General features: G+C 40.3%; 9 protein-coding genes across 21 annotated transcripts; 2 read left to right on the forward strand and 7 right to left on the reverse strand.

The window, feature by feature from the left end:
- Positions 1-328: 328 nt before the first annotated feature.
- Positions 329-10,944, forward strand: mapk8a (mitogen-activated protein kinase 8a). Of its 4 annotated transcripts, none has more exons than XM_068326583.1 (12): positions 329-731; positions 5,243-5,409; positions 5,587-5,716; positions 5,846-5,904; positions 6,008-6,146; positions 6,549-6,714; positions 7,379-7,450; positions 7,714-7,896; positions 7,982-8,106; positions 8,222-8,285; positions 9,285-9,362; positions 10,758-10,919. In XM_068326583.1, exons 1-12 carry the CDS (start codon positions 696-698, stop codon positions 10,772-10,774), a joined length of 1,236 nt encoding a protein of 411 aa, XP_068182684.1. In that variant the 5' UTR covers positions 329-695; the 3' UTR covers positions 10,775-10,919. The 4 variants fall into 4 exon arrangements, with proteins under 4 accessions (XP_068182684.1, XP_068182682.1, XP_068182680.1 ...); XM_068326581.1 differs by lacking the exon at positions 7,379-7,450 and adding an exon at positions 6,961-7,032 and having other exon boundaries at positions 333-731; positions 10,763-10,944; XM_068326579.1 differs by having other exon boundaries at positions 333-731; positions 10,763-10,944.
- Positions 10,945-14,170: 3,226 nt separating this feature from the next.
- arhgap22a (Rho GTPase activating protein 22a) lies at positions 14,171-28,321 on the reverse strand. 3 transcript variants are annotated; one of them, XM_068326576.1, is made up of 10 exons: positions 28,233-28,321; positions 22,780-22,976; positions 21,938-22,025; positions 16,964-17,092; positions 16,627-16,837; positions 16,416-16,548; positions 16,263-16,336; positions 15,613-15,734; positions 14,487-15,510; positions 14,171-14,401 (listed from the first exon to the last, which is right to left on the reverse strand). In XM_068326576.1, exons 1-10 carry the CDS (start codon positions 28,282-28,284, stop codon positions 14,182-14,184), a joined length of 2,250 nt encoding a protein of 749 aa, XP_068182677.1. In that variant the 5' UTR covers positions 28,285-28,321; the 3' UTR covers positions 14,171-14,181. The 3 variants fall into 3 exon arrangements, with proteins under 3 accessions (XP_068182677.1, XP_068182678.1, XP_068182679.1); XM_068326577.1 differs by lacking the exon at positions 28,233-28,321 and adding an exon at positions 26,116-26,384; XM_068326578.1 differs by lacking the exons at positions 22,780-22,976; positions 28,233-28,321 and having other exon boundaries at positions 17,007-17,092; positions 21,938-22,027.
- A 1,833-nt stretch (positions 28,322-30,154) lies between these two features.
- Positions 30,155-36,052, reverse strand: si:ch211-223a10.1 (uncharacterized). The gene is made up of 10 exons (XM_068327540.1): positions 35,802-36,052; positions 35,050-35,185; positions 34,806-34,916; positions 34,560-34,692; positions 33,873-34,051; positions 33,686-33,759; positions 33,387-33,549; positions 33,223-33,305; positions 32,257-32,447; positions 30,155-31,045 (listed from the first exon to the last, which is right to left on the reverse strand). The coding sequence occupies exons 1-10, from the start codon at positions 35,920-35,922 to the stop codon at positions 30,560-30,562; spliced, it is 1,677 nt and encodes a 558-aa protein (XP_068183641.1). The 5' UTR covers positions 35,923-36,052; the 3' UTR covers positions 30,155-30,559.
- Positions 36,053-37,668: 1,616 nt separating this feature from the next.
- Positions 37,669-77,720, forward strand: wdfy4 (WDFY family member 4). Of its 4 annotated transcripts, none has more exons than XM_068326954.1 (64): positions 37,669-37,831; positions 38,904-39,155; positions 40,122-40,233; positions 40,794-40,921; positions 41,066-41,194; positions 41,273-41,462; positions 41,984-42,173; positions 42,403-42,563; positions 43,950-44,182; positions 44,287-44,426; positions 44,966-45,096; positions 45,324-45,422; positions 45,571-45,761; positions 47,576-48,273; positions 48,416-48,509; positions 48,606-48,820; positions 48,947-49,032; positions 49,290-49,518; positions 49,672-49,748; positions 49,824-50,042; positions 50,210-50,388; positions 50,478-50,709; positions 51,113-51,252; positions 51,325-51,436; positions 51,525-51,715; positions 51,801-51,953; positions 52,639-52,712; positions 52,985-53,143; positions 53,235-53,329; positions 53,443-53,539; positions 53,668-53,870; positions 54,073-54,239; positions 54,352-54,471; positions 55,414-55,587; positions 55,668-55,802; positions 56,319-56,445; positions 56,556-56,707; positions 56,980-57,218; positions 57,440-57,558; positions 57,692-57,883; positions 57,972-58,078; positions 60,397-60,474; positions 60,603-60,794; positions 60,886-60,952; positions 61,050-61,267; positions 62,877-63,025; positions 63,130-63,244; positions 63,501-63,586; positions 63,657-63,719; positions 67,036-67,078; positions 68,385-68,504; positions 68,591-68,714; positions 68,796-68,905; positions 69,927-70,077; positions 70,937-71,028; positions 72,203-72,412; positions 72,512-72,632; positions 74,036-74,193; positions 74,445-74,603; positions 74,703-74,882; positions 75,128-75,310; positions 75,766-75,853; positions 76,518-76,647; positions 76,845-77,720. In XM_068326954.1, the coding sequence occupies exons 1-64, from the start codon at positions 37,811-37,813 to the stop codon at positions 76,906-76,908; spliced, it is 9,663 nt and encodes a 3,220-aa protein (XP_068183055.1). In that variant the 5' UTR covers positions 37,669-37,810; the 3' UTR covers positions 76,909-77,720. The 4 variants fall into 4 exon arrangements, with proteins under 4 accessions (XP_068183055.1, XP_068183056.1, XP_068183057.1 ...); XM_068326955.1 differs by having other exon boundaries at positions 61,053-61,267; positions 76,845-77,719; XM_068326956.1 differs by lacking the exons at positions 72,203-72,412; positions 72,512-72,632; positions 74,036-74,193; ... (4 more) ...; positions 76,518-76,647; positions 76,845-77,720 and adding an exon at positions 71,758-72,196.
- Positions 63,729-67,026, reverse strand: lrrc18a (leucine rich repeat containing 18a). 2 transcript variants are annotated; one of them, XM_068326958.1, is made up of 3 exons: positions 66,756-67,026; positions 65,852-65,959; positions 63,729-64,704 (listed from the first exon to the last, which is right to left on the reverse strand). In XM_068326958.1, the coding sequence occupies exon 3, from the start codon at positions 64,698-64,700 to the stop codon at positions 63,915-63,917; it is 786 nt and encodes a 261-aa protein (XP_068183059.1). In that variant the 5' UTR covers positions 64,701-64,704; positions 65,852-65,959; positions 66,756-67,026; the 3' UTR covers positions 63,729-63,914. The 2 variants fall into 2 exon arrangements, with proteins under 2 accessions (XP_068183059.1, XP_068183060.1); XM_068326959.1 differs by lacking the exon at positions 65,852-65,959.
- A 1,399-nt stretch (positions 77,721-79,119) lies between the features above and the next one.
- On the reverse strand, positions 79,120-87,043 carry vstm4a (V-set and transmembrane domain containing 4a). 3 transcript variants are annotated; one of them, XM_068327270.1, is made up of 9 exons: positions 86,996-87,029; positions 86,857-86,889; positions 85,366-85,824; positions 82,403-82,456; positions 82,187-82,294; positions 82,032-82,065; positions 81,616-81,764; positions 80,246-80,313; positions 79,120-79,651 (listed from the first exon to the last, which is right to left on the reverse strand). In XM_068327270.1, exons 1-9 carry the CDS (start codon positions 87,012-87,014, stop codon positions 79,499-79,501), a joined length of 1,077 nt encoding a protein of 358 aa, XP_068183371.1. In that variant the 5' UTR covers positions 87,015-87,029; the 3' UTR covers positions 79,120-79,498. The 3 variants fall into 3 exon arrangements, with proteins under 3 accessions (XP_068183371.1, XP_068183369.1, XP_068183372.1); XM_068327268.1 differs by lacking the exon at positions 80,246-80,313 and having other exon boundaries at positions 86,996-87,043; XM_068327271.1 differs by lacking the exon at positions 80,246-80,313 and adding an exon at positions 86,211-86,315 and having other exon boundaries at positions 86,857-86,999.
- A 1,265-nt stretch (positions 87,044-88,308) lies between these two features.
- c11h10orf71 (chromosome 11 C10orf71 homolog) lies at positions 88,309-102,812 on the reverse strand. 2 transcript variants are annotated; one of them, XM_068328087.1, is made up of 2 exons: positions 102,677-102,812; positions 88,309-100,808 (listed from the first exon to the last, which is right to left on the reverse strand). In XM_068328087.1, exon 2 carries the CDS (start codon positions 100,621-100,623, stop codon positions 89,269-89,271), a length of 11,355 nt encoding a protein of 3,784 aa, XP_068184188.1. In that variant the 5' UTR covers positions 100,624-100,808; positions 102,677-102,812; the 3' UTR covers positions 88,309-89,268. The 2 variants fall into 2 exon arrangements, with proteins under 2 accessions (XP_068184188.1, XP_068184189.1); XM_068328088.1 differs by lacking the exon at positions 102,677-102,812 and having other exon boundaries at positions 89,815-89,948; positions 90,262-100,844.
- Positions 102,813-106,836: 4,024 nt separating this feature from the next.
- Positions 106,837-111,617, reverse strand: drgx (dorsal root ganglia homeobox). The gene is made up of 6 exons (XM_068327944.1): positions 111,560-111,617; positions 110,669-110,769; positions 109,831-109,932; positions 107,924-108,096; positions 107,444-107,556; positions 106,837-107,341 (listed from the first exon to the last, which is right to left on the reverse strand). The coding sequence occupies exons 1-6, from the start codon at positions 111,615-111,617 to the stop codon at positions 106,962-106,964; spliced, it is 927 nt and encodes a 308-aa protein (XP_068184045.1). The 3' UTR covers positions 106,837-106,961.
- A 1,842-nt stretch (positions 111,618-113,459) lies between these two features.
- Positions 113,460-128,243, reverse strand: ercc6 (excision repair cross-complementation group 6). The gene is made up of 22 exons (XM_068327354.1): positions 128,209-128,243; positions 127,468-127,700; positions 127,148-127,376; positions 126,904-127,024; positions 126,674-126,788; positions 124,526-125,231; positions 123,018-123,149; positions 122,386-122,544; positions 121,309-121,444; positions 120,953-121,123; positions 120,539-120,715; positions 119,375-119,491; positions 118,832-118,927; positions 117,819-118,037; positions 117,219-117,329; positions 116,543-116,662; positions 116,290-116,384; positions 115,668-115,813; positions 114,965-115,555; positions 114,696-114,864; positions 114,532-114,610; positions 113,460-114,440 (listed from the first exon to the last, which is right to left on the reverse strand). The coding sequence occupies exons 2-22, from the start codon at positions 127,661-127,663 to the stop codon at positions 114,000-114,002; spliced, it is 4,326 nt and encodes a 1,441-aa protein (XP_068183455.1). The 5' UTR covers positions 127,664-127,700; positions 128,209-128,243; the 3' UTR covers positions 113,460-113,999.
- Positions 128,244-141,985: the final 13,742 nt, after the last annotated feature.

Below are 141,985 nucleotides of genomic sequence, written 5' to 3' on the forward strand. Positions count from 1 at the left end.
CTGCATTGCTTAACTACATAGTGTGACTCTTAAATGCATCTCAGCTCAATCTTGTGAATGTTTAGCTGGGATTAGACTGAGGTGAAATAATCGGAAATATGTTAATGATAGAATGAACAGAATCTTTCCATTATCTAAACACGAGGACACCCAAAACTGTCCCTGGAGAAGGAAAGGAGGTGATAAAGAAGACTCAGCAGAGGAAAACGTTACCTGGTACCATATGTAAACTATGTCTGCCACTGATCCTGTGTATTATCTTCACTGCTGCCACCACGGATCCAAAATAAATCCCGTGATCATCGCTTTGCTGCCTCGGCGTCCTCTGCGTGAACGGCGCTGCGCTCCGGCGGCTCCGGCAGGACATTACCCGCACGACGCCTCCTTCATCTGCTCCATCATCACCGGCAGCTCGCTGACATCTGAAACTTTTTACTGTAATTGTCGCTATTCTTAGTTTGTCGCCTTTAAACACTTAATTGGATTAACCCCGCGGTTTGACAGCGACAGGTCAGAGCCACCAATAGCGGGTGGCGTGAGATCAGATAAATTACACCGATTTAACTAATCCGTCCGACGACACAAGGTGCGGTGGATCGCCGGTGGAAGGTGCGCTACGGGAAAAACCTGGGAAGGACGAACGACCTCGACTGAACGAACGCTGCTGTAGCCTTTCGCTGCAGGTTTTTCCCACAATGATCATAACACTGCAGGCTCTGCTGGAACAAGGGGTAAGATTCCGTAGTAGTCGAGAATGTTTTGCTGCGGGAGTCGGTGCGGGACGCGCGTCCAGCGCGTCTCCGCAGGGCCCGAGGTATCTGCGCAGCGACACGGATAAATAACAGCGATCCGGGGCTGTCAGGGGGCTGCGGGGAGAATTTAAACTACTCAGCGCCAAGTTAACGTAATTTTACCTGATGTCGTTCAGTCACATGTCTTCGTGGAGCCTGGCTGCGCTTCGAAATGATGGATGAACTGTAGATGGTGCCAATTTTGTTTTAATTTTTGCAGCGCTCTGTGCATTCCATAATCCATATGATCACGAACACGAGACAAGACAGACGAGCTTGGATGCCAGCGCCATCATATGTCCCATAATAAACCTCAGTTTATTTAGATAATGATCACTGCAGCGTTGTCGTATTGTCCCATGAAGCCTCACTGGAAACTAAAGTAATAACACCCATTTTGTGTTTGTTTGACGTTAAAATATATTATATATCAATGAATCAGGATCAGTTTAATTAACTCGATGCAACACAAGAAAAGGCCAAAATTTTAACACAAAAAACTACTTTTACAGACTGCTGCAGTCTGTAAACGATTCAACACCCTGAATATCATCCTTCACAAGGACACACTTCTGTAAATCACAGGTTGTTTAAACACTGTGCCAGCCTTCACATACTTAAATAAACGTACTTAACTAAAATACATTCATCCCAGCTGACCTCAAAGCATACGAAAAGTACATCAACAAGCATTAGAAGTTTTAAGATGCAGTTCTGTGGTGCAATTATACAAAAGTTATGTGGTCTGAAGATCAGCAAGTAGATGATAATGTGGAAATGATCACTTATCAGCAAATCCTTGAATAGAACATATTTTCATTTGTGAAGCTTTGTTATCAGTTGACAGTCCAGAAGGACAACGAGTCCAAGCAGAGCAAATCTCAACATTGCGATGTGCAGAAAATCCACAAACACCAACCAATGTAATCTTTATGATTCCCACCATCCGCTGCGGCACAACTTAGGGGATATCAGAGCCCTGAACTGCCAGGCCCAAAACATTGCTCCCAGGGCAGAAGGAAAGGTCAAGGAGCAGGAACACGTCCAGAATTACGACATGCGGCTATCCAAACTGGGTATTTGTCAAGAACAAAACAGAAACCCATCATCATCTCCTACACTGCCGGTGTTTAAGAAAAAATATTGAGAATTTTCACACAAGATTCCCCTACATTTCAAACCTGGAAACACAATAAGATAGAAGCTGGTCCACTCTAAGGACAAAACAACCAGCAGAGCATTGCAATGTATGCTTTCCAATGCAGTGACTGGTAAATTGGATAGACCAAACAACCAATCCACAAGCATATGCCTCCAACCCCAGAAACCACAACAACCATTCACACCTGAGTGCACCTCACAGTTTCTGCTCACACAAGGACGGTCAGGACGACAACTCCTATATTAAATAGTAATGATTTGTAACAAGATTTATTATTTTTTTGGTTTTGGTTGTTTTCTGCTCCAACAGGAGTTTCAGTATCTGGACTCTATCAATCAGAACCGAAGAATCTCTTGGATGAGAGGTGAAACGATCTCAACCAACCATAAAGCCAATTATTTTAATTAAGTGATCATTTTTAATTTATTTAATTTCTTTTTGACTCATCATGATTTACCTTGATTTGGATTACTGAGAACCTAAACAGACATTCCTCAGGAATGCTTCCAGGAGCTGGTGTCACCATCACATTTGCAGCGGGTCATAAAGGCTCACTACAAAGTACTCTAGATGTTTGTCATTAAGGGGTACAATAACTACTGCAGCAGTCAATAAATGAAGGGAAAACCTTCATATATACTTTTCAAACTTTTCCTTTGTGTGACTTAGTCATTGTGAACAGCTAATAAATAGTAATAAACCTTGAACAATAGTAGTTCAATAAAAGCCTTGCGCGGTAGGTTTTGTTTTACTCACTCAATAGTTTTCATTTGTCTTCAACACCACTGAACAGCACACATTTACCACAAACGTAGATAAATTTATATTTTTCTTTGAATAACACTTATCAATAATATTGACAATGTCATAACAGCGAAGTTTCCATTGAAATAGCCTTCTGTACATCAACTGTCTCCAGTGTTTTATATGTTTTATAGATGAGAGAGAGAGAGAGAGAGAGAGAGAGAGAGAGAGAGACGGAAGTGAGGATGGATAGAGAGAGAGAGAGAGAGAGAGAGAGAGAGAGAGAGAGAGAGAGAGAGAGAGAGAGAGAGACGGAAGTGAGGATGGATGAATGGATGGGGTGGGGTGGGTCTGTCTCCGATGAGGAGTGACGCGCTGCTGGGACGCATGCCCCGTGCGCACTGCGCGTCCCGGCCTGCCTGTCAGTACACCCAGATGGAATCGTAGGCAAGTGTATCTGGTGAGGTCATGCATTTTTGAGCCGCACAAAGGAATAAATCATCCTTTTGCGGCGACATAAACAATAGTCCGCTGCTCCGGAACATTTCCCCGCTGATCGGACCTGCTCGGCGATCGATCGTGTGATTAAACGACAGAGGTAAGATGAGGATTTGCTCCTCCGCTCCTCCTCCGCCGTGCTTATTGTTTGGCAGTGGGGGAGGGTCGTACTGTATGTCGCTGTGCGAGTGCGTCTGCACGGCTGTGGTCGTTGTTGTAAAATCGCTGCCTCACTGACCTGCAATCCTGTGATCTTCATGCTATAAGTCCCCCCAACCCTTTTTTTTAATGAACACCGCCAGCGCGATGTTTCTCCAACAGGCGCTGTCACATCCCGACCCGGCGCCTGTCGGCTGTGCGTCTCTGATGAATCTCTTCCATTTGCAGCGGATAAGACGCGAGGTCGCGTAGCCAAGGTTAACAGACCGGTATGGAATGAAAATAAATATCGGACTGCAGATTTTCCTCCACTAAGGTCCCACGTCAACCCGTTACGGGGCTTCTATTTCTTTCCCCCTCCGCCTTTTCTGACAGTTTAAATGTGAAAGATATCATGTATGATGATCAGTGTAACGGAATGCGTAAAATTCCCAGGGTATGCTGGAATAAATACGCACGATTGACATTAATTGAATGTTCGGGTTAGAACTGTTTGGATGCAGTCAGACGGTCAACAGTAATGTAATAACTATCAGGCTATTTGTATTACATATACATGTTTTACTGGTTTTCTGTGATGTCACAGATAATAATCCTTATGGAATTTTATGTCCTGATTACATATAATTTGCAAGGATTATATTTTGTCATATAAATATGACTGTCCATTAAATGGTGCGGGATGCTGTGGCTTGAGGAATCCACAGTATTCCACAAATGACTTGGATGTGTTCCTGCATTTGAAGGATGCACAGGGAGCCCAGATGTCTGAAAGAACCCAACCTTCAAATGCATCCAGGCGTGAGGTCCGGACCTGTCAGGTGGTGCCTGAGGTCACTGAAGTGTCTTCTGCCTTGTAAATACTGCAGCTGACATACAAGAGCCGTTGTGTCATTGATTTCAGATGAAGCTGTTGAAGCGGTGTGTACTTGTAAGCATCAGTGGTCGTTATTTTGCTGTGAGGATGGTAATGCATTGACTTTAATTATCCTCATTGATAGCCATTGTGGCACACACAATTATTACACAACAGAACAACAATGTAAGTGTGCACACTTGAGCTGAGAGCACTGCACACTGACTACCATTACATTTGATTCATCATCACTCTGACAAACGTAATTGTTCACCTGTCTGATCTATAAAGAGATGTGGCGTGTCTATTTTCATGTTGTGGGGGAGGTGGGTGTCACATACGTCTTCGTGACGTTGGACGAGCAGAAGGAGAGCTGACTCATTTCATTCTGGCAGTCATATCCCTCATATGGGCTGTGTGTCGGAGAAAGTGGAAGAACAGGGAGGGCGATCATGCTGTTTTACATAAGAACACAATAAACGGAAATCCGCCACAGTTTTCTCCTTTTTAGATTCAGGGCGTGTTTAATGCAGAATGAAATATGACAGGGAACATCGGACACACAAATTGGCATTTCTGTGTTGTGTGTTATCCGGGTTCCCAGCCTCAAGGCACAGCTTGGCCGCTTTAGCATGTGCCTGAGGAAGACCTGCTTGTGTAACTGACTGGGCTGGAGTCCTGGCTCCAGAATCACAGGAATTATCACCGGGCTCGGTTTTCCAGTGTGACAGAGTCACTCTGTGAATCATGTTTCATATGATAGAGTGGACCTTCCTGTTGCCTGCTGTTCTGACACCTCTGCTCATCACAAATCTTCTATCTTGGTGTGTTGCTGAGATAAAGACCTGCAGTGTTGCTTCGTGTGAAATTCAGCAGTGTATTTTCTCCCTTACTCCTTATCTGCTTTCTCTGGAGGAGGGATTTTTTATTCGTCTTCATCATTCTGCTTAGCGGCCATTGTGGTGTCTTTGGTGTCATCCTGCCACTGCAAAATACTTAAACTTTGTGTCCACTTTTTTTTTTTAATCAAAGAGGACATTTTTAGATGCACAGAGAACCTTGATCAAAGATTCTGCCATGAACAAAAATAAGAGAGAAAGAGAGTTCTACAGCCTAGATGTTGGAGATTCAACATTTACGGTGCTGAAGCGGTACCAGAATCTGAGACCCATTGGCTCTGGAGCACAGGGAATTGTCTGGTGAGTTTTTTTAAACTTATTCATATTCAGTCAGTATCTACTTGGCAAAATATATGTTTTTTCTATAATATAAAGAATTAATTTGGACTTTTGAAACTACTCATCAAAAACGTGATGTTTTATACATGCTGAATTTGTGACTGTATTTCAATTGGATTCATTAACTTTGCTCTCCAGCTCTGCCTACGACCAAATGCTGGAGCGCAACGTGGCCATCAAGAAGCTGAGTCGGCCTTTTCAAAATCAAACACATGCCAAGAGAGCGTTCAGGGAGCTGGTCCTAATGAAATGTGTCAATCACAAAAATGTAAGTATGCTAATATATTCAGCCTCCTTACATTAGTGGTCTTTTTGATTGAGGAAATGGGTTTTATCTTTATATGCACTCAGATTCTCCTTTATCTGATTTCTTATTCATGTCATTTCCCTTCCACAGATCATTGGCCTATTAAATGTATTTACACCACAAAAATCATTAGAAGAATTCCAAGATGTGTAAGTAATACATTTTTGTATCAGATATTTTTATCTTCTAACTTCAACACTGAAATATTCCCTCTTGCTTTCTCTGCTGAAACAGTTGTCTTTGCTCCATCAGGTACTTGGTGATGGAGCTGATGGATGCCAATCTGTGCCAGGTCATTCAGATGGAGCTGGACCATGAGAGGCTGTCTTATCTACTCTATCAGATGTTGTGCGGCATCAAACACCTCCATGCAGCCGGCATCATTCACAGGGTAAACATCAGCTGGCTGTGACCACGCAGGGTGATGCCAGGCCAGTGTCCCGAAGAGGAACTGTTAAACCTGCTGTGATACTTGACACTGATGTGTAAGGGCAAAGGGTCAACAAACAGCTGCGACAGGAGCTGGAATCTGCCTCCGTCAATTTGATCTTAGTCATGATGGATCATTTCTAATGTGTTCAAATAATTCTGTAATCTCAAAGACAAACACAAAGCTGTGAATAATCTGTGTTTAAACAATGCAGCTGGTGGGTGTGAAGTAATGTGGGATCTATTTATCATCAGAGAGGTTTCATATCAGTGTTCTCTCGTTCACTGATTTTATGGCATCTTTGTTTCTTATTGGCAAATTGAACACCGAAAAAGGTTCATTTTGTTGTGAATTCTTTTGCAGGACCTGAAGCCCAGCAACATAGTCGTCAAGTCAGATTGTACCTTAAAGATTTTGGACTTTGGCTTGGCTCGGACAGCGGCCACGGGTCTCCTGATGACGCCGTATGTGGTCACGCGCTACTATCGGGCACCAGAGGTGATCCTGGGTATGGGATACCAAGCCAATGGTTAGTGATTATCTGTGTCACTCTATAGCATCTAATGCATGTTGATTATCAGCATATGAGAATAATTATTATACTACAGACAGATGTATTATAATGTAAACTCAGTGACTGGAGAATAAATCTACATGGTGCATCCATACATAACAGGGATATTCTGTGAGGAAACAAGCCTCCTGCACATATCTAATTTGTTGTGCATTCTTCTCGCCTCTTTTTGGCTGTGTTTACCGTACTCCACTCCACTAGTGGACATATGGTCTGTGGGCTGCATACTGGCGGAAATGGTGCGCCATAAAATCCTCTTCCCAGGGAGGGACTGTATCCTTGGGTCTTTCCAGCTCTGTGTAGTGTTTGTGCTTCATGCTGTGCTGACTGTCAGACTGTTTCTCCATCAGTTTGAGCCCTCAGTGCTGTATTTTTCATGGCTCTTTGGTGTTTTTTAATTGGGCTTTCACTTTATTTTTTTCAGTTATTTTTTAACTCATCATGACATTGCTCTTACATTTGTCGGATGCTGCATGCTTTCCATTTTCATTTCTGTTCATCATTACAAATTTGCCGGTTGGTTTGCATCGTTTTCATTTTTTGTGCCTTTTGTTTGTTTGTTTGTTTCACCATTTTGTTTGCATGCTCACGTCCCTCTCATCTACTCGTCCACCCCCAGTGGACGTGTGGTCAGTGGGCTGCATAGTGGCTGAGATGATCAGGGGAAGTGTGTTGTTCCCCGGCACTGATCGTATCCTTCCCCGTCACTGGTGAATTACTCATCACTTCGTTCTGTGTGAAGACATCCAGCACCATTCAGTTCAGCTTCTGTCACTTTTCTGTCATTGTTTTCTACCTGATCCCACATGACCTCCATCGTGGCTCTTCTGCATCCACCTGTTGTATGACTTGTCTGTGCTGCTTAGGACACTGAGTGAGTAGCTGTTAAATACCACACTGCCACTATGTGTGCAGGAGAGTACGGAGTGTGTTCCCTTGACATTTACCCCACAGACATCGACCAGTGGAACAAAGTCATAGAGCAGCTAGGTACTCCATCTCAGGACTTTTTAATGAAGCTTAACCAGTCAGTAAGAACCTACGTAGAAAACAGGCCACGTTACGCCGGGTACAGCTTTGAGAAGCTCTTCCCAGACGTGCTTTTCCCTGCTGATTCAGACCACAACAAACTGAAAGGTAGGTTCATTTGTAAGTCGTCATTTCATGTTCGTAAATTTGAAAGAACTCCTCCATCTCATGTGTTTGTTGTTCATCCTCTCAGCAAGCCAAGCCAGGGATCTCTTATCCAAGATGTTGGTGATTGATGCCTCCAAGCGCATTTCTGTAGATGAGGCCCTGCAGCACCCCTACATTAATGTTTGGTATGACCCAGCTGAAGTGGAAGCGGTAAGTGATCACCTTCGAGGGGTCACATGAGAGTTTAATTACATCGCTTGAAGTGGAAAGTTGGCGTAGCTCTTGAATAGGCAATGTGCCATTCAAGCTGTTTTCTCTTTCCCAGCCACCGCCGAAGATCCTGGACAAACAGCTGGATGAGAGGGAGCACACTGTGGAGGAGTGGAAAGGTTAGAGGCAAAATAAGACTCAGCACTTCACTTTTCAATTTCAGTTTTAGTGTATTATTTACCTTGTGGCTCTTGATCCAGAACAGGATTCATGCACCAGAAATTATTATTTGAGAGCTTTAAATCTTTAAATAATTCCTTTTAAAAATTGGAATTGCAATTAGAAGAAGCATCTTATGTAGTCAATATCAACAAGTCTTGAATCTTTAGGTATACTTTCCCACACAATGAAAAACATGCCTTTTTTTTGGGCTATGAGTATTTTGTGCTGAAAATTAGTTTTATCATTACTTTTACCAGAAGTTGCAAGATATGGTGTCAGTGAAGATAAATAAAATAAATGTTGACTCCCTGGTTAAATATAAAAAACAGCCAATTAATTTAGCCAAACATCATCAATAATAAAAAATGTTGTTTAATATGCAGCTACTTGTGACTATTAATACTATTCTCTGTAGTAAATAAAGCTAGTTTTGTGTAAATCAGTTGTGTTGAAAGAAGAAAAAAGGTCTGCATGTCAGATTTTATGATTAAATTTGTTAAAGGTGATTTGATGATTTTCTGTTCATGAAAAGCAAACAAATAGAACACGTTTAAAGGAAACTGGAGTAGCAGCTGGTTAAAATGGCAAGACATTGTTTCCTGATGAGATTTGTATCTATGCTGCGGATGCCAGGGGATACATTACCTGTCTTTCATTCCCCTTTGAAAGTTTTTCAGTTCATATTTTAAACTGTCAGGAACCCAATTCTGTGAGTAAATATCACTTTCAGTTGAACATCAGGAGTAGCTCATATTTACACATACCAGGCAAAAATGACCCCTCACTCATGTTTTAGAAGGGACACACTGGTACAGTCTGCACAAAATAGACATCTCATGCTGCTTGGATTGTACAGTATACACTATACTCAGTTTTAAAGAGTATCACACACTGCTTTAGGTGCATCAGTCGTGTCTCAATGTCTCACTAAGTTGCTCCTCTTCTTTCTTTTGTAGGGCTCATTTATAAGGAAGTGAGTGAATGGGAGGAGTGGACAAGAAATGGAGTCATAAGAGGTCAGCCACCTCCTCTAGGTGAGTAGTCATTGTGTTTGAAGGAGATTAGATGATACAGAAAGAATGAACGATTACTGCAGTACTGTTCTGCTTCTACATTGTTTATCAAAAGTGAATGATGGAGTGATGGATGGGGCTTTAACAAAGTTTTATTCTAGAAGATTCTTTTGTTAAAAAATACTCCAACTCAATATTTAATATTAAAGTTTATGGAATGCTTTTACGTGTGCTGTAAACAACCCAAAATGTATTCACCTGAATTGTCTGGTTCAACCAAGTCATTCATGTCAAATCTATAATAAAGAGATATTTCTCCTTATAAGGAACGTGTAGTCACTGTACCAAAAGCATTTCAATAACTCAATAGAAAATATACTTGAGTAATTTTTTAAGAGTAAAGAGGAAAAATAACAACATTAAAATGTTTCCAGGATTATGCTGGGATATTTAAAAAATAACTGTGATGTTTCAAGAATAAATAATGATACTGAATTCAACAAGTACAGTAACTATAGTCCCTGAATGGACTGCCCAACCAATGCTCAACCAATATTTAAATTAGACCTAAACACATTTAGAGCCTGGTAAATAAAGATTAATGTAGAGACAAAAAAAACAAAAAACAAAGTTAAATATTTTAGGATGTAGCTGCTGTGACTGACAACTGGCTGTTTGGTGTCGGCTTCGTGTTAACTCAATTCAACTGGACCTCTCACGGCATTTTGGTGTTAGAAAAATATAACATGACTATTCCAGATGTGTGTCTTCCAAGCATATTTTAGATTTGGATCAGTCAGACACAGGCGAGATGCGATGGCTTGAGCCACCAAATGTCACAATGACTCTTTACAAACCTGTGGAACAGCTTGTCCATGTTTTGGGATTAAGTCAGAACTTTTAAAGAATAACTTCTTTAAATTTTTAAGAATTAAGAAAAATTATTTTCAGAGTCAAGTTTTTATATTTTATATAAAGACAAATTACTCGGGGAGCCACAAAGCAAGATACTGAGGTGGCCCAAACCGGTCAGATGTCCAGTGGTTGTTGGGTTTTAACAACATGAAACAACCAATTGTGATTTTGTTTGTAAAAACTAACTTTACATGCCTGATATAAATTATATGTACATGTGTATAAATTATATGTACATGTAAGTAGGTCATTTCAGTTAAGGCATAATGTAAAATATTCTGTTTTTTAAAAAAGTACTTACTGGTGTTGTTTAATTCATCATTTTTAATTTCAAAAGATATTGTTATACAGTAATCTTTTTTCCTAAAACTTGTAGTGGGCAGCCGCAACAAAATTAAATTTAGATGTAAATTACAAAACAAAGTTCAGATAAAATCATTAACATTATGATTATAATGTACATTTCACTGAAACCTATTTGGTGACGTGTTTTTTTCGCAGCACAGGTGCAGCAGTGATCGACAGCCCCCCTCAGCCCACATCCTCCTCCTCCTCCTCAGCCAATGATGTTTCGTCCATGTCCACAGAACCTACTGACCCGAGCAGTGACCCCACCATGACCTCTGAAACAGACAGTAGCTTGGACAGTCACACTTCTCTGGGTGCACTGGCTTGCTGCAGATAACACACACACACACACCTACACACAACTACATGTATAAAGAAATCTTTCCTTTACCAGTGTGTTTGACTGGAGAGGGGTCAGAGAAGTCGAACCTTTCATGTTAGATGGTAGAGCTACGCTTTTAATGTACAGTTTGTTTTTATTGCCCTCCTTTCACACAGCTGTAAATGATTGTGGTTTGAAATTGTATTATTATTAATGTATTTTTGCTGCAAAGAATCAGAGTATGTTTTGAGGTGAATATGTGATGTATGTTACGAAAGACAGGGATTCTCTGGCCATGTTTTTAACTACTGCTATACAGTCAAATGCTATAATGTTAGCTTTGCAATATTACGTTTAGTATATTTTTGAAATGTTCATTTGGAACTATGTATTTTTTGGACATTTCAACACCTGTTCTCTTTAGTCATAGACAACCAAACAAGTGATTTTGAATCAAAACCCAATCACATATTATTTTGATCCTGTTGCTCATCTTTCTCATGGAAAGCATCCTTTGGTTTACTATAGTTAAAATATTTGTTAATGTCACCTCTGATTGTGTGCATCTCATCTTGACAAGTAGTCAAATGATTGTTACCCTGACTTACATTTTTGGTTTTACAATAACTACTGTTAAATGACCTTTTTTGAACTCTTTCATTCATGTGGATGTAATTTAGAGGTGGTGATTTCTTTTATGAGGAAGAACAGGATGAATGTAACTGAATAGAAATGTGATGCAGTCAGTAGCCAGCAATTACCACTCTCAATGATCAGTAAACAAATACTACTCCACTGGCTAAAAGGCACTCTGTATGTGGGGACTGTCACCAGAGTGTAAATCAGTCACTGACTTTCGACAGGTTGTTTCCAACATTATTGATGGTTGTTTGCTACTTAGAATATTTATTGATTTAAGTGCCCTTACTCAGTTTCATGATTTTCAGTCCTGTCTATGGCAGACGCCCCTTACATCTGTGATGCGTCTTTCTGAGTGCTACCTCAACATGCACGCACATGTAAACACATATTTTTGAAGATACAGCACACATCAAGGTACTCATCATTTTAAAGAACAGCAAAAAACAGCTTTTTTTCTGTATTTGTGTAATTTATATATTTATTTCAAGCTAGGAGGTGTCTTGTATGAAATGTACATTTCATTCAGAACTACTATTTATATGCATTTTTTTTTCATTTCTGTGCAATATATTTCATATAGATTAGTATCATCAGTGATGGATCTGTACATTTTTCTGAAGATGTATGTACGTTTTCTGAGAGTCAGGAAACAGACATTCGCTACCTGCCATGATCACCTCTGGGTGTATCGAAGGCTCAAATTCCCAACCTTTCCATTTGCCCTTTTCAGGGTTGGACAGTAACCTCTTGCATCAGCTCAGAATGCACTTAGGAGATTGTGATGCATGTTCTGACCATTTGTGGGCCACATCTCAACAGACTGCAATGGTCTCCTCTTTCTATATTTCTCCTTTCCACAATGTCAATCAAAAATAGAAATGCTAGATAGGATAGTCTGTGCATGAGTACTTTCTGAGCAAATCTGGTTTCATGCAGGTACATTTAGAGGCAATAGAGAATAGCACTACTTTTCAGATGCAGCCTATCGAGGATTTGGTCTTTAACAGCATATAGTTAACCTGTCATGGTGCATTTGGCAAGGTCGGTTTTGTAAATTTTAACCTTTGGATCCAAAATTGCATCATTTTCAAACTAATTACGTACATTAAAAATGGAAACTGTTCTTCAACTCCAACAAATAAAGAGTTGAATTTTATTTGCTTGCATTATTTTTTTCTTTCAACGTTAACATTTCTTTTTTCAAAATTTAAAATGGGCCGATGGACATCATATACTGTATAAGTAAAGGTATAGGATTTTCTTCTTGTCACTGAGGAATTTAGTCAATAAATAATGGGTTAAAGGACTTATGAATTGCAATCCTGTTCGTGAAAAAGTTGGGACACTGTGTAAAATACAGTATAATAGTGCAAAGTTGATAAGTCAAATGTTGAAACAAAAAATGTAGGTCAAATCTATATCCACATTTAGAATATGATACTAGCAACATTTTTCGTAAAAGTTAGAGCAGGGCCATCTTTAGTACCATAGCAACACCCATATGCCTTGGAGAACAGAGATGACTAATACCTGTTCTTTTGTAAGTAGAGTATTTTCTCATTCTTTCCTGACAAAGGATTTCAGCTGCTCAAGAGCGCTAGGTTTCCTTTGTCGTATTTTATGTTTCATAATGTACCAAACATTTTCAATAGGTGACAAATCAGAACTGCAAGCAACTCAACTGAGCCAGATGGTTTTACTACAAAGCCATGCAGATGTGGTTTTGCATTGTTTTGCTGAAATGAGCAAGGCCTTCCCTGAAAGGTATATTGTTTACTTGGCAATACATGTCGCTCCAAAACTTTAAAAAATCCACCAGTGTTCATGGTGATGTGCACTAATGCACCACCATACCATCACTGATCCATTTGAACTTTAAAATTAAATAGCCAGATAGTCCCTCCTTGCCTAAATGATGCAGCAGGAATATTGTGACTGTAGACAAAGAAACCCCCAAGTTTTTAGAATTTTGCTTTGAGAAACATTATTCAGAAATTTTTGCACCATTTATAAGCGCAGTCTTTCACAGAGTGCTAAACCCTTCCCATTTCTACTCCACAAAGTCTCAGCCCCTCTGGGATGTTATTCGTTTTAATACTGAGCATATTACCAACCTGTCCCTCTAGTTAACCTAATACATTTTTGTGATAAACATCAAGTGTTTTCTTTTCCTGGTCTTTTTCTAGCCACTGTCCTAACTCTATAAGTGTTGCTGGCATCAAATTGTAAACGGGTATGAGTAACTTTAAAAAAAAGAAGAAGCAATTTCTCATTTTCAACATGATACGTTTCTGTACACAATTAAATATCGAATTTCAATGTTTTGATCATCACATTCTCTTCCTATTTGACACAGCATTCACAACATATTTGGAAACAGGGTTGCATGATAGTGATGGATTTTGTGAAACTGTTAAATAAGAGCTTCTTGGTCCAGAGGCGTTCTCATTTGGCACTGGTCAGAGGAGGCACAAGATGGCTGTACTAGAGAAGACATGATGGCAAGTCGTACTGCACTCGAGGTATTTGGTCTTAAAAGCTTAGTGACTGGCTGATATTCCCAGTACTTGAGCTCCTCCTCTGATGGACTCATTGAAGGCAGGTTGGTTTGGTCTAGTTGGTCCTTGTTGCCCCTGTTGTCAGATCTCCAAGAGTTTTGAAGAACTCCTCCATCTCTTCTTGCAAGAGAACATTTCTGTTCTCAGCGTCTTGATGAGCTCGCTCTGAGTTCCTGAGTCGGATCTCTAGCATTTGAAACTTCTTCTTCTCCTGGTCCAGCTCCTCTTCAAGGTGGGTTACCTGGGACTTGTACCTAGCACAGGATTCCTCCAACCTGAACAAAGGAAAAAGAAGATGTCATAAATGAAAAGCTAATTTTAATTGTATATTTAACAGAAATGCTATTGACTCATTCTTACTTGCGAATACAGGTTTCATAACTGGACCTCTGTTTCTTCAACTCTTGCTTGAGCTCGACCAGCATCATGGTGAGACCTGCATTCGTTCCTGCAAGGTCATCCTCAGTGCCACTTGTAGTGTGATCCAGAGCATTTGCACTGTCACTCATGTCAGAGGGTCTCTCTTGATCCTGCCCTAATTTCAAAGCCTTATCGCTTCCCTCTGGCTCAGCCAGTGAGATCTCGAAGGACGTCCAGATAGTGTCAGCAGGCAGGCTAAGACTAGAGGGGCCAACATTATCGTAGGCAGACAGTCTGTGAGATTGGTGGAGGGCTCTGTGAGACAGGGATGTTTGAGGGGAGTCTTCATCAGAGTTTCTCTGAGAGTCTTTAAGTGAGAGTGTCGTCTCTTTCAGGGAGAGGGTTGAGTCCTTCAGAGACACTGTTGAGTCTTTGAGTCTGTCACCCGATGAGGTGGTGCGCCTGTGAGCTCTGAGGGACGACAGACCATTCATCAGCCAGTTGCTCCCACCAGCAACTGACACATCCCCTGCTGACCCCCCTATCTTTCCTCTTGAACCCCCGGAGGCTGCACTGCCTTTGAAGGAGCTCCTCCAAGAGGGCTGAGCTTTGGGCTGTTTACTGGGGCTGAGAGCCACATCACCACTACCTTTCCCTTCAGTTTTGCTTTCTTCTGTCCTGTCCACATTCTCCTCTGTCTTATTTTTGATTTTCACTTCATTCTGACTATCCCCACCCTTCACTGTTGTTGTTGTTGTTGTTGTTGTTTCTGCTACTGTTGTTGTTGTGATGCTCGAGGCAGTTAGCTCATTGTCCGTGGAAGGTGTTGGGTGTTTCTCTTGACTGACTGTGGAGGGTAGGGGTTGAGCGTCTTTTTGTGAGAGCCATTCCACTTTGCACCGCTGAGTATTACTCTGCTGTTGCTCTGAGGTGGTCTTGGTCTCAGTTTCCAGCCCCTCATTTGGGTAAAGTCTGGTGTGTTCACTGATCAGCACAGTCATCAAGTGTTGCACCTGGGAACTTCCTGTTTATAATGACAAACACACATTCATGTACATCTGCTTGAAATATTTCATGACTTCATATATTGATTGGAAATCAAGTTCAATACATGTTGATCACCAACCCTCCATCATGGTAACTGGGTCCTCCACTCTTGGCCGAAGGATATTTGGTCCAAACACAGTGGCCAGATTTTGAACACTCATTTTATTTTCATTGGAATGAGACTGAACCACATCCAGAAACCTGCAAAACCCAAGATGTAATAGATTACCATGTTTGAAAAAAAATATGCTACAAACATATTGCTTTTATATGTCTGTCTGTCTGTCTGTCTGTCTGTCTCTCTCTCTCTCTCTCTCTCTCTCTCTCTCTCTCTCTCTCTCTCTCTCTCTCTCTCTCTCTCTCTCTCTCTCTCTCTCTCTCTCTCTCTCTCTCTCTCTCTCTCTCTCTCTCTCTCTCTCTCTCTCTGTCTCTCTCTCTCTCTCTCTCTCTCTATAATAAAAACAAAGCATAAACTGAGTCATGATGCTGACTGGTGTGTGGGCTCAGCTGATGAGCTTTATATAGATGCAAAAAGCAGACAAGCACTGATGTCACATCCAGTGATGATGAAGATGTGGGTGTAAAGAATGCCTCTTTTGAATGGCATGTCAAATCCTCAATCATCCAGCAGAATAGAAAATTGCAGCAATAACAAATTCAATATGTCACCTGAGTTACTTTCACAACATATTGACAAATGCAGTTTCGGACAAAACAGAATTTACTCACTTGCAGATATACTTGAGTAGGTTGTAGTTAACCTGAGGAAGAGATTTTACCTGTTTGCCCAGCTCTACGATACCCTGGAACAAAAGAAGAGCTGGTTTATTGCCAAGACCAGAGTTTGCAGGTTTAGTAAGTGTTCAGCAGACATGTAATTACCACCACTTTATCCTTGGTAAGAAGCTGAGCACAAGACAGAAACTGTGTGTATTTGGAGAATGGGATTATTGGCTCTGGCAGCTCCCGTATGTACAGCTTTAGCAGTGATGCCACTGTGTGGACATCTGTGACACTGTAAGAGAGCAGACATAAAAAATGCTATCCAGCACAGACTGGTATTACACGTAAAATTCCCCTGCAAGTGTGTCACCTGTCAAAGACTGGCTTCTCGCCTCGGTCAAATGCATCCTGTAGTTCTCGAACATGATTGGTTTGTCCAGGGGCCCTGAACAGGCCTTCCTCTTTGAGCCCTTGGTCCCGTATGAAGCATACACACTGTTCAACAAGCACAGGGACCAGTCTCTGAGGGCCACACTGGGCGTCATGCAACATTGTTTCCTCAAGGTGCTGCCCAAAAATACCTGCAGTTACAAATGAACACCAACCATCAGTCATTAATCTCTAAGAATTCTGACATTGACACATGTACTGTAGTAATTTAAGTATGGACAATTATAATTTTACATGTGTATATTTAAGAACCTTACCACCTCCCATCGGAGCCCATATGGCTCTACGAATGGCACGCACCCATTCCTCCATGTCGCTCTGGGAGGTGGCCATCAGCAGACATGATTCATGGCTTATACCAGTTCGATCTTTTTCTGCAATACCCCCTGAAATCACATGACATGTTTTACAACCTCCTGGATAAACAGGACAAAGCAGTATAAGTTTATAGCACTGTACTTCAAATAAGCAGAAATATGGACTGATCAGAAGCAGCAAACGATTTTGCTGATCAGACAAACTACCATATCTGCAATAAAATGGTCTCCCCCAAGCCATATCAGGATTTTTTATAACCTTAATAGCTTCAGCACCCCTGGAAAGTACAAAGACAGTGTCATGCTGCTCTGCCCCTCCTTCCTGTGGTTGCATACAGCTTGATACCATCCGGTTTGACATTTTAGTTTGACATTTTAGTTTATTTCAGTTCAGCTTTGATCAAACCATGTGAAACTCTCACTTTTTATCACTTTGTTATGGCATGTTTTTGAAGAGTTTGGAACCCTTCTCAATTACAGACAGAGATAAATGCATCAAAACAGCTGTTCATCACAGGTTCCTCCATTTTAAACTGAGGAAAAACTTCAGAGACCAATCAGAAGAACCAAACACTTTTGTTGACAACACAGTATATCATTAAAATTATCACAATGTCCTGTGGTGCATAGTGTGCTCGCATTTATTTTCACCAAGTGACACTGGCAGTTGCACTTGTCCAGTTGCAAAAAAAAGATTAAAAGTTAAATACTGTTGTGTTTTTATAGCAAATGACTTATATAAGCAAGTACATGTACATACAAAGACACCAATTCCAAAAGACAAATGGTCCGATGTTTCCTTTTCCATCATGCAGCCCTACAGCAGCTGTTACAATTTGTGTGAAAGCAACTTTGTGTTTTATGCGTGTGTATGTTATTTCTAATACACCACAAGAGGTGCCGTCAGAGGTAAATAATCACAATTATATCTGTGCAGTGTTTCTATGAATGATTTTATTTTTACAGGTCTTCTGATTTAGTACATTTTGTGTATCAAGAGATTCTCTTTGCAAAACATTTGACAAAATGTTTTACAGTGATAGTTTGTCAATTCTGTAACATAGAATGTAGAGTATAGAATATACAGTTTTTACTAACAGTTCAATCTGCAAATCAGAAATTTCGAAACCATGTCACTGAAGGATTGTCACAGAATTTCGATTATAATGTCCATTCAATGTTCAGACCACACCCATGATGGAGCGATTATGAATGAAGTCTTTGTTTTTTCCTCAAACATCCTCATCCCTTCTGTTCTTCTGAATATTTTTAACATGAATTACAGCCTCCAACTCATTGCAGTTGCTGTTTATGCTCTTCTATTTTTCCATTCCTAATAGTTTTATTTTTTATTTCTATATTTTTTGCATGTTTTGAGCAGTATGTACATTGGAATCATCACCTTCTGAACACGAAGTAAGAATTTTGAAGTTTCAATTATTTCTTTCTAAATTATTGTGTCATTTGGAATTGGCAAAAACATTCTTCATCATTTACATATTCATTTATTCTTCTCCTTTTATCTGGGGTCAAGTTGTGATGGTACCGCAGATGCAACTGTACCCTTGTAATAAGATACCACAACCTCTGTGCTTGGCTCCTCAGCTGTACTCTTCTAGTGCTGTCACAAATTGTCCTCTCATCTAACTTGTCCTCAACTTCTTCTTCTTCTCCTTTTGGCCTTTCCCTTCAGGGGTCGCCACAGTGAATCAATTGCCTCCATCTAACCCTGTCTTCTGCATCCTCTTCTCTCACACCAACTACCTTCATGTCCTCTTTCACTACATCCATAAACCTCCTCTTTGGTCTTCCTCTAGGCCTCCTGCCTGGCAGTTCAAAGCTCAGCATCTTTCCACCAATATATTCACTATCTCTCCTCTGGACATGTCCAAACCATCTCAGTCTGGCCTCTCTGACTTTATCTCCAAAACCTCTAACATGTGCTGTCCCTCTGATGTACTCATTCCTGATCCTATCCTTCCTGGTCACCCCCAGAGAGAACCTCAGCATCTTCATCTCTGCTACCTCCAGCTCTGTCTCCTGTCTTTTCCTCAGTGACACTGTCTCTAGACCAAACAACATCGCTGGTCTCACCACAGTTTTGTACACCTTTCCTTTCATTTTAGCTGAAACTCTTCTATCACACATCACACCTGACACTTTTCTCCACCTGTTCCATCCTGTCTGTACATGCTTCTTCACCTCTTTTCCACACTCTCCATTGCTCTGGACTGTTGACCCTAAGTACTTAAAATCCTCCTCCTTCTTGATCTCTTCTCCCTGTAACCTCACTCTTCCACTTGGGTCCCTCTCATTCACACACATGTACTCTGTCTAACTGCGGCTAACCTTCATTCCTCTCCTTTCCAGGACAAACCTCCACCTCTCTAGCTTCTCCTCCACCTGTTCCCTGCTCTCACTGCAGATTACAATGTCATCTGCAAACATCATAGTCCATGGAGATTCCTGTCTAACCTCGTCTGTCAGCCTGTCCATCACCATAGCGAACAAGAAGGGGCTCAGAGCTGATCCCTGATACAGTCCCACCTCCACCTTGGACTCCTCTGTCACACCTACAGCACACCTCACTACTGTCTTACAGTCCTCATACATGTCCTGCACCGCTCTCACATACTTCTCTGCCACTCCAGACTTCTTCATACAATACCACAGTTCCTCTCTGGGCACTCTGTCATTAGCTTTCTCCAGATCTACACAAACACAATGCAGCTCCCTCTGGCCTTCTCTGTACTTCTCTATCAACATCCTCAAAGCAAATACTGCATCTGTAGTACTCTTTTTTGGCATGAAACCATACTGCTGCTCACAAATGCTCACTTCTTAGTGTAGCTTCAACTACTCTCTCACATAACCTCATTATATGGTTCATCAGCTTTATTCCTATGTAGTTTCCACAACTCTGCACATCTTCCTTGTTTTTTTTTTTAAAAAATGGGCACCAGCACACTTCTCCTCCATTCCTCAGGCATCTTCTCACTCTCTAAGATCCTGTTGAACAAACGAGTCAGAAACTCTACTGCCACCTCTCCTAGACACTTCCATATCTCCACAGGTATATCATCAGGACCGACTGCCTTTCAACTCTTCATCCTCTTCAATGCCCTCCACACTTCATCCTGACTAATCTTTGCTACTTCCTGGTCCACAACAACCACCTCTTCTAATATTTGTTCTCTCTCATTGTCCTCAACTCAGAGGTAGTTATGTACTTAGGGGTTTGGAAGTGCTGACTATCGTGGTGGTGGCCTCACACTTACTAGCAAACTGCTCCAGTTAGGCTGAAGGTCATGGAAGGATAACAACAACAGAACCACGTCATGTGCAAAGAGTAGAGCAGCAATGTTGAGGTTCCTAATATGTTCCATGTGCCTTTACCCACAACCAGAAATATTAGAAACACGATCAGACACAAAGGGCAACTTCAGCACTCAGCACTTCAGTCCTGCACCCACTTTAAAGTTGTTTAACCTTGTTTCAGAATAGGGTTATACAGGTGCCAAATGTCCTTTACCAGCTGCTCCATTACCTCATAATCCAGCTATATCTCTCACAGGATTGAGGGCAACAGACTTCAATAAGGTCACATTTCACACATAGACTTGATGAACAAGGTTTGATGACCTCCAACCCTCCATCAAGCCAGTCCACCGACCCATCGCCAGGAAACCCAATTTCTTCTCCATGTTCTTGATGATATCTCAGGATTCAAGGGAACGTTAAACTTTAAGAATATTTTTTCTTCATATTTGACACTTACTGTACATAATCACCTTCTTACACAACACAGTGACATACATGTGTATGTCACATTGCATATGCATGCAATAAGACTGGTTGCAGATTCATGCTAGTCACCACTAGTCTTTATTTCAATAGGTCAATTGTATATCTATCTATCTATCTATCTATCTATCTATCTATCTATCTATCTATCTATCATTCCGTCCATTCTGTCTATCATTCTGTCTATTATTCATCTATTATTTCATGTTCTCATATTTAATTTCATGTACAAAAACAGTTATATTCAAAATTGAATGAAAAGCGTAAGACACACTGAAATCAACCAACCCTCTCTTATAAAGAAACATTACATGCGTTAAAGGAGGGGGAATAAGTTTAAGCTGATGGATCCCTACCTGTGTTTTCATGTGTTCCTCTTTAGTTGCACTGTCTGATACATGAAAAGCAATGTTTTGTTTCATGGTCCTCCTCTGGTGTGTTTGGTGTGTTTCCTGCTCCTGCCTGTTACCAGACTCATCTTTGCTTCATTACAATCAGCTGGTTACTGAAAGCCGCCTCCAGTCCCTCCCTGTGCCTGAAGATTCCTTTTGGTTCCTGCAAGTATCTGTTCAGTGACCAGTGTTCACTGATCTCCTTTCTTTTGCTTCTAGTCACTTGATGTTAGATTGATTGTGTTCTTTTTTTTGTTTCACAGTTTCGAGTTCGATCCTGGATTTTTTTTTGTAACTTTTGTTACTTTGCCCCTCTTGATAGTTTTCAGTTCATACTTCATTTATATTGTATTTTTTCCAAAAACTTATTTTCAGTTGAACTTTGTTATTAAATCCACCTTCTCTTTGTACTCTTCATTTGGGTCCCGGCTCTCCTTAGACACACTATGACAGTTTTGACTCCTGTTTACTGTATTTATTCTTGTAAAGTGTTTATGTTAGTCACTGAAAGGATTTATTAGCTCCAGGTGTACTATATTTGAGTTTTGTTTTGTTTTTTAAAACGTGACAGTGTCACAGTCCAAGGGGTGACGAGCAACTCCATATTTAAGGTTGCGCGTGATGGTCACAATTTATTTTCCTGATTGGTACTCGTCTTGTATTGAAACAACACAAAGTCTATAAATGTGAAGACACAGTTGTCATCATAGCAACTCACCTGGAACTATTTCAAATAGGTGTCGACCAGGCTCTTCCTGGTTGGCAGACAACTCATTGACCTGACTACCTTGAAGAGGAATACAACCCTACAGGAGACAAGAAACGAAGGTGTCAGATGGATGGATGAATGGGTAGATAGATAAACAGGTAGATAGACAATTTGGAAGGTAGACTTGAGGAAAACATATAACATTTATCAGTATTTAAACATACACCAGTATTTAAAGGACAAACAAAGAATCATTTAGTGACTCTGGATGGGCTTGGACGTGAAGTGCACATTAAATATGATGGAGTTGTGAGAATGTTGGTTTCTCGGCATCTGTCCAACAGGGGGAAGTAACGATGATGGAGGGAGGGATGACTCAGGGAAACATGTCTTCATCTGTTTGTCCCTCTGGAGCTTCCTGATGTACTTGTATTTGTGATCCCTCCACAGTATGGAGAAGGTCAAATGTCACTAAGTGGTCATAGCAGAAGCACGTGGATGTTGTTACCACATTATTAGTGTGCTGTCAGTGCAATGACAATTCACTTCAGCTGCAATACAGAGTGTGGGGATGTGTTATTGTTTTAAATGTTTTATGAAATGTAATCAAATGTTTAGAAATCTAAAGTTTGACAACAAATATATGAAAATCATTATAATTCGGGATTCACAGATTATGGATGCATTATGCAGAAAATAGCTTAATTTTTTCCTACAATTTGTGTTTTGCTGCATGACTTAAAGAACGAGGCATTTTCACAGTGGGAAAACAAATGATGGATTAAATGCTCTTGGAGGAATCTTGAACATTTATCAATCTTTGAATCCAAGCATGCAGAGGTTGTTGTCACCTGAGCCTTGGTTTCATCCTGGTCCTTGTAGAAAAAAAGAGCTTCTGTCCTTAGGACAAACCAACGCAGCTGCCAGTTTTTCATGATGCTCCGTTGTCTCTTCAGCCAACCCGCCTTCAATGCTTTCTCCTGATCCAGAGGAGAACATGGCCTGGAGACCCGGGAAAACTCACCAAGCACCATGCTTTTGGACCGTGCTGCACAGACACAAATGTAGAGATACAGTGAACTGTCATGATTAAGGGGAAACAAAAAGACAGAAAATTAGTCGCGTAAAACAGGGTATCCATAGCATTTTAAGAGTACCTCTCTGCCTTGTATTCTAAGAATTCACAAATGAATCATCATTGACACAAGTCAGCCATGGGTGCTGTGAAACCCACAAGCTTGACTGCAAAATTTTTCCACGATATTTTCTTAATTTTGCAGTAGATTTGCTGGAGATGCATCCTTCTCCTTTCATACATTTTATTATGGTTCATATATTATAGAGAATCTATTTTAGAGCTTAACTTATGAGAACTGGAGTTTTGCTTTGGATCAGTTTGAGCTTTAAGTGGTAGAGACAGACTACAATCATGGATTATACTGTACCTTAGCATCGGTATGCCAATGGTATAGAGTGAAATGATCCCTTGGGAGTCAAATGGAGGGAGAAAAAAGGAGAGAGAGAGAAACAGAAGGTAGTGGAAGAGAGAGAAATCAATGGTGTCTTTTTTTTTTGTTAATTGCATCTAGCTTTCTGCTGAGCTCAGCAGGGAAGGTATCTGCAAGGGCCTGGACTGAAATCTCTCCTGCGTTCTCTTCTCAGCTCTATTTCTAGAATCCTTTTTGTTTTTTCTCTCTTTTTTTTTTTTTTTTGGGGGCAGCCATCTTAATATTGCTTGTAATGGGATAAGACTGAAGAAGAGAATATGTCAAGCAGTCATTAATAAGACTGTCTGGCAGCAGAAGCAGGCAAAGCCCCATTTTGTGCATCTAAATAATAATACAGGCAAGAAGTACAAAATCTTTGAAGGAACGTTGATACTCAATGTCCATTACCTCATCTTCTACAACAGATATAAAACATACATTAAAGTTAAAATAACACTTATTCCAAAAGATTAGTGATTATGCAGAAAAATGACCTCTATACAGATAATATTTGTCAGTTATTTGTGAGTAAGCAACATTTCTGTTGCACTTGGTGGACGTGGAGCTTATGTTCACTATTGAACATGTTGGTTAATAAGATGTTTAACATTGCATAAGATTTTTTAAACTGTTGATTACATTGAAATGTTAAATACTCTTTTGTAAAGAAACCATAAAGTGTATCAGTAAAATAACTGTAGTTGAAGGTACAATATTTTAACATCAGTTCAGTTTTAGTATAATATGAAGTGTAAGGTAAATAAAAAGATGTATTTAAATCAAGTACAACAGAGTGGTCCTATTTTAGTATTGTTTCTGGATGTGCTTATTTACAACTGCACTGCTGAAGTATCAAAAATAATCTACTCGTGCTCGAAAGTGATCCTGGACCCTGGTGTGAGGAAGGAGTGTAAATACAACCAGTCACAATAGCTGCTAAATGAAGCTAAATGAGTACAAATATCTCCAGCCTCATGAAATAGAAACACAATGAGAATCATAGAAAGCTGTATTTCACTCCTAACACTGTCAATAACATCCTTTTGTATTTTATTTGATGAAGGAATGATAAGAATCATGGTTTGTTTCAAAAATAGACAACAATGACAACCATTTCCCAAACATATATTAATTAAGAACCAAATTATAATTGTGTTGCAGTTATAGCTGACACAACGCTGTGCTGAAACGTCTTTTCTTGAAAGTCTAATTAATTATGAGATTCTTGATGAAATTATGAAATGGTATTATTTTTAAAAGGATAATGTCTTCATCATTAATTTAAAGGTTCTCATGTTATTCTACCACAAGGATAATGGAGCACAGCCTCAAACACCAGAAACAGCTTCCTGTAACACTCCAACTACTTAACCGCTGTAGGATTCCAGCCTCGTATCTGAGCTTCTGAGTGCAGATCCAGCTCCGTAATGCTGTATGAGATTGAGTTGAATGATGCTGCATTAAAGGGGTCAGAGGAGAGCAGAACTGGAAATCTAATCAAAGGGAAATACCATTACAGCAAATGAGAGATGGCAAGTGCACGAAACATGGTGAGCAAACTGAAACGATACTGCACTCCAGCTGTGCTTGTGAAGGAGAAAGGAGAGGCAGTTCTCCTTTCCATTGTCATTTACAGTCTTTTTTTTAACCACTGAATCCTGAATTACTACCTCAATTACTACCTACTCCAATTGCTACCTCAAAGAGCCGTAGAATGCCAATGTTTGGCTCTTATATACAATTTTTTATTCTTATGTGGGATGTTACTGTGATCAGATGTCCTCCTCCTGAATGTATGAAAAATCATCTGTTGCTTCTGAAAACCTGGAGTTTTCCTCCACACAACTTGGCAACTGTCACAACTTCCCACGCCACCTGAAATAGTATGTGTCAGTTGTTAGCGACAACCACCTGCCACGAAGAGTCAGAAAGTCTCTATACTCTGTATCCTGATAATCTGGGTGCCAGAAGTTGCTGCTGTGATTCACAACTTCCTCATTCATCCTCACACAGTCATTTGAGAGGAATGTATGTGTGACATATCCACCTCAGCGGGTGCAAGTGAATTTTATCCCGTGTTAAAGGAACTATGTTTGACAGTCAGCTGTTGAGATGTACAAGAGCAGAGACCCCCTGCATTCCATTGATATGTTGACTGCTCAAAATCATGCCAACCAAAACTAACCCAATACCCCCTAAACACAAAGAGGTGTGCTCAGGTGCGAACATGCCAGGATGCAAGCCATTGTTAGAGAATTATTCCAGCAGCCATTGCAACCATCTCCAACAGGATCTCATTTTAGAGGAATGAGGAAGAAAACAGGAGGGATTACATCATCCTGTAGTAAAGATGGTTAACTAGGCTTTAGCAGTGGACCCACAGGAGAACAGCCTTAATACTATACATCATGCAATAAAACTCAGGTCAGTCCTGATGATCACAGTCAGTGGGAAGCAGAATGACACCGGTGTGCAGACTCAGTGCTAATATGGCGCTGTTACACCTTTTTGATGTCATAATCAAAAGCCCTGACGACAGCATTGATGTAACATTATTACAGACAGCAGCACTGCTGCTGCAGAGGCAATGAAAGAGTGACAGAAAGAAATGGATTGAAGAAGAGGGATGGTAAAATTGGAAAAAGAGAGAGGATGCAGAAAAGAGGTGGGATGGAGGAAAAGGAGGAGGGACTGTCTTACCCCGGCGTGCCTGTTTTATCTTGGGGCTCAGCATGGTTACCGTTGCTGTGCTGCTCCCTCTCACTGAGACATGACTGCATCCCTCTCCTCATACACTATTCCACTAACAGACACATGTTCAGCACCTCTCGCTGCTGCCTCGCCCTGCTACTCCTCATCCTCTACGAGCTACTCCTCATCCTCTCTCTGTTTCTCTCTCACTTGGACACTGTCTCTGTCTGTCTCACGCTTACGAGCACCTAACCACGCACTCTCCTCTTCCTCCCCATCATCTCACTCCACCTATCTGTCTGTGGCCCAACATGCCATTCACACATGCTGAGCCCTGCCCTCCTTCCTTTCCTTTTACTCTCTCTCCCCCTCCTCTCTCTCAATCCCTCCCTCCCTCGTGCTCTCTCTCCCAATCTCTCCCGCCCCCTCTTTCTCCCTCTGTCTCTTTGCCATCTGCTACACACTCTCAGTATCAATTTCTCACTGTCTATAAATATGTCTGGCTGTTTGTCCTCTGTCTTGTCACCCTTTTCTTTACACTGGTTCTCACATCATAGGACAGTCTGTTTGCTCGTGGAGATTTAATTATGGTCTCCTTTGGACCTGAAGGACAACCTTATCTTTACTCTATGCATCTGACATAACAATGTAGCTCATAAATGCTAACGGTCCCTGAGATCCCTCAGTTGTTTTCTTTCTATACACATTTGTTGATGCTGCTTTCAGACAGGATGCTGGGACTGGGACCACTGGGAGTGAAAACACTGATGTCTGTAACTCAGTCCAAACGCGTTTATCCAGTCTGTCTTTAATGCCATGCATTTTTAATGTTATAGCTTAAGTATTTAAATCGATTCATCACAACAATTTTATGTCAGTCTTCACTATGTTCAATTTTATTCTTATTTTATTCTTTTATTTATTTTCAATTTATTATTAATAACAATAACAATAACAACAACAACAACAACAATGATGATAATATCGGTCACAGTAGTAGTCATAGTAGTAGTAGTAGTAGTAGTAGTAGTAGTAGTAGTAGTAGTACTGTAGCAGTAGTCGTGTTAATAGTAGTAATAGTGGTAGTAGTATTAGCAGTAGTCGTAGTTGTAGTTGTATTAGTAGTATTAGCAGTAGTCCTGTAGTAGTAGTACTGTAGTAGTGATAGTAGCAGTAGTCGTAATAATAGTGGTAGTAGTGGTGGTAGTAGTAGTAATAGTTGTAGTAGTAGCAGCAGCAGCAGCAGCAGCAGCAATAGTAGTATTGTAGTAGTAGTATTAGCAGTAGTACTGTAGTAGTAGTATTGTAGTAGTAGTAGTAGTAGTGGTATTGGCAGTAGTAGCAGTATTATTATTATTATTATTATATTATTATTAGTAATACTGGTAGTAGTAGTAGTAGTAGTAGTAGTAGTAGTAGTAGTAGTAGTAGTAGTAGTAGTAGTGGCATTTTAGTGTATATGTGGTTCAGCTTGTGTTTCAATACAAACATACAAAACATTTGAATACGTAAAATGTTTGATATACTGTATTTTTATTGCTTTTATTGATCGATTGGATCATAACTAATTTAACCATTCAACATTTGTTGCAAATTGAGTGACCTAACATTTTTTTACCTATTGAATAAAATTTTGAAGGATGTGTGTTTAAACACAGACACTCCAGTTACTGACAAACGTTCAACTACGATTAATGTTAGAAGGGAAATGGCACACAACCCAGTTACTCATGAAAGCCACAGCACTCAAGGGTGTGATGTTCTTGTTCCTTTTCTGCCTGCTAGGGTTGTAGTGGATGTGATAAAGCAGATAGATGCTCCAGTTCAAGAGGCTGGATGAGTCTAAAATGCCATATAGGCACTGATTGGGGGGAGAGCTGACTGAACTCATTCATAAGAAGAAAATACTCAAATAACACACAAAAATCAATTGAATCAACAATAGATGACAATATGAGTGACACTGCCTTCAGGACGGATTTATGAGTCACTGTACTATTTCTGACAAAACGTAATAAATCATCAATACTTTGTACAGACAGCTCATATCCTGTGACACAGAGGGCTCATTCTGTCAGACATTATACGTCATAAATAGCAGAAGCAAACATTAAAAAGAATTTTACCTGACAATTCATTTCGGCTGTCACTAATGAGAAGAGTCCTGGATGTTTTCATGGCAGTGAACCCGTCAACACTCCTCCTCAACTGGAGCCATTTCTACACACACACACACACACACACACACACACACACACACACACACACACACACACACACACACACACACACACACACACACACACACACACACACACACACACACACACACACACACACACACACACACACACAGCTAAAACAATAGCAATACTGAAATCTCAAGTTATCTACTTAATTGAAAATGACTAAGAAGCAACCCAAGTGACATCCGCATACCCAAAGAGAATTGGCTACTGTTGCTGCCATCATTTAAGCACCAGAAAACCAATGACATTTGCCTGAAGAATGCTGATGTGAACAGAGTGTATTGGATGGAAGAAAACAGTCATGCGAGTATTACTTGCCATGTCATCTGGGATCGGCAGACAAGAGAGCTCTGAATCAGACGGCTTTGCATCGTCCCAAGCAGCTGTGGTGATACTGGAGGTTCTGCTTTGCAGGAAAATACTACACAGCTGAGCAATGCACTCCCACTGTCCTTCCCTTCTGACTGTCTCTCACTACAGGAAGTAAGCTGCCTTGACAGAGAAGTGAAAACTGCTGACTTCTATACAAAAATATTCTAGTTTCTTCAGTACAAAGCTTTCTCCAGGGCAATTTTTTAAGTAGCAGATTTCCATTTTTTAAATATCTCCATCAAGACGTAATTTCACTAGTATTGACTTGTTTTGCTATTTTTCTGGGATCAAGATTAGACAAAAGCTACTTGATACATTTTCATGCACAGAGAAGAACTAGTGCTGAATAAATTATGTTCTGTTCTGAGTTCAGACTTCATCCTCAGAATTGTCCATTTATTCTCAGAATGCTTAGTTAACTGAAAAGAAAATGTGGCCGTATTCTTCTTTCATATTCACGGAAATCTGCAGGAAATTTTAGAGTATAGGGGCATATCAAAGTTTTTTTTCACCTTTTTTAAACACTTTATTTTTTAATCATTCCTATTTATTAGGTATCCCATGTACTGTATTGGATGAATGCTAGTAGAAGGAATGGGTTTGGATGCCTAACAGCAAAAATTTAATTCTTGAGGAGGGTAGTGAGGTAGACAGGTTATGTCAGAAATGTCTTTCACTCTTAATTTTATGACTCTGAAACTTTTTGAACCATTTTTGTCAATTCAACTGCAAACTACATGGTGGACTATCATGACACTCAGATGGTGTTCATGTCCTGTTACAATCTAGATTGTGTTTTAATCTAAAGGAAATGTTGGGTCTTGGTGTGCTCTCTTGAGGGTCTCTACAGTTAAAGATTATTAAAGTCAGTTCAGGCAGAAAATGATCATGGATAAAGATCATCACATCATGCATAGACCATTGACTAGCCACATAATTAAAAATAATATACAGTAGAATATTGACAAGTGGTGGCTCATCTAATAATACAATACTGATTCAGAGAAAGAGAGATACAGTACGGTACAGCAGAATTACTATTTTCTCAGGGTTACATTCGCTTGCCTTCAGTATTACTAAACACATAACAAGCAATACAAGGAGCACTAAATAAAATCATGTCATACAGCCACTCACACAATGCAGAAAGACCGACCTTGGAGGGGAGTGGCAAACATCATCCATAATCTATAACCATGGTCTGAGGGGACACATAGGAAATGAGTGTGTTTAATTGCAGGCATGAGAGCAGCACGTCTTCATTAGTGAGAGCAGAGGATGTGCCATGGTGCAAATGAAAACTGTACATCGGAGAGATAATGAGATCACGTTGGGAGCAGAGTCTTTCGGTGCACCTGCTATTAACCATTATCACTGGCTAATCACAGGAGTTGTTGATGACACAAGCACGCAGACCTATGTTTTTACATCATGATATTTTTATTTGAAGCATTAAGAATGATATTAAAAAAGTATAGGCTGATGTGGAATACAAAAACAACTGTGCATGTGAACATTAATTCTGAGGCACGCCCTGACTAAAACATAGTTTTGGAAAAAACAAATACTGTATACAGTTTACACACTTTATAGGTCTTTAAAAGCTAGTGGAATATCAGAACACTTGGTGCTCTCTTGCAGGACACTTTGAGGACAAATCTGCAAACAAATCAACTCTACTGATATTAAAATACAATATGAGGATATATTACATTCAAGTGCAATATGTCATATGGCAAAGTGTTGTGACTAAATCTCACACAGATGAATGCACACTAAAGACTCTGTAGAGGTGTGTGAGTCAGCGGTGATGAAACAGCTGGACATATATATTATATATCTATGGCGGTTTTGTCCTCTCTTTTTGCACTGCCTACCCGTTGTCTACCCTCCAGCAGAAACGACAGTGCTGTAACCCACCGCTGCCCTAGTGACCTCTGCCGTGACGAGCTTTCACATTGTCGGAAGTAAGTGGTTGTTCCAGTGGCAAGGGCATCAAATTGCTCGGTCAGGAGCCACACCTCCCACAGGAGCGTCAGTGCGTTCATGATCATCAGGACCACAACCCAGAACTCCTCCCCTAACAGCGTGAGCCATGATGACAAGCTCCGACCACCTGCAGGCATCTTGTCAAACAAGTAACTTGTTGCCGAAGCAACAAAAAGAAGATGGGCAATCACCATGGAGAGGATGAAGATGATGAAGAGGCGGTGGTTTTCCCGACCGATGCACCGGTTGAGGAAAAGGCAGTGGTGGTCATAGTCTTTGATGCAGACGTCACACAGCTTACAGTGTTTGGTGTAATCGGGTGGAAACAGCTAAAAGGTAGTCGAAGATACAACGACAAGGAAGAGCAAAACATCAGCACTAATTAATACATTTCTTAGAATGAGAGACACAAATAAAAATCTGAGTTAAACTTTACCATTGACCAAACTCCAAATCATTTCGACCTGCATTTCTGACTGCTGCTTTTCAGAACGTTTTAATTTCACTATGAGATGAAAACCGACTAGTAAAGAGTCACAATTCCACATGGTGACCTGATATGAAGCGAGCTCACACTATTGTTAAACAAAAAAACTGTTGAATGTGGAAATATACTCGGAAAACATTTCACAGTTCTATGTGACTCTCAAGATCGGTTTCGGTATAAGGTCCTGGCTCTCCGGTGTGATATCTGGTCATGATGAATGTCATCTATTTCACCTTTACTCGCATTTATTGTCACATCATTGACTGAGCTGTTGTGTCTCCATTCAGGGGCTACATCCTTCTAAGGACAGTCTATGTCCTTCGGGTCACATTGCGTTCAGAGCTCTTAAATGAGGTTGTCTGTTCTGTGAAGAATTTCAAAAGCTCTTTACCTCCGCATCATGAAATCCCAAACCAATCCTCCAGTAACCCTAATAGATGGAGTTGATTTAGTGATGGTAAAATTATGGTTCTGGACTTACAGTTTAATGCCACAATAGTTAAATCTGTGGTGTAGAAGTACTAGTTGTATCAGTGATACAAAAGTCAGATGTAGTCAAAGTAACAGTTGTGATAATGCTGCAATTAAAAATGGTGTAGGAATGGAAACAGTATCAATAGAACAGAGAATAGAATAAAAGTAGAGCCAGCAATTGTAAATAAATTTAATTGTAAAAAACTGTAAAAATCATTTAATTTCACTCAGACTGAGGGCAGTCCATTAATCCTGTAGAGGCTGTTTTTGGAAATAAAATGTAAATACTGCAGCTACAAAATGACTCCGGGAATTTAATGTCTAGAGAAAGAATAGCCACATTTGTGGGAGGCATGTGAAGGGGCCCTTGAACGGGACAGCCTTAGATCTTTAACTAGATCCCTCTAAGGATGCAGCCCCTGATTTGAGACAGAGCTAATGCAACAGCTGACAGATTTTAGCAGAGGTATGTGAAGAACATTTTGAAGGAGAGACTCATGGTAACTCTCACATCAAGAAAGGATTGGTTGTTTCTTTATTTAGATATAAAGACAAACAAGAGTTGTGTGAATATCTCACCTCACAGTAGGGACAGAACCTCTGAGGACTCTGGTTGTTCTCCACCAGGTCAGCAATGTAGGAGAACCGAGGATCTGCATCTGCTCTGTCCAGCATCCCTGGATCCTGGGTCAGAATCTTGCAGAACAAAACAAGGACTAGAGCGAAGTGGATCATCGACAACTGGACCAGAGCACTGGCTGGCCACACACTTTCAAGCGATTAAGGATGAATGCCTGTCATTTTAACACACACAGTTGCTTTCGTCTACATTGCTTGGCATATTAGAACAAGCAAGGCAGCTAGAAAAACATTGTCCAGGTGATAAAAAATAATCCAGGTACAGTGATAACATGAGATGTGTGTATGATCAATTCTGTGACTGAGTTTTAACTCAAATTATTCATATGTCAAACAAAATTCCCCCTTTAAAATAAATAAAATAATATTAATTTGTTCCAGGCTTGCAAAAAAGGCACTTAAATTAATGCAAAAAAAACTTTTAATCAACCAACAGATATGCATACTTTACTTGTGCGTAATTACTTATATATTTTACATATATGATATACAGTCTAAAAGGGGAAAGAACGAGATGTGGTCTCAGGTGATTCAGTGGTGGTTTCCTGACGCACAACTCGTAACTCAGCTTTCCACTTATATCTCAAACAAAAATATGGACAGAATGATGGCTCACATTTCAAAAAACTCGTCAAGTCAATCGTATCTCAAGGTACTACTGTATTGTCTTCAGAACATAACGTGATTGATCAAAATGTTACTCAAATCTGAAACTGCCCTATTATCCAAGGCATGATTAATAATTTAAAAAAAATTACATATAAGAACTAAACAGTTTGACTAAAACTGAGATCCTTGTGTCATCTGGCTAACATAGGAAAAAACAACAACAAAAAACAATCACTAGATTATCAAGTAATTTCTACAATCATGACACTTAATGTGTGTCATCTTTAATAAGGATATCAGGCATTATTTTTCCATAGAAACAGAGCAGGGAATGAAGCAATCCAGCCATGAGAGTTCCCAAGTAGATCGGATTGGGTGACCTGGAAGAAAGATACGCTATCTTAATACCACTAGAAACAAAAGTGAAACATGTTGACATCCTCACTCTATTTTTGTGAAACCTTTGATATGTGGTCATGCGGTGAAACTGAGTGAAGATGCTCCTGGCCAGCCAGGGGAAAAGCACACTGCAGGTTAGCCCTCCGTAACCTCCTAACATGGCTGCAATCAGCAGGATAGTGGCTCCGCTCAGGGTTGGAAAAAGCAGAGTCCAGTAGTATAGAACTGTTTGGAAAAGACAGAGCAGGAGACATGCAGACATGAATGCACAAACAACACTTTGAAAGTTACAGTGCTGCTATTGTCATCAACATTTTCATCTTGTTTTCATCACTAAATGAAACAATGCAGTGACATTTACCATGAGACTCTCTTGGCTTGTGGTGAATCGGCTCATTAATATAGCGACTCAGTAGCTTTGTGAGCTGCTGATGTCTGGAGATAAACAGCAGAGCAGAATATTTAAAGGTCGTGAGGGTGTCACCAATCCACGAAGAGGCCTGCCAGCAGACATTTGCACCAGGCATTTCTAAAGTTAACAGATTCACCTAAATGTTTTCCCCTGTTTGCTGAGGTCCAGTGGTTTGAGGCCGCTGTGATTCTTCTCGTGGAGCAGTCTGCACCCTGCTTTCTGCAGCAGCGTCCAGCACACCTCCACTGCGCCCCTCTCTGCTGCGACATGAAGCGCTGTCGCCCCCTGCTGGTCGACTGCGTCCACAGCACATCTCTGACGCAAACATGAGGTTGACAAGCAGCCGCAAAAATGATCATTTGCTGCCCCGTTTCACCAAAGTATTTAAGCATAGAATGATCGCTGAATACTGCCAAGCATAAGGATTTTTACAGTAACAAACCTCAAGTAAATATGGCTCTGATGACCCATTTGCTGGTTTGATGCGCCCGCCAGCAGTCTAGTTCAACTTTTACTTACTCGAAGGAGGTTTGTATAGAAGTACAAAATCATGTAAGCTATTTTCCTCAGTGGTAGATTAAAGTGATGCTTAACCTATAATCCACAGGTGAATAAGGGCAGTCAAAGGTTTATTAAAGTCTCATTACAGTGTTTCCTGTTAATTGTCTGTGCGTAGCAGCAATACTGTACTTACACTTTAAAATCTTTTTGATTTGACACAAAGTTGCAATCAAAAACATATTAATGAGGCTTTAAGACTTTGGGATAAATTGTTAGATTAGTGGTTGACAAAGATGGGGAGAGATAGAAGTCTAATATATACCTGGTCTCTGAGTAAGTACCGGACGACCTCTGTGTTGCCTGTGGACGCAGCCAGGTGAAGTGGAGTTACTTGGTACATGTCTGTGTCTGAGAACCGAAACATTCCTGTCTCCCACAAATAGTGCACTGCAACACTGGGAAAGGTAACTGAGAGTAAGTCCATGCATGAGATATTTCTACGGAACTGCGTAGTCCCATAGGAAAAAAAACCCATTCAACTTAGCGATTCTTTGTTTCCTTCACTCACATGTTACCCCCGGTGACAGCATGATGCAGTGACGTTTTTCCTTGCAGGTCAATGAGGCGCAAATCAGCCCCATGCTGCATCATCTGGTGTATGATATAGATGTTCCCCTGCCTGACAAGAGTCACAATTATCAATAATTATCAATGAAAGGTCAATTACATAATAGAGAAGCACAATTTTCCACTTACAGTATGACATTGTCACAATCAGAAATCAGCATGTTTGCTTAACACTGACTGCTCACCTGCAGGCAAAATGTAAGGCTGTCTGACCTGCATCACAGGTCAAGTTAGGGTCAGCTCCATTACTCAAGAAGAGATCAACCAGGGCCCGATTACCGTGGAGGGCAGCATAGTGCAACGGGGTGAAACCACCCCAACCTGGATGAAGACAAACACATAATTTCATGAAGACAAACACATAATTTCTGAAGACCTTCAAAATGATGTGCAGGCTCCGAGTGGACCAACAAAAGCTAGTTGTAAATGTGCGGCTGACAGCCTGTTGACTAAAAACCTCCCCAGTGACAGGTAGAATTCCTTTTGACACAGTTTGACTTTGGGCTGCATTGTTACAGAATCTGTCCAACTAGAAACATGGAAGATTATCTCATTGAAAAGCTGCAGCCAGACCTTGTTTCCTATTATTACTGTGACAAAATCGCTTCATTATGTACTGATATGAGATAAAGTTTAAATGGATCCTTTAGAAAATAAGTAAACCTCATTGGTCATACTTACTGATGAATGTGACATGGAGGTGTATGTATTAGACACACGACAAAGATGCAACAGGAATGATCTCTTAGTAAAAATATTCATCATCATTGATATTCAACGCAGTTTTTTTTTTGGCTGCAATAAGGAAACCATCACTAGCCGGGTTCCCAATTTCAGACAGGAATACAGCAGTAGTTGTCTTTAGTGTTCTGTGTATGCTGTAAAACTGACCAGATTTAAATGTTTTTATTTTATTTTATTAAGGCTCAGTTCTTACCTTTCTCTTTGAGGACGGACCGGTCATTCTGAAGGAAATGTATGCACTCTTCGATATTTCCTCTTTGTATACAGTCAAATATGTCCCCCCCGCTTACGGAGCACACGGGCATCGGATGCATCGTGATGGATTCCCCGCAGCGGCTCCCACCGACAGACACCGAGACGGAGCCGCAGTCAGCTCGTTTGCGGAGGCGCTACGGTGTCACGGCTCAAAAAGAGACGGCAGACCGTTTGTAACGGTGCTCAGCCATAGCGTTCAACGGATCGAGGGAGACCACGCCCTGTGCGTCTGGTTCGCTGCAGGCAGTCACGTGACACTGTCGTCACTTCCGTCAACAAATCGCACGGGCCCTATAGATGAGATAGCGCTGAGGTAGAACACGGAACCCGAGTTGAGACAGGTACATGTACAGAGAAATGTGGGTGTCATGATTCCTTCTGGATAAATGGAGGTTCTGTGTCAGCGTTCCACACCACCAGGCGTTTGGTAACGTTCTCCATAATGTTCAGCGTGTTTGTCTTTTGGCAGGATAAAATGATTACATATTTATGGCACCTGATCGGAGTGCCGGGTATATGACGGTGAACAATTCATGACTTTTTTTTCAATTATTAAGTTATAATTTCGCAAACATTGCAAAATATCTTTATGAATGGGTTCCACTTTTCAGTCCAGACACTCATTGTCCTGTTGGAGCAGAAAACAACAAAACGAAGCCATCAAGACAATAAATCTCGGTAGGAGTCGTTACTATGTAGTAGTATTACTACTATGTTGTTGATTTTTTTTTTAAATTTAATTTTCTTATACTGTTACAGAATATTGTCTCAATTGCATATAAACTACCAGAAAGATTATAATGCAATTGTGTGAAAGTTTGCGCATGTGCTTCTTCGGCATGTTTTTTTTTTTTATCAAATACGCATACAGATATTGATGCATTATCATTATATTTGATGAAAAATTGAGGCATGTGGAAAAAAAAAAGATTTTTGATTTTGGAACGACTCCAAATAAACGCATGGATCCATTCTCTTTTTTTACCCTATGACTTCAACACGACTCAGGAGTCAACCATTAATGTGGTCAACATGCGATTTTAATGTCTGGATATGTGTAATATCATTAAGAGAGGCTGCTGGGTCTTGGCAGAGGTATGACTTTCGTTTGAAATTCTAATTACTGCCTGTTTTGGTAATACGTACAGTATCTGTAATCAATTTCCCGTCGTCCGTTACCATCGGACCCCACTAGATGGCGGTGTGGAACTAACCTTGTTTCAACGACGTCATCAAACACGTGCAATTTCTCAATCAGTGCAGCCACACTCAGAAATCATTCGAACCACAGGTATTATTATTATTTAACGCCCAGTACTCAAGCCACATGCGAGAAAAACACAAGCAAGACAACATTAACATCTGTTGAGGGCATTATTGTCCCGATAAAGTATTGTTCTAGTCATTAAATTGCTGTCAGACAAAAAATAGAATTGCCTCTCCTGCTGTTATCAGCAGAGAAGCGCATGAAATGCCATTTGTTTTATTGTATTTCACCTGTCAATCAGAGCCTTCAATTCCCACACAAACCTGTAAGTCTAGGGTTTGGTCATGTCTGTGTTAGATAATGGGAACCTGTCAAATTGATTTCTATCATGCCAGCTTTAGATGACACCTCTTCATCCAAACATTGTTCTTTGGCCTGGAGAGGGAGGGCCCAATGCAACCAGTCAAACAACAGTTATTCTCACTTCTGCTTCTGTACGGAAATGGGACACATGACCTGGGTCAGCTGATTTGAGTTGCTCTGCTTTGTTCAAAGCTCAGCCTACACTCTGCAGATTAGTTACTGGCTGCCAGTCTTACAGCAGGGTCTGTGCCGTAGTCACTCGTCAGGTCTTAGCAGGTCTCTGCTTGTCTTCTTCCTGACATGGGATCAGACAAACCAGTCAGTTTGAACAAAACAACACAGACGACAGCGTCCCCTTAGAGCAGGGAAATACACAGATGGCTCTAACACAAGAACAGGTAAGAAGTACAAGAACTTAACCGGGTGCTGCATGACTGATTTTCTTGTAAAGGGGATTTTGAAGTAGGCAGAAGTGTTCCTGTGATCATGTGGGCATTTTTCTCTTCGACATATTTGAATTTATGCCACTGTAGGATTGGATATTGGTATGTGCTGTGTTTTTCATTTCACAACAGATAACACAGACAGGCTTACATAAGAAAACATCGCCATCAGTATTTATTAGTATAAAATGGATATGAACTTCCTTCCTATTTGCTTAAACCCCACTGTTTTTCCATGTCAGCTGTCATGATGTTATGTGTCTTAATAAAGAGTGACCAAAATAATATCACTGTAATAAGGAAAGAATTCTCCAGTCAAGCCTTAGTCATACATTAGCATTGCTTCTTGTAGGACTCACCATCAACAGCTGGTGTGACACAGTAGTGTTGGGTGATTTTACCAATTTCCTGTGTGAAGGATTTCAAACTGTAAAAGAGTTGTGTCACAAGCTCAGTCAGAACATTTGTGTCAGAACATTTTTGGGTTTAAAAGAACGAAACACCCCAATTTGCAGCGGTACGTGTAGAAATTGTGCCCCTTATATCAATTTTTTTCCCGCTGTTATTGACAAGACTATTTGGTATTTTTAAATTGTGGTGCAATTAGTGGTTACCATAAAATTTCACAATGGAAAAAAGAGATGTCAACCAAGTAATATAAAAAATAAGAAGCAGTAAATCTGGTGATCGAGATGTGAATTGAAATGTTTCAACACTTACTGAAATTACATGCTTTAAATTTCTGGACATTGTGTGCCATGAGGATTTGTCACACAAACCGATAACCAATAAGTTATAGCAACACATGACTGCTTAGTGGTCTGTCCTTCTGCTTGCAAGAAGGACAGACCACTATGAAATATGTCCATGTTTTGGACATATTTCTCTGAGGAGCTGAGCGAGACAAAGAAAAATTAATTAATATGCTTTATATTCATGTATATTGCAATTCTAGAAAAACTCAGAGTAGATTAAAAAAAGACGTAACAGCCTGAGCATTTTTCACTTTGCTCTTTTCCCTGACCAGACGATGAAAGTGGAAAGAATCAATAAAGAAACTGGAGAGCTGAGTGCTTCAGGGGAGTTGTCTGTCTCTGAGGAGGTGAAACTGGATGAAGTGGAGGACTCTTCTAGGACCACCCAACTCCCAGAAAAACTAACAGAACGACTGCAGGTGCTGGGAATTCATATGTCCTCCAGCCCCGACAACAAAAGTGACCATGTTCCTGCAGAACAAAAAGAGGAGCATCTCATCGAAGTCCTGTCTGTTTACATCCAGGTACCCAGGCAATAACACGTCCATTGAGGGCTCATTGTTTATCCATTCATGATTTCTAGAATTTTCAGTCAACGTAATGAGTTATGAAAACAATCAGTTTTGAGAATAATTACAGGATCTAAGAAAGAGAATTTAAATCAGTCACTGATTGAATTAATACCTCTTTGAAAATGTGAAATGGATTTCTCAGCACGAGTCATCTTCCAATAATATGCCAGACCACTTGAATGAATGACTGAATCAACATGAGGTGCTCAGTTGATTGCATCAGCATGCTTTAAATGAATTTGCATATGGTCTCTGTGTTAATCTATGTTACGGCCCTGTCGTATGAAATTTTAACGTAATTTGGCTCCACAGCTTCTGGTCCCACTTTGGTTAATTGGAAAATAATGTCTTATTGTGAATGAGAAATAATTCTACTTAAAGAAAAAAATCCACCACAGCTGATACATACATATGTGTGTTTAACACCATAAATTGGGTTTACGGCTGAATGCATAATCACCATTGGGTTGTGTGTGGTTTTGAATGTGTGTATCTGTAAGCTTCTTGTCCAGAAATTTGACCATTACATGGGGGATCATGTAGGAACAGCAAACTCAGTGCATGCAATATCCTCTTATGGCACTGAAAGGGGCATGCACAATGCTTGCCGTCTATTATGTGTAGTGTAGTGCATTAGCCAAAGCAGTAGTAATCCAGTTATAATATGGCGACTGTGTTTCATAATGCACTGACTACAATAGACAAGTAACCTTCAAGTATGTCAGTAAAGGGCATGCAGTAATTTTTCTGAAAGACAGAAATTCATTTTATAATAACATTCACATTTTCATGCTAAATTGCTTTTTGCAGTAAGCAGCCAAATACATCCTATTGTTAAAAATTCTGTTAATATTGAAATAAAAGGTGAAGTCATCTTTTTGCTCTTCACTATTTTTACAATCTTATTCCTGATCTCAGGTCTGTGAGGATGGCAGCAGGCTTGATGGTTTGAATGGAAAGCGACTCGCAGCTCTTGCTGCTGACACCATCATCTATAACATCCACAGTCGACTGGAAGAAAGGCCTGCAGGTACAAACAACTTCTTACATGAAGAGAAATAGTGCATTAAATTACAAGCAGAGGAACTCTTGAGTTCATCTGTTTGCTTCCCCGTTTTTCATTGTTTGTGTTGATGTTTTCTGTTCTGTCGATTATATTGTCTCGAATGTCATGTTTTTGGAACTTCTGTTAAACAGAAATTTTTAATCATTTTTTTCTTCCTTTTTTGATAACCAGATGCTTGGTTCAAGTTTCACAAAATGATGCATGTTATGATTATTTGATACTTTTTAAATAAAGTTTTCTTTTAAAAAAAAGTGTGCCTTTTGCAGAGCTTTTTTTAAGTTCACACTGCTGTGAAAATATCTTCTCAGGAATTTTTGCACTTGAGCGGTACAAAAACATGGAAGAAAAAAACCCGCATTCTGGTATAAACCTTTTTAGATCTGCATGCTGCTCTGTACTTGATGAATATACTGTATATGTTTGTATTTGTATTTTCTGCTTTATGTGATAATGTGACAGTGTTTCTGGAATATAGGCAGTCTTGTAGCCTTTCTATGTGACACACATTTGCTCTTTGAATTCAGAGAAGGCTCGTGAGGAAGTGGTGCAGTTCTTCCACAGACAAGATCTGAGGGACATACACTGTAAGACGAGAGACAGTCCAGGGTGGCTATTGCTGAAGTCTCTTGTGCTGCTGACAGATGACAGCTCAGTGGGTGATAAATATTTTTTTAATTGAAAACTTAACTATTTTTTATAAATGTCACTAATATCTTTACAATGCATCACCCTTAACCAAACTAAGAAAGTTCATACATTGTAAATAAAAAAAAAATGCGTGTGTGTGTTTGTGTAGGAGGTTTTATCCTGCATAAGCCCAGAGCTCCCTGTTGCTCTGGTGAAATGTCTTTACCTGCTGGTGTGCCTTCCAGCTCTAAAGGAGAACATGGCCAGAGAAGAGACCATTCAGGAGCCCTTAACAAATGTCAGTTGAGGAAATTAAACCTCATTTTATATGTACGTTGTACATTTGTATGTACGTTTCATCTCTTCTCTTTTTCAGGTTCTTCTTCAACTCTGTAGGCTCCCAGCTAATGTGGAAATACTGGTAGAAACCGAGGAACTGCGGTGTCTTATCATCGGCCTCACATCACTGTGGGATCAGACCAGTGCTTCCTGGAGGCATCAGGCCTCCCGTCTACTTAAGGCAGTCTCATCGGCAGCAACCGGCAACACTGTCCCAAGCTTGCTAGGTAATAAAACTCACAACTGTAGGAAGTAACATTTCTCTTCCTTTATAAGCAGTTATTTATTTCTTAGTTACACAAGAATGTTCTCCATCGGTTCCTCAGAGCACATGCATAAATGAAATAAATGGTTCTGGGAAACGAATAATTACATTTTATAAGGAATGTCATCCTTGCAGACGGATATTTTTATTTGTAGAATGAGCTGAGAGACACATGACCACATCATGGAGACATACTGCAACACGTCACATGACATCAGCTCAGATGATTCACTTAGTTTGACAAATCTTGGTGCCCTTCGACTGCTTTTCGCAGCAGGATATTATTCTCACATGATTCTAGAGATCTTTGAAACCTGGTCAACTTACAGCAGCTTACCAAACCTGAGTGGATGTAAATAGTTTATTCTACCTTTAAGTCCGTCACACTGATTGTGCAGAGGGTGTTATGTTTACGTACAGTATTGTAAATCTCTGACCTAGAATTGCCTCAATAACAAAGAACTGTTCCTTTTGCCTCGGTAGGTAAAAACTGTGTCCGACTCTGTATCCAGAACCTGTTGCACATCAGTGATGACGTGTCAGGACCTCTGCTGGCTGAAGTGGCTGTGGCCGTGTTCAGCTTCATTAGGGACACCTACACCTTCAACCCTGCCCTCTTCATAGAGTTTGACACCAACAATGGCTACAAGGTCCTTGAGAACATCCTGAAACGGTGAGATGAAGGACATGAACACATTTCAGGACCAGGAGTTATTATAGAATATAGATTTGTCTCATGACAATAGTAAACAGGCCCTTCTTAAAAATTAAGAGGAAATATCAGTCTAAAGATGCAGCCCCTTGAAAAGACGCAGTACTAGTAATAGTATAAATAATAAACTTTTTTATTTCTCCCTGCTTTGTATTTAACTTCCTTTTGTCTCTTATCCAACAATCCTAAGCTGTGAGAAAGGTGTATCTGCGGATCAATTCCAGCCTGTGGAGGAGTTGCTGGCTCTTATTGCATCTTTCACCCTTCTTGGAAAAACTGAGCTGAAAGTGATTCTTTGCGTCTCCAATCCTCAACCTCCAGCCTTTAGATTTGACCCACCTCTCACCAAAGGTAGGTCAAGTCTTTGCCATGAGTTCTACTCTATAACCGTAATTATCAGTTGTAAAATAAGGATAAACTCTTGAGTCATCCATTCCAAAATCACATGCCAAACTGTCTAATTAACACCAAATGCATTAGCCCAGCAAAGACAAGATTAGGGATGAGAATTTCTTTCCCCCATGTGACCACACAGTTCAGCAGCCTTGACGTTTTTGCTCTTTTATATACCCACCCAAACTCCATCACTCCCTTTCCCTGATTTCCCACACACTCTGACTCCCTGTAGCTCCACCACTACCCTGCTGCGATGCACAACACCCCTCAGGTTAACAGGAAGCTGAGGTGATTATGTCTGTGATGATGAAGTGGAGGCTTCCCTCTAACTCTGTTAGGATGCCCCACATCCATTCACCACTGGCCTACAGCAACCAGCCATCTATCATAGATACACACACACATCTCCATCCAACACTCATAAATAGTGTTCATAATAAACATATCGTACCTTCATACATACACACAGACACACACACGCAGCACCAATCCATCACATCAAGGAGCAGATCTCTTTCCAACGGAGGGACCAGGCAGACTTATGCGCTGATCTTATTTAGCTCTGATGTGATTTTGACTAAGTGTGAAAATGAATCCTATTACTAAGCAGGTGTATATTTATTCACAACAACCATGAGTGTGTTTGAGCTCTCTAATCTAAGACCTCCTCTTAATATTTTGACAGTGTAGCCAAGATACTTTATCAAGGCAGATTACGCTTCTCGTCCTCTTGCCTTCATGCAGGTTGTTCCCTTTGTTTTTCAGTCTGTCTCTGTATGTGTAACTGTAGAAGAAACACAAACACACACACACACACACACACACACACACACACACACACACACACACACACACACACACACACACACACACACACACACACACACACACACTTATTCATTCATTCATTCATTCATTCATTCATTCATTCATTCATTCATTCATTCATTTATTCAAGGGGCTACTGAGCAATGGATGGGGATATCCTCGATAGAAGTTAAGACGAGACCAGAGAATTGTTGTGAGAATATGTGACATTGTCCAGATATCATTTTAACTGTTGCAGCAGACACTTAACTGTATGATCTCTACATCTCATCATTTGGGTCTCTTTGGGTTTCATAAGCTCTACATACCTTATTAGGGGCTCAACTTGGGCTTTGTGTTTCAGCTTACTTTTAATTTGTTGGTTTTCCTGTTCGAAGAAGTTGACTGTCTGATCCCACCAAAGCAAAATTTGACGAACATTCTGTTCAATAGGACTTATGTTTAGGACCTAAAGCTTTCATTGACAAGTTAAATGACTTTTTGACTCACCTCCTATTCTACTGTTTTTGCTAGGGTCCGCTGTGAAGAATCTGCCTGCTTTCCACCTGCTTCAAGCCTGCTTGTTGCACTCTGAGGACTCCACACTGTGCTGCCAACTTCTTCAAACTCTGCAGGCACTTTGGGAGCGAGATACAGCTAATTTCTTCCTTCTGGAGTGGAGGGCCCAGTCTATGGCCCAGCTGGCTGCCTGTATATGGTGTAAACCAGTACCTGTACAAAGACTTTTCTTTTCACTGCTGGAGATGGTATGACTTGTGACTTGTAACACAACTTGCGCAAAATGTTTTTCACAATTTTTCTCCGATACAGCAATGCCATAGGGCCTGACTAAATATCTGATTTCCTACAGGTGGTATTTAAGTTTAACTACATCCCTCACGAGGCCTTGAATGCACTTCTGGCTGTGTTGAAACAGCACTGGGCAGGGAAACTGGCTGGGGGAACGGCACGAGTAGAGTATCTACTGGCAGTTCTGGAGTGTTTTCATAGGTGAGCTAGCTGCTAGCATAATGTGAGAATTTGTTCAAGTGTTACATCCTAATATAAGCATAAAGGCTAATTTGAACAAATCAATATCATATTATGTACATAATATATTAATATAATAATATACAATAATATAATATAAAATAACATAACATAACATAACATAAAATAACATAACATCATATAATATAATATAATTGCCTTACATTAAGAAGGTTCCGGGTTCGAGTCCCTTCTGTGTGGAGTCTGTATGTTCTCTGCAATTCTGCGTGGATCCTCTCCAGGTTCTCCGGCTTCCTCCCACCTTTATAAACACGCGGCTTAGGTGAATTGATCACTCCAAATTTGTCCGTAGGTGTGAGCGTGAGTGTTTGTTATTCCTGTGGCTGTGCGATGAGCAGGTGTCTCATTCGGGTACACCCTGCCTTTTGCCCATTACCATTCGAAATATCGTATAGCACCATATCATATCATATCAAGTTGCAGTTTTAAAAAAAATGAATGGTCAACACCACAAGTGACAGCCGTCTCTTCTCCTCCAGGATGACAGCGTGCAGCGGCATGCTTACTGAAGTTCTCAGTGACAGGGGTCTGCTGGAGATGCTACTCTTTGAACTTCGGAGGAGAGCAAAGATCCTCAGGAAGACTGGAGTTGTGTCTTCGTCTCAAACAAGTACTCACTGATTTTGTTTTTTCTTCAGCCACTGAAGGATTTGTGATTAAAGAGCTACTAAGAGAAATGAGGAGATCGTTTGACAAAACTACATCACTGTATTGAACTGAGCAATAAGCAGTCGTTCTTTAGTTGAAGTAAAAATGGACCTCAGTCGTTCAAATTCAGTCTTGGTCTTCCTCTATTTTTTTTCTGTAATTTGTAACTAAAGTTCTTGTACTCTTTAGATCCAGAGCTGCCATGTGTGGAGGACAGTGAAAAATTGCTCAGTGTCTGTATGCTTCAACTTGTTTCAACCTTTACTTTTCGTTCAATCAAAAACACAGGTATTCTCATGCATCCCTTGTAATGTACATTTTAATAGAAAACTCAATTCCTTTCTATTTCACAGTTTGTGATCCTTTTTCATATCTGAAATTTATGCCTTGACGAGAAACTCCTGTTACACACTTAATCTCTAAATGTGTGCTCCAGTTTCAGTGCGAGACCTTGGTATGGTACCTTATATAAAGATCTTCTTGGATGAGGATCAGTATCGTGGTCCCACTCTGAGGATCTTAGAGCATCTGGCTGAGATTAACCCTGAGGAGTTCATGAGCACAGCCATCGGAGCCCTCTGCTCGTCTACGCAACAGGAGGTTGAGCTGAAGCGGGACCTTCTGCAGGTACTTAGTGTACAAGCTACATGGAGCAACACATACAGAAATACTGAGATATGCAGTGACGTGCGGTCAGGGGACGGCCTCACCTGCCATCAGAAAAAAAAAAAAAAAAGGAAAATGGAATAAATACATCAAATGGTTATATATTTATCCAGTGATGTGTATTATATAGTTATTTTTCATTTAACGTCACAAATTTACATTATTTGTACTCATAATCCCTGAATTTTCACATTTACTGCTGAAATACTGAAAAGAGACCTGCGGTGAGACACCAGCCATGCTTTGCACAATGACTCAACTAGCCGTGCTGGTATGCTATACAGTGAGACCGTAATGCTATCTCTATGTAAGTCGCTATTAAAATGTTCAAATACGTTTGCTATTTGAACTAAATTTCCTTAATTTAGCTAATGTATGTAATGTACAGTATTTTTTTGTCAACAACTGCATGTGTGAAACGTTTTTCATGAGTTGAGTGGCACACAGTGAGGCACGCAGTTCTCGTGCCTCATGGTAGGGGGTGCTGGTGATCCCAGGGATTCGGCTGAGGGTTCTTAATCCTCGGCCGTAGATGTGACAGTAAACTACAATCTATTGTCAGCGAGTCAAGTGCAGCCATTCATTGGTTTTCCGCTCGCCTTGTCTGACTATAAAATAGAGGATTACATATCTTAACTCAAAATTTTTACGATGCTTTTGTTCAGAGGGACTTTATAATTAAACATAACATAAAAAAACGTGTAAGTAACAACATAATAATCTTTTTAATCAAATGTCTTATTTGTGTGTTACAGTTTGTATGTGTAAGTTATTCTGCCATGAGACTTTATTAATGACCTCCTCACTGTTGCTTTTTAAATGGTGAATAAGCTACACTGTAGGTTAGTATGTTTATAAGCATCTTCATCTGATTATGATGAAGTCAATGCCTCACCAGCCATGAACCTCACTGCACGTCACTGGAGATATACAATAAGCTAAAGTGCAGATGAAGTTTCCACCCTACATCAAATTATGACAAATTGTAATGAAATTAAAACATTATAAAATAGTGATTTTTTTTTCTCAGTGTGTGGGACACTGGTTACATTATAGACAAATGTAGATTGATTTGCTAAAACAGGTTAATCTGTAAACTCATGACTGATTTGATTAAGCTATCAGCATTGTGCTGTGGCTCACATAAGATTACCACCTCTATCAGATCAGAGAAAGGGACAGAAATCTTATTATGTTTAACTGTGTTACACCCACTGTGTGTCCGTTTTTATAGATGGTAGTGAGAGGAACACTTATTTGCAGACATTGTGTGTATCGCGTGTGAGATTGTGCATGTGTGCTGGTACTTTTGTGTGTGTGTGTGTGTGTGTGTGCGTGTGTGTGTGTCTTTTGCTAATGCAGTTAAAGCAGGTGGCAATCAGATTGGGTACGACCTGGATTGGCAAGTGTGAAGAGCCATTGTGATTACTCCAGTTTCAGTTAATCACATTTCCCTCTGCGTTCAGCCTAATACATTACCTGCCTGATGGATTAGGTCTCTGAATCGAATAAAGCTAATGTGATTTTGTTCACCTCCAAAAACTAGTTACCAAAAATGATTTATGACATATCTATATGTTTCATTTATTTTTCATGCCATTTACTTTTAATTGACTGGGGTGACACTTTTGAAAGCTGTGCCTGTGAGCGGAGCCGAGTTTCTATCTCAATACATTCTCCTTAAAGTACGGCATAGTATTTTTGGACCATCGTCACTTAAGGTTGGGTTTGATGATTTAATTTCACATGTCTGACTCTTCCTTCCTCTCTTTCAGTCTGTGCTGAGGGTACTGGAGAGCCCAAACAGCTGGGATGCCTTTCGGAGAGCTGGAGGCTTCACCGGACTGCTGTCTCTGGTGATCGAAATGGAAGGAGCGCTGTCTGATCCTCCCCAGGGAGCAGTGTGGGAGTCTGTGGGTCATAAACCACTTCTGGACCTCCTTTTCCTCTGCCTTCACATTCTGGCCTTGGCTGTGCAACTTCACTCAGTAAATGCTCACCATTTTGAGACTGGAGGTTTTTATGAAAAGCTCGGGGAAGCTTTACTTCCACTTGGTTGCTTCCACACTGAAACACCTCAGGACGAGAACTTTGATGAAGACAAGAGCAACCAGTCTCCCAGAAAGAGCTTTTACCAATTTATTGAGTTGGCAGAAGCTCACCCCTCTGCTTCCATCACCCCACAGCCCAGTCTGCCTGTCAGTCTTAGGACATGTATTAAGTTGCTGTTCTATCTTGACCAGTTTGCCACTGGGACCTACTCTCCTTCAGACTTATTTGTTGGTCTAAAGTATGATGACAGGTGTGACAGAGATAAAGAGACACTAAATGGACTAGTTGTGCCTGAAGGAGTGTCTTCAGCATCACCCATTGTCCACTTGGGATCAGACCTGCATTCCATGGAGGATGAACAAGGAAGACCTGGAAACAAAGGAGCCAGCATTTCTACAGTGTCGTCAGAGTTTCAGTGCAGGTGGATATTTCTAACCAGTTTGAAAGGGTTGAAAAATCCTCCATGCTCTTTGAAGATGAATTTTATGCATGCATTCATATCAAATTAGTACCAATGAAGGGGGTGTGAATGCGAGCTGTATCATTTTTCCCCTTTCTTACAGTTTGTTCAGCTGCAGTAATATTATTCTTCATCCAGGAGCAGTCAGAGTTATGATTAGTCTTCTTCCTTCAGTATTTAGTCCCGAAGACACACAGGTACCTCTCTAGAATGAGATTACAGTCACTCATACGTACAGCCATGTAATGCACAATAATTAGAAATAATTCACAATTTCTTTCCCTGATTCCCAGCTCTCCATGGAGATCCAGTTGTCACTGGTGCACCACATCCAGGCCATGGTTAAACCTGAGCAAAACCGGCATGTGTTGTGCAAGGCAGGGCTGATCTCCACACTTTTGACCCACTGTCAGAGTATGCTGATGGCTGTGAATCATCCATTACACTTGCCTGTTACGCGTATCTTGGAGAAGCTCTCCTCCCAGGCCATAACGCATGCAGAGCTCAGGTGAAACACAGTGTATGATGTTCAGATGTAAATATTTCTGTTCGGTTCAAAGATTTGTAGACTTACAAATTGATTTTTATGCTACAATACAGTATGTGAGGTGTGTGTTCTACTTTCCGTCTTCAGAAAGTTCTTGTGTTTGGGGCATCCTCTCATGTGCTTGACTCACAAGATGGCCAAGCAACCAAACTGTCATCCATTTCTCAAAAATGGTACATTGTTCTTTTATTATCATTTATATAGCTTTCTGTCATGCCTCCTCTTCACATGTGACATTTGATCGTCTTGAGTTTTAAGTTGGCTTTTCAAACACGCACGCACGCTCACACACACACACACACACACACACACACACACACACACACACACACACACACACACACACACACACACACACACAAACACACACAAACATACACACATTAATCAAGTACAGTAACTCTGATTTTGGTTGTGTTACCTAAACCAGGCCTCAGCACAACCGGAGATGTCTTCTCAGGATCTCCAGTAAAGACCCTAAAGCGGACCTTCAGCTTATTACAGTCCACAGCTTGCAGTGAATCTTCTGTTGGTTCTGCAGTCCCAGGCCACCAGATTGTTAGTCTGGTATCCATGACATCACCACGCACAATCAGACCTTACAGAATCTCTGCCTCCCCTGCGTTTGTAGAGTTTGACATGAGTGAGAGTGGATATGGGTAAGTCTCCGTATAACTGTATAACTGGGTGTCCTGCAGTAATAGGCTAGACTAGATAAAAATATGTTTGATGCTCCTGGTCTATGCATGAAACACTATGGTACGTAATTGAAATTTAATGTAATTACTCATTTATTATTTATTTCTTTGCAGCTGTCTCTTCCTTCCCTCTCTGGCTACAGTGAAAGGAGTTACTTCAGATTCGATCTCAACAGGTGGAATTGGAGGAGGTAAGCAATGAGTTTAAACGTTCTCTGATATGAAGAAGTCTGAATAGAGCATCTTATTTTTCTCTCTTCTTTCAGACTGCCGGGGTTTCCCCCCTGCAGCAGGTCTCTCATTTTCATGCTGGTTCCAGATCATCAGGTTCAGCTCGGCCTGTGATTCCCACCCAATCCGTTTACTGTCGGTGGTTCGCCACATGTCCCGGAATGAACAACATTACGTCTGCATGTCTATTGCATTTTCATCTTGTGATGGCTGTTTGATCATCTCTATGGAGGAGGAAGCATTCACATACTCAGGTAAGAATCCCAAGGAAACAAAAGTGTTTTTTAAATATCTTTCAAGCTTCTTTTCAAAGGTTCACGAAAGTCAGCTTTTTGTTATCTAGAGTTAAACCTGGGAATGCACATTGTCCTTTCATACAGCAGAGACTCACTGAATGTTGTCTTTTATGTCTTTTTGACAGATATGCTGGAGCCAGAAGTTTGCACTCCGACTCCATTGCCTACATCTCTGAGGTTCCGCTGCTCCAGCGTGCTGGTCCCAGGTCAATGGCACCATTTGGTTGTGGTCATAGCCAAAGACTTGAAGAAGAGCTGTCTAGCCTCAGCCTACATCAATGGCAAGGCAGTTGGGACAGGAAAAGTATTACAGGAGACTGTTGTCTGAACTTATTCTTGGTTTGATGTTGCACTCATGTATTTATTCATCACTGCTCTTGCTTTTTCTGTCAGATGAGGTATGTTCAGCCATTCCCTGGAGACAATGTCTCCATGGACCCCACAGCTGTGATTGATGTGTACGGACTGATAGGAACACCAGCTCTCTGGAAGCATCGTGCTGCTCTAGTCTGGCGAGTGGGTCCGACTTACCTGTTTGAAGAGCCTCTAAGCCCTGAGGCTGTGGGCGTGATATACACACAAGGCACTGCTTATGTTGGCAACTTCCTGGCTCTGCACTGCACAGGTGAGTCACAAGCAGTTGCGCAATTTGGAAAAAAAAAAAAAAAAGTAGGCATGCACACTAGGTATTTTGTTTACTTCAAACAAGTGGATTAGAGCACATGACTCAATCAGTTAATGCATTATGCAGTGGTTTATTGGAAATATGATCAGATAATGTCATGACATTGGTTTTAAATGTGATGGGAATAACTTTTGATTGTTCAATGTTTTGTTTTAAGCATATTAATAATCAGAAAATGCGGTTTATTTTAACAATTTATCTTTATTATCTACCAGGCCAGTAATTGCTTTAGATTTTCAATTTAATATATTGACACAATATTTTCTCAGATATTCATGGTGACACAACACAATGACCATTTTAAATGTATCTGCTTGGTTTTGCCTCACTGTTGTTGATCCAGATCCTGACGCTCTCCCTGTAAGACTGGTTCAGGAGGAGAGGATCTCATTCGGCATCAACCCAGCAATTTTCACTTCAACAACTGTCGCACAAATCAGAGAGGATTACAATGAGGTGGACTGCAGGCTGATTGCTAAAGAGGTAAGGTGAGTTCAGGATGAAGCTCAGTGTTTGTTTGGATACAGATTATCAATCATTGTCTGTCTTTTGCAGATGGGGATAACTTCTCGGGATCAGTCCACTCCTGTGTTTCTGGCTCGAAACATCAGTCAGCACCTAAGTGGCACAGCTCGCACCATCGGAGCAGCACTAGTTGGACATTATGGTAGATTTCATATTATGTTACAGTCCTTACGGTACATTTTTGTTGATTCTTAGACACATTTGATGAGTGTGTTGGCTCTCCTTTCTAGGTGTGCGTACATTCACTCCCAGACATGCCTCTAAAGCTTTCCTGTACATTGGTGGGCCTGCAGTCGCCCTCAGTCTAGTTGCAATGGCACAAGACGACAGTTCCCTGTATGCAGCTGTAAAAGTACTTTTCTGTGTGCTGGAGACCAACCCTGCCATGCAGCAAGAAATGAACCACATCAATGGATATAAGGTCTGTCAGACAGCGATGAGAAGCTGAACGTTATGTTCCAGAAATATTTACTCTCTTACTGCTGTGACCTGCTCTCTACTTAAAGCTGCTAGCTTTCCTGCTGAAGATGAAGAGCAGTCTGATCAGCCACAGAACCTTTCAGCTGGTTACTCATCTCTCGAGTTCAGTGGATGTGATCTCTGGGACTGGTTGCCAACAGAATATACCTGCTTTCCAGGCCTTGCTATGTGACCTGGAGGTAAATACTCGACTCTTTTTAGGAGATACTGGGAATGGGTCCTTTCCAGTTTTTTCGGAGCATTTTTTAATTAACTTTGGAGATGGGCAGGTCATGTTTGTCTGTCTGTTTTTGCAAAAGATCTCTCAAAACACCGTATTTCTTGACATGGAGGGACAAGAAACACTTCAGTTGGTGAATTTCTCAATGAAAAAGAAGCTCCAAGTGCCAATAAAGCATATTTGTGTAATTCTGTACAGTGTCCTTGAGTGTCAAGAAAGGCACCTTTAAATAAAATGTATTATTATTATATTATTTCATTTATTTTTTATGAATTTTTCAGATTTACTTGAAATCTGACAAAGTAGTTGCATACAGGAACCCAAAACAGAAATTACTGGTAAAGCAAAATAGAGTCACACCCATTATCTCTGATGAATTATTTTGGTAAGAATTTTAATTGGTTGGAAACTGCTTTTTTTTGCGTGGTTTTAAAGAAGATGGTACCTTTCCGTGAAGGTTCTCGTTCATCTAGGTCATGCTTATCAAGTTCTGAACTGAAGAAACCTCTTGGATGAGAGGTTGTCTTCAAGGAACTTTCTATAAGTGCAGTTCTTTTTATTTAATGCCTCTTAAAATGGTGTCTGTTTTCTCGTAGCTCATTGCTGAGGTTTGTTGCTCCATCATGATTGTCATGTTTTTTCAGGTGTGGCAGAAAACATCAGATAATCTGGATCTGTCAGTCCTGATGAACTTTTGCGAAATCCTGAATTTCTCAAGGTAATACTCTCAATTTATCTGCAGTGGTCCAAACAAGACTGTGCTGTAAATTTTAATTCACCTTATTGTTGATGAAGTTATTTATCTAACATTTTAGCTTGTGATAGCTACAGTGTCCTGTCAATATTGCAGAACTTTGTAACTGAAATAGTCATTGGGCTGTTTAACAGAAAAAAATCAGAGAAGAAAAGAACATGAGTGCATATAAATGAATTACTAGAGTCTTCTTCACAAACAGTTTATGATCGATATGGTTCCTCTGTTACCCTTAGCAATGATGATGGGTATGCAGAAGTCCTGCACACTGTCCTTCTACCAAAGCTTCTATTCAAGCTTTCTGATCTTCCCATAACCTTTAAAAAGGTTAAGGCCATTTCTGATGTCATCACATCCCTTCTAAAAGCTCATTTCACCCCTCAAAACATCAGCAGGTACTGTCTGTCTGACATATTAAAAATTTTAAAATCAGCTTAGTTCAGGCTTTATCATTGTGTTAAAAATATGTCCCTTGTGTTTGGTCAGACTTGGGCTGTTCTTGGTCTACACACTCCCTTTCCCTAGTACCTCGAATGAAGGCAACAACATATGTAACAGCAATCTTTCATTTGAGATACCAGGTACATCGTAGAACACACAACCACACATACAATGCTGTATTTAGTATGTATTACATCACAGGGATACAAGATTCTACCAGCACTGACTTAGACATGTCGTCATTCTGCTGCAGCTGAGAGTTCTGATCCAGCTAACCTCATCTGGATCCGCAACCAGTTGTTAATCTGTCTTTGTGACACCCTCAGCTCAGACAGCCCTCCTATAAAAGAGTAAGTAGCATCAATGATCTTTAAAACAGATGTAGAACAATATCATATTTCCACAGCATTTCATGCTTTAATATGTCAATGCAGAAACATGAACTGACATAATGCTTTGTATTCTGATCCTTCACTAGTCAGCAGAAGGCCATGTTCAATGTCCTGGGCAATGACTGGTTCCTGCTCTTCCTTCAGCCCCACCTTCATCCCTTGACCTTGAAACTGGGTCTTGTCCTGCTTACACACTTCCTGTCAAGCCCCAGCATGCAGACCAGCTTCAGAGAGGGGGTGCTCCCTGTAACATTTATAGACAGAATGGATGAGCCTTTTACTGTCATGGGTACACATAGTTTTAACATTTTTAACAGTGAATTTAGGAACTGATTACATTTTGACCTGTGCTTTTTTATTGGAAACTTATTGTAATGTTAGCTTGAGCAATTTTTTACTATAGTATGAAAATACAGATTTATTGCAGATGTAAGTCAGTATTCTAAAGTTTTTTTTGATTATCAAATTATTTCGATTTATCACTTTCCCAGACAACCTTCGAGCTCATTGCTGGTCTTATGAGTGCATCAGCACCACGTGTCCAGGCTTTGATGTCCTGCATGGGATGCTAAAAAGACATTTTTACCTGCCTGAGGTGTATGAAGCATTGGCTGCTCTGCTATTGGGCAAGAAGTTCATTCACACAGTCGAGGGGAAGGTGAGTATTTTTTATTTATTTCTATTTTTTTGTGAACCTTCCTCTTCATGTCGGTCATGATGAATTCTAAAAATGCTGTATATATTGTATATATATTACATGCAATCTACAGGTACATTTGGATGAAGCCCTACAATCATTGATTGACAGCCAAGCGGATGCTCCTTCTGAGCAGCTATGTGTTGAAGCTGCTACAATAATGCTGGAATTACTCAAAGTCATCATTACTCAAGTGAGGTCTCTATATGACATACTTTGAAGCGGGATGTAATAATTTGATAGCACACTATCAAATCATTACGTCCCACTTCAAAGCGGTGATGTATTGTAATTGTCAGTGTCCATGTGTTTGTCCATCCGTCCGTCCGTTCGTCCATCCGACGTCCGTCCGTCTGTTAGTCCACCAAATATATTTGCAACCGTTGCAGATAGACAGGTGAAACAAAAAGCACATTACTTGGGCAGCAAAGGGGATGAAAATGAGATGATAACCTTGACCTTGAGAAAACTAGATCAAGGTCAAATTCCAAATTTGTTCACTCAGGAACCGGATAAGATAGAAAGACGAGGGAGAAGCCCAGTGTGAGTAAGACCAAAGATCAAAGCACTAACTTTGATTTATGAAAGTAGGTCAGAACACCAGCTTTGATCTTTGACCAATGCAAGTAGGTCAGCGTAAAATGTTGAATTCAGGGGTGTCGTGGGATGTTGCAGTCTGTGACTGCCTTGTTACATCCCGCTTCAAAGCGGTGATGTCTTGTAATTGTCAGTGTTGAGGTGTTCGTCCATTGTTTGTTAGTCAACCAAATATCTTCGCAACCGTTGCAGAGAGAAAGATGAAATAAAAAGCACATTACTGGGGCAGCAAAGGGGGTGAAAATGTGATGATGACCTTGACCTTCAGAAAACTAGGTCAAGGTCAAATTTCAACTTTTGTACACTCAGGAACCGGATAAGATAGAAAGAAGAGGGAGACCAGTGTGAGTAAAACCATAGATCAAAGCTAGTGCTTTGATCTACCTATGCACTAGTTTTGATCTATGGTCAAAACTAGTGCATAGCTTTGACCTACCCAAAGCTATGCACTTGTCAGGTACTACTTTCAGGGTACCCTGACCTACCCTTTGCGGGATGTTGCAGTCTCTGACTACCTTGTATAAATTGTTTTTCACAGCATCCACCAAAGCACTTGTCAGATACTGATGCATCATGGGAATTTCAAGTCCCAGCAAGTGTGATGCAGTTCCTTTGTCTACTCCATAACCTCCGTCCAAGAGACCCACTATGGGCATCAACAGAATTTCTCAATGCTCTTGCCGGAGTTGTGTTCCCTCTGGACAGTTCAGAGGTTTGTTACTCAGAGTTTATGAAACTTAAACATTTTCCATCTCCGTCGGTCACGGACACTTGTTTGTCTGCATTTTTCAGGGAGAGATAGAGCCTTGCTTCAGGGGTCAGTCAAAACGAAAGCCAGTGTGTGATTTTATCCGTATTCTGCTAATGGACAGTCTTCTTAATGTGTCTGCCAACACCAGCACACATCCCCTCATTGTGCTGCTGGAGGTCAGTACACACGCACACACTCACACATGCACACACACACACACACACACACACACACACACACACACACACACACACACACACACACACACACACACACACACACACACACACACACACACACACACACACACACACACACACAGCATAATTAATTCTTTACTGCACTTTTTTTAGTTCACATGTCACATTCAGTTACAACAGGTTTGCAACATATGTATAAAATACAGTATTGTGCATTCCACATAAATGCTATTGCAAAACTCTCATTTCTCCAGAAGGTGCCACTCTTTGCTCAGTTTCTAAATGAGGTGAAGCCAATGTGCTGCTAATATCATTCTCCACTAGCTTTCTATGAATTTATTTTAAGATAGTTATGCCATACCAACATCCACACACACCACCTCAACACCTACCTTTGAAACATTAGAATATCAAGAATAATAGACCAAAAAAATCCATCTCAGATCAAAATGTCATGTTTTTTAAAACTGAAATTTTGCTTAAATAACACAGTTTTGTCCAGAGGCTGCATCCTTGGGACAGAGACAGAGTTTCCAAACTGAACTGCTGGATTTCATCATGGACATCATTCACATGCTCAGCCATGGGGTGGAAAACAGCACTCATCTAAGTTCACAAGGTAGAATCACAATGACTACTTTACACACAGCTCCAACAGGTCTGACCACCACATGCTTGAAAAAGAAGGTCCTTCGTTTTATTGTGTTCTGTTGCTATTTTCTCACTCAGACTGCCAGGATGAAAGACCTGAAGGTCAGATAAGCATGATGATGGAGAATGTGGTGCTCTTCAGTAAGAGCTTGCAGCACAACCTTTACAGCGGAACATTCTTGGGAGACTCTGAGGGTTTGCTCAACTTCCTTGCAGATCAGATTTTGGTGGTGAGACAAAAGCCTGGAGAGACTTGTACATAGAGTGCAGTACTATATGTGCACTTTACTACGTTAAATAGAAATTTGTTTGCAACAGAAATATCACAACTTTTGAAATTTGTAAGCCTGCAAACTAAAAATTTTATTTAACTTGTTGTTTTAATTCAATCACAATCAGTTATTAATCTCATTCTAATTAAAGCAAATTAATGCACAGCTCGCTAATATTGACCTTAAATAAGTAAATGGCTAACTGACAGCAGACTGATGTGTTCTTCTAGGCACTGGAGAAAGGCCAAACTCACAGGGAGAGGGCCGTGTTGGCCCTCTACTCCTGCATCAATAAAGTCATACTTTATTTCTTGTCTCAACCACGACGTTCCCAAGAAGAAAGAGAAGGGATCATTGGGGCATTACAGACTTTCATGGACCGTTGGGATGTTGTCATGGCAACGTACAACTCAAACGTGAACTTCGTCACATGTCTTCTTCATTGTCTGTCACTGATACAATCTGGCAGGTAATGGCAGAACCAAAAACCACATATATATATATGTGTGTGTGTGTGTGTGTGTGTGTGTGTGTATGTATATATATATATATGTGTGCATATATATATATATATATATATATACAGTATATATACATGTATACACACACACACACCCACACACACGCTAACAGGTAGTTCACACATGAGGGTTCACTGACATCCAATTGCACGTTTTTTTTTTTCCGTAGCTACCCTGAAGGTTTTGGATGTGTAGCACAAAAAGTATACAACAAGAAAGCTCCATCCCATGTGTTTCCCAAATCCAAACATTCTCCACCCCTCACTGATGGAGCAGTCGTTACCACAGGTATGAGGCCCAGTGTGTGGAGGTTTATTTATATTCACCACAATAGTATGATCTTTTTGTGCATTTGTCAATTCTGGGGAAATTTCCTGGATCACTGGAGAGTTCAGAACAAAAATGTGTTCATGTGTTCCAGATGACAGAGAACTAGTATCCTTAGCAGAGTCCTGCTGGTCTAGGGTCCTGACAGAGAGGCAACACACACTTGAAGAAACATATAAGATTGAATTGTCAGCAAGTCGAACAGGGAAGACGAAGCCTGTCAGCATGACTGACATCACCCCCCTTTGGGAAGAAATTGCACACAAAACCTGGCTGCTATACACAGGTTAGCTCTTACTTTACTCACAAACTGAGAGGATGTCTGAATGTCACAGGTTCTCACGTGTAAAATTGTATTTTTATTTTCTTCCAAGACTCTCAGAAGAACAAGGTGGCCAGCAGCTCCACGACGTTTAACGTGATCAGCAGTGCTGTCCGCTCAGCTTTGGGTAAATCTGGCAAAGAGTCAGTAACAGTGGAGGTAAAAACGCTCCCTCATGTTCAGCTGTTTTACAAGTGGCAGAACTTGGAGAAGTCTGTGATGACGTCCTGTTTGATGAGTGAGGGGTTGTTACCTTTTCCCAGACCTTCCGTGCCCAAACACTCATCCCAAAGTCACTCCTGTGTTTGTGCTGTGGGCCATCCAGCCCTGTGGGGGTGTTTGATTATTTCTTTAAATGGATTTGGATTATCACAGCTGATTGCCCCTGAGTGGGCCTAGTAATTGATATCTGTTAGGCCTATCCATGGGAACACTCGCTACAACACATTGTTTCCTGCTGAAGGTTAAAGACGCGTTTATTGTTGTTTTTACCCCCGAAACACGTGGCTCACATCATTAGTTCCCCCACAACGGTTAAGACGTCGAGCCATCTGGAGCAGGGAGTGGGGACATATTACTCAGGCACACAGGCATGAAATTACCGCGTCTGTGTGTCTGTCTCACCCCCACAAAGTGTGTGTACGTTCTTGTTTGTTCACATCTCTTTGCCGACAGAAATCGGGTTGGCAATTATAGAGGTACCAATCTGATGAAAACATTATTCATTTGATGTTATTCTTTATCATATCACTCTTTGACAGGCTATCAGAGAGGGTGATGAATTGTTTTTCAGTCTGAGAGGCAGAGAAGTGAGAATGTTTGCTTTCTCCCTCTCTGCTGTGTGTTGCACCACTTCGCTCTGAGTAGGTAGCGGTATGCAGCGTGTCTTCATAAAATTGATGTTGAAATGATCAGTAGTGGTCAGCCAGAGACAAGTGAGTCATTAATTAATTTCTGGATCATCAACTGATGACCTTTGGTTGGCAAGTCATGAGCTTGTGGGAAGTCTCATTTCAGCATTTGGATCCATAGTAATGTATTTCTACAGATTACTGGGCAGATATCTACTTTTCTTCCACAGAGTAGTTTTAAAGCCGACTGTAGGTAATGAATGAGAATAAAGAGACTGATAGGCAGACTGTATCCTCAGTCAAGCTTCAGTGCAATCCTTCTGGAGATTTATTTCATCACCGAATGCAGTTTCCATAATCATATCTATGTCCTCATATTAGAAAGATAATTAACAGCACTAATGATCACGTTAAGTTCATTACGCATTCACTGCCTGCCCAGAATGAAGTTGACATTATGTTGCCTTATCATCAAAGGTGGCGTATTGTTGGGAAGTCATTAAAATGGAAATGAGTGTGATGTTCTGATGTTAATTGCAGAGGGAAGAGATGAGTTATGTATTTAATGCTGCATTTAAGAAGCCAGCGAGGTTCCTATCTGCTAAATAGGGTAATTAATGCTATATATTACTTATGTTTGTCCAAATGAAGGAATGAAATTAGGGGATGATGATGCCGACTTGCTGTTTATCTGTGACAACATTGCTCTGGTTCGCAAACTTCATTATTACCCTCTTTTTTTTGTGTCTGTAATATTTCTATAATCTCCCCTCAAATTACTCCTTTCTTTCTCTTCGCTGCACAGTTTGGAGAGTCAGTCAGACATTTAGAGAAATAGTTTTCATTCTCCAGAGAGCTTATCAAAGTTTATTGTTAACTTTTACTCGTGTTTTTCTTTTATTCTGAAATCTTGAATTTTTGCATCTGTTGAATTGCAGGACAATTTTTGTTGCGCTCGGAATCAATTATTACATTCATAGGGTTATACCGCAAAATACAGAATTAGCATCTGTAAATAAGACTCGATATAAAGACTTACTGCATGTTCATTCAGTCAATTAAATGGCTTTCCTGGGTCAGCTGTGAGAATGGACACATGTTGTTTCACTAGTCTCTCAGCGAGCACTGCTGTGATGATGGGCTTAATGAAGCAGTTAACAGTCAGAATATGATCCCAGTGAGTCTGCTGAACACGAGCATCCTGCAGTGTTGGTACAGCTCTGTTTTGGGTTTTTCCATGTGTTCTATTTTCTTTTCTCTTTTAATCGACGTATACACACTCACTCACACAATAAAAGCACACTTACCTTTCCCTTGACTGTGGCGTGGCTCAGTGATATTAATGTTTATGTTAATTAGATCACACCAACAAATGATTACATTTCCTGACAGGGTTATTGTAAGATTCTAGCCACTAGCTTATTTTGCCCAGTGAATGCAATTTGGAACAGATGTAATTGTATGAATGCATTGTAATTGCATGAGGAAACAACAATACCATTATGAATATACAACCTCTGTGAACATGATGTGTGTTGTGGGTGTACAATATGAACCAGAGGAAGAACGATTTTGCCGCCTGCACTTTTCATTTGCACACATCACGTTATTTTTATTTCTCTGTAGGAGTTCCTGTCCTACATGGAGTCACATCAGCAGAGAGGCTATGGCATGTTTGAGAATATGAAGACAAAACACTTGCAGGTTTGACAAAGATGTTATAAGTACATAAATGTTATAAAAATGTTATCAAAATACTAAAGTCAGATCTGTAATCATGTTAATGTCTGTCTCATGTATTCCCTTGTTCTTGCCATGCTTCTCTGTGCCAGTTACAAGCCACTGAGTGGGAACAAGTGTGCTCCAAGTGGCTGAACATAGAGGCTGAGCTGCTGAGGGAGAGGGCCGTGTTCGGTCCTGGTCCTGGGGTGCTGATTAGTCAAGACTGGGAACAAGATGCTGCCGAAGGACCCAACCGGACCAGATCACGCATCCGCAGAAAGGCTCTGAGACGAACCAAACGGGTTTGTCCTTTCAGATTTAGAATAATCTGTGTTGTATGATCCTTCACAGTGTCCAACACTACTTTCAGCTGTGTCATTCTGATAATAACAGGTGCGAGGAATGTTGTGTTTGAGTTTAGCAGCTGACACGACAGATGAGAACAAAAGTGGAGCAGAGGGTGAGACAGGAAGCGTTTCCTTTTGAGTTTTTAAAATCTTTTATCAAGATGTGGGTGTTGAATGTAAGCTCAGTGGGATCACTAGTTTCCTTCATAGCAGATGCCAAGGTCCTGTGTGAAGCTGGAGCAGAAGCTAAAGTAGTTGAAGAGGAGGAAGGACAAGATTGCGACCATCTGACTTTCTTCCCTGTTCTGAATGAGACGCCCTCCGTCGCCGAGGGGCCTACCGACCCCTTCACCCCTGAACCTTGCTCCCACACAAAAGACTGTCCTGACATACGCATCATCCTGCAGCAGCTGCACCTTGCAGAGGAGGTACGGTACTGTAGCACTGGAGGGTGTGTTTGTATGCCCGGCTGCAAACCACAGGCTTAAACAGAAGCGTAACTATTCACCCTGCTAATATTCACAATCATAATTATCTGATGTAGACTAAGGGATTCCAGTAGCCCAGTGCTGCTATCAGAATTTCATCTTTCCTCATTAGTGTAATGTTTTAATGTTGAGGCCCAGCTCAGCTCTCCTCATTCTTCTAGTGAGTTAGAAACCACGGCACATGTTGACAGGGACTCTCCTCGCTCCGGCAACCAGCCGCGGCTTTTAATGTTTCTGACAGAAGTATTAATAAAAACAGTAGGTGGTGATGCAAGCTGTCTTACATCTGCTTAGTAAGTGTGTGATGTGTGCAAGTGTGTCCTGTTGCCTTGCAGTGTTCAGTGTGTGAGCCCTGCTGAGCTTCCTGTCAGATGAACACAGTCATTAACTCTGAAAAATGCACAGGCACGCACGTGCGCACACACACACATGCACACACACACGCACGCATGCACGCACACACACACACACACACACACACACACACACACACACACACGAGTAACACACAAAGGGAGACCCACTCATAATTAGCTTGCCAGCACCAATAGTGTGATTATGACAGTAATGTGTATGGGGAGAAATCAATGGACTGACATTAGGCTCTCAGTCAATAAAAGTCCTCCTTTTCTCTCCTTCTTCCCATCATCAGCTAAATCACCCACAGACTGATAACGCATGTCTGTCCAGAGCACAGTAAGGAGATAAGGAAACAAATTTATTGTTATGTATTTAATCTTTGATAACAATAAATGTAAGTTTTTTTCTGAAATCCAGTTTTTGCCAGGGTCAGTGGGCCCGATGTTAGTTTGTGTTCTCTGGAGGAAACATAAAATACGGTCGTACTATGATAAAGCGCAATGTAATAATTCTAAACCATGTGGCTGAGACTCGCTCCTCTTTGCCTTCCAGATGACAGGTGACATCATCCATCATCACGTGCCACTATGTTTTCATTCAGACAAGAGGTTCTGATCACTTAGCAGGTTTCCTTTTGTGTGTGTGGCAGTGATTAATTCTCCTAATAATGGCCAGGCAGGGCCTCCTCCTGCACCAAGTGTGTGACTTCATGTCTGGGGGCAGGGAGTCTGATTTGATTAGTATAAATTGCAAGGGGCCTGCGGGTGTGTTGGGGCCCCATATGGTTTTTGGGTGCTGTCTCCCAGAGGACCTGCAGAGGTGCCAACACACAGAGAAAGCCAGGTGCACACACTCACTGTGAAATGAGGGGAGACGATAGAATTAGCTACGCATTATCTCAATGCAGTTAGCATTAGCTACAGCCGGTGCTGAAAGCAGTATTGTGGGTCCACCTTGGCACTTGATGAAACACACAATCACAACCCTGAAAAAGGGGCTGAGCCTCCTAATCAATCAGGTCTCATAATGAAGTGTTCAACTGTGTCTTTTTAATAATGATTAAAAATGTGATTAAAATGATCAATCAAGTAAAGCCTGAAGAGACGGTGTTGCTGCCATGTCATGTCCTGGGAGGGAAATGTGCCTCTCTCTTGGGGTTTAATGTATCTCTCTTTGTAACCCTCTGTAGGTAAATGCTAAGATGTGTGTCGTGATTGTGAGTGGGCTCAAAGTCACAGAGGGGGTGCTGCTGTTTGGGAAGAAGAGCCTACTCCTGTGTGAGGGTTTCACTCTCAGTCCTGCTGGAGATGTTTGTTGTAGGACACACCACCCTAGCAGGTACGGCAGTGTGCTGTTGGATCGGAAAACATTATGTGCGTAGTTAGCTTTTCTGCCGTCTAAATCATTCACCTGTCATCCTCTGTGTCCCTTTATTCCTCTAGTGTGAAGGATCCCTTTATTTCCAACATGATGAGCACAGACCTACCACCAGCCAGGTGCAAACGCTGGCTGTATGAGGATATAAAGGAGGCTCGCTTCATACGCTTTCTTTTGGAGGTTAGATGTCCAAATGCAAACCTAGATTTTTTTTTAATAAACATGTGTGTAACAAACGTTTTATAACTGCACAGGATTTAGCTGGAAAAGAGTTACATTACATGTTCAAGTTTATCTGAGTACATTTTAACTGCTTTTGCAGTGGTTTTACATCATTTGTTCATATGAGAAAAACAAACAGATCGTTAAGTTAAGGTTTGACATAGATATAACTGTTTCCAGCTTCATCATCAAACATTATGCCTCTAACTCACAGGATAATGCTATCGAGATCTTCATGAAAAACGGACATTCAGCCTTCTTGGTGTTTGTGAATAGAGATCATGTCTCTGCGTTCAAGAGGTACAACGTGCACTGGAATTGTACCCGGTTTTTATATTTTCAGCACTTATTCATTCTCCTCTCCCTGCAGATTGTGCTCAGTGGTGTCTGCATTAAAAGGCAGAGCGGCGGCCGAGATCATTGCTAATGCCAGGTAAGTGTCAACAGTCAGTCATAGTCATCGAATACCACTTTTTGGAAACAGAAAAATGTTATCACACATTTTATTTAGTCAACTGACATTAAAATAAGAATTGGAATGAATTAACAATATCTACTTGATGCACAGTGATATTGACAATGTAAGTAGTCTTTTTTCGGGGCTATGTGGACTATGACCCCTGCTGTACTAGTAAGGCCTTATTCTCCACACATCTTGATGAACTCTAGCCACTGAGTTTGGCACCATCAGTCCTGAATAGGTCTTCATCCTTTTGTCCTCTATCATAACACTCCCTCCTCCTTTTGTAAACCTCTCCCCCTGCTCTTTACACCTCTTAAGGCATGTCCCACACAGATTGCTCTCATGGACCAGGTACACTTCTTCCTTTGATTCTGATTTTTTCTTCATCATGCCATTTCCATCATCCTGAGAATATGATAGCCAGTTTCGTTTCATGTTCACCTTTGTGAGGTTGCGTAGGCTTGTCACAAACTCTGGTACCTTGGTGAAGCAGTTATCAAACAGGCCCAACTCTTGAAGGCTTTCAAGACCATTTAAGGTGAGGGGCAGTGTGTCCAGCTGGTTCAACCCTAAATTGAAACTCTTCAGGCGGGTGAGAGAACCCAGTGTGGACGGTAATCCTGCAGAGGTTAGGCGGTTGTTCGAGAGATTTAGGTGAGTCAGCCCCACCAGTTTGCCGATGGACTCCGGTACAGACTCCAGCCTGTTGCTGTGGAGATCGACCCATTGGAGTGACGAAAAGTTCCCAATACTCTCTGGAAGTTTTTCTATCAGATTGCGACTTAGGTCCAACTCGTCCACATTAGTCAGTTTGAGGAGACACTTTGGGAAGACGGTAATACCCATGTTGCTAAGAGTGAGTCTATGTTGTCCATTCGGCATCATCCGTATTGCCTTTCTGGCGATCTTGAGAGTCACTTTTGTCCCTTTGGCTTCTTTCCCTTTGGCCATGGTACTGCAACACACAGAGTTACTGAATAAATTTCAGCTCAGCCTCTTTTTAATGATAGTTGCCCCCAAGAGGCTGATTTACAATAATTTATCTAATCTACACCAACACACAGTACTATAGCAAATAAATGTGCTGTATTTTTACATGCAAGTATGTGCACAAGGCTGATGTGATTTATTCAGATACAAGGGCTTTTGTATGGCCTGGGGCAGCAGGGAAATCATGCTCTCTGAAGTATGATAGTGGGTTGTGTGCGTGTGTGTGTGTGTGTGTGTGTGTGTGTGTGTGTGTGTGTGTGTGTGTGTGTGTGTGTGTGTGTGTGTGTGTGTGTGTGTGTGTGTGTCACAGTGTTGTGTCTGCATCCATGCGCGCTCACCAGTGTTGCCCATGGGGGTATTTAAGAGCATGACTCTCTAATTAAGGCTAATGCTGGGGAACAATAGGAGTGAGGCGACACTGGGTAATACAGCAAAAACAAATGAGTGCTGATGCTCCCTCAGCATTCAACTGATTGAGCTGTTTGGCTTTTTTCAGAAAAGGACTGCATGCATGTGTGTGTGTGTGTGTGTGTGTGTGTGTGTATGTGTGTGTGTGTGTGTGTGTGTGTGTGTGTGTGTGTATGTATTCCTGTCTCACATGCATGAGTGCATGCATGTGAGACATGCATTGGCAGACATGACTTCACCATACTACAACACTTATCCACAAGCACGAGGAGTCAAATCAGGACTTTGATAAATGATAGTTAGGGAGTGTTGAGAGTGTGATGAGGGCTTCGCTCTTCACCCCTCCCTGTCTAAAAGAGCAAGGTGTGTGTCTGTTTGTGTCTATGTTACACCCCAAGGCCCTCTCTCGCCTCATTCATCATCCTCAGGATGAGAGAGGTTATCCACTGGTGCTTGTTCCTATTATAACCTCCTATAGAAAACTATTGCATGAAATTATTGCTGGCAATTAGATAACACATACTGGGCCAAATGCAATGATTGATTTAGTGTAGCTTTACAAAATAATTTGGTCAGGAGTTATTGATGTTAGAAATTGAATGCAGTCTGCAGCCTCTTGGTCTCTTAACCCCAGTGGGTTTGATGTGTTCTTGTTTAAAGCTTGTATTTACCTCTTCATGCAGGACCTGAGGATACATACTCACCAGAATTTGCGCTTTTTCCTCCAGTTAATGCAAAATTGTCTCCAGGTTTAGACTCATACCAGTCACTTAATTTACTGTGAACCAACCATTCAGCTGCCAGCCTTTCACCTGCATAGCAAAACATATAATCCACTGTAACGGAGATCATAGAACACCTTAAACCTCCATTTTCAATTTGGTCATCATGTAGATGCTGCAATACCAATAACAATACCTTTTTGTTTTATTTTACAAAATGTGGCACTGAAGTCAGGACGAAAGATCAGACCCTAGGATCCCTACACCAAACTGAGAAAGTCAACGTTTCTCTTGTTTAACTGCGTTACTTAGCAACTGTGGTGTTTAGCTCCAGGACTTTATTGCCGTGTTATACTGGCCACAGAGGGAAAAGAGATTTCAGGAGCAGTTTAATGCTTTCCTAATTTAGATTAAACTAGTTTAGAAAGGTGTTCCATGAGTGAAATACTAATGAATTGTTCAGCAACACTGACATTTAGTTGATCCTTCATGTTTTAGTTCGAGCTTTTACTTGTTCTTGTAAGTTGTTGGTATTTTTATTGCACAATTTGCTAAAGAGCAACTGTGAGCATTTGTTTGTGTACTTGGATCACTTACGACACTTTTTGAAAACGCACTAGCATTCACTGGTGGTAAAAAAAACAGTGCGCTATGAAGAAAGAAATCCTACATTAGATATATGTAAGAGTTCCTTAATACAGTATAATGTTATTCCTTGACATAAATTTGAAAGAAAGATATTCTTATTTAACTGGTAATTATTAACTTGTGTACCTCTATCTCTAACAAGAAAATATATTACAGTACTTGCTTTTTTAAACAGCTCACTTTACTGTATTGATCTAGTCAGTCAAGTAACGGAGTGTAACAAAGTTTATGTCCTCACCACTAACAGATGGCTCCATCTGTCACCTCCTCCACATGCCTGCTCCCTCTTTATCCAACCTACTGTAGCTCACCTCATTCCCATAACTGCTTCTCCACCTTTGTTCGCACAAGTTTCACTCACTCACCTCCTCTCAGCCTCTACAACACTCTGCCTCTGTGTTTTATTCCAACAATGGTTGCCAGGGAACAGAGAAAGCAGAAACACTTTGTATTGGTAAGGATCAGTCATCAGCCTCTGATGCATATTCAAGCTGTTTGTTTTCTTTATTGTGTTTTAGGAAGGCTCCTGTGGTTGAAAAAGCATCCCTTGTTAAATGGCAGGTAATGCAGTACACATGGAACTTCAACATGTTTGTTTACTTAAAGATGTTTGTGCCTGCACAGCAGTTCAAAAGATGCTCACATTATTTTAAATAAAGCTGTTAATATCACAGTGTGAAAATACTCCACGGCAAGTTTAATTCTGTCATTTGAAACTATCCTCAAGTTTAAGTGTGTGAGTACAGAACAGAAGGTATCCGTAAATGTCCTTATAGTGCAGATAAGTATTCCCGGCAGTGGCTCAGCGGTAGAGCAGATGTCCTGTAGACAGATCGCCCCAACCATCGGCGGATCGAATCCCGCTCCCGCCAGGACATCCTCGGAGGGAGTGTGAGCTGACGGTGGGAGGTGTCAGCTCACCTCCCAGCCACTGCCGAGGTGCCCCTGAGCAAGGCACCGTCCCCCCTACAAGCTGCTCAATTGGGGCGCGTTCCTGAAGCCGCTGCCCGTCACTCTGCCTCCCTATGTGTGATGTTTGATGTGTGTACTAACGCTAACTGCATGCTTACAGGCCCCCCTGTGTGCTGTGTTTCACGGGGCCTGTGTATACACTGACTGCCGTTAAAAAACTAACACAAAGACCATATAAAAATATACCTGAGTGACTGTGTAATTTCCCTCCGGGGATTAATAAAGTGTACTTCTTCTTCTTCTTCTTCTTCTTGATCTGTCATTATCACCAAGAAAGAAGATGTATTTACCAGTGGTTTATGTTTTGTTATCATGATCACTCAGTTCTGTCAAAATTTTGAACATGTTTTGATGAGATTTTTCGAAGAGCTATTGCATGGTGTACAATCAGGATCATCATCGGGATCCAGAATGTTTTTTTAGTGGAGTATTGGTGGCATAATAAATAAGATCTAATGACCCAGAATGTCTAAATTTATATGGTATACTCCTGTGAGATAATACATTTTGCAGACTTTCAGCTAAAGTGATGTTTCAGCAGTAACTATGTTGGTTTAGTTAGGCGTTAGATTTGATCTTTAAACATCACCAATGTGGTAATATTGTTTGTTTTCAAATTGATAAATAAACTAATAGTGAAATCCAGTTATATATCATGTTTCTGGATCTACTTCATTAATGTATACAGTATGTTATGTTTAACTGCTGTAAATACTAAAGCCAATTATATACTAGTAATATTACATGCTATACTGGTAATCTACTTCAATTCATCAAATTTAAATAATATTTAAAATGTCAAATGTAAAGCCTATCACTAGGCAAAACATTTAATATATTTATTGGCTATCAGTAACCCAGTTCCACTATTGTTTCTCATTCGTCTGTCATTAAGAAAGGGGAAATCAGCAACTTTGAGTACTTGATGTATCTGAACACCGTTGCTGGGAGGACGTACAATGACCTGATGCAGTATCCAGTCTTCCCATGGGTTCTAGATGACTACCAGTCAGAGGTGAGACTGCACACAAGGCTTGAACATTCGAATGATATGGGGCTAAGGTAATGAATGTCTATTTGATCTATTTTTGTTCTTGATAGACACTCAATCTGTCAAGCCCTGAAACTTTCCGTGACCTGTCTCTGCCAATGGGAGCCCAGACAGAGAAAAGGAGGGAGATGTTCATAAAGAGATATGAAGAAGTACAGAACATCATGAAGGAAGGTTTGTGTTCTGCTGTTTCTTTTTCATCTGTCTAAATAAAACTACAGTATATTTTTTACTCAGCATGTTTTGTCTTTGTAGGCGACATGTCGGCACAATGCCACTACTGCACCCACTACTCCTCTGCCATGATTGTAGCGTCCTTCCTCGTCAGGATGGAGCCCTTTTCACACACGTTTCAGGCACTTCAGGTGAGGTCTTCAGCACCTCAGGAGGTAAATTGATGAATAATACTGGGTGCTTTTTAGATAAATACCAGGCTCCTCTGTAGAGTTGAACTCTGCAGAATTCTTGAACCATGCACGCATACAGTACATGCATGCAACATGTCAAAAAAACACACTCATGCTATACAGAGTAAGCAATAAATGTGAAAAAATAAATGTATGAAGATGTAATGTATGAAGGTATAATACACTTTACTAGATATATACAGTATACAGTATTATACTGCGCTGTATACTAATTTTATAGTCTGACCATCATTTTCTTCTACTCCATAAACCCAGTGTTCCAGATGCCCACTAACACTAATCACTGTCATTTAAAAAAATTAAACATAATTTTATATTTTATAATTTTATAATATTATAGCCACAACATATGATATCTTGAGTGCTCAACAAAAACGTTCTGTTCTATTTTGAAAGGCTTGAAAGCACATCATCTGGAAATTTCAATATATATGTAAATAATTACAGAAAGTATCTAAAAGAGGACAAAGCAAATAGCTGCAGATGCTACCAATTTACAATACAACACCCAATTGATTATAATGAAAAGGCATGCATATTTGATAGAATAAGAATAAAGAATAAAGCAATAAAGATGATAGTCTGGTGAATTACTGTGCATTTTCGTCTTCTGAAGTGACTAGCGTGTATAGCAGTAATATCCATAACTGGATTTACATCTGTAACCTGGTTTGCAAGTATATATATGGTATTTTCATTCATTGAGGTAATTGTTTTAGTGTAAATTACATATTCTCTCAGGAGATTTCTATGACAGATTATAGAATTTCACAGAAAGCTGAAAAGCTTCCTTGAAATATGTTGTAGTTGCAAATATTTCCTGCTTACATAATACAATGAAGACTATAAAATCATTATACTGCATCAGACTTACTGCTTTCATTAATGTTTCTCTTGCATATTTTGGTTCAACAGTGACCTGACAGTCTGACAGTATTGTGTCTCATTTCCTCCACAGGGAGGGTTTGATATACCAGAGCGGATGTTTTACAGCGTGAAGAAGGAGTGGGAGTCTGCCTCCAGAGACAACATGGGGGATGTCCGAGAGCTGATCCCAGAGTTCTTCTACCTGCCTGACTTCCTGCTCAACTCCAACAACATGCAAATGGGTCAGACACAAGTACCATCTGTGTATCTAAATTAAGCACTAGCAGTTTAGCAATATTAGACACATTTGTTGTAAAATTCACCTTTTACATCACTTTAACTAGTTACTTAGTGAAAGGATTAGCATTTTCCTGTGTTTCCCTTAATGTCATAAGTTACCATGAAACACACCAACAAGCAATGTGTTGTCCATCTCATTCTGTCTTGCTGTCTTCATACCCAGTTGGTAGACAACAAGCGTGGTTAATCAAAGCAATTAAATTAATCCTAGAAATTGCTTTTTTGGCAATTATTTACTCATACAAGACTAGATAATGAAGTTGTTGGACTATTTTAAAACACATTTGGAAGCTTAATAATTATTTACAGCAACATAATGCTGTATTTGGAATTGAAAACAATGATGATGAGGATCATTTTAAAACACGGCATAAAATAAAACTCTACAGCACCCATGTTCATAATAATGAGAGAACGTATGGGACAGTTTGACTCGCTGATGTGTTTTTAAATGTTTTTGGGCAACAGTGGATGTGAATGGCACAGAGGAATAAGCACAATTAGTTTCTGAACAGGTAGTACTTTTTTTTTACGAAGTGTATTTTTTAAATTAATAATATTTAAAACTATTAAGATATTATTATGATACCTTTAGGTACCATATCTTCTCTTATCCACTTTTGAAACCATTTAAAACTCATTTTGGAAAAAAACCCCAAAAAAACCATTGGTCAGCCTTCTCTGCTTTTTGCCTGTATCATCTTTCTGGGAACAGTTCCTTTTCTTTAAATAATGGCACACAGTGATGTGATCTGATGTGATTGAGCAAGCTTCATTTAATGCATATCTATTTCATTCTAGGCTGTAGAGAGGATGGTACCACTCTAGGAGATGTGGAGCTGCCTCCGTGGGCGAAAGGTGACCCCCAGGAGTTCATTAGGATCCATCGAGAGGTCAGTGACACCTGACCACACCAGGCTTGTCTGTTTCGATTATTATACAAAGAGACTTTTCCCAAAATAATTAAAAATGTTTGTCAATACTAGCTGATGTGTGCTCACAGATGTTTGCGTGCCTAAAACACGTATCTAGTTTAACAGTGCTGCTGTACTTGTGTTGTTTACACAGTAAGCTCATCTTCATTCTTTACATTGGAGTATAAGCTACAGTCCTAATTGAGAATGTCCTCTCTTTTCTCTTGTGTTTTCTAAAAGTCACCTTGTCTTTTTCAGTTTTCTTATTCTTTTACTACTGTCTACTGCCAGTTTTTTGCTTATCCATGAAACTGCATGTATCTGAATTCAAATGAAGGCCTTTGATGGACAACAGCATTCTGAGTAGACATAAGAATCTGTTTCATAATTCTGTTATTTCTGCTAGCTATACATGGGATGAACATTCTCATTATTCTCTCGGCTCTGTCTTTTCTTTCCTATGTGTGGTTATTGTGTGTCGCTGTTTTTTTTCTCTCTCTCTATCTGCCCTCCCTTTTTCAATTCCTGGGGCATCTAAGATAGTTATCACTCTGTAATCTACTGAAGTACTCATATTGTCTGCCATTCTCATAAAATTAGTGACTTTAGAAGATAGTTTTTCTTGCATAGACAAATTGACTCAAAACAATATATTCTTTTTTATGGTGTTTTGTGTGTGTGTGTGTGTGTGTGTGTGTGTGTGTGCAGTTGTTGTTTTTTTCTGTTTTCCTGATATTCCAGAATGGGTTTATTATGATTGGGTGCTAGGATATGCATGGTGGTCATTATGCCCACTTTGCCTTATTAACACTTCAAAACCAATCTGTGGGTAATTACACCCTGATCTTTCTTTAATCAAACAGTGAGATATGCTCATACCGCAGCTGTACAGCTATGTAATGTACAGGGCTTCTAAATTGACTTTTACAAAAAATCATGCAGTATTTGAACATTATGATCGGCTAGTTGTGCATCCTCACAGAAGTTTTTTGTGCTTCTAAACTCTCACATTAACAGTTTGACTGATGGTGTTTCTCCTTTAACAATTATGAACACCACACACTGTGTTTTAAGACTGCACAGTGCATGCATAGTAGTTTTGTAATATTACTTTGCTAGTTGGTGGGACAATCTCCTGCACTGTTTCCTGTAGGCTCTGGAAAGTGACTATGTGAGCTCCCACCTCCATCTGTGGATTGACCTGATTTTTGGATACCGTCAACAAGGCCCCGCTGCTGTAGAAAGTGTGAACACGTTCCACCCTTACTTCTATGCTCAAAAAGGCTGGCAAAACACCAAGGACCCAATCGTCAAGAGCACAATCTTGGGATACGTGAGCAACTTTGGCCAAGTTCCGAAACAGGTTAATATAATATGAAATTGGTTGGAAGCAAAAAAAGTACATTATCTTCTGCATGTAAAAATAATGAATCTTTCTGAATATTCCTTGTCTTCCCTTTAGCTCTTCACTAAGCCACATCCACCTCGGGCCAGCTCAAAGAGAGAGGGATCATCATCGTCACACCTGATTCCTTTTTTTTTCAAACTGGACAGACTAAAGACCAATGCACAGCCATTCAGAGGTATAACTAGGTGATCCAATTTTAAATGTTTGACATTTTCGGGAAATGGGCTTTTATGCTTTTTCCCCACAGGTTTGGTGAAAGGACTAATATCTTACTAATGGCAGTATGTTGGATATGCATTTACCATTAGCTTGTAATTTAATTAACATAATGCAAAGACTGGAAAAAGGGTGTCAGAGTTGGATCAGCTCTGTCCATAGGTTAAAAAAACTGGCACCTCTGGGGATTATTTATACACTGGAGCCTTTGTACTCATTCCTTCAGATAGAACAGTTCAGTTGTGAAAACGTGTTTTTTCTTTCAAATGACTGTGTGTGTGTGTGTGTGTGTGTGTGTGTGTGTGTGTGTGTGTGTGTGTGTGTGTGTGTGTGTGTGTGTGTGTGTGTGTGTGTGTGTGTGTGTGTGTGTCTGTGTGTGTGTGTGTGTGTGTGTGTGTGTGTGTGTGTGTGTGTGTGTGTGTGTGTGTGTAAGGACAGTTCTGATATTGGGATTACATTGTAATTTTAGCAACAACATATGTTTCTCAACAACTGAACTATAATTGGCTCTGCTTTTGACACTATTTTGTAATGCCCCCCCCCCCCATTTTATCTCACACTTTCAGATCAGTTATTAGATACGAGATATACCGAGGTCTCATGGGAATCTTTGAAACAGAGCAGGAGCGCCCATAGATTAATTTACACTATACAGAGGAAGAAGGAGCTATCTGTTAGAGCCAAAATATGGAGATGACTCTTCCGCTGAGCCCTACTTAATAATCTGAATATCCCTACAGGCCAGCTGAGGGAAAGGAGATGAATCTGTGAATGCTCAGGGAGAGATTCCTGCAAATTACATTTCATATTAAATCTTAGATTGTCTGATCTGATCAATAAGCAGATAGAGATGAATAGGAAGAGGAATGTAATACTACTGCACAAATAACCCCCGTTTTTTGTTGGGTTTTTTTGAAAGCAGAACTGATTCTAGTAAGTAATGATTTCTGTCTTCTCCTGCATGAATAGGTCAATTACAGACACAATTACAGCCCCTCTCTCACTATAAACATACAGTAGAACAACTACGGCTGTCCAGGATGCAGGTGTCCCCCTAGGACAGAGACACACCTTGTTGGAACCTGGGAATAGCTGTTTTAATTGCCCAGTCTTCTATGGTCGAAGTAATGAAATTCTTAACAAGTTTACTGAGCTACAAAACTCTTTAATGTGATGTTTTTGAAGAGCTATTACAAGTTTGTACAGGTATAAAGAAGGCAGAATGAGGCCATTTTCTATTTTTTTTTCCTAATAATGGGTGTATATGTTTTTACAAACAATTTGAAAACACTCTCTTACTTTTGTTTGACAACTTTTTCCTGATACACCCCCTCCTCAATAACCCTGCAAATCTTTCTGCAGAGCTGACCAGAGGCCCAGTGGGTCAGATACTGTGTTTAGAAAAAGAAGTTGTGGTGCTGGAAAAAAACCGTCTGCTCCTGCCACCTCAGTTTGACTGCATCTTCAGCTGGGGCTTCCCTGACAACAGCTGTGCCTTTGGAAACAACCCCACAGAAAAGGTATTCATGTATGCATATATATGAGCATGCACAGCAGATCCACTTTACATTCATTTCATTATTGCACGACTTTCCATTAAGTGACAGGAATCACATGAAGAGTGAAACCATTGAAAATCTTGTCCATATGGACTGAATGTATTTGACCAAATGTTTTCACATAAGAAGCATTCACCACTGACATGCAAACTAGTCAAGTGTTTTAAATATTTGGAAATGCACAATGATCCGTCGTATATTTCCATTTCTAGACCTTTGCAGTGTGTGAGAGTTTATGTGACTGGGGAGAGACTCTGTGCGCCGCTTCTCCCGACTCAACGACCATTGTCACTGCAGGAAGCAGCACCGTGGTGTGTGTGTGGGATGTAGTGGTCGACAAGGACAAAGTCGCTTTCATGAAGCTCAGACAGGTCAGCTCCTTGGCCATCTGCAACAGATATATAGAATAGGTTTACGGAACATTGAACATATAAATATACTAACAAATACTTCCTAATTTTTCTTCGTAGCCTTTATATGGTCACACAGACGCAGTGATGTGTCTTGCTGTGTCTGAGGTGCACAACATGATCGTAAGTGGCTCCTGTGACCTCACCTGCATCCTGTGGGATATGGAGGAGCTAAGCTACATCACTCAGTTAGTGGGACACACCACCAGCGTCTCTGCACTGGCTATCAATGACCTCACTGTAGGTTCAACCTCTCGATCTGTCATGTTCTCTACCTACTGTCCTCTCTTCTCAAAATCTTTCAGTTCCGCCCTTTTTTGGGGACTTTTTTCAGCTCCCTGTTTCCATGTTTGTTCATGTATGAGTTAGTAAGGATTCATACTGTTGACATATAAATCCTCTTTGCATATATTTTACCTTCTTTTGGGCATCTCTTTCTTTATCTCTGCTCACGACAGTATTAATACCATATTATTTTGTTCAAGGGTGAGATTGCATCATGTGCAGGCCCTCTACTCTACCTGTGGAACATGAATGGTCAGTTGCTGACATGCACTGACGCTTCCTTCGGGCCTCAGCCAGACATCCTGTGTGTCAGCTTCACACAGCGACGGGAGTGGGACTCTAAGAATGTCATCGTCACTGGCTGTGCCGATGGCACCATACGGGTGAAGTTTTTGTATTATGTGTGTAATATGTGGGTTAGTTCTGTCTGTATGGAAGATTGTATGACCCTTAAGTCAATGTCGGGCAGCTTTTTGTAGGACTAATAGATCATTTGTTGTTTTTATACAGTATTCCAATGTGGCAGTCATTACTTTGGCATTAGTCTCACAATTAGCATCCTGGATGTCCAACTAGGTATTAATAACAGCATATGAGTTGTGTGTGTGTGGCTGCATTTCAGCATGTGCTGCCTCTCTGCAATCAAAATGGCAAACTCTAGACTGAACTTCAATTCTGCGTGGAGCCCGTGTAACATCAACAACACATACAAATAGCATTATTTCTTTATTATTACCTTGAGTTAGGAGATATGTGTGCACCAGTGCGTATGCAAGTGTTTTTGTTATTATGTTGAATTTTGTCTGATTTTCCTACTCGTTATGTGTCTTTCATACAGATATGGAAGACAGAGTACACCAGAACACAATTACCTGGCCCTCCAGAAGAGGCTGTGTCCCCAGGGCAAGACCGAACAGAGAGAGATGGTAATGTTACAGGCAGTAGAATGGGATATGCATAGAGGTATTGTGTTTATAACAACCCAGATTATGGGAGTGGTTGACAGCAAGGAAACTGTGAGACTAGGATGCAGTAACACTGAAAGGAATGGTTCTTGTGTTTTCAAACAAAAAAAACCACAGCCCATCTAATTAGATGAATCCTTAAGAGCGAGATGATTATTTTTAACCGCTCATGTTGGAGCTCGATGCTGTGGTTTTCAGATGAGAGGTTATAATGCTTACCCCTTCCCTCACTAGCATTAGGGCTAGCAGGAATTATGTTGTTATAAAGTTATTAAACATAGAGGCAGTAAACACTGATGAGTAATTCTGCTGACGTGTGTGTGCTTGTATAATTTAGAAAGCAATAATACCCAGATCCAATTTGGCATACGTTGGTTACAGCCTGGTGTCACCTCATAGGAGTATTACGCTTGGTAAATTACATTGAGACAAGAGTTTACATAACACTGAAGCATTTATATTCGAGGGATTTTTCTACCACTAACAGCCTGCTGACAACAAACAAACACTGTGTTAATACAGGTTTTGTTTTTTTGTAGGGTCTGCTGGGCCAAGGTTACAGACAGAGTGCACACCTATTGTGATCCGGTTCTAATTTTTTTTTATTTAAATGATTTAATCACAGTGAGTGACCCGGGCCAGGTTAAAGACTGGAAGAGACATCTGGTGTTATGTCAAGAACTGCAGAGAAGTAATGCAGTGTCACAACGACGTTTTAAGAATAATCCAGCCATCACAGCGCTGGCCATTTCCAGGTAACTACAAATAGAAGAACTTCTGACTACATTAACTCTATTCTTCAGAAAAATATTTCACTGTGTCTGTATTTTTACTGATTAATTTAATTTTATGATACAAAACAGATTCTTATTATAAACTGAATTGGCTCATGTTCACTACGTAGACATGCTGCATGCTTTACAACATCTTAACTTCCATCTCTTCCATGTAGGAGCCATGCTACTCTGTTGGTGGGTGATGCCTGGGGCAGAGTTTTCACCTGGACCTGTGAATGACAGGCTTGGAGTGCAATCATAGCTCTGGCCCTCATTTCTACACTCACTTAATCGTCACAGTTGTCTCTAACCCTGTGAATCAGTATCAGTATCTCAGTACCATGACAATGGCTAATCTAATCTGTGTTTCAGTTCTAATCTTTATACAAACATTCAGGGATATCTATGTTACATTATTTTATATGCTGTATCTTCAACTTGAGAGAGCTTTTTTTTTTTTTTTGTAAATACAGAATGTCAACAAATTTAAATAAAAGTAATTATTTGCCTAAATGTGCTCTTACGGGCAATTTATCTCTGAGATGTTTTATTTTATTTTGTCTGGAAGTCATAAAGGTGAGGCCAGAAAGACACAATGCTATATTTCTCAGAACAGAATTTAATGGAAAACACTCCCTAAACAATACTTCACATTAACCCTTGTAACTCCAGTAGAGCTAATAAGCAGCCTGCTGAACACCAGCAGTAGCCTGTGGTTGAACTGAGGAACTTTGAGCTACAGGCACGGGGAATTATGTGAATGACAAACATGAGCGTGCAACCACTGCCAACACTCCGTGAGAAATACAGCTTTTTAATAGTCTTGTAGACCTAGAGCAGTTCATTTCTCACAACTACACAAGAAGCTTCCATTATCATAAAATATAGCATGCACACATCAGCATTTTTATGCTGTGAGGATTGCAGTGTTTTGCTTCGGGAATGTTTGTGGTATGAACAATACAGGATGTTTAGTTAGTGCTGAATAGTTTATAGTCTTCTTTGTTTTGTTGCACAATGTGTTTTCAATCTTTTTCACAATATGGTATTTATAAGTGTTTGAGCATTTGACTGGTTTTTCATTCGCTATAATTTTTCCACGTTTATTTGATCATGCTGTGGATGAAATATAAAACTTCAGGTTTTGTCGTGGAATCCTTTGTGATGCATACAGATTTCACTCGTGTGGTAACAGTTTACCAAGGATGAATGTGCCTTTATTAGAAAGTGAATCCTTTCAATACTAATCTTCGTCTTTAAGAAGGAAGCAGAAAGTTATACATATAAATGATAAATACTGTTTTAAATTATGGTACATTGTGGAGGCATCTCTTTTGCCTCTTAAATGCACATGCACCACTTCTCTCTGTCATAAAAGAAGAGGTCTTTCTCTTTAACCTCTGTGTGTGTGGCTAATTGTGCTAAGTGGAGTAGCTTAATAGAGTGGAAAATAGTCCTCATAATTTTCCCAGAGAGCGAGCAATGACCTTCTCTAAAGACAACGGCCATCTCCATTTTCTCTACACCGCTGGTTTTATGATCTGAAATGTCAAACCATTGGGTTCCTCAGAATAATTAAATCAAATAAATTATTGCACCTATGCAGAACCATCTTGTAGCCTAACCCAATTATAATGCACTGTAAAGCTAATTATTAACCATGATTATAATTAGTCTAATTTGAATAAATGTAGTCATTAGCAGGTTCATAGTAGTCAGTGAGCCTGAGCTCTGGGGGATGATGGTCTCTCTCTGTCTCGTCTCCCACTCACAAAGGCAAGTGTGTCATTCTCTCTCTTCTTAAGTATGCATCTCTTTCTTCAACCCATTTTTCACACGCTGACCTTTGTAATGCCTCCAACCTTCACCTTCATTGGATCGGTGAGTGTGATGTCTGCTGCCTTCAGGATTCCTGTTTGCTCTTTGTGCCACGATGATTTGACTGAGAAATGAGAAACAGAGGACCCCCTGTGCTGGTTCTGATACCCATCTCCAACCCTTTTACACTTTTATTATCGGGGTGCTTTCATTGAAATTGACCAAAGGGCAAATGTATAATTATAGCTCAAATAGGTATAGAACAAACATCTTGAAGATGCTACAGATCTCATTAATATTTAATCCCTCAATCTGGCAAATTGTTAAATTACTACATTTTCAGAGGTGATGTGATTTTTGTTGTTCTTTAACCTGTTTTGTTAATTAAGTTAATCACATACCAAATGCACCGAAGTAGTCAGTCATCTTCAGATTACCACCGCTGTATCCACCGCAGCGGGTCACGGGGAGCCGGAGACTATCTCGGCGGCATAGGGCGTGAGGCGGGGGACACTCTGGGCACGACGCCAGTGCACAGCGGAGCCACACACAAAGACATAGTTTGTGATCTTATTACTCAGACGTATTATGTCTGATGTTTTTGTAAAGACATGATATGAAACAGCATTTGTATAAATCAAATACGTTTATTATTTAAACACAATCTTTTTTTTTTTTTATAATTTGATATATTAGTACCGTAAATATAAATACAGCTGAATAGTGTTACAATACCTTATGACACCGCAGTAAGAAAGCCACAACTGTTCCACACATTCTCCTGAGTTTATCCAAACAGGTTAAGAGTAAGAGCCGAAACAACATCTGATTCACAGGCCAGAAACTCGCCAAATTAAACTCTGAGACTGAAAAATCTTTGCACTGGCATTACCAACACTTGTAGCGTACTTACAGCAATTAAAGAATACTAAATGTCATCCCACTTTATAAATATAGTCCTTTGGTGCAGCTTGGAGAACCCTGATCAGTAGGCACCACGACACCCATGTGTTCAGAACTGTTTTTCCTGGAAGAGGATTTGAGCATAAACAGTGTCCGGGCTGGTGGCTGTTGTGTTGGGGATGGAGGAGGCTGGGGGCTCTGGCTTTGGTCTGACCAGCTCCAGCTCTGCATATGTCAGACTCTCCTCCTGTGCTGCTCGAGGCTGGAGGAGGCAGGGAAAAAGTAAGATAAACATAATGGAATTTATTATGGTACAAGTCTCAATAGGATTTCTATTTTATATACAGTGAATGTTTACTTGAAAAACATTCAGTGTAATAGAATTGTAGCCAACATTGTCAGTCTAGTTTTGCTTTTTCATACAATATATATTCATGCAAAAAGACAAAAAGAAATGCTCACACTTTCAGAGCTTCATGTCATCAGTAGAGCCAGTAGAAATACAGATAATCTCTGTTTTTGTTCTGTTCTTTTTTCCCGATTTTTTTTATGGTAGATATAAAAGTAATGGAGCACTCTAAATAAATAATTGTGTTTCAGAAGCAATAAAACTAAATATAATTATCAACCTCATAACTAAATGAGGAGATGGCAATAAACCCATGCAGTTGTGAGTCAAAATCCCTCTTGTATGTATTTCAATAACAACACTGCACATAAAAAACATTTGTTTTGTTTTTTTGTTTTTTCAAAATGCTGATTAAAACATTTCAACAGGTGCATAAGTGTAGATGCTCAGCAAATTTAGAGTGTGGATGCTTTTGCTTCAATGCTGGCTGAGAGTGAGGAGACTCACAGGGGCCAAACCTCTAGGGCAAGTCTTTAACCTTCTGGGCTTCTGAGGTCTCTTTGCAGCAAAGGGGACTGAAAACAGGTGAAAGTAGTCAGTATGGGCAAATTCATAAAAGGAACTGTGCAGTTGAGAATAAATTCACCCTTCAGAACCACTTAATATGAAAATTAGTTGAGAAGTAGTTGTTAAAATAAATGAGAGCTCTATATTGTCATCTTCGGTGCTGTGGATTTGACTTCAGATAATATACTCTGCAGGATTTTACCCAAATGCAGCGTAAAGTTTCATTTCCAGGCTGTTTTCTTCTAGCCTTCCAGTCAAACTATCCTGTTTTTGTCACGGAAATTGAATTATACTAGAGATATCATTTTCCGCTTTTGTACTTGCTGGATATGTACCTTTATTGAGGTTTTTTTCTCATTTTCTTGGAGCAGAAGCCTCTTTTGGCCTCCTGAGATTTGGTTGCCTCCAGCGTATTTGGAATTTAAGAGGAAATTCAAGCTGCATGCAGAAAAAGGACAAGACTCTTCATGTTTTGAAATGACACTAATAGGCATGGAGCCAATGTCCCTTCCTTGAATATGAGCCCAAATATCTTTCTTTTTCAATTTCCTTGTTACCTATTCATCCCTATAAATACTTTGATTATAATGCATAAAGGGACAGTAAAGTTAATTTTAAGTGACATGTATGTTATTCATCATTATGAAAAATAGAAGAAAAAAATAAATTTTATATGTGTAGCATCATCCCTTTGGTCAGAAAAGCTTAAAATCTGCGCCGCAGCAGCTTCTGCATCCAGTGGTCACGTGGGCGTCATACGTCATTGGCGACCAACTTAGCTCAGCAGCCATAGAAGACAGTGTGATCCATGACGCAATTAACTCTATAAATATCATGGTTACTTGCGAGGTGAACGGAGGTGTCAACAGAACATAAAGAAAAAACAAAGACAAGGACACATCCTTCTTTATAATACCTTCTGGGAAGCCAGGAAGGAGATGGAGAGCACAGATAAACTGGGTCAATATGACCAAGGATTGGAGGATCTGTCATGAGATCTTTACCTCGGATGATTTCCAAAGAGATTTGATTAATTAATTAATATCTGGAGCTACTGGAGATATTGTATAAATGTTTTTATGACCAGATTATCGCGCGATTATGGCACTCGCGAAAACTAAACAATATTAGAAGTGATTTATGTCCACACTGACATCATAACCTGTGATGAAGGGTTATTAATAAACTTTACTTCATATTAAGGTCAACAGCCAATAAGTTTGTGAACTCCAGGCTGAATTGACCTTTCATATAATTTATCATCTCAGAATGGTTGCATCCTGCATCCTGCCTTGCAAGTATCATTTTACCTTTGGCTGGTAGGAGTGGTGGAGGTTGCCTGGGTGGTTTTGGTGGTGTTACTGCTTTTTCACTGTCAGCTTTCTGTCTTGTGTCTCTCCTTTGGGCCCTTGGTGAAGAACTGGAGGTGCTGCTGGAGCTGGTTACAGTCTCTCCAGAGCTGAATGGAACACAAACAGGTTTCAAATACTACACTTCAAAATGTTTAAACCATTAAAGCAAACTGAGCATAAGTTGTCAAACTCCAAGGTGATATTATCAATAGCTTTCTTTTTTTTTTTTTTTTTTTACAATCAGCAACCCAGAACTAGACAAATTCTGTGGCAAAATATTTATAGCACAACTTTAAAAATGATTTTTGTTTAAATAGAATGAGTGATTCATAAATCCATCAACTGTTTCAGCAATGTCTGTAATACTCAGTTACCTGCTTTCTGGACACTTGACCAGAAGGTAACTGGCTGTGAAAAAAAAAGAAGAAACAAATCATGGTCTTGCGACAGAAATAAAGTGTGGACATCGTTTGGATTGGAAATATGATACCATAAATTATAAATTTGAAATAGCTGTTTACGGTTTTACCTTTGAGTCTCTGTCTTCTGTGAAGGAACTGACAAATGAGAACCAGGGTGAACAGGAAGATTGACAACAGGCCCAGGGAGCAAATTATCACAGCACACAGATACACATCTACAAACCAAACATAACCACGGAAAGACACATAAGTACAGAGGAACAAACAAAGCAAACCTTGCATTTGGTGAAGTTAAGTAGGAGCAGTTGAGGCAAAAACAGTACCTGCAAAGAAATACCACAGTCCTTCACGAGTTGCATCAGCAAGAGTGAGACGCACTGGAAAAAAAGTTTTAAAAAGTTAAATGACTGCATGTTGAGGGTAGGAAGCTGCCCACACTGGTTATCTTTAAGTATTTCTGTTGTCTGAAGATTCTGACCCAATCTGGCCCCAGCGGTTTCCAGAAATATTGAAACTGCTGTCATGAAGGGAGATTCTGCTTCATCAGCCAAACCCACCACAAAAACACACGCCTAGCTGTGTTGCTGTTCTTGGAAAGTGTTTGGGGGTTCCCCACAACTCTGGAGCTTTACTTCCTTTAGTCAGTCCCTTCACTATTAGTTGTTTCAGCTTTCCATGAGAACTTATTGGAGTTAAAATTGAAATATATTCTTATTGTTGTCATATATTCTACTGAATGATGGATCGTGCATCCTATGGGTCAGGGGTATTTAACAAGAGGTTGAGGAGAATGAGACTACGTACATGAACTACTTAGTCTCAGTTCACCGTCATTACTTTTTAATATGTCTTTGAAACTAGGTTGATAAACATATTAATAAGAAATGATAAGATATTAACTATAATTGACGATCAGCCTGTTTCCAGACCACTGAGCTGCCTGCTGAATTTTCAAATGTGGTATCACTTAATTAATGTCAGGCATCAAGGAAGCACCCAAAAAAGAGCTGCCCCAGGTCACAGGGTGGAGTCGGGAATTAATATTAGTTCTTAACATTAAGAGATAAAGCATTATTTTTTTAGTTACCCTAATTACACTAAAAGTATTAAAGCAATTCCCACAAAATATTGTGGAGTAGTGGGACATGAATCAGGGAAGCTAAGCAGACATGCGTAGGATTATTTTACTTTTGCAAAAGTGTGCGCTGTATGTGCCATTCTAGTTCAATGTTGCGACAATTATTGAATATCTATGAAGTTTTATTGGACTTCATTAAATTGTATGGCTTTCTTTTTTATTTGGTACACCCACTGTTTACCACAATCTTAAAATAATGAAACCCAAAGAAAAAAGATTTAAGGTAGTCAATTTGCAGCAGTTTTGCTAAACAGATGAAGTGACAGGCTACATTTAACAGGCATCTCTTGTTCATGTGAACAGTTAACTGTTAAAGTAGGTAAACCACATATCTGACCTTTACACTGTGGTTAGCCACATGCTGATACCTCATCTGATTAGTCCCGAAGTTGGCTGTTGGTGCTTTTAGGACAGTACATGGTCTACTCAATCTGTTGCACGCCTACCACACTTGCCTGAACATGTCCAGCCCCGCTTTGGAGACAAGATGCAGAAAAATGACCTGCAATCATTAGGGTAAGATTCCTAATAATAGATTAGATCTATCAGATTAGATCTATCTCAATAATAATAAGATTAGATCTATCTTTAAAAAAATACCTCCCTAGAAATGTAGTAGAATTCTCTCAACCTGAAACTCTAATCTGAGAGTTTAAGGATGTAGGAGAAGAATTTTATCAATGACAGCAGACAGGTTTGCTGTATTACAGTTACAACTTATTTTTCCTTTGTTTACCCTCATAATGCCAGCTCAAGTGTTTCTGATTCAGTGGTCAATGCATGTCAGAGATGCCTGAGGTTGTGTGGCTTCCTTAGCGGGACATTGCCCTAAATATAGGGCAGGGCGTTGTCTGATGGCTCTGTCTGTCTCAAAACTCAACTTTTCTGTCAAAAAAAGTGAAAGGTAAAACTATGCAGTTGTATCAGGTGAAACCACACCTACCTCACAGAATAGCATCTTCTTAAAGTTCTATTGAACCCTGCATCTAATGCCTTCCAGTGACAGAAGGCCTCCTTGATGATCAGTCCAACAAAATCGGAAAAAGGATTTTATGATTTAAGGAGATATTTAAAACTGCATGTGATTTAAATTAGCTCTTTGCCTGAATTGTTCAGCTTGTTTACTGTGGCTACATACTGGGACAGATTAAATAAGTTCCACTGCAGCTGAATTCTCCAGTAAATTTTCTCCTGAGGCTGCATAAAAGTGAGACCAGAATGCTGACGTCATGTATTTCAGAGTTTTTGAAAGTATCCAGCTCAGCCACACTCAACCTTTTTACTCCTCACACTCACATACAGAGTGATATTGTTGAGTGTGGTTTGGCTGTTTGAGCTCATTGTTTTGACATAGAAATGCCAGAGGATTGGGGTCACACTCAAACACACATGGGCACTTCCAGCAAATGGCTCCATCAGAGCAAAAAGATATATGAACACATTTCTATTTGCCCTCAAGCTATTCCTTCTCCTTATTTTGGTTATTTCCACTGTCAGATAAAATGATCAGCATGTCTCAACTGAAAGTTCAGGTCTACAAGGGAATTCCTAGCGATGGAATATTCTCTTGAAAACATTTTTGGAATAATAACACAAGGAATCCCCTCTGTGTCAGATTCTCTTTTGACAATGACAATACAGTAATTGTGTAATTATTTTTAGTTAAAGGTCAGATGATGTACAACAGAATTTACTTTTGTGTCTTTTGATGATGAGATGTTGATATTTCTTTTGTTGCCTATAATAAATATTATAATAAATAGATGAAAAGGTTAAAGTTTAAAAAAAAGGTGAAGAAGTTCACACAATCTGAAAAATCTGCTTGAAATGCTACAATGCTTAAACCTATTTTAATACGTAATGCAGTTTTGATTTTTTCTGGCCGGTCAAGTTCTCTGTGGAAGATGTCTAGACATCTTCCACAAGGATGTCTACATAAGGAATTTATCTGCTGCGGAATGGTCTCACAGCCCTCATGACTTGGCTAGCATGCTAGAGCTTCAAAGACATATGGATAGAACAGAAACTTAAAATAAACTTAAAAGTCCCAAACCCTTCATCTCTCTTCTTCTTCCTCAGCCAGATTAGGACCCTGGGTCTTTCTACAGATAGATGTAAAGCACGAAGCACAGAGAGCTAGTTAGATACCTGTCAGCTGTGTGGAGCTGGAACCATTTGATGATGCTCTCCACGTGTTTCTATGTTTGCGGATTTCTTGAACTCTGCAGGTGTAGGAGCCCTGGTCAGTCTCTGTCAAATTGACAATCTGTAACAGGAACACCTCTCCCTCCGTTTCTTCATACAAACGAAACTTGGGCTGCGGGAAACGGCGAGTATAATTTCCATATAGTTTCATTTTCTTTATGCCCATCTTCACAATAAGGTACTGAGAGGGTTCAAGTGGATGAGGCGGGGGAGATGAAGATGGAGAGGAGGGAGGAGGTGTGTGAGTGGGAGCAGAAAAAGGAGAGAAGAACCAGCGGAGGATGAGGACACTGCCGCTCCTCTTCCTCTGAGATACCAGGCATGAGAGTGTCATGTTGTCTTTGTCTGATACCGTGACAATAGGCCCAGGCGTCACTGTAACATTTAGGGCGTGACATACCTCTGTTGATAAATGACACAAAAAGAACAAATGGCATGTACAGCTGACATTTTTTATGCTTTTACACAGGATATCCTCTCTGAATATGATTTTCCCCTTGGACAATAGCATTCATGTATAATTCCTTACTAATATTTTCTGGTTGTGTTTTGTGACACGATAAAATCAAGCCATTAAGCACTTTCACTTATGAATATATGAATGTTAAGAGCGCTATCATCTGGTAACTTGTGTGACTCCTCCCTGTCTTTTATATTAGTAATTAACTAGAGCCGGTAATGTGCCCACATGGAAAAAGTCTTCTGTTCATTTTTGCAAGATGTTTGATTTCCTGCCAATTAAACATAATTGTAGCATTGAGACAAAGGAAGTTTATATGCACACCCACAGTGGCTGCTTGGATTTATGGTGCAAGAACTCCCAATCACTGGCCCTACTTGTATTTGTCATTCCATCACTGGAAGGGAATTCAGTCGGTAACAGCAAGGGAGAACTGGGAATAAGAAAAATAAAGTAAAATTTGTGTGGCCCTATTTTTCTTGCCTTGTATTTTATCCTGCTGCCTGCTGTGTCAGCTCTGTCTAGAGGAGACATGGAGTCTGGATACAATATGTGTGACCTGACACGCAAAGAGAATCTACAGGTGGTAAACGTTCGTCTGTGTTACGGTACGTCCTGAACCGGGCAAAGAGAAATGAGATAACAGGGACCATCTGGACTGCTGTTTTTTTTTTTATTAGCTGCACAACTAGTTTGATTTTGTTTAATTAATTTTAAATACATTGAAATTATCTAAAAATTATTGATGAACTTGAAATTTTTGGAAATGACAACCAAAAATTTCCTGTAATTTTGACATATTCTCCATGCCAAAGTTAGGGTTGGAAAAAAAATCAAAACTTAGAACATATTGTTGCATCATGGTGAATGTTAGAAGTCGGTTACTGGTTGTTAATTCGGACACATTTCCTGCCTTCTTGTCTGCTTTTTCGCTTTCATACTGGTTTATATTGCTGTAAACAAGGTAAACTTACCTGTGACCAGGGCCTTAGTCAGGACAAGAACCACTACAGAGAAGTACATGTTCCACAGTCAGCGAATCCATAAACCCAGACAACTGCACAACACTTACACTAGCAGCTACATTGAAGAGAGACTGACTGCACAACCCACCAGTGTCCTTACCCACCATTAACTCTTCTCTTCTTTCTCCTCTTTTCTGTGTAATATGAAACAGTAAATGCTCTGTTTCCACTTAGAAACTCCCACTAACTCTCTCTCTCTCTCTCTCTCTCTCTCTCTCTCTCTCTCTCTCTCTCTCTCTCTCTCTCTCTCTCTCTCTCTCTCTCTCTCTCTCTTCTCTATTACTGTCTTTCCCTGCACCCCCCCTCCCTCCCGCTCTTTCTCTGTGTCCTGCAACATGTAGGAAATGTCATTTCCTGTGTTGCTGGGAGAAGTCTTGGACTATGGCCTAAAAACCTAGACCTCTAAAGCAATGGTCACTTCTCACCATTTATCTATATGAACATCTGTCACACTTTGTGTCATCCTCAGAAAAGCATTTGCAGTAAAGAGTTGAACGTATATGTCAATCAGACAAGTTACACCAAAATATTTACAGGGGATCCTCACCCTGCATCTCCTCCAGGTCTGTAAAGAGCAAATCCAAATAAGTGTTCATGATGTTGAACATAATTTGTCGGTGTGTGTATATCCATAATTTTATATGTGTGTGTTTGTTGGGATGTCTCCCCGTCTGGCTCCTGGACAGAGTGGCATGGGCTTGTCTTTGGCTGTGGTTGTCAGACTGTCCCAGTGGTATGGAGCCTGCTGCTTTATTGGGCAGGAGAAACTGCTGAAGCAGGACTTCTGCTGGTGCCTTGAGCTCAGCTAAATGGAATTACACAACAGATTTAACTCTCCAGGTCCTCTGCAGATTCTCTAGAAAAACATACGTCCAGTGGACAAAGATTGCTAAAGTTTTATCTTGCATAAAAATTTTGATAACTTGTTTTGAAATTACATGAATTATACACAAAGGCTACAGTGGAGCCAACGTTTTGTCAGTTAAGAATGATCTGTAAAAGTTTCAAAATGACAGTTTTGATTAATGTAAAGTATAATGTCTTCTTAACTACATCTTTTACTTAAGGTTTCCTCTAGGTTTACCTTTACTCTGTGCTCTTGTGGAGGAATTGCTCACCTCTGCCCTGCAGTGGCCAAAGCAAGTTACTACTTCTCAAAGGATCAGCAATGCTTGAATCTATGCTTCATCAGCGTCAATTTAAGTGTAAAAAAAAATCATTGTCAATTTAAAAATTCTATTCTTTATCAAGGTGAATACAGCAAATGAATAAAAAAAAACCCTCACTGTATTATCATTGTATGCAAATGTAATAGGATAGTTGTTATTATCAATGAAATATTAGATAAGATTTGAGGATTTGGTTTTATCTAAACAGCAAAAAAGAACACATACACACAAATGTCATCAAAAAAGTGTTATTTTGTTGTTTTTCCTGAATGAATTCTCTCAGGAAACACTGTCTTGCACTCTTAATAACACATAATCATGTACTCCATGATGCGACTGTTCATTTTGAGACCTTCAGGCCCAGGGTACATTTCAAGAGTCAGAGCAGAATACCAATGACAGTAAAATGATATAATTATTACAGTCTTTTGAGAAATTAAATGAAATCAGACCGTTACAGTTTATATTTCCTTTTTGTCAAGTTAATCATAAGATGATTGTGAAACATAGTCACTGTGGTTCGAAACTGTATGGCTGCATGAAGTGTGTTTTTAATGTTGATGTCACACCACTGTTTCACAGGAACACAGAAACATTCTAAAAAACTCTTTAAAAATTGACTACTGTATGAAATTCAATCTTTAAAACAGTAATAATCTCAGCACAATGTTTTCACTTTGGCATAATGGGTGAATACACAAACTGTATTTTTCAGTTGCACCATTTTAGAGGTTTAACACTCTTTCATGCATCATAAAATACCAAAAGTAGCATATCTACTTTTGGGGACTCCTTGTTTAAAGCAAAAACCAGCAACTTAACACAACTGGCATGCTTTTCAATGAAGGCTATGATAACATATGTCTAGGTTTAGAAGGCAATAGGCATTGATTATAATTTATACACAGGAAAAATGTTGCACATTCAAAAGTCAAATGGAATGGTGAACATCTCTGTAACACAAAATATAACACTGAATATTCAAAATCAACAGCAGCAGTTCGGCAACACAACATGAATCCTGTTTGAAACTACAATTCAGAAGCTTTTGAGACTTTATTTACTTGAAAAAAATAATTTACAAACACTTGATATTCTGCATGTAACAATCTATTCATATTGTGCTTTCGGCCTACATATGCTTGATAAAAACTTTATTTACCTGTTCAATTTATTTTACCAACCCATATTGTCACCAGTCAGACAGCTCCATAAAATCATCCAGTTCACTCATGGATATTATATCACAGGGCTGATATGGAGGATGTGCTGTGTTATCATTTTCACAAAATGAGTTTCCTGCAAGCTGGCTGTTTGTGTCGCACTCTGTGAATGACTGACATGGGCCGTCTGTTTTGTAAACTGTGTTATATGTTTTGTCAGTATCATTGACTGTGTCCATATATGGGGTCTTCTCTGGGCTGCAGTGATGTGCTTTGAAACTCTGTCCAATTTCAGGGACTGTATATTTGTGAATGTGACTCTCAGTGACAGGCTGTTGAGTTTGATGGAGAATCATGGGAGCTGATGACCTGTGATGAGGTTGGTAACTTTGAGGATAACCATGGTAGCCTTGAAATGTTGCAAGGGGCTTCCCAGCTGCAGTGTTCTGGGATGGGGGCTGTTTTTGTGGATCTACATGAATTTGAGGTTGAAGCGGAGGTTGAGGTCTGGAAGTGCTTTTGGTAGACTCACGCACATTCAGCTGAACATACTTTCCCGTCTCTGGGTCAAAGAATGTCTTCATTTTCACTTGAACAGGCACGTCTACTACAAAATACTGACCAGATCCAAGATCTTGCAGTACCTTGCGCTGGGTCAGTGGATATGATTGAGGATAGGTTGACTCTACATGGTACTGGGTCACTGGAGCTGTGTGATTGGCATGATGGAGAGTAGGAGAAATGGGAACATCAGCAATGGTTTTAGGGGTACCAGCATGGCTAGTAAAGCCAGTAGCATGAGATGATGCAACAGGGAATGAAACAGGTGCAGTAGCGTGAGTTGAAGCAACTGGGCAGGGGCTAGGACTAGCTGAATGAGTGGAAGCATAGAAAGAGCTGTGGGGGTTTGGGTTCACTGTGTGGCAAGAAGATACACTGGACTCCGTTCTTGGAGCATGAGCAAGGGAGACAGGTGGGGAGAAATGAGGGGAAGCCACAGCATGGCGGCTGAGGAAGCGTACCTCTGTGGAGGATGAGGAAGGATTGCTGGAGAGTTCTTGAGGACGATTGTCTTCTACAACTTTGGAAAGCTCCTTCTTGATTCTCCGTGTTGTCAACCTTTTTGCCTTGAGCAAGGCTTTTTCACTCTTTGGGGGAACAAGTGGAGGCTTGCCCAAAGAACGTGACACATCACTGCTGAAGCTGCAGGCTGATTCTGGCCTGTCATAGTCATACAAGCTTCGGACATCTGCAGGATCTGCTACACTGGTGGCAAAACTTTCCACATCTTCTGACATATTACTAATGACAGAGCGGGAGTCATCTTCATCCAAAGCAATGCTCCTCCTGTTGTAAGGCCTGTGATGTGGGAGAGCAGTTGAAGAATTCTGTGGATAAGGTAAAGTCATGGAGTCTTTGATAGGTGCAGGTCTGTTCAGCACCTTGTCAGGATGGGAAGGGGTTGTTGCACGATGTCTCATTGTCTCTTGTTCCTCCTCTGCTCTCTCTAACCCCATTGGTGAACCCACTCGGAAATCTTCTGCAAAGTTCTTATGGAAGCGTGGTTTGACTGACTTGGTGAAAGAGGAACCTCGGATGGTGTTATCTTTCACCTTGAACATTGAGGGCTTGGCTCCTAGAGCAGGAGAGGAAGTGTTGGATCGAGACAGAGATGATGCTGGAGATGCTGGGGCATGTGGCCTGTGTGGTCTAGGGTGGCAGTCCTCAGGTGACTCAAGTCCTGAAGGATTGTGTCGTTGTTGGGACGGTAAAGGGGAACTAAGTTGTTTTTCTCTGCATTTCCTCTCAGGTTCTGTTGAGGTGATGGCATAGTACTGGAGAGCATCCATCATCTGTGCCACTTTTTTCTCCTCCTCTGTCTCAGTGGCTCTATCTTTGTAAGCTTCTAACTTGTCTTCTCTCTTTTCAGTCCTGATGTTATCATTAGTTACACCTTGCTTTTGTCCCTTTGCAACTCTATTATCCACTTTTGATGTTGTTGGACTTTCCTCAAGAAATCTTCTGCCCTCCTCTTTGAGATGTATCCCGTCTTTTGGTTTTACAGTTGTTTCAACATTTTGAACAGCTTCTCTGTATTCCTCCTCTTGCTGAGTTCTCTTCCATTTCTCTGTTTTCTGTTTTTCAATCTTCTGCTCTTGCATCTGGTGATCTGGCATCTTTTGCTCCTGGATGGGATAGACAGTTTTGTCATTTTGACCATCTGTTTCTGCCTCTCTATGTTTTCGTTTGTTTTCCTGTATCTTATCCTCAGTTTGTTTAGCTGTCCTTTCCTCCTCAGTCCGAGCAGCCCCTCTTTGCTGCTCCTCAATCAGTGAAGCTCTCCCTTTCTGTTCTTCGGCAGTCCTTCTTTGCCAATCTTTATGAGAAGCTCCTATTTCCTGCTCTCGTAGAGAAACTTTGTTTTGCTGCTCTTCTTGAAATACTCTCCTTTCTTGAGTTTCTTGAGCAGCCCTTTTTTGTTGCTCTTCCAGAATAGCTCTCTTTTGCTCTCCTTCTTCGACAGCACTCCTTTGTTTTTCTTTTTGAAAAGCTCTGCTTTGCTCTTTGTCATGGACAGCTCTCCTGTGCTGTCTTTCTAAAAGAACTTCCTTTTGTTGCTTTTCTTGAACAACACGCATTTGCTGTTTGTTTGGAACAACTCTCCTTTGCTGTTCTTCTTGAGCAGTCCTACTTAGCTGTTCTTCTTTCATGGTTCTCCTTTGCTGTTCTTCTTGAATGGCTCTTCTCTGCTTCTCTTGTAAGGTAGTCTTTATTTGCTTTTCTTCAGTCACAGCAGGCTTCCTTCTTTGTTCCTTGATCAATGCAGTTTGTCTTTGCTGCTCTTGATGAGCAGCTCTCCTCTGCTCGTCCTCTTGTGCAGCTCTTTTTTGCTGCCCTTCTTGAGAATCCATCTCCTCCTCTACAAGTTTTAACAACTTTATTTCTACATTCTCTTTGATATGCTTTTCCTCCATTCTTAGTTTAACTCTTGTTTCTTCCTCGATTATTCTCCTCTTGTCAGTTTCATTTATATTCCTTACTTCTTCCATTGCCCCAATCAGCTTTTCTTTTTTAGCAGCATTCTCTTCCTTCCTTCCTTGTATTACATTTTTTCCTTCTTCATCTTTTCTCCCTGCCTCTCTCTGACTTTCCCGTCTCTTCTTGATTTCCATTGCTATAGCCTTCCTCTCTGTTGCTCTCCTCTCTGCTTCCCTTTGAGCTTCTCTCCTCTCTTCTTCAGCCAGAGAAGCTCTACTGTCTTCTATCATGTGTTTAATTCTTACATCTTCAACTCTTTTCTCTTCCATCCTAGGAAGCTGTTCTTTCTCCAACTCATTTGCTCTTTTCTGCTTTGTGGTATCTTCTTGCTGAGATGCTAGCCTGTTTTGTCTCTTTTCTAGTCTCTCATCCCCAGTCTTACCCAACGTATTTTTGTACCTCTCGTTTTTTTTGACCATTGTGGGTTTGGTTTCCTCTTGTGTCCAAGTGAGTTGTGAAGAGATATTTTCATCCAGACATGGCTTTCTTTCAACTTTTGAGGAAAATCCTTCAGGATTTCCAAGTGGGTTGGAGTTTTCAGTTGATTTTAGGTGTTGTGATGTATGAGCGTTTCTCGGCCTGCTGACTATAGAAGATGAAGATGCTTGAAGAGGAAGATTAGTTGACTGATGAACATGATCTGCTAGATGAAGGCTCTGGGCATCAGCTAATTTCCCAGCATCTTCACTTATCTGATGCTTGAGATGATTTGTTGGTAATTTATGTCTCCCTTGGATATTTGCTTGATGTTTCCTCCCATTGTCTAACGAATTGTCCTTCGTTTTGGCATCTACAAGTACTTTCTCTTGTCTGTCTTTGTCTCCAAGTTTGAACATCCCAGTCCTTTGATGTTCTTTTTCTGTAATGGGGAATGCTAATGGTTTGGGTTCTTTGCTGACCTTTGAGCTGATGGCTGTCTTATTTGGCAAACTTTTCTCTTTCACAGACAGGTCCTGTGGGTCAACAGTGAACACTGGACGTCTGCTATGACGACTCTGTATCAGTGGAAAGAATCCTTCCTTTTTATTGGGTGGGAATTCCTGAATTGTATTTTCCCGGTCTTCGGAAACAATCACTTTTAATCTGGCATAGTCTGCAATTGCTGATATTTCAGGTGGATGTGTGGATACTCTTTCTTTTGGTTTTGATTTAATTTCAGATTTTTCTTTAATCAAAGTTTCCCTTGATCTGTTTGGATTTCTGAAACTCTGTTTTTCTCTTGCTGATTGGTTCTCTGTGTTTTGTTTACTGTTACAAATAACTTGACCTGTCTCTTTTTTCTCAGTCTGTCTCTCTGTGGGCACAGAGTTGTTATTTGAAGTATAACTTTCTCCAGCTTTCCTGTTTTTCCTTTTAGTGTCCTCATCAATTACAGAACTTGATACTCCTGTTTTAATTTTACTATGATCCATGGAAAAGTCATGTTTTCCTTCATTGCATGACTCATTGCTGACAGCTGTCTTTGTTGGGATTATTCCTGCAAGTTCAGCTGCCTTTGTAACAGCATCCGATGCATCTCTATCAATTCTTGACTCTTTACTGGTTTCTGCTACCCCTTGCACTTGAAAGTAATCCTCTTCCATTAGCTGGATTTCTGATTTCCCATGTTCATCAGCTGATTCAGGGTTTCCTTCTTTTACTTGAGTGTTGTCTTTGTTTGCATTTACAATGTTGTGTTGCTTACTGATTTTCAATGAACCGGGTTGTTTTTTCACGCTCGATACCACGGGTTGCACTCCCAACTTCTTTTCCACACCGTCTTTCATTTGCCTCTCATCACTTGCTAGAGAAAGATCTTTAGGTCTATCTGGAGTGTTTAAAGTGTTCACCTTTTCTTCATGAATCAATGTATGAAGGGCTTTGTGGTTATTAGCAGCATCTACATTAGTTGGTACAGTTGGGACATTGCTGGGTGGTAGTTTTCCAACAACTTTCATGTTATCATTTTCAATTGCTGCTGGTACAACTGTGATGGCAATTCTGCCAATGTGTACATCAGAGTCAGTTTGGTTATTTTCTGCTAGGGGTGTCTCTTTATAATGATGTTTGTCATCTACATGTCTATGTTCATTACCAGTTAAATGGTTAGCAGAATTGGTTTTATACCCTGGTTCTGCTGGTGTTATGTCATATCTGTCATCATCCAACAGAAGTGAACTCTCAGAATCTTTAGTCTTGTTTTTGGATGGATTCATGACTGTAGCTGTATTGTCTTTCATTGATGGCTGGGTACCATGACTCAACAAAGTTTCAGCATGGTCTCTGATTGAATCTTTTGCATGACTGAGTCCTGTGTCCACGATTTCTGTAGTGACAGGTTCATTGAATAGTATAGCTTCCCTTATGGGTGTGTTTGTCTTTTCAGTATTGTTCTTTTCTTCATCTTTCTTTATGCTCTTTCCTGAGTTCTCTGTTTTGCCTTCTTTAGTGTCTTGAGCTGTGTTATGTTTGCAGAGAACAGACTGAGTATCAGCTGGGACATCAACAGGTCTAGACACTGTGGAAAGTGTGCTTTTTTCATCCAGCAGTTCTTGGTGATGCTTTTCTTTTTGGGTCATTACATTTGCAACATTTTCATAGCTAGAACTCGCCTTCCAGGGACTAGTTTCTTCTGTTGTTAACTTCTCAAATACTTTGTTCTGTCTTTTCTCTTGGGTTGAAGTTTCTTGAATATTCTCAGAATAACTATTTGTATCAATTGTTATTTGAGCTTTTGTCACTGTAGGATGAGCATCATAGTCAACTATGGCCTTTGTTTTTACTTCAATAACTTCATTTGAAAATTCCTTTACTTTACTTTCTTCTCTACCTGAGCTATAGTGACATTTATCCAACTCTAAATTCCTGGGTTCTTTTTGCTGCACATTCAAATGTTTTTGAGTGCAGTCATTCCTCTGACCACTGCTCACGGATGGCTTTCTTTCAGTTACTATTATTCCCATGATGTGTAAACTGTCATCAGCCACAGAAGCCTCTGCCTGACACATGCCAATATTTATTGTTGATGCAGAGTCTTCATAATCTGCTTCATGTTTAATTACATTATTTTCAGTCACTATAGGTTTGGAATTTTCAGCTTTGACCAGGGATGTAGATGGTGGTGGATCTTCTTTCTTCTTATTGAGATGGTTGGTGCTTACAACAATATTGTCTTTAAGTATTTCATTCTGTTTTCCAGACATTTGACAGTGCATTTCTTTTAGTTTTCCTTCCTTCCTTGGTACAAGTTCTTTACTTTTTATGAGTGACTTAATTTCCGACTGATTCTCTTTCTCTGTGCTCATAGCATGAGTTACAGTCTCTTTTGCGTTTGCTACATTTTCATTGCTCTTTATTGGTTCTTTGGGGACTTGTTTCTGTGAATGATCTGTGAAATCACTGGAGGTTGCTGCACACTTAACTGGTATTGTAGTAGGGTTGGGAGATGAAACCGACATGGCCAGTTCTGTCTGTACTGCTGGAACCTCCACCTGAGCTTTTTCTGTGGCATTACTGGACAGTGTGCTTTCCTGTTTCTTTGACACTTCCTTGGATGGTGGTCTCTGTCGTATGTTTATGCTTTGGCTACCTGTAAATTGCTTGGTTGATGTTTTAGATGTAAAACCGTCTCGTATAGCAAAGCCCCTTTCTTTAATTGCAGAAATCTCTTTTTCAGCGTGAGCTTTGATCCTTGAAGTTAGAATCTCCTGTTTGGTTTGAGATCTCTCTTTTAGGGATAATGGTCTTGTAGGGGTAAAAACAGATTCATGAACTTGACCTAAACTTTGCTCAGTTGACTTTGGTTTTCTTTCCGGGGGTAGTGATTTATCCAAATTGGAATCTCTTTGCTGTGAAGCATTAGTAAATTTTAGTTTTTCACATTTTTCCATTTTTTCAAAAAAACTGTCCTTCACTTTTTCACCTGGGGCATTACTATTTGCTCTGTCTAGATCGGTCAGTAATCTATCAGTACTGGATAATTTGAATTCTTTGGAAGACTCACTGTAAACATATTGACTTGCCGTCATCTCATTGGGTTTAGATGTGTCTAGCCTCTCTTTATTGTCTATATTAGGTGTTGCAAGTGTTTTTGTGGGATGGAGTATTTTTTCCTGTGATTGATTGTTTTTTATTACCTCAATTTTATCAATAGGTAAAACTGGTGTTTCATTATCATTTAAAGAAAGATTTCCTTCAGCCAACAGTATATTTCTGTTTGTTGACGTTGTGTCTGTAAAGCCATATTTTTCTCTAATAAGATTATAATCATCAGCTCCTCTATTAACTTCGAACACATCCTGTAAAATTGAGTCTTCACTCTGTTGATGCTTTTGTGCTGCCTGATCCTTGTCATAGTGTTCTTCCCTTTTACTGATGTTTACTGTTAACTGAACCTCGTTCTTTATCTCATCTTCATTTGGGAGAAAGGCATTTCTGACTTTGTCTGACTGTTCACTCATCATTTTTTCCTTTATTTTTGCCAATTCTGCTTTAGTTTTAGCTAATTCTGTCTTAACTTGCTCAATGTTATCAGTCTCTCCTCTGACCTGCTGTTCCTCTGTTATTTGAACTACAGGTTTAGCTAAACTTTGCTGTAAGTACTCGGTCAGCTCTGGCTTAGCTAGCTCCTCTTTGGTTTGTTTCAACATTGACAGCTCATCTCTCTTTACTTCAGCCTTTTTGTCTTTAGAATTACTCATTCGTGTTTCAAGATGGTCTTCATTTATTTGACCCTCTTGAACTGAATCCTTCTCAACTACTTTTACTTTACCCTGTTCTGCTGTCGTTTGTTGACTTATGTCTTCTAATCTAACAATTTCTGTTTTACTGTTCTCTTCTTCAGTCTGTTGTGCTACAATGTCGTCTATTCTGACTTGTTCCTCCCCCACCCGCTCCTCCTCAAGCTGTTCTGGTTTGAACCCTGGTCTTGTCTCCTCAGTTTTGGTTTGCGTTATTTTTGCCTGCCCTGTCTGCTCAGACTTGGTCAGTTCAATTTTTATGTGTTCTTCTTTTAGTCTCTCTGCTTCAGCATCTTCTACTGTGACGTGTTCATCTTGAACTTCTGTCATATGCTCGGCTGCTATTTCTTCAGTTACATTTATTATCTCATCTGTTACCTTCTGTACTCCAGTTTGAAGTGACTGAGTGTTTTCCTCTCTGCATTGATCTAATTGCATTTCTGTGGATTGATCTGTCTGTTCCTCTTTTCTCGTATCTTTAACATGATCTACTTTGCCCTGTTTTACATTCTTGTGCTCTGTTAGTTCTGCTGGAGTCTTGTCTGCTTCAACTTTCTCTGGACTAGTCTGCCCTGCTAAAATTAGCCTGGCTGACCGCTCTAGTGACAACTCCCCTTGAACAACATACTCTCCTGTCAGCTCTGCTTGTGAGTGTTTTGGTTGAATGTGCTCAGTCATGGCCTGTCCTTTTATCTCAGCAAACTGTCTTTGTTTTGTTGGGGTTAGAACTGAATCTGAAGATGCATTATCAGGTTTAGATAATGTATCTTTTTCTGTATTATATTCAAACTGTAGTTTAGCGTCTACTGGCTGGAAAATGTGACTGCCACATCCTGTGGGATTTAGTTCTCTTATACCTGTTTCTTGTGCGATAGTTTCAAACTTATTTGAGTTAACTATTTGTTGGTTTCTGTATCCACAATCAATATTATGATTCTGTATCAAATAATCGTCTTTCTTTTCATTTTCCACATTTTGTCCATAATACGTTTGGAAAAGGTCTTTGTTCTTAGGTGCTTCATGGTGCTGTTTTCCATCATATGCCGGTTTTTCTACAGTGTCAGTGCTAAATGGAGCATGCAGTTCCATTTGGTTTGAACTGTTAAAATTGACCAACTCTGTATCATTGTGAGACGTTCTAGCACAAATGCTCTTGTCTGACTCTGTGTCATTAAAGTCTGTACTTGCAGTTTGATGATTTTCTCCCGTGTATTTTCCTATTGGAAATTTCCATTCCTCTTTTGTCATGGTTGCTCTTTCAAAAATCTGTGGATGTGGTGGATTTTCTCTGTCTTGGCTAGTTGTTTGTTCCCACCCATTCTGTGAGGACACATTGCTGTAATCTTTTTTGAGTGGCTGATATTTGTCCATATGTGTGAATTCCCTTTCAGCTGTTTCCTTTATGTGCCACTCAGTTTTGACCTGACCTTTTAAATATTCTCTGGTTTGGTCGCTGGGAACATTACTCCTCTGTATTTCTGAAGATGTATACAGTGATTTATCTCTCATAGTTTCTGCATTAGCTGTCATGACCTGTTTAGCGGGAGGAAATGGTAATAAGTCATAGTCTAGCTTCTGCCCATTAGTATCCTGGTGACAGGTGTAATTTTCAGGTTTAATGCTGGTGAATCCAGACTGATGAACCATTTCACTTTGCATTTCAAATGGCTGGTATGTGTATTCTGAAAAATGGCCTCTATGTTCTGTTGCAGGCTGAGATTTTAAGGTTGTTAGTGACAATCCAGTGTTATGATCTTGGGTTAGATGTTGATTTGAAGCAGAATTTATGCTACTGGATTCTTCTAAATGGGGAAACTGAATTTCTGAATCTTCAAAATCAGGAATATCTATCACAATGTCTCTAGTCTCCTGCGTAGATGGTAGTTTGTTTTTCTCCACTGTCTCCAGTCCTTTAAATTTGGTCGGACTGTAGGTGCTTTTCACTCTTTTCCTGTTGTCTTTGAGATTGAAGAGAAGACTTGAGGCTCTGGATCTGTAGCTGGACATCCTAACATCCAAAGTGGCTCCCCTGCTTTCTGCTCTCACTGGAGGATGCTCTACAGGTTCAGGAGAAACTGAATTCTGTTGGATCTCTGATATCTCTACACCTTGAGGTCCACGTACTAAAGGTGTGAGCAGTTGGCTGATGTTGAATGGAGTTGTATTTGTGTTGCTGTTGACAATATTTGGTGAAACTGTTTTTACATTGTTGCCAAAGGGAATTACATTTTCTTTTCCATAAAATGGTTCTTGCTGCTTCTCTGTCATCCCAGTTGCAATATTTTGCTGGGTCATCATTTTGATTTTTTGTTGGAGGGCTTTGACAGAGCTGATGGTGTCCTGAACACGTCGAGACATCTCAATTGTGGGTGATGCTGTTGATGGGCGTTGTGTTGGGAGTCTGTTAGCTCCCAGGCTCCGTGTATTCTTCCTGTGAAGATATTGACCTGCCAACTCTGACTCACAACGTTTCTCTACAGCCAAGGCTTTCTGCAACATTGAGGTGGATTGTGAAGGAATAGAAGGAACTACAGATGCCAGGTTATTCCCCTGGTGTGTGATATCTCTTTGCTCAAACCTACAGAGACCCTGTGGTTGGACCTCCAGGGAAATATCCTTGTACATTGGTGTCCCATACCATTTAGGGAACTCTGAGCAGGGGATAAATCCTGAAACTTCTTGTTGGAAGGGAAACCTGTTGTGGCCCCTCCAAACCTTGAAAGGACTGAGCTCACTGTGTATAAAGAAGTTGGAGTTGCCATTGCGCTGTGTAGATATGTTGTGTTCACTGTGCGAATATCCAATAAAAGAGGGTTCAGAATTCATGTGTGCCATTGCTGCGACTTCTGCGGAGTAGAGGTTGGTGTCTTGGGGTGAAAACAGGCCAGCTGATGGGAAATGATTGCTGTTAAATTGTTGCTGGTATGATGTAGAGAATTCAGAAAGTTCCCTTTTGATACTCATCAAAGCGGATTTATCCCAGCTTGTATCACCATTCCCCTCTTTGAGTTGGCCATCCAACTCTGTTCCGTCCTTGAGTCCCTCAGAGTTAAAAGCTCGGATTAGAGAGGAAACTCTAGAGCGACTCCTACGATGCTGTGAACTCAACTCTGGGGCTCCATTGGTGAAGATCTGCTCTGCCCTCAAAGATTCCTCTTGTTGAGAGGCTTCCACAAAGGACTGTTGGAATGTTGCAGAAACCCTCCCCTGTGCCCTTTCCCCACAAACCATCCAATGTGGATCTCTTTGGATTCTGGCTTCATACATTTCACCATGAATCCAGTCATGCCCGTATTGCTGCATCTTAAGGCTGAAGCTCTCATGTGCAGCTCTTTTAAGTTCTTCCCTCCCTCTGTCCTCTTTGTCGCTGTCCTGGCGTCTCTGACTAAAGGCCTGTTGTCTGTCTCTCTGAGTGCAAGGTGAAGATGAACAAGGGTCTGAGTCATTATAAACAGCCTCATCTCCAATGCAGAGACTCCTGAATGCTCGATCTGTCAGATTGCTGACCTCACGATCAGTCTCATCCAAAAAGGAACCACCACTAGAGGTGTCACTGTAGCCTCCATCACTGTGCTTTCGACGGCTGGCATTCTTTCGGCCACTGCGTCGCTTCTCAGCTGAGGTCATGATGCAGGTTTGCTATTGAGGAATTCTGTCTTCAGTTGTCCTCGGATACACACTGTGCCTGCTGTTAAAGCTACAGGGCCCAGGATATAGGGCCCCTGTCAGGGTTTTGCACAGCCAGTAGCTCCTAAGGCATTGCGCCTCTTAGTTGGCCTTTGTACAAAAAAATCCTGGAATTAGTTGTTTTCCTACAGGAGAAAAAACCCACAATTAGATCTTATTAAATTTGAACTTGTAATTACCATAATCCATTAATTTTTTAAAATTAATAAATAAATGTATGTATGTATGTATATATATATATATATATATATACACACACAGTATATATAGACACACACATACACATTTATATATGTATACTTCATTTTTGAATATAGGCCTTAATAAAAAAGCCTTTGCATGAAGCAAATATGTACTGTATGTAGTTCTGAAAACAGCTCTGTAAATCCTTCTACTTAATCACTGTGACCTTCAGAGACATGCTGTGAATAAAACTGCATTGTTGCTAGGTGCAGTAAACAGTCTCACGTGAGTTATTTTGGGAGAGCAGGATGCATCTATAAAAACATGATTACCAGACACTCTCACATTTGATTATCATATCATAAATGCTGCCTTTCAATATTCTTTTAAACAATACGAGTTTCAAACCTACCAAATGTACAACATTATGAAAGCATTAATGTCAATAAGAGATTTGACAAGCTAAACCAGCAGGTTAGGTTTCCATCAAGATGTTCATTTTTGAGTCAAGGGTTCAAACCTTCGATTAGGACCAGCTGAACAAAGCATTACACTGAAATCTGTTGTTATGAGGAAACAACATTAATTTAACTAAAGCAGAGAAAGAAAAAGCTAATTAATACATTCTAAAGAAAACAAAGAAATGGATGCAAAATTAAGGTCCTTTAAGTAAAAACAGAATGTTGACGTCTCTCATCTAAAATATTAAAATGTGTCTCATGAGTTAATGAACAATTGTGTGTCAATCATACAGGATCAAAACATAACATTATCAGAGCTGAGTTTGTTATGTAGTTTGTGACACTTTCTGTGCAAAGATCTCCTCATAACTAAAAACAATATACTCAGATTTGTGAATGCGAAACCACCAAGACAGTTGGTAAGAAAGTGTTTGTGTTTGATGACATCATGACATTGTTACTTTCACTCATCACTCACACTGTTGATAGATGCATAGCTAATATTTAAGCCTTGTGGATGAAAAATAATAATGCATGACACTACAGTAACAATTAATGATTTTTCCAACCTGAGGATCCCTGTTAAAGTCTTCCCTGTTAAAGTCTTCACTGTGCGTTCCTGTGTTTTTCAAATTATTTTTTAATTTTTTTAAATTTAGAAGCAGCATCATGGGTATATTCTGGTTAAATTTACTGCAGGTCCCAGGCAGCCGTCACCTTTCTCAGAATATCCAATAATTCATTAATATCCCTTGACCTGGATGTCATCCAGTTTATATGCATCATCTAGATAATACAGTGCTGCACCGGCAAAAATGAAAGGAAGTTGAAAAATCTCATGCCCTACCTTTACAGAAGCTTCCTAAACAACACAGTCTCTTCAGTGGAGAAAGAATAATCTGCAAATATCAGAAAGAAACTGTTCCTAACTTGAGCTCTTTGCACACAAATTCTTGTCAAACTGTCATGGGACTTTCTGTTCATTCTTAAATGTGATAGGTTTATTTTTGTCGAGTGACGGGCCTCCAACTTTTAAAACCTGACACCGAGGAGGCCTAGTTTTCGGAGGGAGTGTGGTGAAAACCAAGACTGAACAGCAGGAAATCTGTCATTTTTAGTAGCAGAAAGTATACGTCTAGATGTTTAAAAATGCCAACAACTGTCATTAAAATAAAATAACATTCTGTCAATTTATACTTGGGTAAATCAGTGTACATTTATTTTTGGAGATTAAAGCAGGCATTTTTGTCATATTCTTTCACTTTTTTCTTTTTACTTCAACTAAATATCCATTCTGACAACAACACAAAATTTCCAGTAAAAACAAGAAGGGTAAATGCTTCTCTTACCTTCCAATTATATAATCCATAATTTGGGCCTTATTTTTGTAAACTCCTCAAAATGCTCTGTCTCCAGTGTCTCTTCCCAAAAAAATATATTTATCTGATCCTGAACAATCGAAAGCAAAACTTTGCAGGGTTCAGGTCTCAGAGCATCTGGCCACAGGCAGGCAGCGAGACTAGGGGCTGGAGACCAGACAGAAATAGAAGACTAGTCCAAAAGAGAGTGCCCAGCCTGGGGGACAGAACGAGGGCTTCAGTGAGCATGTGGAAGTGTACGATCCCCCGGTGTCAAGTGTCAGACAGATGAAACAAACAGCCTCACAACTATTTATATATTCGGACAGATAGCTGTTGGCTGTTAGCAGCTAAAGCTAGCAGTCGCTGGGAGAGTGTTAAGACTGGTAAGGCGGTCGTGTGATCCTACATGAGGAAAACATAATTTCCTAGAGATTTTGTTTGTTGTTGTTGTGAGTGGGATGGGGTGGAGAGGAGGAGGTGATAGGGTTGTAGTTTGGGTGCTCCTTTGGGAGACAGAAATAACTCAATTGGATCATATGGCAGTCCCACCTTCTTTGTTGAACAGAACTGACAAGCACTATATGTAGTGTCAACAGGTCACGACCACCTGCTGTGATCATCACACACATGAATGAAGCTTTCTGTCGAGAATGGAATCATGTGTTCAAATGCTTTGGCAGAATTGTCACCATTTCTCCATTATTTTTTTGTTTTGTTTAATGCCTCAAGAGGTTCATTTCATCACGTATTTTGATCTCACTTTTTTGCAAAACAAGAAGCCTAGTCTCCCTGGCTACAGCTTCAATCATCTGCCAGTGGAAAAGGCCATAGGGCAGAGGAAGAGGAGGAACTGAACCTCCCCTCATCCACTCTTCTGTCTCCCTCCCTCCCTTCATACTGCCCACTGCTATAATAGGAGATTGCTGTAGCAAATAGTTTCCTGGGATTCTTGGCGGGTGCAGAGCGGCCTGGTGGGATGATGGACACACACATATGGGCTTTAATGGAGAAGCACTCCTTCACATATACCCACATAAGCATGCACACATACAGATGGTTTTGCATGCAGCTCACTGAATTATGGGAAAGGCTGAGGTAATCCCTTTTTAACTAATCTCTTCCCTCCCCTCTGAATAACCTCCACCCACAGGCCCTTCTCATACACAGTTTTTCCCTCCACACTGGACTCTCAGAAGTCAGTAACATCCATCATTAGATTCCTTCCATACAGAGGAAATAATTACCATGACAGATCTCATTCGGTTTTTTTTTCAACTTAATGCCGTATCTTATTGTGCTACTTATTTTTGGCTCTCAGTACTCCTCACCTTTAAAAAAATGTTTTTGATTGATGACATTTAATTTTCTAAAACCTCCATCTGCAATAATTACTGAGAGCATGCTTGTCTGAAATGCTCATATTGTATTTGCCTCAGAAGTTTGAAGGCTTTGAATGCGTCTGAACTGTCCTGCTCACTGCTCCCCTCTAGTGGATGATGTGGGAGCAGACATCCAAAATGAATTCGCTCTCTTCTAAAAAAAAATGTCCTTTTCTGATACATATCACGTTTGAGTTGCTCAAAACAACTCTCCAACTTCCCTCCAATCTGTAATTGTATTGTTAAGTTACTGAGGAACATAAGCATTGATCACAAACGCTGAGGATGCTCTTCCCTGTGCTGAGTAAGGAGGAGCAGAGCTGTGGTTATGTGGGAGGCAGCAGACAGGGACATTACTTGCTGCATTAAGACATGCTTTGTTTGTATTATCTCCGGTCAGAGATTTGCCTAATTGATTCTAGCTGATTTGGTGATCGATCAGCTCTGTTGTAGAGATGTTGCAGTGTTTTGGCCCTCCAGTGTACCAACCCTAAATGTATGACTTTGGCAGTTGGGTCCTTGAATAGTAAAAATTTAGGTGTTGCACCCAATGTCAAGAAAAGAATTGTATGTATGTGTCTTTCTTGTTCCTACAGTCTCTTTCTATGTGCCTTTTATTGTCTGTGGTGGTTGCATATGCACAACATCTCCCTGTTTCAGGACATATTCCCCCACATCCCTGCAAAATATTTCATTACTGCAACAAAAGAAGTCCATTAACTGCACTGTAAGAACAGAGTTCAACTGCTGTTCCCCATATTCACTATGTTTGTCTGCTTTTCTGGCCGCTCTCCAGCTAATTTGATATAACAATGCTCCACAAAACCGCCTCAGGACTTTTTTTAGGTGACAGAAAATTATCAATGACGCCACATGCACAGCTGAATGTCAACACCAACTTGACTTGTTTATCAAATATTAAAGCAGTGAATTATGGGCACCATGCAGAACTTAATGATGATCGGAGTCATTATAACTTCAGCATCTTTTGTTTTGGCTAATGATTAAATTCCATAACCACTGTATTCAATTTTGGGGAGATTGAATGTGTTTTCATATCTTTTGTGTGAGCTGGCTGGATTCCGTCATCCATATTGGAACATTTTAGAAAAGGACCTGATTTGTGTAAGGATATTGTGTTATCATTAGCTGCCATGTCAGGGGACTTAACATCTTTTCTTTCTCCATGCACTTAAAGCAAAGCCATTATATTAGGACATGTTTTAGGTAATATTATTTGGGGCATGAACAGATACAGCACCTGGTGTATTAAGGGCACACAAAGTTTTTACGCCAAATATGTTTAAAACTGTCATAATAATCTTTAATTTTGGATTTTAATTTTGACCGTCTTTTGACATTTTCTAGCTAAAAATTTATTTTTATGAATGGTTATTTATCGGGAAATAATGTGTTTCAATTAAATGAAATTCATGTGTTAATATCACCAGAGGTTGGTTCATAGTGAGTGGAAAGCATCACTTTATTGGAGTATTTTTAAAGTATTTACAACATACACACATAACGGTGTAGAAACAGGGTGGGATGCGAGTGCCCGTACTCAGTGAACAACCTGGCACTGACATTATCTCCCTCTTCTGTGTCACCAGGGTGTCGCCTCATCAATTATTGAACTGGTACTTCATGGTAATACATAATTTCTTATCAATTATTCATGATAATGTGTGTGTAGTTTACTTAATTGTGTTATTGACTATCAAAAGTAATTCCCTGAAAATCCTCAAGGACGCAAATTGAATCAGTCCAACTATTGGTCGTACGCTCCACGGTTAAGTATTCTCTATATGATCAGCTGATCCTTTATTCAAGAGTCATTCTAGCAGGAGAGATATTTAGGAATAATAAATCGACACATGCGTTGCCTGTGATGAACTGCTGCACTGCAATGAGCCCCAAGGTGAACGGGTTTATTTTTAAAAAAAATGTAAATTCAGTATTAATAAATTGCATATATCATGCTTAATAGGGTTTATTTTAAAAATGCTCAGAGACAGAAGATGATCTGCATTCCTAAAAAGTAAATAAATAATAAGAGTCACCATTGCTCTCCTCTCCCGGCTTTAAGGGAAACTGATAAATTATGTATCAGAACAGATGGCTGGAGTGAGAGGCAACAGGAGAGGAACATGAGCGACTACATCTTTAATTGTTTTAAAGAACATGTCACAACAGGATGGGTGTGTTCCCTGTCTGCCGATGCTACAGATGTGCTAACAGAGCGAGGGGGACAGCCACTGCTCTGGCTCTGCCTCAGCCTGCCTGGGATTCACACAAACATACTGTATTCTGTACACATTTACACTGAAAATGGCTGAAGATATTAAAGTGCACTTTCACTTTAAAAATCAGAACAATGACAGATAGTTTGAGCCCATTGCCAACCCGATGGCATAAGCTTTATATTGCCAAAATCCTCACTGTCCTGCCATCGGTTCTACAATTACAGTTTACATGCATTAACATTCACAATGTAAACATTTATCCTCTTCATGAAAATGAGTGGAAATGCATCAAGATTATTTAAATTCACATTATCAAATAGGTCTTTGTTTGCACACGTGAAGCATCTATGTTCGTCCATCAAATAGAGTCCAAGAGTCCACAAAAACACGGACACATCCAAAGACATACTTGTGCTTCAATGAAGATAGCAAGTCCTCAAATATTTAGCATTTCCCACAAACAATAATAATTTACTGTCAAATTAATAATTTAATGTTTTCTTCCATACACTGTGGTGTCGGTAAAGTCTTCCGCAGGCTGTGTTTGGAGTCAGTCAATAGTTGTGCTTTGTTGCTTGTAGGACCAGCGTGATAACAGGCACAATCACACAGATTTAGAGTATCTGTACATCCACATCTAAGTGCAGCGCCTCACTTTTTCTCCAGTGGTTCCTTGGAGCAGTGAGGGTGTTTGTCAGGACTGCTACCCAGGACTTGAACCTTGTTGGTTGGGCTTGGACTAGAGCTGTCTGCCCCTCTTCCCACAGTGCCAGGCACGTCAATGGCGGGGCCTGCCGTGGGCCTCGACAAGCCGGCGGTGTTCACCCCAACTCCAGACAGGACTCCCACACCGGCACCGGGACCAGTCGCTGCACTCAGAAGGTTGGCAGATTGTAGCACAGCCTCGGAGTGCTCACGTGCCTTCATGCGTAGGGCAGCCACGCTGGCTGTGCGGTTACCCTGACAACCGTAGGGCGGCAGGAAGGACAAGCCCATGGGGTCAGAAACACAGCAGGAGCACAAACCATTACCTGGATAATAATGAAAGTTGGATTTACGTTGAGACCACCGAAAAACTAACATCATTTTTAATTACCGTCTGTATTTAGCAAATTGATGAGAATCTTATTTACCTTTCAGTGTGGCGACCTGCGAGAGCGCCTGGGCATAGGTGGCAGAGTTGAGGAGGGTGCCGGGTATACACGATGGGAAAAATGGACCACTTGGACCCACTGTCCTGTTGATACTGGAGACAACACAACCAGTTCACAAATGAAGAATTAAATCCTGTTTATACACCTACATCACTAGAAATATCAACAGCTGTTTTTATTTATTTATTTGCTTCTTTTTTTGTTTTTAATTTTTAACTTTTTAAACTACCGTATCCAACAAAGAGAATGATTTCTTTGTATGGATTTATTTTTTATCACCATTTCAATTTTGAGGTTTTATTTAAGGACACTATAAAAGAACACAGATCAAGATTACTGTAAGAGTTTTGTGATATGAGGCTCTCAAATATTTTCATCACCCATCAGATATTCCTACGTACCAAAAACACACCGACTCACCACAATAACACCCACATCTATCACTGCTATTCTTCTCACCTCTGCTGCATCTCCAGAGGTTCCTTCAGTTTTCGGCTGTGGTCCACTGGGGACTGAGAGTTGATGCTCCGAGATGGAGGAGTGCCCTCACTAATCTGCTCTTTGCCTCCTTCGGGGTCTGCGCTCCCTCGCTCTGTCTTCCTCCACTTTGCTCTGCGGTTCTGAAACCAAACCTGTATAGACAGATTAAAAAGAAGCCAAAGTCAAAAAACAATCACGTTAAATGACCGATTATAACTGAGAAAATTGATGCATTTGCTTGAACATTATTAGTCTGCGACTGTTGACATTATTTATTGATATTCATGGCAGTTTTTAAAAAAAAAAAGTCACCTACTTATTTGTTTGACATGTCAGAAAAGCAATTCAACTCTTCTTACTTTATTTTATTTTTTTGTTTTGTACAGCAAGGGCATTTGAATGTGTCACATGAATGCTGAAATGTACCACGGTTCTCAAATTATCTAAAAAAAACAAAAAAAAAACCCTCCACCGTCCACACAACTGAGAACATATAGCCAAATTCTTGTGTCTTAATCGAATGAAGGTCACTGCCTATAACAACATTTAATTGAGCAATTTTTCATTATCATATTTTAATGACTTCCCACTGACAGTTGTGCTGCCCGAGAGAGAGGCAGCTATGATGAAGTCGTTTATTTCCCTATTTAGTGATTGTTTGACAACATCAGATTCGATTAGGACTTGGTTCTAGCAGGCATTAATCTTGATGTGTGAATGGAGGTTGGAGCCGGTGTGCATGTGCCCTGCGTCCCGCCTATTGTACTGGAGGTATAAATGATGTCAATAGCCAAACAAAACACATGCATTCATTCGGCATAAAGAAAGGACAACATTTTGGTGGCGGGACAACAATACAACCAATGGACTTATCTCACCCCTGCACCTTCCAGCTAGAAGTCGCGCACCCCCCCCCCCCCCCCACACACACACACACACAAACACTCACACACACACACACACACACACACACACACACACACACACACACACACACACACACACACACACACACACACACACACACACACCCTCTCTGAATGGGCTATAATTGCTCCATTAATCTCAATTTGCTGCGTGCTCTTAATGCGGGGGGAGGCCCATTGACACTTTACAAAAAGGGGGGCAACAACACTACAACAGAAAGGAAATTTATTTTCTAATAATAATGTAAGTTTAATATCCCTGCATACTGCGGTGGATTCATGTTCAGATTTAATAATAGGAATGTGGTAATCGGATTACGAGGGGAATAATTTGTTTACAATCCCTAATTTACAGCGCTGGATTCCATTATCAACCCCGCCATTGGGTTTAAGCGATAGTAAGATGACCCTGGGGAACAAAAGGCAAACTATTATATTTCCCACAATTAGATCTGCGCGCACAACAAAACCCAAAAGCGAATCTGGAATGCAGGAAATTACATACAGGACACATAACTTAATTACATCTGGCCAAGTTTATAAGGCGCATATGTGGAGGGCAGCAGCGGAATATAAATTGGTAAATTTAAGGTGCGTCTTTTTTTTTTCTCCCCCCTTTGTGTGTGTGTTTGTGTTTTGAAGTGTGTGTGTGAGAGAGTTGGACACACACATAGAGGAGGAAGTGTGGGGGAATAAAAGAGTTTTAGATTCTGCAGTTTTGGAGAAAGAAAAAAAAAAGGGTCAGCGTGGATGATGTAGCTGTTCCTACCTTTGAGACGCTGACAAATTAGTGAGGAACATTATCGCTGCTTAATTATGAATGACCGATTAATCAAGCTAATCTAATATTCACCATTATGTTGATGTTATTAAAGTGCATCGCCGATGACAGAGTGGCTTAATTTTCCCTCTCTCGCATGGTCGAACGTGCCCAGGACGCGTGGAGCTGCTGCAGCCTACCTGCACCCTGGCCTCGGTCAGGTTGATCTTCATGGCCAGCTCCTCCCGGGTGAACACGTCCGGGTAGTGGGTCTGCGCGAACACCGCCTCCAAAGCCTCCAGCTGCGGGGACACAGAGCAGCAGGAACACCACAACATCAATACATTTATTTTTCACTTACTGGTAGTTATCATTCTTCTACTAAAAAAAGTTTCTTTCTTTCTATATTTCCTTTCATGTATTGGTTTTTTAGTGTTTTTGAAGCACTTTAGTTCTTTCATCTAATGAAAAATTTGCAAAATGTTCTGAATGTGATTGAAGTTTTTTTGCAAAAAAAAAATCTTCTTCTTCTTCTTCTGAAGCACTTTAGTGCTTTCATCTAATGTAAAATTGTAAAATGTTTGAATGTGATTAAAGTGTTTTGGCAAAAATCAAAAAAGAAATCTTTCTTTTTGTTTTTAATAAATCTTTCTCTCTTTCTATCTTTTAATAATCTGCCTCATTAGTTTTTTCTTGTTTTAAAAATATTTTTTAATATTTATAATGACGAGGAAAACAGATGGCGAGATAAAAATAAGTAAAGAAATCAACTTAACATGAAGTTGTCCCCACGAGAGCTTCAAAAGAACAAATACTAAGATCATTTCTTGCTATTCTTAATTGCATTTTTGTTTTTTGAGGAATTTATTCCATCGGAAATACTAAGGAGGTTTTCTAATCACCTGGAAAAATAAGCTGATAACTCTCTTGTCAAAATCCTTAATTTTAAAACTTCATGGAACCACTTATTATTTTCTCATGTGCCTCATCCACTTAAAGCTGTTTGTTTTTCATCATTTTTGTCCTGGAAAAAATTACCTGTTGCAAAGTAAATGTCGTTCTGTTTCTGCGCTGTTTCCTCCGTAGGAATCCATCATCAAAATCAGCCGGGGCGTGGTTGCCGAAACCGCTGGAATTCACTAAAATAGGAGAGATTGGTAGACAGAATTCAGTCAGTCGACGAAATCAGGATTACAATTTAAATGTTTGCGTATAAAATAATTCATTCGGTTACTTGTGTTTATGAAAGAAAACTTGGATTGTAGATATAAAAATGAAAAGCAGAGGGGGAAAAAAAAACAAACTAACAGGCCTTTTTGCAAAAACAATCAAGACTGGAAATGTGTTTTCTGGCACAATTTGAATCTCTATCACTTGCATGAAACATTGATGTCTGAGGGGAACCATGACGGACTAAGAGGCATGACACCTAACATCTGTGCCCGGGACAAAACGCCGCTCTGCCCCGGGGCCAAACCACCAGCGCTTTTCATCAAAGCAGCCGGCTGACTCGACAGACCCCAAAATCAGACTTAACCCTTCACATCCACTTTGAATTTAAGGGAAAATATAGTCTGATGAAGACTGATACAAATACCTACAGAGATCGTCCATTACGCGTCAGGTCTTTTGTCTGATATATTACAGATGGAGATGTTTTCATATTGTTAAAAGCACGGATTGATTCAGCGCGTGGAAATCTTTCAATTTTATCTTTAACTGAAGAGGATCATTTAAAAAAAAACAAATAAAAGAAAACATCTCCTCAGGCCTCCACGCTCCTGGAGCTGCACATCACTAAACAGCAGATACTTTTTTGCGCTTACACGCACAACGCAAAACTTTTCGCACTCCGTCTTTAAGATATATTCCATCTGAAAATGAGATGAACTTTTAAAAAAAAAAAAAGTATTGAATTCAGAAGCTTACACGTGTTGGAGCGACAGCACTCTCCTTCAAGCTGAGGCGGACAGTGAAAGTAGAACATCCTGGCGCGTCTCTGGGCTCCGAAACTGAACCTGGAACAGAGACAAAAGTTTCACGCTGAAGCCGCAGATCGACTACAGCTGCTGCGGTGCAGTTCAGATGTCGGGTGGGATATTTAACAAAATTAAATCGTACTTGTAAAAAGCGAAAGTTTGAAAGAAGAGTCAAAGTTGAGGCGACAGCATCCTACCTGCAGTAAGGATGCTGATGTGAGTGACTTCTCGCTCTGGAGGGAGGAGGATGATGCACTTCATCTGCCGACTCTGTCTGGGAGTGTCCAGATCTCTCTCTCTCTCTGACTCTCTCTCCCTCTCTCTCCCCACCTCTCTCTCTTCCACACACAACACACACGCACACGCACACACCAGGGGTTGGGGGTGAGCGAGACAAAGCCGTGTTAATCCGATTAGGACCAATTAGGCGTGAGATTCTGCGACACTAGCTGAAAGCCTTAACACTCTGTAGACAGTTATACAGTTATAGAGACATCTGGACACTCCCAGAGAGATGTGTGTGTGTGTGTGTGTGTGTGTGTGTGTGTGTGTGTGTGTGTGTGTGTGTGTGCGTGTGCGTGTGTGTGTGTGTGTCAGAAATAGAGATAGAAAAAGAGAGTTGGAGAGAGAGAGAGGGTGAGAGAGAGGGGAGAAAGGGGAGATATACCCAGGGTGGCAAACGGCAGCTCTTCTCTGGTGCCAAAAAAAAAAAAAAAAAAAAAATCATCACAAGTGATTGTTATTCCAGAGTCAAGCATATTCCCTAACCATAAACATGCACACATACCCGCTGCACTTTTTATTTGGTTCTTTCATATATTAAAAAAAAGGAGGATGACTGCTTTTGGGTTTTAGATTGACTGTCGGGTGGGTTAATTGCTCGTCAGGGTGTGTTAGGGGGTCCACTTTACAAGGGGTTGCGCATGTTGAGCACTCACAAGGCCAAATTTTTGATTTTGTTCACAGCAAGGGGTCCCGCGATTTATTTCGCTTCCTCAGATAAATGATCTGCTGCGGGACCCTTTCAATTAGTTTTAAAGCGCATCTGGGACGGCAGAGCGCAGACGCCATGCGTCTCTGAGGTGGAAGCAAAATGAGGCTTCGAGAAGCAGCTGAAATTTAGAAGAGGAGTGCGGGATTGGAGTAAACCACATAAAGTGCAGAAAATCCCTTCTAATGGCGCGTAATTGGTTCTGTAATATCATTACAGGCGGATAATGGCCAGTTACAGGGCCCCGCGCTATTAAGGGTTTCCCTGGCGTGCAGCGTTTATGTTATTAAAGGGGGAATATAATGATATTTTAGTTATTAAATGCGCGTAATTAATTTATGCACCACTGAAAATAAAGTTGTTATTATGACCTCGGTGAGGTGCGTGGAGAAAATTGAAATCAAATAACGGTTGATAACTTTATCTCAATATTTGGTGTAGACAACTCTGACAAGATAAAGGCCTGCAGTGTGTTTGTGCTTCCCGGCAGCGCCTTTCCGCTTCATCCTGATGGTTGTTTAAGTGTCTCAATTCAATTATACTCATCTTCGTTGGTTATAGAAACAAATTGACAAGTTAACATAACAAGGCCTCCTTTCATGATTTCTCTAGTCATCCATCGACTAGAATTCAGGACCTTGGACAGCACTACACTTCCATATTCGAGTGAGGTCACATTTAAATATTCATATTACTGTTATTTTGGTAGACACGGAATCCAAATCTGTGCTTGAAAGACGACAAATTCCTAATTAAAAATTACTTGACACAATCCTTATCTTATCCAGAGTTCCTTGAACATAATCTCGTGTACGTTGTATTTAAAATAAGCAAACGTGAAAAACTTACAAAGGTTTATTCATACAATTTATGCAAAGTAGCAACAATATGTGTGATCACTTGTTCACAATTATTTGGAGTGGATCACCTATCAATGGTGATTTGGTTTACGATGTGAGAGTCCCTGACCTTAGAGAATGGGACACAGATGACACTATTGAGGAGCACAAGTTGAAACAAACATATTTGAGTCAAGGAAACCCATTACTGTATTAACTTTCATACAACCATAGATTATGTGAATTTAAGTGTATTAAAATGACAGAAGCATAAATCTCATTAAAGTGCATTGAACCATCAAGACTTTAACCAATATTATCATGGTTCATTAGTTAAATCACTTATCTATTGTACAGTAAAATGACTCTGTTTGTAACAAACAATAATATTGTAAAAATACCCATTTTGAGTTTGATCCATATACATTTGCCAGACAAACATCTATATTAAAAAAAAAAAAGCCACATAGAAAATCCTGAAAGCAGGCTGATACAGTCGGCTGGAAATGTACAGACTTATAAAAAATTCTTCAGACGTCTCAGTTGAATCTGTGTTTCACTCAGCGGAAGTGTTCCTTCAGTCTCCACATCCCTTCCTGTCCCGACGTCCTGTGGAAGTCACAGATGCTCCTGAGCAGCTCTCGGAATACAGGCGCCTGCTGTTCCGTCAGCCTCGGTTTGAAATATTCCAGCACTTCCTGAGTGGTGGCCTGTCCGTCTACATGGCCCTGGAAGGCTACAAAGTTACGCAAATCCACCAGCAGCTCATCGTGCTCGGCGTGTGGAGGTGGGGAGGAGCTCGTTTCTTGAGCTCCTTGGTTCTCTTCTTCTTCATCTCTTTGGCTGGAGGGAAGGCTGAGGTAATTACGGACTTTCATCTTTGCCAACAGGGCGGAGGAGGACAGCGGGGCTGAGTCTGACTCACTTTCTAACCCCTCCCCACTGAAATGAGCTCTTGAGCCAGGCTTCTTTGAAACGGAATTCTTTATTATAGCAGCATCCTAAAAGAGAGAAAGAAAACCCCACTTCAACATAAATACAGAAGAACTGTAATGTCATTCCTTTTGTTTGTCACCGGAGCACCACTGTTACCTTGCATTTGCTTGGAGTGGGGACAGACTGAACAGGGGGTGCAACCAGCAGAGAATTTTTCTTTTGTCCAAAGCGTTTCCTGAAAGTGGCATGAAGGGAAGCAATGAAACATTAGTTGTAAGTGAGGTAAGCAAAGCTCTCATGGTGTGATCGTGAGACTGTACCGTGCAGGTGGAGGAGGAGCTCTGTTGTAGGGCAGCCTGCACTGCTGGCGAGAAATCTTTAGAGCTTTCAGGGCATCTTTTGCCACTCTGGTGGCTTCTGCCTCCACAAGAACGTAGTCAGGGTTAGAGGACTCCATGATGGTGTCATGTTGCATCACACTGTGGATACCTAAAGAAGACAAAGACAAGAAGAAAAATCATCAAAATACTGAGAAAATAAACAATATTTGTTAAGTTGGTGTGGTTTGTTCACAAAAACAAAACATTACCAGATTTTCGGAATAGTTTTGCCAAAACATAATCGTCTGATTTCTTCTGATCATCTGGCTCGTGGTCTTCTTTCTTGTGAGTCCTTTTTTTCACCAGGTGAGAGATGCGATGGCCTTCAAAACGACCGTCCTTGACGTGCTTGTGTTTCTTATGTCTGTGATTTGTTGATTCAGCCGAGTTGCAGTGCTTCCTCTTTTCCCGATGTTTCTGTGGACTCGTCAGGGGAAACTTGTGTTCGTGCTGGTAAAAGCTGGATGAGTTTGAGTTTTTCAAAGCTAGTTTGGTCGAAACCAAATCTCCATTATTTTGTCGTGTTTGTTGTGTAGTTGCTGAAATATTTGGATCTATATTTGCACAGGTTTGGTTGGTGCTTTGACAGTCTACTGAGGTATTCGGTTTATCCTGAGAGTTTTCACTGCAAGGAGTATTAGTTCCCACTCTTACTGAAGAAATGTTTGAGGGGTGTCCATTATCTGCACCAGTATTATTCCAGTTCAGTGAGTTTTTATACACATGGCTCCCATGTTTCATTGTGAGTGATGATCTTGGCCTCTCAATTTTTCTGGGTGCCTTGACATCAGAACCTGTGCCTGTGGGAGAAACAACACCAAACGTCCGGGGTGATTTTTTTGGAATACATTTTTAAAAAAATCTGCACAATAACATGTTTTAGACAAAAATGAACAAGCAACATCTGCAGACCTGCAAATATGGCACTGGTTTCAGTTCCATGAGTTCCATCAGGATCAGACAGAGTGAAGAGCTCATAGATATCATTCGATTTGAAGAATCGTCTTTGTTTGGGATCCTTCAGAACACGATTGGTCAGAAACTGTTTGAAGATTTGCCTGAATTACAACAGACAAAATACAGAATTAGATTCTTGTGAGTTACTAGTTTACCTCAGCAGGCAACACCGTTCATCTGTCACCACAGAGTACTTTGGCTGATGGATGAGAAAATTAGTTAACCGCACTACTGTTGGTACCAAAATAGAATCCCTGCAGTTCTTCCAACTTGCTTTTTTAAAGCACTTTACAGACACAAACCAAACAGAGCAACAGTTTAGAGGTCCTAGATTGGCCATTTAATAATGTAGGAAAGCTTTTCAATTACTGAGATCTGGGAGAGTGCAAGTATTAATACAGCAGTGATGTGAGCAATTAGTCATGTTATTACCAACATTCATAGACATGTGAAGTCAATGGAAAGACAACTAAATTGCAAGGACGAGGGAGAGACAGTAAAGGAAGTGCCAGGTTTGAATATCGTTCGGAAGGAATTGCTAACAGTCAAATATAATGAAGTAAAGCTGCAGTCTGACCGGTGGTAGATTTTCTCCTCAATGGTCCCTGCAGTCAGCAGCCTGTAGATTGTCACTTGATGCTTCTGACCTATCCTCCATGCCCGCTCCCGTGCCTACAACATATTTAAATATATGATTACACTAAAAGATCTGAAACAAAATGTCAAGATTTGTTTTTGGGAAATGTAGATTTTAAGTTGCACAAACATAACATACTTAGTAAATGTTTTACTAGAATTATTGAACGTGTGTGTGTGTGTGTCTATCTAACCTGTGTGTCTGTACTGGGGTTCCAGTCTGGGTCATAGATGATGACTCTGTTGGCTCCAGTCAGATTGACTCCCAATCCTCCCACTTTTGTTGTCAACAAGAAGATAAAAATGGATTTGTCCTGTAAAAATGAAGAAAATGTCACAAATAAATGAAACTCATTTTATACTACTTTTCAGAATCACTTTGGATTATGATCTTATCAATAAAACTTACTAGTAAATTGTTGACTAATAGTTTATTATATCATAATATGAAAGGCCGACCTGGAATGTCAAATTAAATCAGTCTATTTAAAGAGGATGACATATCTTAATTCAAACCAGGCTTTTCATTATTTAATTCTATCTGCACAGAAGTACAGTAACAGAAAAAAAAGAAAGCCATTAAGACTGAACACTACATGAAATAACAACACAATAAATTTCTCAATTTTGCCATGCATTCAAAAATGATGGAAGGATTTGATGAAATCATTTTAAATTATTTTAAACGGCTCTCTCTGAAGATAAATATATATACATTGACTGAGACCATACGATGCATCCACTTTGAACAGGTTGTCACCAATTAGCATTTCCACCTCAGGGTGTGCATGGTCCACTGAAGTATTGTGTCCCTCAGGGCAAGGTTTTCATGGGAAACACTCAGAGCCATTAGAGAGGACTAATCCTTACCTCGTTGTAGCGAGCAATGAGGGGCTGTCGGGAAGCTATTGTGGTGGTGCCATCCATTTTCACATACGAGTAGTTATTCTCTCTGAGAAACACCTCAAGGATATCCAGCATCTAGAAAGGAGTGAGAATACAGCAGTAAGACAGTGAGAAAAGGAAGATGAGATGATAAACAGAGAGGAAAGGAGGGGCTGAGGTTTGGATTATCTCTAAAAGGATTAGCACAGATTAATATTACATGGACAGAGATACCGACAGGGAGGATCTCAGGTTCCCTCTGAGGTATAATCTCATTGATATTGACTGCAACAGCTGGGGCCTCACTCACACTCACACACACACACACACACACACACACACACACACACACACACACACACACACACACACACACACACACACACACACACACACACACACACACACACACACACACACACACACACACACACACACACACACACACACGTCGTCCCTCTTACATGCATGCAATGTTACAAGCAGAGGGGTTGCTCGATGCAGAGACAACACTTACAAGTGACAGTGGCTGATTTATAAGTGACTAGCAGGCGCGGAGGGACGCACCACCTACATGACCCTCACCTGTCTGGACTGAGTGAAGAGAAGGACTCTCTGGCCTTGTTTGAACCAGAGACGAAGCAGCGACTCCACAACTATAAGCTTTCCTGAGCGTTTCCAAAAGCCAAAGTGCTCCTCTTCAGTGAGCTGGTCTTCTGGGATTCCCTTCAACATCCTGGGGCCCCCAGAGAAAAGGTCTGGATGGTTACAGATCTTGCGCAGGGCTATCAATCCTGAGAACACCTAAACAGAAGAGAAAAAAAAAAAGGAACAATCCTTCTATAGATGTTTTTATTTACAAACACAGAATTGGTCATAAATGAAAACTATAATAAAAATAAAAAATAAATAATTGTTTGAAAGTTTGATAGATTTTGCTGCATTTTAGTGTCGCACCTTTAAACAAATAAACACATTTACTTTAGTTTGCAGGAATGAGTTACATAATTTATTTACAGACATTAAAGGCCGTGTTTCTTGATGAAGGCCCAACGGTCACTGCATTAGTAATGGTGGTTAATGGACTGAGAGTGACCACTGATTATGACTATAAGAGCAAGTGTGTATGTGTGAGTGTGTGTGCACGTGCAATCTGCTGTGGTCACCCCTGGCTCTCCAACCACGTCCATTTGGTCAGTGGTGATAAATGGTCGAGACTTTCTCCTGGGTCTAGCTAATGTGAGAAGACCAACTGAATGGCCTCTTTAAAGAGACTCTCTTAAAGAATACAGGAGTCAGACTATTAAGGGTTTAACAAAATTTACACAGCAGAAACTCTTCAATTCCATCGATGTCACTTTCAGTTTTTGTTCCTTAAGCATAAGAGGGCACACGAATGCCTATGAGCAAGAGAGATATCATCAACTGAGATTCATCAGTTAGCAGGTTGAATAATGAATGAGGAAAATCTTGTTCTTGGAAGCCTTCTCCTTGACTGAGAGTTTTACCCTCCTTGTCCTTGTAATGCAATACCAAGAGCCTGAAAGAAAACGGTGCAAAAAAAAAAAAAAAAAGGAAACATTAAAAGAAAGACTCACCTGCATGTCCCCGTTTAGGATCTGGTAGACCTCTTTTGAATCTAAGAAGCTCTGATACACGCTCCGCTGGTCTTCTGTCAATCTGCAAAAGAGAACCTACATGCGTGCACGCGCACACACACACACACACAAGGCAGTGTAAGAGTGTATACTAAACAATGGAAATCTGCTTTACAGCCCCCTGATGAAGAGCAGTGTGTGTGGAGAAATTAGTGGTAAGCAACTTGTTTTTTGGAGCCACTGCAGTCCTGAGGGACTGACTTAATGAGCTGAAGTGGACTGAGGAGTCAACCAGCGTCAGGCGCGAGGACAGACCAGGGACTGACCACCTTAATGAATACACGCGCCTTTTACTTTACCAGGACATTATTAGTTTGCTTCACCTGACAAGGGCCATGCACATTCATCAAATACTCCTTAGATATGGCACATGCAGTCCTGTCCAATCAGAGAAACGTTTCCCCAGTTCAGATTTCAAGGTATGCGAGGTCGCTCAATATTGTGACAGAACTGGGTCAACCATCTTTGGAGTATGATGAATACCTGTTCGTTTTTGTCAGGTAAGGAGAGGTTGGCCTTCACGTCTGCCTTCATTCTTCTGAGCAGGTAAGGATTTATGGCGTCCCTCAGCACACTTGCACACTTAAAAGCCGTCTGGACCTGTAAAACAGCATTTGAATCACAAACAAACCCTTTTCAAACGTTACATTAAACATTTCAGTATACAAAACAGCAACATCAATGCACATTTTTATAGAGGTCTCTTGAAGCATGATAGCACCTTCTTTAGCCCTCCCTCATGTTGCTGTCCCTCTCAGCAGCCATTAAACATTGATCAGAGTGCTGTTGCTCTCGTCGGAGAGAGCCCTACTTGTTCATCTATTACAATTTCTACGATGGGACAGCTCCAAAACATTGCTTGAGAAACACTACAAGGTGCCCCACTGTAAATGTGCTGTTACACCTCACTCAGAGTAAAGGCTAAAGGCCTGTTAGCCATTTTAAACATTAACTCCACAGGAATCCACCAAGGGATCAAAGACGCTTTCTGTGAGGCTGGAGGGGACAATAACCTCACTGGAGGTCAGGGTGGAAAAGAAGAGGGCAGTAGATGATCCAGGGGTCTGTGCACAAGCTGCTGAGTGGATTCACATGGGGGTGCAAATGGATCCTGCGTTCACACCTTCACCCAGCTTCTCCCCACTCGCATATATGTTTACTCGCATCTGTTCATACAAAAGACATGAACAGGACCTGCTCTGCTGCGAAAAGAGAACTACGAAGAGGATAAGGCAGCCGAGCTTAGCCCTCTCTGACCATTTAATAACATTAATAATTAGTAAAGGTTTTTATTATCGACAGCGGAAGAAGCATCAATAGCAAGCTTAAATAATTAAATCCATACAGTCAGTGGGTTATTAACGACTGAACACTAATGACAAAGGGCCACAATTTAGCTCACTTTAGCTTCTCCCTCTCTCACACAGACACTAGGGATGTAGTGAAGTTCCTTTTCATGGGCCTACATTATCCTATGCTTAATGGCTTCAGTGCACCACTATCTCTCATTCTGACTTGCTTCCATCAAGCTATGACAAGTATACGTACACGTGTGACTGGTGTTTTCACACTTTGGCTCTTCGTCTCTCCCTTAGCCTTACAGTTATGTGACGTTTCTGTGCATTGTGTGTACATGTGGGGCAGTACCTGTACAGGTGAGGCATTGCTGTATCCTCCCATGGTAATTGGAACAGAAAACTGCTCCATGAAGACCGGCAAAGTCCCCAGCTTTCCAGGAAAGACAAAGTCAAACAAAGACCACAACTCCTTCAGATTGTTCTGCATGGGTGATCCTGACAAGATGAACCTGTGGGGAGTGCGAAACTAGACAAAGAACAGAGAATTCACAAGATATATTTCTAAAGATCGATGTGACGTACCACAGAAGGAACTTAATTTCTTATGGTGTACTGGAATGTAAGGAGTAAAATGTCTGATAAAAAAATGGCATGCATTACGTTTTCAGGACCACAAAGGAAAGACAAAAGGTGATCATGTTGTACTGTGATCATGTTGTACTGTGTCAGTACAGTGAGTTCACTAGTGTGTCTAAAACAATACCTGTTTACAGGCAATGGTAACTCCAGCATTTGGGTTCCTGATCTTATGGCCTTCATCCAATATAACGTAGTGCCAATCCCAGCGCTGCAAGGTGTCTTGCATAATTCTCACAGCTGAATATGAAGTTATAAGAACACCATGACATGACGCTATCTCCGGAATGAGTTTGGCCTGCAACAAAGAAAAACAAACAGAGAACAATTACAGATTTTTGTTAAAGTAAGTGTTAAAGTTGAGGAGATATGGAGACTTTAGGAAACAAGACTGCATAAACAGACCTCTAGTGCCCCCCAGAGGAAAGAAATACCCGATAGGAAACTAAGTGAATTTTCACAGTAGAACAGATTATCAGTTACCTTGTTGCTAGTAAAAGAGCCAGTTTCATGTAAAACAGCCACCCTGAAAGGAGGCCACCAATTGTGGAACTCCTTGACCCACTGGTGCATGACTGTAGCTGGACACACAATAATGGTCGGACCCAGACCCGCATACCTACAAACAAACATAGTGCATTCAAATTTAGGGACAATCTTGCAGTTCAGTAGGGCAACAAAGGAACTCAGTGTTCATTTCACTTTGGATAATCTCAGCAAATGTTAGATTATTGTCAACATTTCTTACCATAGAAAATAGAGGCTTTTGCCCAAATTAAAGAAAAGTGTTTTACTTGCATATGAATGTGTAGCACGTTTAGATATAAGGGAATTAGAGGAAGCATATTATATAGGTCCAATAAAACAGAAGCATTATCAATGTGCAGATATCCATTCATGAACGGCACCTTACAAAGAAGGTGTGTGGACACATCCTCAGCTCCTCTGTGAACATTTACGAGAGCTTTGTCTCACAACAAACACACAAAAAGATACACTAATGGGCTGGCCGGTGGAAGCTATTGATACTTGGCCATAATTGAGTTTGCAGGCAATCAATTTGTGGGCGTCTATAGCAGACAGAGTATTGACCATGAAGGAAGCTCTTCCTAAATGTGAGTGTTGTTTGCGCAGTAAAACCAGATTATCAGCACCAATGTCATGTTTTCCCTGCCTGATCGGTTGTCCCAGACCTGCTCCACACCCGATGAGTCCAAAGCTCATTCTAATGATCCCAAACACACATTTATTACAGCACAATTGTTATACAACACATACACGTACAAAGAGTGTCAGTGTTTTCTCTGATGTCTGCAATAAGACAGTGAAGAGTCTGATAATTGAAACATGTTTAATAATTCAGATGAACACTCTCAAGCAGAAATCCCCCTAATCAAATATTCATACTATACAGACACACAGTCTCTGGCCACAATTCGTTTGTGTGTGTGTGTGTGTGTGTGTGTGTGTGTGTGTGTGTGTGTGTGTGTGTGTGTGTGTGTGTGTGTGTGTGTGTGTGTGTGTGTGTGTGTGTGTGTGTGTGTGTGTGTGTGTGTGTACCTGTAGTTGGATCCTCTGGTCCTTAGTTTGCTATAGCTGAGTCCAGCCAAAAAGCAGATGACCTGGATGGTTTTTCCCAAACCCATCTCATCTCCCAGGATGCCACCTGCCTGTTGACAGTGAAGTTCCCACAACCACCGTACGCCAGTCTGCTGGTACCTGACCATGTGATGAACAGGTAAGCAAGCATTTACATTCAGGTTTACAGACCTGACAAGGTGACCCAATAATCACACCGAATTTCAACCAGATTAGGAATCAATTAATTGTGCAGCAAGCACTACAGCAAATTATCTAAACCCCCCAGCTCAAAAAAGAGAAAATGTCCTTGATAATCATCAAATCCATACAAAACAACAATATTTGTAGTAAACTTGCTCTGAGAAAAAGCAAATAGTAATAAAAAGAGAAAAAAAAGACGAGGGAGAAGGCCAGTGTGAGTAAGACCATAGATCAAAGCTAGTGCTTTGATCAACTACAGTAGATCAGAGCACCAGCTTTGATCTTTGACTTATGCAAGTAGGTTAGGGTAACATTTTGAATGCAGGGGTGTTGCGGGATGTTGCAGTCTGTGACTGCCTTGGTTCTAGTTTAATAGTGAAATAATGCTGAACGTTTTCATTTGAACTTACTTGAAAAGTTTTTTCCAGAGAAAACCAGGCACTTTGAAGCCTTCATCAAATTCTTCATCACTGTCATCAGTAAGGTCCTCGCCTCGTTCTCTTTTCTCCTCCCTCTCCCGAAGACGCTGTCGCTTCCATCTCCTGGATGGAACACAAGTTCATGCTAATGAAGTTCAAGCTACTATTATGTAAATGTTCCGACAAAGCTTCTAAACAATAACCCTAATTTGATTGTTGTGATATTAATTTAAAAAAACCCAAAACCTAAATAATTTGAGGATCCAAAATAAATACAACAAAGATTTTAGTTTAATTTTGTTCTAGATTGGATTCCTGTTTATTGTGATGAGACCAGTGACAGACTGGAAAACTGTCCAGGGTGAACCCTGCAGCGTCATGCATACTGGGTCCTACTACACATAACACATACACAAGCCAGAACAGAGAATGGGTGGATGGATGGATGGATGGATGGATGGATGGATGGATGGATGGATGAATGGATGGACAGATGAGTGCTCCATTTGCACCACTTACACTCTGTGATTTATTTAAAGACTTGCCTACACAGGTGTATGGATAACAAATGTTTGGAGTTGCGAGCATTTCCCTTGAGTGGTGGAATATCTACAGCAAAAAGGGAAATGTAAAGGAGAAGAGTTTTAATGGTGCAGGAGAGAGGGCAGTTAGAGGCACAGTCGTCATGAAGGAAATGAAGATTGATACAGACAATTAGCAGTGCAAGTTCCCCAGAAAGGTGTGAGGTGGAGAGGATAAGAATCCATCTTCATTTGGGCCTGGTCCTGTCACCCTGCCATGAAACTGGTCCTTTAGCTGGGCCTGGGAGACCACACTCTCTAATTAAGTCAAGACTAAGCATTGGTTCAGTTAATTACACTTTTCTGGCCCCCTTCAACCCCCACCCATCTACAAATACGCCCACTCTAATATTATTCCTCATATAAGCCAGGCCTACCATCCATGCCATGTCTCTGCTGTTGAATTGACATTCAGTCACTGCAGTGAAGAAAAGGACACATGCCAACACAATTTATTTGGCAGTTATAAATATAAAATCTCATTAGGGCTGCTCTTCCATTAATTTGAGCATTAGAGTGAGTGAGTGTATAAAACCATGTGCAGGAGGATAATTAGGCCAGTATGAGAGCAGAGAGAGAAGAAGAGCAGGGAGTGAATTTGCTTAGTCAAGAAACAGCTGCCAATCTCATCTGGGATTAACTCTCCTTCTGCACTATGGAGCCAGCAGAACACCACTGCTTTCCTCCATAACTAAAGGGAACAAAAATAGCTCATTCACGCCGCTGCTGAGGAAAATGTGATGCAAAGTTAAAAGCTCAATCTGGTGTTTGTGGAACATGTCGTTTACAAACCATTATGTAAAGTGTGAAAAGAAAACTTTTCACACCTTTGCCTCTAAACAATAAAAGAAAATATTATCTGTAATCCAAAATAATCTGTAATCTACACAAATTTATAGCACACTAATATAATTATACCTTATTCGCTGTCTGTAGTACTCCACATTGCCATCATCTTTACATTTTTTCTCTTTACTCTTCTCATCTTCCTCTTCATCTGAACTATCAGGGCAGTAGTCTTCCTCGCTCTCCTCTTTTTTAAATTTTTTCCTCCTTTTCCCCTCAGTTTTTCTTTGATACGGCTTCAACTCATACTCCTCTTCATCATCCTCCCCAAAACCCTCTTCCATGGCTTCTCTTTCCTCTTGGTCAGGATCTATACCCTCATCACTAGGGACGTACTCTGACCCTTCACTGTCCATCTCTTCTTCCTCAGTGTGTTTCCTTCTTCGCTTTGGGGGCTTTGGCTCTTCCTTGGGCCGAGCCTTTGGATGGGCCTTCAGAGCTGTTATCTGAAGCTTCTGCATGCGCTTCCTCATTTTTTTATCCTTGGAAGAGGACTTAAGACTTTTGGTTTTTCTTCTGCCATCGGGACTAACTGCAGCACTTCTTTTCTTTTTCGAAAGAGGGCCCCTCTTCCTCTCAGTAGCCAGTTTGGCCTGGTCTGCCAAGTACTGATCAAAGGCTGAGTTCTCAGCAAGCATCACTTTTCGAGGCTCCTTCTTCACCTCCTTCTGCGGGATTCGTGTACCAAAAGGAGTCATGTGACCTGTTCGTATAAGCTCCTCCCATTCCGTCTCCTGAGATGGCATGAGCATGCTGCCCAGGGTGGACGGTCCAGCTTCTACAACACACATGCACGCACACACTATAAGTTTATACTGGTATATACTGGTGTGAACAACATAGATCATTTGGAGAGACAGAAAAACACCCCAGCTCCTCTGTGGGTGCATTTTATTTTAAAATCACATAATTAATCATCTCCTCTAAATAATTTCTCATACTGTGAAATCTTATTACTTTTTTTTAAACATTACTTTTTTGTGGTTTAAAGATATCTGACAGGAAATGGTAAAGAGCGTAAGGAGTAGATATTCGGGATGAGCTCAGAACATGAAGTACATTAATAAATACAATGCATGCAATAAGAAATTATGAACTACAAAGTATGCATGAACAAGAATTGTCATACTCAACACAACTTTCTAATTTTCAAAAAAATTTTTTTTACAATCAAGCTTTTTTTCTAATTACTGTATTTATTTTTACCAACTAATGTTCTTGCCATTTTTTTCACACAAAGTTAAACAATGTTTATTAAGGTGTATGAGCGTGTGTTTGTGTGTCTATTTGTGCATGTTTGAGTGACTGCGTGAAAGAGAGAATGAGAGCAGATGTGTGTGCGCACGCTATGTAACAGTAAAAATATCTATACAGTTTAGAAATTATTAATATGAACTGAAGTTAGAAAGTGTCAAACTAAGAGCAAGCAGGTAAAAGAAAAAAAAGACTGGAGTGGAGGCAATGACTGATGCAACACGAGCAGTTTTCAGCTCTGTCTGATCAAAAACACCGCGTATGTGCAACAAAAAAAAACAAGAAACAAGTTAACCAAGTAACCCTAAATAGAGGCAAGCTGATGAAAACCCAAGGAAAGCAAAGTGAGCTACAGTGAAGCCACGCACAGATCAGTCAATGTCTGTGTGTGTGTGTGCAAGAGTGGGCCAGCAATAGCTCTGGCGCTGTGATGTGAGTCTGTAGGGAGGGGCGGGCACTGTGTGTGACTGGCCAATCAGAGCATGAAGACAGACAGTTCTGAGGATTTTCCTTTAGCTATGCTAGCTGGGATGGGCTCCAGCTCCCTGTGACCTGCGCAAACGGATGAAGTGGTCAGAAAAATGAATGAATGAGTTTTGACAAGTTTTACTCGTATCACGCTCATACCTGTACTCGTCAAAAATGCAATATCCGTACCGGATACTCGTCTGAAACAAGTACCCGGCTCAACCCTCGTAGATACTGTATACAGCTAAGGGGCGAGCTGAAATTAAACCTATGGCCACAATACAAGGACCAAAGTCTGTGTGTATGGGGTGCTCTTAAAGCACTGCACCATCAGTCACTTTACCCAGTGAACTGAACTGTTTTATCCAGACAAATGAATATTACTGAATCTTTCAGATTAGTCTTCTTTTTCATAGTCATAGCCATAGTGTAATCATTCTGCTTAATGGTGGGACAAACTGAGGAGAAGAAAATTATATATGTTAAATGCGACCTTACCTTCCTCGCCATCCTCATCTGCCAAATACTCTGCTTCCACCCGCTGGATGTCCTCTCCTCCCAGAAAGGCCTGTAGTCTCTTCTGCTTGGCTCTTACTTTCTTGAGCTGTTTCTCCTGAATTTACGTGTTTTTATGAAAATCACAGTCAATGGAATTATATGTATAACTTTTTAATATACTGTATATCATTTACAATACATTATTTTAAGTCTGTCATTTAATATCATACCTTATTTTCTTTTTGTCTTTTGACAGATTCAATCTTTCTGCTGATATCCTTACTGGAAGCAGCATAAGGAGTCAGCTGCTCAATAATCTTGTTGATATGTTTCAGTGATGTCGTTACAGACCTGAAACACACAACAAAATGAGGATTGATTTCAGCGCAATTGTAATTATATTACAGACGCAAATGGAAAAGTTCAACAGAAAACAAACGGAGATTTACTATTCCTGTAGTTAATGTCTTTTACCTGACATCATCAAGCACAGACTGGTATTCCTTCTCAGCCTCGGCTTTAGCAGCAACCTGATTGGCCTCATGAATTGCTTCATCCACTTGTTGCAGTACTCCTTGCTCAAGGACATCCTGGTCATACACGGCCACTCCAAGACCATGAAGTTCATCAGCTCCAGAACTGGCAGATGCTGCTTGGATACGCTGTCTGTTGATGTGAAGCAAGGCTCCAGACTTCTTGCCACCTGTAACAAATCACAATGACAGTACAGAGATTCAAAGCTATTCGTAGTGTTCTGCCTGCTCTGATTTTGGTGTAATTATAACACAGCTCACCGCTGTTGCCCTCCCCAGAACCAGTGTTGGACCGATAGGTTGCAGCATCCTCTGAACCCTGACTATTTTCAGGCAAAGAGCAGATTACTGATCCTCCTGCAGCTCCATCCTCCTCTGCCCCTCCAGGCGTAAGGGCAGCACTAGCAGGACTGGACAGAGCGGAGGGGAGCTGGTCCTCTGAACCCTCCACGGGCATAGCGATGCAGCTGCTCGGGGTCCGTCAGGGGGTTATTCTGTCAAACAGGTGGTGAAGTTTGTAAAAATTGTGTCTCTAATAAATCCGCTCTAATACTTTGAGAAAGGATACAACGCTTATGAAACCATGTGACGTGAATTACCGTCCGTAAAAGCAAGGATCCATTGAATATTCGTTCAATTCTCTGCTGCCTTGTATGTTAGCTTGATTAAGCTAATTATATTTTGAACGAATATGATTTGAGATGCTTTCAATAAATTACTCATTCTAACCAAACAATGTCCGAAAGAGAAATTGATAGTTATACAGCAAGCATTAACGCTACATGTCCACATCAGACCCTGAAATCCATTGTTTACATGTCTACACTGACCCGCTAAACTAGCATAGCGCCGGTTGCCTTATGGACAACAGTTCGCCTTAATTTCCAGTCCAAAAATACACATAAAAACGACAACCTTTTAAAGTTATAATGTTATCGTTTTCTATGTTAATGTTGGTACATTTAATAAAGGGTTTAAGTGACAATTACGGGAGTTACTTACGTGCTATTACACAACACCACAGAATTGAATAACGTGATTCCAATGTATGAGGTATCTTCAGTGCCGCTGAATACTATGGCGAGGGTGTACACGTCCCTTTTAAGGTCTCTGATTGGTCAGTTCTTCTTACTATAGCTATTTGGGCTGGTTATTGGATAAGATTGTGAGAATGATGTCAGACTAAACCAATCATAAACAAAATAGGCGGGAATTAGTCTCGCCGTAGTAGCGTTGTTTTTTTTTTAGACGGTTTCATTGATCGAACTGTTGGGTAAGAACTCTCTGTTGGTTACGGGTTCTTTCACTCTAGATGGCGCCATCAAACTACTTTTCACCAAAAAATTATGGCGAAGTAATTGGTTGAAACGTGTATTCAATGAAAACGTCCTGGAAGTTAAGACATGCAACACATATTTTGCAAGGACAGTGTGTTTTTAGACAACAACTTTTTGTCAGGGCACTCACCAGACTTTATATGCTATGGTAAGACAGGCGCTACAAACCCATTGTGATGGAATAGTTCTTCTAAAGCTTCAAAATATTTTTGTTCAATTTAAAGCATTGAAACAAATTAAAATAAATAAACTCTATAAACTATCATGTTTTGCACCTCAATATGTAAATTGCACCTCTGCTTTAGCTAAGACACTTTTTTCTGTTATTAAAAAAATACAAAATAAAATTTTAGAATTCCACGTTGCCACAGTATGAATAAGTAGACGCTTTTGAATGTTAGAAATGCACAGGAGATCGGTTTGTTGAAAATCTGTTTATATCTCATAACATAAAAGACAACATGAAAGACACTTTTGTGTTTCCAAGGACAAAACAAAAACAATACACGTATTTTAAAACTGATTTATTGTCAAAGAATCACAAAACATTGCAGATCTTCAATACAATTCAGAAATAATTTCATTAATAATTTTTTGCCAATTGGTCATTTTTTCTCATTTTCTATTGAGAAGAAATGGGTCTGGGCTTTGATTTACTTATATTCTAATTACATCCCGTTTCATTGGCTGTTCCCAAATTGCCCGTAGGAGTGTGTGTGTGTGCATGGTTGTCTGTCTTTGTGTGTGGCTCCGCTGTGCACTGGCGTCGTGCCTGGAGTGTCCCCCGCCTCACGCCCTTTGCCAGCTGGGATAGGCTCCAGCTCCCCGTGACCCGCTGCAGCGGATACAACGGCATGAAATGGATGGATGGATGGGTCTGGGCTTTTATTAACTTACATTCTAATTACATCCCGCTTCAAAGCAATGATGTTTTGTAATTGTGAGTATTCGTGTGTGTTCGTTCGTTTGTTCGTTAATTCGTCAGTCCGTCTGTTCGTATGTCCACCAAATATCTTTGCAACCATCGCAGATAGAAGGATGACACAAAAAACAGATTACATCGGCAGCAAAGGGGATGAAAATGAGAAGATGACCTTGACCTTGAGAAAACTGGGTCAAGGTCAGATTTCAACTTTTGTACACACAGGAACCAGATAAGAGGGAAAGACAAAGGAGAGGGCCAGCGTAAGACCATAGATCAAAGCTAGTGCTTTGATCTACCTATGCACTAGCTTTGATCTATGGTCTTACACACACTGGCCTTCTCCATATGCACTAGCCTATGCACTAGTCAGGTACTACTTTCAGGGTGCCCTGACCTACCCTGAAAGTAGGTCAGAGTAAGTTGCGGGATGTTGCAGTCTCTGACTGCCTTGATTTTTATTGTTTTTTTATTTTAGAAAACCTGCCTGTCATGGGTCTCACAAATGTGACCTGTGCCAAATACTTTTGTCTCAGAGGAAGTTTATTTCCAGTGTCTTGCAACAATAAATGAAGGACTTAATTAAAAAATCTTCTCCACCTCGATCAGCAGCCCTTGAGCAAAGGCCAACCATCGTTCCAAACAGTGATGTTTGTATAAACAGACTATCTTTATAGGGGCAGACATTGGTCTCACCCTTGGCTCACACTATGGAGGAAGACGGAGACGCTGCTCTGTTTTATTTGGATCCACGCCAGAGACACTTTTGAAAGGACTCATGGTAAAGGAAAGGAAGAAGGCCTTTACTTATAGTGTAATTGACTGAAACCTGTAGAGTGCAGAGGTTTGATTGTGCAGCAGCAGTCATTATGTTTTCTTTGTTGTTTTTTTGTCTGTATAGTTGATATAAAGTCACAGAGCCAGTAGTCAGAATAAGTGAAATAAAGCCTCAAGCTTCACATGAATCACATATGATGGGAAATTAATGATACAGTCCCACAATGTTATGACTGCAAGGTTGCACTGTAGAGAAGAATGCTAACTGTGGATGTAAATCTTTTCAAGTAATATTTTACAATTGTACTCACAGTGGGGAAGGAGGAAACAATATGGATGTAGTGTGTACATGTATAATTTAAAGGAAAATAGTTAATAGACCACACAAATTTCACAGGATTTAGTGTGTGACAAAGCTATTCCTCTGAACTTTATGTGTGTCAGTGCCCTAATGTGTGAACTCTGTCTAACTGTATGGGGGGGTAACTAGATTTAAAGGGTTTAAAAGGGTAGAGTCCAATCCCTAAGGGTGCTGTTGTGACGCTAACACTGCTGCTCTGTGCTGCTTTCCATTCTGACAACACCATAATAACTGGGACAAGATTTAAAGACAAAACATTACATGTTTATTTAACATGTGCAAAGGATGGCAGGGCTTGCGTAAAAGAAACTTTTGTAGCAATTTTTAGATTTGTGGCTCTTTGACATTCATGAGTTTCTATGTGAATAAATGGTAGGAGAGCTAAAAAAAAAGAAAGAAAACTTTGCACAATTGCTTAGGGAGTGTGTGGAGTGTGACGTTGTGCTCCATCTTTTAGCTCTTGTATTCTGATCTTTCAGCATGAACCTGGATGCTCATTTCAAATTCATCACAGGGTGTCATGAAAGATAAACAAACATGCCCACTTATGTTTCAGCCTATTGTCAATATAGAGTCATTACTTCACTTTTATTGTATATTTTCCATGGTAGGAGGAAGTCGGAGATACTGGAGGAAACCCTACCAGGGAACCCTAAGGTGGATTGTAACCCAGGTGAAAGAACTCCAGACTGCACCATCATGCTTCCAATTAATAACTAAAATTTCTATATTAAATAATGTTGAAAATAACATCAAGTTGCAGCACTAAACTAAATATTATCTCACATCTTTGTATTACATTCATATCGTAGACAGAATTATGGTTAATGGCAAACATGTGCGTCAGCGTTTCATGCATCCTCACACAAAAGATATTTGCATTTCTCCAGGTGACATCTGCACTGTTGTGCAGTTGAATGAAACATTTGGTTCTTGTTTTTGGGGGGTGTGAATGCCTCTGGGATCAACATGAGTAAAGTCTCATCATGTCTGTGCTAATGCATATTACAGCCACATTATACATGTGGGAATATTGGCAGTAATGCCTCCCATGTGTCCCACTTAGTATATATCTGCGCACGTATGTCTGAGAACACTTAAAGGGATGGGCGGGCTTCTCATCCAGGAGCATCAGGCCTCTGCCTTCAGTAGATGCCTCTTCCATCTGAATGTGATTTCACTAACAGCAGGTGTGTGTGTGCGGATGCTGGTGGGCACATGGCCACATGGCAACATTACACTACTGTGCTGCCATAAATAACAATAAAGAATTTTGGTTCAAGATGTTGATTGAGATTGAGGAAATATTTCAATTAAAATGATTCTGAGAGCCAACAGGAAAACACCCGCCTGTAAACCGGTTCTGACTGGACTAAAAATTTCACATATTCCCTTTCATATAGAATGAAGTATTTCAACCACAGCTGGATCAAACCACACCAGAAGGAATCAGGATGAGGCTTGTGTGGTGCAGTGACACATTACATGTTCTAGAGTGAGACAGCTTGCTTGGGTATTCATTGTTGTCCAGTGATAAATGCAGTAATTTCTCCAACTTGGCATGGAGGACACCAGACTGTCAGAGATGTAGACCACAGCAGTCAGATCAGGACTATTATGTTGATGCAGACTGGCAGCAGAGTTTCAACACAGAGCATCACCCAAGCTGACAAACACGGAAAGAATACATATCAACAAATATAGACATCACTTGGCGGGTGACTTCAGATGGTCCCACTTTCATGAAGCCTGTTATTCAGTGTTGTTTCACACATTGTTAAAACATACAGCACATACCCACTTGCCAAGTTGATGATAGATGTACTCTGGGCTGGTGTCTCTTGTAAAAACAAGTCTTGCAGACAGGGAGCAGATAAGTAGGTTTCATCAGAGGGAAGATGAATGTGCATTTAGTTAAATGGAACCCTCCTAGAGGAAGAAAACTTCCAGTCTACGCTATCCAAATGTATTAAAGTGAGCTATGAATTTCCCATTAACTTGCAGGTAGATGACATGTTGTTCTTCACGAATGGATGAGTGTGTGTTTGTTTAGTCTCGCTCAAAGGAGTGAATGATCATGTGTTCCGTGCTGCACTACCCTCTGACTTTTGTGTGCAGCAACAATCATCAACCTCATTCAACGCAATCATCATATCACGTCTCTCCAGGGCTGTCATTAAGATTTCTTAATTCTTATAATAAATTATAATAGAGTATGAAAAGGGTCTTCCATCAAATTTGGACTTAATAATATCCACGCTTTAATTTACATCTTAATTTCTTCGAATGTCAAATACTGTACTGCTCAATTTTAGATTTTTGATATATTTCAATGCAAGCAGTCAGAATCTTCTCGTTTCTGTGCTTCCACCCTTTCGGCTCGATATCTACATTAATTTCTATCTCCTGTAAGCATTTGATCTGCTCTGCTGTTAATAGATGATTTGTTTTCTTCATCTAATCAGACACATGTGCTGAACACACACAACTTTAACCAGGACCTCGACACACTGGTGACCTCAGTCACTGGGCAGTTAGCATCACAGGAATGATAACACACTTGAGTTCATGTAAAGGGGTATTAGAGGAATTGGTGTCCTGAACAAAGAACAGTGCTGATGTAATGAGATTGAGGTTCATGAGGGGACAAACAATAATGCCGTGAGATGAACTTTTTATTCAAAATCTGGTCTGCCGTACATTCATAAAAATGGATTTTTGAAAGAAAACAAAAAGATTTACTGTGTAATAACATTGAATCCAAGTTGGGTCAAGACGGATGGGACCAAAATAGATCATCGTGGAGGTCAGGGCTGAGTGACAAAGGTTAAGTCGAGCCCTCAGGTCAGATTGCTCTCTTCCAGTCAGTGAATTATAACAAACTGGATTTCTGGGAACAGGAAGTATCTCTGGATTGTTTGCCAAATCAACACATTCATGATATGCAGTAGGTTGATCCACTGGAGTGTTAAATGATGGTGCCAAGTACAGTCAGTTAAATGAAAAGGATTTCCCAGTTATAGAAATAAATGACTCGGGGCTGCTGAAATCATTTTGGGCTTTTTCCTCAAGTATTTGGAATTTCACAGCTAATAGATTTCTGGAGACCCACTGAAGATTAAATGTCTTACGAAGCGTTTTTGAAGTTTTTCAAGATTGAACCAAACAGTGAGTTCAAACCCAAGTTTATCTTTGCCAAAGGAACCAAATTCTAACATTTCAGGAGCTTTGAAAATGACTTGGTCTTGTTTAGTAGTTGTACAACGTCAAAATAAGAATATGAACGGATTCAAAGTTACCATCATTTGGCAGATCTGATGATATCTTGTTCAACATGACACATTAAACAGCTTATTGTTCTGTAAAAAACCTTCCTTTGGTTGTCACTTATGAAAATATTGAAGCTGCTGAAATGTTTGATGTCACGATCTATTCAACCAGATAAAAACTAGTATTATAACTATGTTGTCCAGCTTTAAAATGATATGTAGGCCTGTATTAACTTTCTCTGTCAGCCCAAGAATCTCAAGCAAAAACTCCACTTTGACAAACAGCAGAGAGCTTTATGTCTCTCAGGACCTCAGCCTCAAGGGAGTCCTTTCTTCATCACTCCCTTCGTCTGCTTTTCTCTCCCTCTGACGCCCGGCTGATTCACCCCAGGCCTGGAGTGTTACACGAAGACCACAGGGTGCTGAGGTTGGCTCCCAGTTTGTCAGGGTTTTGAATGGTTGATTTATTCCAGGGAATCACAGTTTGTCGAGATTAGGCAGGGCAAAGGAGCTGGGACCAGGCTCCCATCTGCTCTGGGAGTCATAAATTAGCCAAAGGCTTTGTTGGCCACTTTGCCCCTGCTACACTTACCCTTTATCCCCACTAACTTAGCCCCTCTCCTCACTCAGCATAATTAGAAGCGCTCCTCACGCCATCAAGCCCCCCTACAAACAGAGCTGCAGGGTACTGAATCTAGTAAGGACATAGGAAAGTCTAGATGGCCCTCCACAGTGGACAAGAACCAGAGAATTAATTCTCACACCTGTATAATGCAGCCTGTAGCTGTTGTAGTGGGCTGTGGATGTGGACAAATGCAGTACATCTGTTTAAAATAATTCAGACTTGACACCTGAAATTAAAACTTGTGAAAGAATATGTGAAACAATAGCTGTTTTTAATCCCATTGGAGCAATATGATGAGAAAAGTTGAGAATGGAAACAAAAGTGAACGAGAACATCTGAAGTCTTTAATGGACCAAATCAAACATACTGACGTCTTCGGAGACACGATTTTTAATCGTGGAGTTTGAAACATTTCCAGCTGCACAAAGATATCATATGTGGGAGGCAGTGACCACGCTTGTAAAACAACCCAGTACATTAGATGAATATATGAAGTGTTATGTGCCGTGTTCTGGTTTCTAGAGTTTCAACAGAAACTTGGCAAATCCACAGCGCTCCGGGCTCTGATTGGAATCTTTTGTGTCCCATCAATGCATAGAAAGTACATCGAATTAGCTGGACGTAGAATGCGAGAACAGCTGAGGATGTGACAATCATGTGACCCTTTACTATAGAGTTTGAGGCAGAAGTTGACCCTCTGCCAGGAGTGCACAGGACTCAAGCTGAGTAGATTTATGTATATACACCAAAGACAGATGCAGATAAACGAGGAGCATTACTGGGAAAATGAAAGTCCGGCTCTGGAACAGATAAAGTGCCATGCATGAGAGCCAAGATTCTATTAGCCGCAATGCAACCCAATCTGATATGGCTCTGAGCTGAAGAATCAGTGAAGGAGTCGTGTCAGAAAGGAAAAATAAATGCTTTTTCTGTATTAGAGCTCAGCTGGGAGCTTTTTAGACCAAGAGGAGAAACAAACTGTAAAATGTCTGTGTTTCTTCTCTTTCTTATTGTGCCTCTGTGCACCCGTTTCCTCCACTACATCCTCTGTCACGTCATTTTATATTTTAAAACAAAGAAGGGATCCAACCATGGAAAATACAGCTCCCCTCTGCTACCAACCAAGTCCCCATCCTCTTCTTGCCCACAAATGTCCTTCCTTCCTCGCTGTCCTCATTCAGCTCTGTGGGCCTTTGGTGTCATACATCATGAATTGAACTGGTGGGGAGAAGACTCTCTCCTGAATAAACACAAGAAGATGAGTTGGAAATCAATCGCTTTAGATTTCTTTGCTGAATAAAACCACTTTTTTCAGTTCACCTAATAAAGTTTGTGTGTTATTTTCATACCCCTACGACATTCCCTGATTCTCACTATAATGTTAAGTAAGAAGTTTAGCCTGGGTCAAGCTGTTTCTTTCAGCTGAGCCAATGAAAACAGGTTACCTGCTCAGCAGTTGCCACAGAGCCGAAAATCATCTTCATGATCTTCTCTGTGCCTCCAGCTACTTCACCTATTTAATGTATAAATACGAGAGTCATGCCAAGCTTTTTATTTAACACAACAAGACACAAGGATGAATGTGTGTCTGCACTGTTAGCAAAAACCTGACTGTAGAATGAAAGCAGTTTCATAATTCACAATGTGAAGAATCACAGAATAGTGTTTTTTTTATTGTTACATAAGGCATCATCATTTTTTTTTAATCTCTTGAAGTTCCTGAAATAAATGATGATTGTTTTATTTTTTGTTGTTGTTTTCTCTCATCTAAAACAGTTTTGCAAACATTGAACTTTCTTGTGTCAGACTTTGTGACTCTAACACCGACCCATTCATTCTAAGTTCAGAGAGGTCATACCATTATTATTGTCACTTTTCAGCACAGGTTGTTGTGCTTCCTGTGTTGGAACATTTGTCTTTCTTCCAAAAAGGGTTTTGCTCTATTTTGTGACATCCTGAGGGAAGCCATGGTCTTCGTTACTGGAGGTCTTGTTATCTTACCACATGTTTCTGGTGACCTGGTGTCCGTTCAATGGGAACATCCAGGGGAACTCCTTGCCAAGGATGGTGACACATGGTAAAAAGGAAAAATAGGATAAATTGGGATCAACATAAGAATGTAACACTTCGTCAACAGTATAAACAGCGATTCTCAGAAGAGATTGGCCAGAGCTCTGCTTCAAGTGAAAACACATATTTATTCGCATTAACTGCTATTACAATTAGATTTTGCAAACTTTAAGCTAATGATCAAAGATTTCTAAATGATAAGAGTGATTTTATTCATAGAATGTGTATGTATTTGTGATAGGCCATTGTCATCATTACATTTACATTCATTTGTCATAATATATGTCTTATAGTGGCACTCTTAGCTATCTGTAGCTGCTGTTGTGATTGTGTTAATGTGGATTTGGATGAAAATGCAAAACTGAGTGTGAAAATGAGAAGAGGAAATGTGGACATTTTCATTCTACACAGGCAGCACAATTCATTTAATTCAAAAGTTAATTTGTGTTTCAGCCTGATCAGGTAAAAATGAGAGATTTCAATGAAGAAAATAGAAAATCATCTTCATAAAGCTTAAACTGCTAATAAGTAGTTTCAGAGTTAATAATACGTTTTGATTAGTGGTGAAAATCACACAATTACTAATGACAAAGCTATTATAAAGTCTAATTAGGACTAGGAGGACCAATAATTTTTCGCTTTTTAACTTTGTGGGCAATTTGTACTTTTCCATATGAATCCTTTCATGTAAATATTTTATGAAATATCACGAAGAAATTTGTTTACCTACAACCTCAACAACAGACAATTTCTGTTTCAAACACCTTATTTTTGTTAAAGACTTCATAAATCTCTGAGCAGACAACAGGACTAAAATAATTAGAAGTAGTTCAAGCATATATATATATATATATATATATATATATATATATATATATATATATATATATATATATATATATATATATATATATATATATATATATATATATATATATATATATATATATATATATATATATATATAGGAATACTGTACTACTTCTATTGATTTATTCATCACTGCTGTACATGTGTATACCATGACTCTGTGGGGTCTCACCTGGTCATCAGCTTTAATGCGTTCTTTCTCATGATTATGACTAATTACCAGAGAAAAAAACAGCTGATTCAACATCTGCTGTTTACATACAAAATATTTTTAGTAGTTTTCTGGCCTCCCACAGAAATGAAGCATACAATCTCTGCTGTGTTTTCTGGCCCAGTGAGTTATAATATGTCTCTCTAGGTCTATTTGTCAGTTAAAAACAGATGCTCAAGTTTGGATTGTATGACCACTACAATGTTGGCGCTGCTGTGTTCTCATTGCTTCATGGAGTTGGCAGACTCTCTTCATGATGTGATCAAGGGACGTATCTCCACTGCTTGATGCCCAGTGAAATACAACATCCAAAAACCTTACGAGGAATTGGAGACAGAAACTTGATTGTGATTGAATGGTCAAATAAATTGGCAATTTATCATTCAGGTTGGACTTCATATGGGTCTTGGATAAATTGCATGGTATTAAGTATTATACAGTAAGTATGTTATCCTTTGATAGTCCCTGCTTATATAAGTAGTTTGAATAGAAACTAAAAAATAATAAAGAAAAAAAAAGTTCCTAATTGCTTTCTGGCTGCGTAAGTCAACAACAGCACGTTTACACTAACACCATTATGAAATCTCTGCATCCAAAACTTTGAAACTGACATTGAGTTCACATAATTTATACCAAAAAAAGCCAGTAAAAAAGAAAAATGTGTTTCATATGGGTTATGTGCCTGAGATGTCAATCTGGTGGACTGTTAATTTTACACATTAGTTTTTGTACAAATGCAGACCAGCTGTTTCCACTATTTCCAGTTCCTAGCTAAAGTAACTTGCAACTGCACTTAGTGCATAAATATGGCAGTATTGTTTTTAAATATTCTATACTACTGTAAATCCGATTACCTTTCCTTTTCCTTTAAGGTCTTTGGATTATCACAACCTTGGCACTACATGAATTTCCGTTGTTTTCAGATGCACTTTTGTACCACTAATAAAAATGCATTCACTTCCATTTGTTACTGATATATCCAGAATTGTAGAAAAAACATCTGGCCACACTTTAGCTTGGGGTGATTTGTGTGAAATAATCATTTACAGTTTGAAGTTCTGTTTGTGGAAATGTCAACACCTTTTGGAAAGATTTTATGGTCTGAATGTGGGATCTAAACTACAACATTTCTCATGTTAAAGTACGGCCTCCCTTACACACTGTCGACACCTCCACACTAACATTTAAGTGTTATATCTATAGATAAGGAGAATATATGAGGCTATTTCAGTGACAGTTTCTTCACATTAATACCTCCCTCCCATGTGCTGTAAGTCATTTTTAATAGATCATAAAACACAGAAGGGATAAACATTACCTATGATGACAAGGAATTTTCACAGTTGTGAAGAAGTAACACCCCCACCCCTAATCCTAAACCCGCGCAGGTAGTAAGAATTCCTGTTGTGATGTTGTTGACTCAGCTGGGGTCAGTCAAGTGTTGCTGCTGGAAAGGACCCCTCATTTGTCCGTCTGTTATCCACCAACAGCTTTCAAACCCTCTTAAGGCCTTCTTTATTATCCTTAACACCTACTGAAGGCCACACTCGGCCTTCCTGTCCCGTTCTCTTTTCCCCTCTGCTGCCTTCTCCCTTAGACTCCTGCTGTCTCTCCCTCTCAGCTTCCCTTCATCATTTCTTCCCACTTAAAACTTATAGGTCTGTCTTTTTGATGAAAAGCTCCAGTGTCCATGTTTTCAGAGCCCCTCTGAGAGGTTAAGGGTCAGTGAGGTTTCAGGGTCCTAAACATTTTCCCTCAAGGGATTATCGGTCCCGAGACGAAACATCTAAACAATCCGTAACCCAGTTGTGCCGTTTGTATCTGCCTCTTCGTGCACAACGCTCCTCAGGCATGAACCTTATAGGGTTACATTTTATCATCATAATACCAAACTTATGATAAAATCTTTATGTGATGTGTTTCCCATATCCCACTGATTCTGGAATTGACTTTTTGGAGAAAAAAAAAAAACAGATTTGGAAAATACAGCAAGTGTTTGAGTGTCAAACCCCAGCTATAAACTTTAAAACGTTCAAATCCAGTCCAATCCAGATTAGATCAGATCTTTATTAGACTCTTACCACATGCAGCTCTTGACGTCATTCCAATTAATTTGGGGGGATTTTTTGTATCATGCGATCTAAATGTTTCAGTGTTTCTTTTAGTCCTTTTTGATGTATCATGTTTAATATTGCAATTAAAATAAAATTGTTTAAACAATGACCCCATTAAGAAACAGTTATTGGTCCCCACAGCATTGCATGGTGCAGTTACTGTTCATAGGTGTTCTAACGACATCAGTCTGGAGTATCTAACATCCTCTGCAGGTAATGGTTTATTGGATTGTAGTCAGTCATTCCTCCAGTCCTCAATTTCAGCGACTGATAGCAGCTTGTATCCCTGAGAAAGACAAATAAACATCCACACCAGCATCCCTGTGGTTACATCTGAAAACAGACCCTCTCCCCCTCCTGGAGCTACAATAACAAACTTAATATCTGTTTTCACAGATACCTGGCGTCCCCAGAGAGTTCATCCCTCTGGCGCGACAGGGCGTCCTGTTCCTCCAATCTCCAGTCATAACTGGGAGTATCATACAAGCGAGGTTAGTACAATACAAAACACATGGACATGTGGCTTCAATAGGTAGCAGCATGTTAAGCTTTGAAGCCAAACAGGTCACTTCCAGGGCAGTGTCAGTAATGCATCTCAGAAACCTGTCGTTTTCTCACCTGATTTTCATTCAGTGTGAGATGAACATGAGAGCAAGAGCTAGAATGTCAGACAATAACACAATTAGCAACATTTAGGCGAAGATTAAAACCTTAAATTGCGTAACTGTTTTAATTTTCATACACTGATCAACATTTTAACAGTTAAGTCAATGATAACTGTTGTTTTTAGTTTGCATATTTAAGTTTTATTCTGTTTTCACTCGAGAGTAAAGGCTGTTTTTTTTAAAATCTATTTCCCATATTTTTTCTTCATACATAATAAATAATGATGTGCTGTATGCATATAAATTTCATATTTTCTAATTTTTTTTAAAGACATAAGGAGTGCTGGGCGCAGAGTTACCTAAAGTTTACCTTAAGATATTCTTATTGTCACTATTTGCTTTGTCTTTGAATGTTCTTTTGTAATTCGGAGTGTCTTATGGACATTTCCAGGGAATGGCTTTCCATGTAGTGTCATCAAATCACTCCATCATTACTAATATTTATTTGTTTTGTTGGTATTCCAAATTCCAGACAAAAAAAAACCACTGCCATATGTGCAATATGTTGGCAGCAGAGAAAAACATGTCTGGTTGATCAAACATGACATGAATCAGTTTGGAGGTTTTTGACAAATCCTGCAGATCCTTCAAGACAGACAAACAATAAAAGAAATGTGTAACCTTCTCAGAGGAGGAACAACATTTTTTCTAGAACATGAGAAGACTAGACAAGTTCCCATCCTCTGGAGGTCAGTCCCTGAGCTGGGAACTTTCTCCTGCCATGAGACCTTAGTTGCTCCTTATGCTGACTGTAATCAACAATTTTTATGGAAATCATATGCTTTCCTTTTCTCCAATGTGGCTTAATCACCACTCTGTACATTTGAGAAGTGACTGTTTGGTGACTGTGAAGAATCATTGCAAAAACAAGCTGTGAAATGGATCTGAGTGCCTGTGGTTGTCACTGAATACAGGAGCTACAGGTTGTGTGTGGTGGGATGGATTCTGGGTATGTCTGGGGCAAAGTAAACTCTACAAGAGATCCATCCTAAGGTACCTTACTCATGTTCTTCTACATCCACTTCACATGATGTGATGGATTTTCTCTGTGATGAAGCGCTACACTTCCCTTATAATGTCCTACAGAAGGTTTGTTTTTCTTAAAAACGGAGGTCAGACTGAAAAATGCTTACAATCTTGTCATCTTGAGCAGAAGGCCAAACAGAGTCTAGCTGGAATTCGGTTTGAGGAGCAAGACTGATAAAATTCTCCTGTGAGCCAACAAAGCCATTTCTGTTTCTGTAAACATTTACTCTGACTGTGGAGTGGTGTTCAATGATGAAAGCATAGGCAAGATTTGTCCATTCTTGTTTGCAAACACAGCATTGAAAGTTGCAGACAGCAAGAAACATAGTTGATTTTATAGCTTATTCCAGCCAGTCCCAGCTTTTGAATGAGACCCAAAATTCTTTCTCCATACTTGACACCCAGAAGCATCCCAACAGCAGCCAAATACGATGAAGATAATAGAATACAGGCATGCTTCTGCAGAAACAGACAATGCCAGTAGAAGAGTGGAACTGAGTGGAAGGGATTATGTTTGCTATTTCATTTTTTA

The sequence above is a fragment of the Antennarius striatus genome, chromosome 11, assembly GCF_040054535.1.
Source record: "Antennarius striatus isolate MH-2024 chromosome 11, ASM4005453v1, whole genome shotgun sequence".
Classification (NCBI taxonomy): domain Eukaryota; kingdom Metazoa; phylum Chordata; class Actinopteri; order Lophiiformes; family Antennariidae; genus Antennarius; species Antennarius striatus.

Excerpts from the sequence above, each read along its gene's own strand:
- si:ch211-223a10.1 (XM_068327540.1), bottom strand. The coding sequence starts at position 35,922 with ATGCATCCGATGCCCGTGTGCTCCGTAAGCGGGGGGGACATATTTGAC. Across the intron at positions 34,917-35,049 it reads GCCTTACATTTTGCCTGCAG|GCAGGGGAACATCTATATCA; the intron begins GTGAGCAGTCAG and ends GACTCTTGTCAG. Across the intron at positions 33,550-33,685 it reads CAAGCCAAGAGAGTCTCATG|TTCTATACTACTGGACTCTG; the intron begins GTAAATGTCACT and ends TTTTCCAAACAG.
- lrrc18a (XM_068326959.1), bottom strand. The coding sequence starts at position 64,700 with ATGGCCAAAGGGAAAGAAGCCAAAGGGACAAAAGTGACTCTCAAGATC.
- c11h10orf71 (XM_068328087.1), bottom strand. The coding sequence starts at position 100,623 with ATGACCTCAGCTGAGAAGCGACGCAGTGGCCGAAAGAATGCCAGCCGT.
- mapk8a (XM_068326581.1), top strand. The coding sequence starts at position 696 with ATGATCATAACACTGCAGGCTCTGCTGGAACAAGGG. Across the intron at positions 5,717-5,845 it reads AATGTGTCAATCACAAAAAT|ATCATTGGCCTATTAAATGT; the intron begins GTAAGTATGCTA and ends TCCCTTCCACAG. Across the intron at positions 7,033-7,713 it reads CCTCTTCCCAGGGAGGGACT|ACATCGACCAGTGGAACAAA; the intron begins GTATCCTTGGGT and ends TTTACCCCACAG.
- drgx (XM_068327944.1), bottom strand. The coding sequence starts at position 111,617 with ATGTTCTACTTTCACTGTCCGCCTCAGCTTGAAGGAGAGTGCTGTCGC. Across the intron at positions 110,770-111,559 it reads GTGCTGTCGCTCCAACACGT|TGAATTCCAGCGGTTTCGGC; the intron begins GTAAGCTTCTGA and ends CTCCTATTTTAG. Across the intron at positions 107,342-107,443 it reads GCAGGTCGCCACACTGAAAG|GTAATGGTTTGTGCTCCTGC; the intron begins GTAAATAAGATT and ends ATTATTATCCAG.
- arhgap22a (XM_068326576.1), bottom strand. The coding sequence starts at position 28,284 with ATGAAAACATCCAGGACTCTTCTCATTAGTGACAGCCGAAATGAATTG. Across the intron at positions 22,977-28,232 it reads CAGCCGAAATGAATTGTCAG|CACGGTCCAAAAGCATGGTG; the intron begins GTAAAATTCTTT and ends GTGTCTGTGCAG. Across the intron at positions 16,838-16,963 it reads ATGGGCTCCGATGGGAGGTG|GTATTTTTGGGCAGCACCTT; the intron begins GTAAGGTTCTTA and ends TTGTAACTGCAG.
- wdfy4 (XM_068326954.1), top strand. The coding sequence starts at position 37,811 with ATGGCTCTAACACAAGAACAG. Across the intron at positions 52,713-52,984 it reads GAAATCCTGAATTTCTCAAG|CAATGATGATGGGTATGCAG; the intron begins GTAATACTCTCA and ends TGTTACCCTTAG. Across the intron at positions 60,953-61,049 it reads GAACAAAAGTGGAGCAGAGG|CAGATGCCAAGGTCCTGTGT; the intron begins GTGAGACAGGAA and ends TTTCCTTCATAG.
- vstm4a (XM_068327268.1), bottom strand. Across the intron at positions 82,295-82,402 it reads ACTGTGGTATTTCTTTGCAG|ATGTGTATCTGTGTGCTGTG; the intron begins GTACTGTTTTTG and ends TTTGGTTTGTAG. Across the intron at positions 79,652-81,615 it reads ACCACTCCTACCAGCCAAAG|CCTCGAGCAGCACAGGAGGA; the intron begins GTAAAATGATAC and ends TGCCTCCTCCAG.
- ercc6 (XM_068327354.1), bottom strand. The coding sequence starts at position 127,663 with ATGCCCGTGGAGGGTTCAGAGGACCAGCTCCCCTCCGCTCTGTCCAGT. Across the intron at positions 120,716-120,952 it reads TTACCATTGCCTGTAAACAG|TTTCGCACTCCCCACAGGTT; the intron begins GTATTGTTTTAG and ends TTCTTTGTCTAG. Across the intron at positions 118,928-119,374 it reads TACCTGACAAAAACGAACAG|GTTCTCTTTTGCAGATTGAC; the intron begins GTATTCATCATA and ends GCACGCATGTAG.